Consider the following 144,179-nt stretch of genomic DNA (forward strand, 5'->3'; position numbering starts at 1 on the left):
AACTATTACAGATACATTTTCAGTTGATTCATTCATCCAGTTACTGACCAGACCAACATGTCTGAACTTGCTAGATGAGACAAGAGTGCAGCAATAAGCACAATCTTATGTAGCAACCTGTTATGTGTTTTTCTCCTTTTAAAAATACTTCCTTATTCCAGTGTTATTACTTATGTGTTTAGAGTTAGGCACACGCTTAAGTGATTTTGGCTGGTCAGCATCCCAGATGTTTACTCTTCATGTTGAAAAGATCAAGCCCAAACGGAAAACTCTTGTGAAAGGCATTATGTTCCATTTCCTATCTCCTGAGACAGGCAATCTTGCAAAGGATCTGTTTTGGTTTTTTGTTGCTTTGTGTGTATGCCATGAAACTGTTGCACATAAGAGATGTTTTGAATCTTGCGTGTTAGTTGAAGTCATTTTGCTACTAAATAAAGGAACAAATGATATTACCCAGCAAATAATTTGATATATAGCAGTTATCTAAGGTAGCTCTTACCTAATGAGTTTGAAGGGGTCTTCCACCTAGAGTAGTCTCACAGGACCTGTGACACACAACTTGTTAGTATCTCATTATGAGTTTCAGTATTACAGTGCACAAAATCTGTGTTAGACACAGTTTTCTCTTGACTGATTAGCTTTGAAACAGTATGATACTGGACTTTGAATATGCTTTGGTTTTTGCAGTTTGAATCCAGTACTTTCCCCTTTCTGGAAGTAGACACTTAAATTTAGACTTCCTACCTGTGTCTAATCTGCTCATTATTTATTACTTATTCTCTATTACTGGAAAAAATAGTGATAATACTGGAAGGCAGCATGAGCTTTGCTGAAGATGGATTAGTGTTCTGTCATCAGGGAAGGAAACCTGAGTTGTCCCCAGCTTCTTGGAGAGCAGGAACATGACAAAGGGCAGACAATTGTTCTGTGCTTTCTAGGAGTTATCAACACTGTGTAAATAATTGTCCTTCATTCTCTGGTAAGCAGAGAACACAGGAACAATTGACTGTTTTTAGTTGTCTAATGACTTCTCATGCGAACACTTTAAGAGCTTGTTGAGCTTAGAGATGTCATCTTAGGTACTGGATAGCATCTGAAAACAGCCAAAGCTTATGCAGCGTTTCCCGAACAACTTTTGCGCTCTCTGTATTTCCCAGAGAAGCCTTTTCCTCAACAAATAAACACCTGGCAGGTTGCAAGCCAGCGAGTTGGTGTGGAAGCAGCCAGCCCCAGGGAGTGCGGGTCTTTATCAAAGTAGTTGTTGGTAATGCTTTGTTTTCTTTTTTAGCAGCTCAGTAGGGTTGGGAAACAGGTTTCTTGCTTATGTGCTTGGATTGCCTTTCTATGTCTGGTTTAGACATTAGGAGTCAGCAGGTGATAGAACAGAAATGACAACTGGAACAAGGATGATGAGAGCCATTCTTGGCAAGAGCATACAGCACAGTGTTGAGGTGGGATGAACAGAAGGAAGCAGGTCTGGCACTGCAGCAGCAGGGGCTTGAGGGGTGGATATGAGTTTGGCACGTCTGCTGGTAAATGCTTCATTACTAGCTGCTCAGACTTCCCAGAACTGGCAGTGGATGGTGATGTCCTCAGTTGCCATCTCCTTTATTTACTCATACCCTCAAAATACTTTTCTGAAAGCATGTTGTGAAACTCCTGTTGCTGTTCCTTATGTCATGGTTTGAGCATCTCCTCTACCTTCTTTCTTTATTCCTCAGCCATACCATACAGGAGTAGTTGGTATATGAAAAAAAGAAAATGGCACAGAAGGTGACCTGGGTTCTGTTCATAGGAGCATCTATAACTAGTGTCTCCCAGTCAAATTCACCATAGAGAAAATCACTTTCACTTCTATTCATAATTTGTTAAGACAAAGGAACTACAATTTTCCGAGAAATCAGTAGAAAGTCCAATGAATAGGAATTCTGCTTGTTTTGTGGTTGTCTATCTAATCCCAGGTTCCATCTAGTTTCATTTTGTTTCATTTAAATGAGATTTGGAAAGAGTTAAATAATACTGTGATAGTGTATTTATAGTTGATAACTTTGGTGCTGAAGTAATATGTTTCAAGGGGTTTTGGAAAACCCTCTCTAAGTAAGACTCTGGGATTCTATAAGCTTACGCACATGCTTAAATTACTTTTCAAAATTATGAACGTGTAGATTGGTGTTTCTGTTATTGTTCAGCTTACCCTCAGGCTTGTTAAGGCAAAGGGTAGGTGTTTTATTTTTTCAGTAATTAATCATTTAAATTTATTGCTTATATGGACCTACCAAGAAAATTATTTTGGAATGTTTTCAGAAATCTTATGTTGATGTTGTATGTGCATACGTACACATAAATATGTATATAATTCTAGTACTGGTGTGTATATACATGTGTGCATATATGTAGTACCAGAATTATGTACACTGTCTATATAAAAAAATACATTCATAAATAAAACTCCTCAGAGCAGCAGAAACAAAGAACTAAGGGCACATTTTTAAATTAAAAGAGAAACAGATTTTTAAAAATCAAATGAAAAGTCACTGGTAGAATAGTGTCCCCTGAAAGCATATATTATCCTCCAGCCTGAACACTTCTAAGTACTCAACCTATAGTAAAACTCACACTGACTGCAACCTGCACAGGAATGCAATCCTTTAATAATTAACGAAGGAATAAAATACATACAAGTATACTTGCTTCCTGTTTCCAAATAAAATACCTAAGCTTAGTGCTGCAACAGTGACATCCAGTGACTAAGCCAGTTCTAGACTTGATCTACGTCTGGAATGAATGCTAAAGAACATGGATGGTAAGGGAGGCTTTTTTACTATGATCCTAGTGAAGCACTGGACTCATTGAGAGGATAAATGGACACTGTGTGAGAATGCAAAACATGATAAATAGCTAATCTAGAAAAAAAGATATAAATGTTTAATTAACCCATATCTGGTTTATAATTAGACATTTGTTGAGCCAAGTGGGGAATAATTTATTTTAAAACAAGTGCTTTGTCCAGTGAGGCAATTTGTTTAACAAGATTATGCAGCATTTCATATGCTTTTTTTATTATTTAACAGTAGCAACAGAATTCAGTAGGTAGTATTTCTATTATATTTCACTTCAGATATGATCTACCTCAGATCTAAATATGGCTGTATTATGGAAAGGTCTTTCAATTTTTATCAAATTAATGAAATAAAAAGACCAAAAAGAATTAAGAAACCTTCCTTGAACAAGGAAGGTGACCAAATGCTTACTGCCCTTTTACGTGAGAAGTCCCTTATACTGTTTTGGTTGAAGTTGGTGTGAGTTTTATAATGAAATTCAAACCTCATATAGCTTCTGGTGCTAAAAGCGAGTGATATTTGGTACTGACCTGATCCCCTACTTCCTCAGTTTTTTGATTGGAACTGAATCTTGAGATCTCCACATTACTCAAAATATTACATGATTATGTTCTGTACTTTCTGATTATTGTAATCATACTATAGAAGTAGCTTTTGTCTAGGCTTTTCAAAAATGTAGTAATAAGTAGTAAGAACAAATTCTTTAGGATATCAGCTTCAAAGCATGCTCTAAGTTGCCCACTTCTTTCACTGTTAAGAAATTGATGAGGAAATAAGTATATTAGTTATTTAAGCTCATAAGCAAAAAGAAATGCACAGAAAAACTGATTAAAAACTAAAAACACAGTCTGAAGAACAAGCTTACAAGTTCATGAAATGGAAATCATCATGTGTTTACTTCCTCTAGAAGCAATATTTGTTCTAGGCCTCTGCCTCAAATTGCTAGGAAGTGGAATATAACATCAGACTTAGTCTCAATTTGTTTTTAAAGTGGTCTGGACTAAAAGAATGGGAAAATTGAAAAAAACCCCAACATTACAGGGAATATATATGGTCATTTATAAAGTAGCGCAGAAGTAAATTTACCATGATACACCTTTCAGCTCAAAACAATGGAGTACGTGCTGCATTCATTGAAGTATGCTCCACAAGCAGACCCAGCTCATTGAACAGACTGGGGAAACTTTTCAACCAGTAAGAAATAGATCTAATAATCAGTTTCCTCTTATCCATCACTGCTTCCTTTCCTCTTGTGACTCCTAAAAAAACCCAAAACCAAACCAAAACAAAAACCAACCAAACAAAAACCAACCAACCAACCAAAACACGCTTAGAATATTCCACTTACCCAGTTTACCCTTGTTAGCCTTGCTAAATGTTTGACTTTCAAAGCAGAAAACCCTAAGTCATCTGTGGTAAAACAAATTTGGGTAAGAAGCCTGAGAAACTTGAAGATTCTCTCCCCTTTAAAATTGTTCCTACATTTCCATCAGTCAACTTCAGTAATATTATGCCCTCTACCTTCGAAGTGAGGGCAGAAACAAAGCCTGTGTTTTCAGTTTCCTCACTGTACTATCTCAATATTCTGCGATCAGCAACAAGTCACCCCCTCTATTCATTCTAATTTCAGTCTTTAGAAAACACTTGAGATAGCCATGTTTTTTATAAAAGAATAGGAAGTTACAAGAAAGAACAATAAGGGAGAATAGAGGATTGTATTATAGAGACAGATTTTCAAGGGCCAGCTGCTGGATTCTGATCTTCCTTTCACTGGAGAAGATCCTTCATTTTCACTTCCCTTTCATGTATTTTTAGGTGAGGTTTAAATATTAAATGCTATAAAGACCACAATAAAAATAATACAGCAGATATAAAACAGTAATAGACCCGTTTGCTGAACTCTCATTAAAAAGAACTTACCTTAAGTTCCTATTTTAGAACCTGTTTGGGGTTTTGAAGTTTTATGTCATCAACATGTAGATGATTTCAGCTGCAAAAGCAGGCATATACTTCCGTGGCCTCAAAAGATCAGCTAATTTTAAGATAATGTAACACTTAACTATAAAACTCTCTACTAATAGTGCAAATGTGGAGTCTGTGATAGGTAGCCGACTGTCCCCTCCTGTTTCCTGTGGCGTGTTATTGTACCTGGGAAACAGCAACTTTCAGTGCTTTCAGAAATTCTCCAAGAGCAACAACCTTGCACTCTGTAAGATGATTAGTGTCTGCGCTGAGGAAAAGGCCCTTGGGAGCTTTTGCCCTGTATGGTGATAGTGACTGCTACATCTTAGCTCTGACTTTAACCTCACGGGGCAAGCCAACTATGCTAGTAGTATTTTTCCCATAAGCTTCCTATCTAGTTCCTTAGGAGGATTCAGAAATACCCGTACTTTTTAGTCCAATTCAAGTACCAAGTAGAAGTATTAAGTTACAATGCAGTTTGTTGAAGGCAGGAGACAGGCAGCTCTGGCCTCAATGAAAATTTTTAAAGAACTAAGCAGTGGAAAAACAAAGTGGCATCACTAGGGGGCAACAAAACATCACAAACATCTATGTTGTTAAAAGACCAACTAATGTCACACCCTCACTGAAAGGCATTTGTGTTATGACCTGAAGAACAGCTTGTGTGAACAAATGCGTTTGTGTTTTTCAAACTGTGTTACATAGTAAATCTTGCTTCAGGGATAATACAGCTCGAAAAAATAATACATATGCGTTATATATGCACCACAAAACTTTTCATATAATTTTGTGCTGCTTTCTCTTTGTTCTGGTACAGTAAAACAATAACAAGATTGGACGTTTGTGTATCATTTTCATTTCTGAACACCGTGTGTTTAGCACTATGGTTAAGTATAACATATTCTGCTAAAGCCCATCTACTTTGTACAAATAAAGACGCATGGTATAGGAGAATTTGAAGTCCACCATCTTTCCTTCTATCCCTTTCAGTCTCAGCATGACCACCAACCCAAACTGATGACAGACATTCCAGAAGACAGTAACACTGCCCCAGGCCTCTGAAGCTATTAGGTGAGTTATTAGCCCTTGTCTTCCATTTTCCTGATGTCCCGCTGGCACTAACAATATTCCCAGTGTAAAACCAGTAATAGCTTGCCACACTGGTGGAAACATAGGCGGTGGTAGTACCATGGCAGATGATGGAGAGAGGAGGATTGAGTATCTGACCTGAAGTCACTAGTGTGCCTCAAGAGTCAGTTGGTTTTGACCTGTGGGTTGTAAGCATTTTTCAAATACTAAGACTTCTACCATTGCGATTCTTATCCTTGCCTACCTTCTGCAGACCAGTAGTCAAGACAGAGCTCTGCGTTAGGGGGTGTTCTGGGATAGCACATTTTCTCCTGTTTTTGCTGTTGGAAAAAATAGAGCTGTCACCAGAAGGAGGCCCCTAGTGAGAGCTGCTACCTAAGAACCTGGAGTTGAAGTATTTTTCTGGTGTTCAGATGGTAGCCAGTGTGCCTTTTCAAGCAGTGTCTGTTCATTCATCAGATATGTAATGATGCTGACTACTCACATAAAGCTTCTGCCATTTTTTTTTTTTTCATTCCCTGATCTCCCAATTTGTGGGTAGCAATTTATGCACTGTCAGAAGGCTAAAATTTAATCATCTCAGCTTGGAAATCTCCAGACCCAAACTACCTTTGAGTATTCCAAGAATTTGTAGAAGGCATGTTTTACGGCATCTCTGGTTTAGTTTACTTTAGCTGTACTTTTGCATATCTCTGTTTACTCATACATAGTGAGGCATAGAGGTCATGAATAATGGAGCTGTAAGTCAAATATTTTTTTTTTTTTTTTTAATCAAAATGCAGTATAAAGTGTGCTCATGTCAAACTTCCATAAAGAAGTTTTCTGTGATATGAATGATCTGGAATGCATTCAGTTAGCACCTGTCTACTATCCTTCAGACCTTCCTGCTGAGCCTTCTTTGCCCCTCTCCAGTCTGTGATGTTCTGGAGTTGTAATCCCTGAGTAAAGCTATCCTGGCTCTAGGAGAAGAATCATATAAATGCGTTCCAGACTTTTCTTTGATTGTCAAAACCAAGTAATTTCAAAACAGGCCAGCAGAAAGCAGCTTGTAAAGGGGGCTGGAATATTGGGCTTGTACTGGCCCTGCTGCATACCAGCGTAATCTGTGAAAAAGAAGCAGAATTTGGTAGCTAGCCTGCTGATATATGTACTGTAAATGGTCTTTTCTCACACTGATTCAATAACATATACAGTTCCTACTATTGTGTAACTGGCCAGAGTTTGACTCTGTGGGTTGACCTCAGAAGTCATGTGAAATGGTTATCTTCCAAATTGTAATCTTTGTATTGGCAATTGATTCATGTAGCACATGCTGTAAATAAGCATGAAGAGAGAACATAATGATTATGTCACGTACTCAAAGGTTAGAAATTCCCTAAGTAAGGATTCTTGGGTTCTTCAGAACAGCAACAAAGCTTAATAAAAGTAACCATAGTTAAGTGATCTCTCAAGGAGAAACTAGGTCAGTGAGTTCTGTGATTTGCAAGTTTTACTTTTTGAGAGATTGCTAGACTCCCATAGGACCTTAGAAAAGTGCTTTACAGTAACTAATTTACAGATTTCATCTTGCTGATCTCGAAAGCTACTTCTAAAAAGGAAAAAAAAATATGTTTTTTTAGAATTGTAGAGACTTTTTCCACTGTGGACCTGTGGACAACTGTCTTAAGCTATCAGCAGGTTTCAGGGGAAGACAGAGGTTAGTGTGATTGTCTAAGCTAGGTCATAGCTGAACAGATTTCTTTGATCCCACTAAAGGTTCAAACCACGTTTGTTTTCATCTTCTAAGTCTGATTCCAGTTTCAGTGAAAGCTTTTTATGTTATAGTTACAATACAAAGAAGTCCAGAGACCCTCCTGGCAACTAAATTAGGAGGACTGCACAGAGGAACCGGAGAGACATTAACAGGATAGAAAGCAAAACTATTAATCTTAAAATGAAATACTGTTTCCTTTGAAGTTTTCTTTTGGATATGTACTCTTCATACATATGCTACTGTTTTTACTCTCATCCTGTTTTATTATTTACCACAGATTTCTTAATCTAACTTTTAATCAAAATAAGGGGTTTCATTCTCTTATATGTCCGCCCAAATACTTTTCTTTATATGTGATTGTCTACTTATTTGACCATAAGAAGACAAAATGTGTTTTCAGACTGTAGCATTTTCTTATTTTTCATGTCTGTGTGGACCATTTCTTTCAGAATTACTGTATTATTTTGCACATCAAATCTGAGTGACTTGAACAAGATTTTGTGGGAAAAGAAGGAATGATGCTAACACATTATGACACAAACTTTGAAAATTCTCTTTTGAATGTTCATTTTTAAAAAATACATATTTCTCATTAAAACCAAAAAACCCCACTTGAAGTTTTGACCAGGTCGAGTCCCTAGATGAGGAATATGTTTTCATAGACTGGTAAATTCAGACCATTCAGTATCTGGTATGACTAAAAATAAAGCAGCTCCTCTATAAATGCCTTATAGAGTGGAGCGAATTTGAAACTATCTCTGTTCATCCACATAGATGCATTTTAAGAAAAGCAAAATGAAGAAGTTTGGGGTTTTGGTGTTGTGTTTTTGTTTGTTTTTTTTAAATCTAATTGGTTTTGTTTCTATTATAAATGTACAATTAGTACATCTGTTTTGGGCTGTCTTATGTGTGACCCTGAGAGTTATCGATAGCACTGCCAGATACCAATTCTTAATATATGGGCCGCAAAATACTTTTTTCAGTGGCTTGGTGTCACACAAATGACAGACTGACCATTTCTATTCAACTGACCATTCAGCTGGGTTGCTCCTCGCTTTATCTGAGCTAGGAGTTGGTAATTAGTAACTGTATGATAGATGCCCACCCCCAGCATTTAAACTGCTCCTTTACTTTGTGACTGCTTCTAGTCCATTTCAGGACAGTTAATCCATTTGATTATTTACCCAAGTAATAGTCAGTAGCTTTAGCTGACTACTGACTTTGCCCTGAAAAGTGTTACAGAAATTCTTACAGTCAGGAACAACAGGCAGGAGATCTAAGAAGCTGCCAGGAGTATTTCTGTTTATGTCAGAGATAGTCTGTTAAAACAGACTGGAAGTTTTTCATAGTCAGTTAAGATAATGATGACCAGATGAATATAAATCTTCAATGAAAGTGATTTAACTCACCTGTTTGTGCCCTGAATTAACTGTAATTAGTTACAGCTACCGACTGTGTAAGTTACTGCTCTTCAGCTCTTAGTTTTGTCTCTGTTGCTGTTTAATTCATTATCTGGGAAATTCTCATTCTGTGTGTCCAGGACTAGGATTCTGGTTGTCTGTCTCTATGTCCACAAGTTACAAGGTCTCAGTCTTACAACTAGAGTCCCCATCCCTGTCTTCAGCCATGGTACTCTTAACGATGCTTAACTTTAGTTTTAGCACATACTAGTGTGATTTGTACATAGATGGTACATTCTAGCTGAATGCAGAATAGCCTTTGTAATACAGCTCCAGATACTGTGATGAATGCAGCCTGGATCTCGAGTGAAGAGAAGAGCATGGCTTTATTTAAAAACAATCAGACAAACAAAACCCAACAGTAAACGACAACATATCTCTCTTAAATAGGCAGTGAATATGGCATCCTCAAGAGTTATATGAAAGCCTGCCAAGGTACAATGAATAGAATATTCTACAGACTGTCTCTCGTCTTTAAAAGTGCATTTCATTTTACTTAGTGCTGTTTAGAAAACAGTTGCTCTAAATTGCAGGCAGATCCGCAAACTTTAAACAGGAAGTGTCCCTGCTGCTGCTGCAGACCTCTGACTTCTACCCAGAGTAATCCCATGTGCTCTACAAAAAGCAAGAACAAGAAGTAGCTGATTAAGTCACAGGCAGGAGCCTGCTTTAGGAAGATCAGGTTGCAATCCTGCCTTTGTAGCTTTACACCACACCCCTTCAACATGAAATAATAGGGGAGGATCATATTCAGCACTGCTTTAGGAATTCTTTCTTTCTTCAAGAAGTGTTGCTAGGAGTTTGGTGAGTACTTTGTAACAGACTTTCAGTTTTATGTGAGGGTTGTTTCTATTTTTTCCTTTAGCTGGCAGAAAGGAGTATCTACTGTTATGGTTTCTTTAGAATGTGGTAGATGCAGTAGTCAGATGTTTGGTTTCAAAGTCCAGCAATGAGTGCTGCAAAAAGGGAGACTTTTTTCTTTGTAAATTTGAAACAGTAGGACAATGAATATACTTTTATGATTACTAGTACAACTAATCTTTGGTTGTCAGAACATCAGACTAAGGTATTTTGAACTCCAAGGCAGTTTTTTGAAAGAACGCCATCCTAAAGGTGACTATGTTAATTTTGATCAATAGCTGGAATTTGAAAAAAAAAAACCCTCTTGTTTTTTAAAGCAATTTCTCCACTACAGTGTCTTCAAGGGAGACTTGATTCAGACGGGGGTCTGCCAGGCTATTTCAAATCCTTCTAAGACATCTAACATTTGAAGCAATTAATATTTTGAGAAGGAAAAGAACATTTTAGGAGAAACAAATTAAGCTGATGCTACTATAAGCCAAATTCATTCACAATGTATATTGAAATTCTCAAGAAACTAAAAACACTTGAACAATGAGGAGAGTAGTGAATAAGACTTACAGTGGTGGCAATGTGGCGAACACACACACCACTGCCCCACCCCCAAAACCCCAGAATATTATTGGTGATTTTTATAAAATTTTACTATTTTACTTGGAAGAATTGATATAAACTTCATTTTCAGCATCTCTGTAATGAAAAGCAGTGATACTAGCCTATATTTTTAAAAAAGAAGCTAGTTAAAATTTTAAATAATTATGTTTATGAAAGTCTAAATACAATTTAAAAGAGGAAAAGGCATGTAACAATGGGAAAAGTGGAGTAGGGAGAAAATAACAATTTGGATGAGGGGAGTATGTGAAAGGTCAATGTGACTCAGTACTCTAGAAATTAGTCATCAAAGTACTTCATGGAAAACATGTAAAGATATAAACCTTCCTTCCTGAATGTCTTATGGATAGACGCAAAGACAGGAAGTCCAGCTGTCAGTATAGATATGAACTGCAAAGGCATGCTTTAGGAATTGCTAGGCACTTACTTGGGAAAAATTGTCAGCCTTTTCCCTTTGTAATCTTCTGCTCATTCTTTAATTCTGCTAAGAAAGAGTTTGTGATTGTGAAGGTAGCAAAGATCTATCTTCAGTAAATTAATCTGGATTATTGTTTAAGCTGAGTTTGAGAATTGTAATCAAGTTTACTTTGTGTGTAACGCACAGAGAGCAATATTGAGGAGGTAAAGATGGTTAAGGCTCCACTCCAGCCTTTTCTCCTGCCAAGAATATCCCACATGAAAGGGTTCGTTAAAAAGTAGTCATGTTGGCAATTGCTTGATAAAGCCATTTATTTGAAATTTTTCTAACTTTTATGCTGGAGAATCTCCAAGTGTGTTTTAAACTGACTTTCAGTAATCTTTATCCTTATATTGTGCATTACATAATTTGCAATCTGGAGATTTAATGCATTTCTTAGGAGCCTCAAGAATTATATGACTTTTATCTCACAATTTTGGAGCAAACTGTTTAACATCTGTCTAATTCCAGTAATTAATATTGCTGTTTGGGCTGCATTCTGAACAGTCATATTTTCCCTTTAAGAACTAGGAGAAGCTGGCAATTACTAAAGAAACCAGAACTGGATAGATATTTTGGGAAGGATTAAAGATGGGATCTTCATATCTAAAGCTCTTCCTCACGCCAAAACCAGGGAGAACTGTCTTAAAAAACAGGGACAAATTACCTATTTCTGTGCGTTTCTCTTATGAAACTGCTTTTACTTTACAATAGGGAAAGAGTGCCCCTGGGGATAGAATGAACCAAAACTACATGGGGAATTGTATAATTCCTTTCCTCTCATAGTTATTTCACAGCAAAATAGACTTATTTTTAGTCCTTTAAATTTTCTCTCATAACTCCTTTGTTTGACTTCCTTAATTATTTCCTGTTACTGTTAATACAGCTGTTAATTTTCCATCTTTAGTATTGCTGTCATCTTCCGTGATGTATGCTATTCGTAACTAAGTATACCTCTGAAGTTAACTGGTTAATTTGATTTACTGTTTAGTGAAAAAATAAAACTAGGAATTTGAACATGTTGACAGAGGATGTAATCTGGACACAAGAAAGTTCAACCTTCTTTCAGAAAATAGAGCATTCCAAAAGACCTGACTTTAAAATAACTACATCGAAAGTAGCAATTGCAGCAAGTAAATTAGAAATACAAGTATTATATGAAGGAAATTCTTAGGTGGTACAGTTTTTATGAACTTCTCAGAAAGGTATGCAGAAGTGTATTAGCATTTTCTGTAAACAATTTTTACTTTGAAAAGCAATCTTTTTCCTCTATATGCATACAACACAATGAGGTTCTGGACAATGATGTATGTGTTCATCAGTCAGAGAAAAAGTAGTGTAGAAAGATGAGGCTGAAGTTTTCTGTGCTCTGAGACTCATCTGGTGAATGTTCTAGGTCCACAGAAGCTGGCACTGCCACCAGAATAAGCAGCACTATCTATACTATGGTGGGAGATGAAAGGAATATGACCCTTTCTTCTCTATGGCAGTGTTATTTTGTGTTGGTTTTAAGCATTTGGGGAGTGACAATCTGAGGCAGTCTGAATCTGGGAGTATCCCCACTGATGGCAATTACAGCATTTCTAACCTGCGTGATGATCCAAAGCTCATATATCCATTGCAGTAAAAATTTATGCAGTGTCTCCAGCTGGAAAGAGAGAGTGAGCTAAATTTGCTTGACAAAGCAAGGAAATTTGTATTTTGATTTTTGGTATGTGTGCAAAATGTGACGATGAGGCTACAAAAGGTTAATAAGTATGGTCAAAATCAGTCATGACAGGCATCAGTGTGGCAGGTAGTTTCCTCCTGTGCCTGCCTGTTAGACTTTCAGTTAACTGACAGCTTTGCTTTAGTGAAGTTGAGTAGTTGTGTTTCTGTAGTGTGTGCAATGTGAAATTGCACACAACTGGGTTGATAACAAATAAGTAGCACTGAAATGACTCTCCATTAGAAAAGATGATGGTGGTAAGTTTACTGACCTCTAAATTCATGACTATTTATCAATAAGCACAGCTGAGATTTGAAAACACTATACTTTTCCAGTCCAAACTGCTAGGAAAAAAACAAACTAGAGGCTTTATAATGCTGATGTTGGGACTGCCATGCTGTGCTCCTAAAACCACAACTAATATTGCTGCTTGTCTGTTTTGCTAGTGGCTTTTGCGCTCTGAAAGTAGCTATTATTAGGATGCTGAAGGCATTCCCCATTTGAAAATAGGATCATATGACCTACATTTTTTGCTACAAAGTAGTTTCTGTCCAAGTATTACAGGTTTGAGTGTGGTGGGATTAGTGTTTTGTTTTGTAAGATTTATGAAATTATGTAAACTAATAATTTTGTTTAGTCTACATTTTAAAAGATTTTGGTAGGAGCAAAAGAATACTTCCTTTGCCTGTTGAAAGCTACATCACTATGAAAACAGGCTGTATACGTGGAGTAGAGAATCAGTCTTCTATGAGGTGGAAACTGAAATTCAAATAATGTTCTCAGTATGTCCTTTATGATAAGCTCATAATGTTGGATCCCGTACCATGTATTTTATTTTGGGTTTTTTCCCTATGGCTAGTAGAAGTAGCTACAAAATCGTTAGTTGTTCTCCATAAAGGTATCGCTAGTTGTTATAAGATTTGATGCAGGCAAATCCAGTGTTCCTATGAGAAGTGCAGCTATTTTGAAAATCACTTAATTTCAGAGGTTATAATTCAGAGAGTTAGGAAAATGACTTGCAGACTACTATTGCCAAGGCATACTCTTGCCATCTCTCTGCCTCCCAGAATATATCCAGTTCCTAGCTCTTGGGTGATGGCTATCATGGATGTGAGTGAGGCACAGACTCAGCCAGGTAAGAACAACTTGATGGAGGAGGAAATGAGGGTCTGGAGCTGTGTCAAAACAGAAGTTGAGGTGAGACAGGATGGCAAAAGTACCTCGTGCCAGGTGTGAGCTTACTAGGAGAAGGGAATAAATAGGTCCTGCAGCTAAGTTGGGAAAATGGAGAACAGTTTTAAAGCACAAGTGAAAGGAGTTGACAAAGTAAAGTGAAAAGGCAGGAGAGGTCTGCAGTTATGTGAAAAAAGAAAGGTGGTGTTCTGGTAGGCTTATTAATTTTGGGCTTTTTTCAGGACTGTTAGGGATGCTACTGTACAGTACAGCAAGAAGAGAAGTTGAGAGGGGGAGGAATTCATACTTCATACTTTTTCTGGAGTAAATGAGAGAACATGATGCTTCAAATAGCTGCAAAATAGCACATGTAATAAAATACTTTTTAAGGGGACTCACTGACTCTGCCAGCTGGGAGACAATACTACAGGTATGTCTAATTAAATCTCTGTCATACAAGTCCCAGTAGCTAGTGCAAGATATCATAGGGCAAATATAATGCCTCTGAAATATAGCAAACTGAAAAAGGTCTGCTTTTATATCAGAGGTGCTATAATCCTGTCTAATTAGAGCTTTTAATCTTAATTTTTGCCTGTGCTAAATTCAACCTCTGACTATGTACATCCTATCTCCTGCTATTCATTCCTCTATTTACTTATATCCTTTGCCTTTTTTTTTTTTTGTGTGTGTGTGTGTGCGCGCTTCCATTTCCTGGGTTGTCAGTGTGAATGAGTCACTTTTACAGTCATTACAATGTCACTTTATGCCATTTTCTAAAGCTGTCTGGTTTTGGCTGCTACTGGAAACGCTAGCTTTTATTTTGCTTTTCCCAGTTAGCTAGTTAGAGATAAATACCACACTGAAGGAATGTTTGCTTCTAAATGTTCTGGTAACTATAGAAATTGATGCTGAAGAGACTGATAAGTAAAAAAATAAATAAATATATATACAAACACACAAAATTCTGCATGGAGAACACACAGAGTTTTATACTTGTCTGTCTTCAGGGGAAAAAAAAAAAAAGGAAAAATCTTGAGAGCTTTTTCATATTTCTGTGTTCAGGTGGCAGGATCAAAAAGACCTAGTTATAAGACCAGGTGATAAGGATCTATTACTGGGAACATCTTTGATTGCTTGTGGTGTTCTTTGTCTGCCTATATTCCAGCTTGAGGGAAGCTAATGGCATTATTCACAAATGAAAGCATTTAATTAAACCAGTAAATAAATCAATGTCTATTATTACCCATAGACCTTTGATCTCCTTTGTCATGTAACTTAGATGTTGTCTGTTATAGATATAAAAATGTCTCATTCAAAAGGTAGTTGGTTTGTGAGTAGCAGAGTGCCAGTTCATAAGGAAATGTCTTAGGAATTTATGAAGTTTGCATTAATGACACTTTGATGTAGAGAAAAGCTGGTATTAATGCTGGACTGATTCCTGACTGTCCTAAATTAGAACCTTTCTGGAATAAGAGGCTGTATTTACTCCCAGAGATTTTCAGAATTTGGCCTAAATAATCAGACTGTTTAACATAAATTATGTAAACTCAAAGCATTTCCTATTTTTCCCATGACAGACATTCCTTCACAAATGTGTGCATTTGATATTTTACTGAGCCAAATGTCACAGATGAAGTGCTTTGAATAATGCTTTCCATATAAATACAATAAAAAAGAATTAGAATGGATTAAAAAAGGAAATCAATATTGTAAGAGGCTTACAGCTTTAAAGTTCTCTTACTGGGCAGCTGAACATTAAATCAGAAAACTTGGACTTTTCTAGAAGGTTTGGGGTTTTTAGTTGAAAAAGCAGTGCCAAGTTCATTTTGATCTTGGATTTCACTCTTCCTTTAGGAATTAGAAGAAATAATTAAGCTACAGAAGGATTTAAGCATGTCAGTACTAAAAGCTTCACCCCCTTCATCCCACCTCGACCCATACCTGACACAATGTTCTGGGACTGCATGGCCTTCGGAGAAGGTTAGCAAGAAGATAAAGGGGATTGTGTTTGGTCAGTAGACTTTGCAGCAAGGCAGATATGCAGTTATACAGCCTCTTGGGAAACTGCCCAATGATCAGGAAGCCCTACTTTTGACAAGACCACCTTCTCAGGGAAATCTAGGACTTGAGTAGAATAGAAATACTGTACCTTGCCAAAATTTTTGTTCTCTGTGCAAATGCACTAATTTATCCTTGTAATCACAGAGTGACAATTACAAGCTCACGGTATACAAAATTCTATTTTCAAATGAAAAAGAGAAACTTATTGTGGATTTTTGTTTCTGGCTGATTGTTTCCTATATTTTTCTGCTACTTGGAAACAGGCTTTTGGGAATACTGGATAACTGAGTGAAAATGAATTATGAAATTTTGTAATCTAAATCTATACGCTGCAGATTTCTGGAAGAAGGAACTGAAGCCTCAACTTGAGTCATCCAAAAGCAAATTCAAATAGAATTTTTCTGAACTAGTGAGACTTTTACCATCATGTTTGGAACAAGTCAAGTATAGAAAATGAGAGCCCAGGCACAACTTGGAATGGTCAGCTGAGGTTGTGGATAATTTGCAAGTTCCTTTATGAAGAGTCATAACTGTGCCAATGATTACAAATTAAAACTTCTAAGGAAAGCAATGTGCTTAAAAAATTCCCCTTTCCCATGTCATTTCAAAAACTAAAATTGAAAGTGTATTTTGTAATTTTTCATTCCCATGAACTCATAGGAGCCAGAAAAAGTGTGAAAGTTATTACTATCTATCTAAATATCAAATCTGATAATTTGATGATATTTGTGCTTTTAATCAATCTAGATGATGTCAAATTATCACCACCTTTATTTACATTATAATGCTTAGTACTTGTGCAGTAGGTTGAAATTTTTTACTTAATATTTCTCCCCATACAATTTTTCTTAGTCATGGATTTATCTTAATTTTAGTTACTGTTAAACTAACATCATAACTCAGACGTCTCTCATCATAAAGACAATCTTAGACAACTTCAGGTTACCTTGTACGGTTAATTTGTTCCTTTCTTAAAGCATAACTGGACTTTTTATCAGGGGTGAATAAAAAGATTTGCTTGCTGTAACTATTTCTCTAACTTTTGAATAAAAAAATAAAATTCTTCCACGGCCATGTACCATGAAGCTTTGTGTGGAGGAAAATCTGGTATTAGGCCAAATGCTTGGTAAGAGGTAGTCTGTTTCTGGCAATCATAGAATGGACTATGAAAGCTGAAAAGAAACATTATTACCTCTATTCACTTTGTGCAGAAACATAGTCAATAGAACTCCTTTTTGAGATGTTTTCTTGGTTTATTTTGGATTTGTGTTATACGCTTACATTGCATTATTTCGATATGTTAAAAGCTTTGCTTATTACATATGTGATTTATTTCTAGTGTCTGAAGTCTAAGACACTATTTTATACAATACCTGGCAAAAAGAGATCTGTTTCTGTGGATCTTTTGGCATTAAACTTCATCCACTTTGACAGAAGCTGATCAAATTCAGGGCAAACATCATGAATCTGTGACAGTAAAGTCCATGTTGGCCATTGCCCTTGGTCTTGAACAGTTACTTTGTTTTGCTGAGTATGTATTGTACTCAGAAAAAAAAAAAAAAGGAGACGGAATATCTGTTCTTTGATTGATCTTGGCAAACTTGAAAATTACCTGAATAATGACAAGAAATGCTGAGAATATCCCAAAGAGAGAGCATGCTAATGCTAAGGTTGGGTGCTGTAACTCAAAACTATTCAGTGGATTGCAACGAGCATTTCAGTAAAGACTCTTCCTTTCCTTTAATGGTGTGATGTTTTAAAAAGTCAGTGATGAGATAACATTGGGACAACAGCTGCAAGGTGGATGGCATTAGAAAGTGGAAATAATTAACTAGCATATAATTATCACATATAAACAAGAGACTTCCAAACAGACTGACAAATAACTAAGGCAAATGAGAGCAAATGGGGTACACCAGTAAATGTAGACAGTAGTGTTAATGAATGTAATTAAGTCTAAACATCTGGCATGTTAGAGTGAGCTGATAACTGATAAATCCATAGCACAGTGCCATGGTTTTTTTCTCTTTTAGTGCTGTTATAGGGATATCCTGTGATCAGCTAAGTGACCCATAAATAATTCCTCCAGTAAAGAGGTTGGGGAAAAATTATTTAGGGATTATTCACTCCGAATGGAGCAAACAGATCACTAGAAATTTGTCACTGGGGAAAGGGGAAAAATAATACCTAATGACATTAAATTTTAATATGTAAAATAGTATAGGAATGTAAAATTGGAGTTCTAGTTAGAAACACTACTTCTATTTCTTTGAAAAATACCTGAAAATGAGTGATTATAGCTCTTACATGTTTTCTCAGTTTACATAATGTTTCAGAATTTTTAACAAGTTGGTTTCTATTCCAAGAGTAGTTATTAATTCTCTACCAGAAAGCAACAATTTCTGAATTTGTTCATAGAAATAAAAAATAATATTTGAGGAAAGCTTGTTTAAAAATCATTATTAATAATTCAATGAGATTGAATTATTTTGCTAAACATTTTTCAAAACTTTATCTGGATAAAAGATTCTATATGTCAATGTAGAAATTAAGCTTAAAAATTTATATTAAATGGCATGAAAGACAAATGCATTCTTTTGTTTATTTTGGCAGAAAAGCATTATGATGAAAAGCATGAAAAAATGAATGCAATCATATTTTCTTTTTTTATCACAAAATTCTGATCGTCTTAAAAAAAAGAAAAAAGAAGATATCTCTTGGTGTTTTTCACTACAATATATACTGAGGCCTTCTAAGGGAAATTGTGAATTTAAAAAATTATCCAAGTAATTAGTGCTACTCATGGTCTGGTCTGTAATTTCACCAAGACTTATTTTTAAGAATGCATTTCTTTTTTATTCCACATGCTGCAAGTTAGGAAAACAATGAGTATGCAGAAAGGAATAATTGGTAAGTTGTCAAGAGAGAAATGAAAATTCTGATTTGCTGTTGAAGATATAACTCCACTTCTGGCTCTGGCACAGTTCAGAGTGACTGTGGCAGATTGGTTAATCTATCTTTGTTCAAATTTCACCTTTCTGAGACATCATTGCATGCTAGTGTTTTCCAAGATACCCTAGCTAGGATTTACTTCTAACTTCATAGGCAAAGATATATCACTCAGAGAAAAGTTTAATCTGTTAAAGATGACTGCTATTAATGTCACGTGCCACTTCAGCATCATCTCTTTAGCCTGTGTCCCAAGCACAGTGACAGGTCATCTCATCTCCTCCCATAGGCCCCCCTGCCCTCTCTGTTGTAGGTGATGCAGACATGCTATCTTCACAGGCATGTAAACAAAAACACTGAAGACAAAACAGTATCCAAAGGCTAGGAACTTCCTAGTCCTTAGATCTTTAATTTCTATTAAGTTAATATTAGTCAAAATTTAGCATTGTACTTTAAGAAAAGAGAATATCTATAGGGAATCTACCTGTTAGTAGCTAAAGGTGATATTGAGCCTATTCTCTAACTAGAATTCAGAGATCCTTAAGGAACTTTTAGTTACTTGGAAAATATGTATTTCTAAAAAAGTTAAAGCAAAAATTTTACAGAGGTACTCTGATATGTCCATGCATAGCCTCATCTTTGGCAACTTGAACATGCCAGCTGCCATGGAGTAAAAGTATTTTCTTTGTGTGAATGACAGTGGATCCTATGTGAAAAATAATAGCTCTGCACTTGAGTATTCAATATTAAAGGGATCTACAAGATACAAAATACTACTTAAAGCATTGAAGCCCATGTAGCACAATGTTCACTGGCTCCTGTGAAATGCAACTTACACAAAAGTCCAGGAACTTGGTAACTATAATTGATTAAATATTTGTTAAAAATAGAATGCTATGTTTGTGGCAATGAATCTAGGGTCTGCAGACAGAGTAAAACTTATTTGGAAGGACTGGACATGACAGCCAACTATACATAGTGTAAAACTGATCAGGGTATGAAAAGTAGTGTTACATTTTATATCATTATATATTCTGGGAGGTGATTTCAATTGTGGCTTAAAATAAAAATAATAGCAGTGCCTTTAATCTGTACTGGAGATAGGAGACTTGCAATCAGCTGAGCACAGCTGTAAATCTTGTCTTGTTTTTCATTGTGCTTACAGTATAATTATACTAACATAACTCCTGTTATTTCCAAAGCTCCCAGTTTGTCTGTCTACCCATATGGCTATGCACTACCATGCTAATGACTTTTGCAGAGCACTCAAGGAATTTGATTGAAATGTACGTTGTCATTTGTATGTTATACAGGAAAGATGAAGGAAGGAAGGAAGAAGGGATGTTCCTTACCTTTAACCTTTATCTTGCTGCTCATCTGTATCACTGGGCATGCAACTACTGACTTAGATGATGGTGAAGAAGAGGATGTTCTAGGTAAGAGGTTACGAAAATGACACATAAAATTAAACAACAAAACCCACTGTGTTAAAATGCACTGTAGGTATAATTCTGTACTTGAGAATTTTTCTGGGAAACTTTTGAAAGTGGAACTAAGCTAAAAATGCACTGGTTTCTAACAGGGACATGCTCAGAATTTTGCGTTAAGCTTTAGCAAAATTGCCTTCTATAAAGGCTTCTGTTTCCTATGCTTTTTGGAACTTCTAATCCTAATCAAACATTGTGTTAGATATCAAGATTATTCCCTTAAAGCTCTGCTTTAGGACCCATGGAAAAGTTCAGTGTTTAAGGAAAAGAACATACAGCTGGTAAACTCGGGATTTCTCTCCCTAGGCAAATGGGGCAGAAACATGATGACTAATATTGCAGACTGATGTTGCTCTGTCCTGTGCACAGATCTCTTGAGTCACAGTTAATTTGCAGTTTGGTCTAAAGATGATGCAATTGCTGCCCTAGTTGTTTTTCTGGGCCTTGAAGAAGCTTGTTGTATAGCCCCAAGTGATTTGATATTGCTGGATAAATAAAAACTCACCAGTTAGAAAGAAATGTTTAAGAAAAATAATGTTAGAGGTGTGACTTAGAACTGGGGAGGTTTTCTGATTATTACCATTGTAAGATCGTTGTTCACTTTCACTTCACTGTAAGTAAGGTGGATCACTCTTCTATACTGGATATCATTGTGAAAGATATTGTAATTTCCTCCCAAACAATTTTGAGAAAGCAGATGAGGCAAAAATACACTAACATACATACTAAAATGTTATTCTTTCCTTTGAGAAAATGATTTACAGTTGTGATTTCTTTCTGCAGAGAACTGTGCAGTGGATGCTTCTCCCATTTGACAGGTCTTATTTTGAAGCCTAACTGGTAATGCAGCTCAGGGGAACCTTTTTTTTATGTTGGCACTCTACTTAATTTGCCCATGTCTTGTCCAATTTCCATCGAGATTATTTCTATCAGTTTTTTGCAGCAGTGTTCCTTGAGACAAAAATATTCATTGTGCACAATCATGGCTATACTACAAATGTAGCTAGTGCTTTAGGATTGTCACAACTAGTCACTACAAGTTAAGATATGCACTGTTCTGTATTAAGCATGTGCTTAGCATGATTTTGTAGTCCAGACTGTTTCATACAGAATAAATTTGTTTTTGTTTAACCTGCAGTACATAAATGCCCTTCTTGTTTAAGGCAAAGTCACGTTTATCTTTGCTCTACCCTGCAACTCTCAGTTTTATAAAAATCCTTAGCCTAAGCTTGCATTTCATGAAGGCCAAATTCTCTTGCTTGTTAAAATAACATGCTTCATCACTAGAACACCATTAATCTGCTGGATTAATTTTTTCCTTTATTTACTGACTTTGTGTATGAAAGACAATAAGAAAATAATCTCAAGGAAATTAAATAGTCTTTTTATTGGGCATTTTTTTATCACTGATTATTTTCAACCAGTCATTTCAGGTTATACAACCAGCAACTGATTTAGTATGAGGAACAGTTCTGAACTTTTGGGCTTGTATTCCAAAGTAAAAAACAATCAAATGTGATACTTAATTAAACTAGGATCCTGTTTTTGTGACTACTGAAGACTCAGTTGCAGTGTTTACAAAATATTTTTGCAGTACTCTGTTTCTATAAAATTATTAGATTGTTGCTAATTAAAATTATATTTGTGTCTTCTTAAAAGTGAAATTCTGGTCTCAGTGAATTTAAGCAGAAATTTTGTAGGCTGCAATTTCACTGATAGTGTTTATTTTCTGAGTTATTTACAAAACATTGACGTATTTTATCCTAGAATTCAATAAATTTTAGGTATTAAAGGATAAAGTAAGTTGTACATCCATTATTAATAATGTCTGACTTTTGGATCACATGGGGTACAAGTGCTTTGTGAATCTAAGAGGGGTTTTTTTTTGTCTATTAGTATTTAAATTACAGTAATAATTAAGGTTGCAAGTCAAATCCAATAGGATAAAAAGAATTCTCAGTTTGTTCTCTTCTGGTAAACCCTGTCAGTTTTCCACCAATAAGTGAAAGTGATAACAAAAATAAATTATATAAAAACAACTAGTTTATGTATATTGTTCAGTAATACCTGAAACCAGGTATGCTCCCAATATGAGCATTTTAGTTGATGTTCCAAAGCCTGAAGAAAATTACTCACAAGTTGAATGTGCATTTTATTCATATGTGAAAGTTTATCAGGAATAAATGTGACTGCTTAAAGAAAGCGTAGGAAACACGTGGGTAGGAAGAGCACTGAACAGTGTGCGGGTGGGAAGCTGTCAAAGTGACAAAGATGGAGAGAGAAGAAACAGCTATTCATTAGTGACAGGGTGCTTAGTATTGATATCACTTATCAAAGAGAGACATTTACAAGAAAGCCTAGAAAGATGACAGCATATCGTTATAATTAAGGATAACCACAGGAAGTCATATAAGGTTGAGAACCCATAACCTAAGCAAACAAAACCAGAAAGTATTTTACATAAAAAGTCAGAAATATTCCTAAGTTTTATATTCATATAATTGTAGAATGGTTTGGGTTGGAAGGGACCTTAAAGATCACCTAGTTCCAGCCCCCTGCCACGGGCAGGGACACCCTCCACTAGACCAGGTTGCTCAAAGTCCTGTCCAACCTGGCCTTGAACACTTCCAGGGATGGGGGCATCCACAGCTTCTCTGGGCAACCTGTTCCAGTGCCTCACCACCCTCATAGGGAAGAATTTCTTCCTAATATCTAACCTAAATTTACCCTCCTTGAGCTTAAAGCCATTACCCTTGGTCCTATCACTACAGGTCCTTGTAAACAGTCCTTCTCCAGCTTTCCTGTAGGCCCGTTTTGGGTACTGAAAGGCTGCTCTAAGGTGTCCCCAGAGCCTTCTCTTCTCCAGGCTGAACAACCCCAACTCTCTCAGCCTGTCTTCAAAGGAGGGGTGCTCCAGCCCTCTGATCATCTTTGTGGCCATCCTCTAGACTTGCTCCAACAGGTCCATGTCCTTATACTGGGGGCCCCAGAGCTGAAATTTTCCCTATTTAATTTCTGTAGTTCTGTTCTAAAAAGCAACTATGCAATAATACTGTTGTCTTTCATATCTGTTGTGTCATAGGTATAATACAGAAATCAATTCACTTTCTAAAAAGGATGTATTTTTAACAACCAGCCCTGCAGAGTCTGAAAGTCAAGTTAGTGTCTTGTATTATGCCTGCAGCCAGGTAAAAAAGTATTGGTTTTACTTGTATTCATGTAAGAGAATGAGACATTATTCACCACTTTTGGTTTTGTAATGTTATATTGCTTACTCGTAAAGTGATAACAGTGCTTTGCATTGATCGTATAGGGTCCATGTGTTTAGGGCTACAGCACGACTAACTGCAGATTATTAGAGCTCTCACAATGAAATTACTTCATGTTAGTTGATAGTAGCTGTTCATGTGTTAAATAGCCATGTCCTGAGTTGCAAAAGTTGCCATGTGAATAACAATAAATGTGAGAATGGCTATGCTGTGTAGGAACAGTCCTGGCAGTATCCTGTTTCTGGCAGTTGCCAGAAGTAGGAAGACTGAAGGAGTGGAGGAATAAGACAGTGACATAAAATGTCTGCGCTAAACTTGTGCTCATTGTGAACCATCTCATCAGCATTATTTTGCATTTACCAGAAACTGGGGAGTCGAAAGATTGTTAAGACAGAGCAGTGGGCACTTGATGCCTTCTGTTATGAAAACCTATATAGCTGATGTAATAAAGTTATTACATAAAAAATTCGAGGAGTAGGGGAGGAGGACGGGAGGTTTTGCTTTGCTTTATTTTGGTTTTAGTATGTCAAGTAATCACTTTTGTGTGACTGTGAGCACAGCTGTAACCTTTACTTACTGTATTTCTAGCATAACAAACTCAATTTTCTTGGTCTAGGGTAGTACAGTCCTATAATTCTATAGATTTGCTAAGTTTATTTGGACCAGATGCCTAAATTGAATGATTAATAAATATCCGATGTGGCCAGATCCAATGTGGAGGATTAAACTAATTTTCTTTTTAATATGACAAATGGAACATGCTATGCTTAAAGAGAGTCAATGGATTCATAAATATAAGCTGGAAAATTGCTGAAACACCTGTATAACAAGGATATATTTGCTGAAAGTAAGTGGAAGTTGCAGAGCATTACAAAAATAATGCAATGTTGTTGTAACAAAAGGCAAGCAATTCTGTGAGGTATTAAGAAAAAAACAAAGTAATTATTCCACCCTATTTGGCACCAGTAATAGCTCAGGTAGAGGATTATGTTCAGCTCTGGGCAGCACACTTTAGCAGTCATGCAGACCAATAGGAAAAGATCGAAAGGAGAGTTGTAAGAGGGTTAGAAAGCAAGGCCAATAAAAAAATTGGAAGAAGGGAGTTTATTTGGTACAAAGGTAATTGAGGAGACAAAAGTCTTCCAAAAGGAAGAAAGACTGGATGGTTTTAAACTATTCTGTGCACTGAATGAAATACAAAATTATTTCATATGTAATAAAAGAATATTTAGTCTGTATATTATAAAAAAGTCCTGTCTTGCAAGAAGGGTAGTAAAATCCTGGAAGTGGCTGCTTCAGGTTGCTGGGAATTTTACTTCACTGGATTTTTTTTAAGAACAATTTGGACATCTGTCAGAAAAGGTCTCAAGGTATTTACACCATTAGAAATATGCCAAAACTTGAATAAGGAACTCCATTGAAATTTCTTCCAGTTTTAACTTTCCCACTTTCTATTGAAGAATATTCACTGATCTTCCTGACAGAAGTCTTCCTTAAATGTCATATCCTGTGCTCTTCACACAGGACCTAAAATGTAGTAGGAACAATTTGTTGCAGTGCTCAAGAGCAGAGGAGGAGGCCTTATACTAAGAATTCATTTTCTCAAGGTATATTCCACATGTGAAATGAGTACAGGCTGATTTGTATCCATGCAGATGTACTGGCCAAACACACTTGCCTTCTCATCTACTGCTCTAATCTTTGAAGAAAATCTAATTTTATATCATCTGTGTGAATTAATTGTTCCCAGGTGTAAAATAGCGGGGAAGAATTCTTTCACTGTTCCCAGACAAAAATGATTCAGTTCCCATGAATCCCTTTGAGACTTCTTTCTTCAGAGTCACTCGGTTATTGTTCAAACTTGGAGGGTTTGGCCCCTGGGGATTTCACAGGGTACAGATTTTAGTCAAAGTATGGTGACTTGCTAGCACTCCTTAGAAAATAAATGTCTGATTGCCAAAAAATGTGACACAGACAGTCATTATGTTTGCAGCAGATGTCAGTGCATCTGACAGTGGTAACAGTGTCACTGTGACTGCAGAGGAAAGGCCTTAGGAAGTAAGCAAAACAATGATTTAGTTCTATGGGTTTGATGGGAAATAGGCTAGGAGTCAAGACCATAAAGTTCCTAAGACACTCTACTAAGCTATTTGTTCATCATCCTTGTGTAGTTTTGCAACTATACTTGCACACTATTTCTGTTTTGACAGCCCACAGCATTGATGTGGTATAATGTACCAAGCAAAATGAGCTGACATAACCCCATGTCTGAAATTCCGGTAGTTAAGAAACCTAGTAAGTTTTACAACCTCTTCTCGACTGAACTGGGTCACTGACACAGGTCGTGTAGGAGATGTCATTTCTGGTGTGCTAAGAAAGTAACATATTTATAAACCAGCTGCCATCCCTCGCCCCATCCACATTTGAGTTGTATCTGTTTCTGTGGAGCTCTGAATGTTTGATTTTACCATTTCAGGAGTTATTCTGAAAGTTACTGAAAACTTTGATGTTTTGAAGGCATTTTTTCCCTATTACTGAACAGGGGAATTCCAAAGTTTCATTTTGCAATGCAATATCCTCTTGGGCTTTCAAGTTGAACCTTTTTAAGTCCCTTCCAAAGGATTCCCAAACCTGTTGCAGAACTTTAGACATTGGAGGTTCAACCTGGAATCTCTTGTGACTACTAAATCCTAATTCCTCATGGACTCGGGAAGACCCAGATAAGGAAATTGGCAAGAAACAAAATTCAGAAATCTGTTTGGCAAGCTGAGCTCCACAGGAAGTTTAATGAATCTAACAACTCTTAAAAATTTTTGTTTTAATTCATCCACATTTCCTATTAGACAGTCTTCAATAATATTTTCAAATCTATTTTCCTAACCTCAAAATCTATAAATATTAATTTCACTAATGAGGAAACAGTCACAAACTATTTTAGGGACTGAATATTTAATGACAATTTTGAAATTAGTCCTCTTCATCTGCATTTTAATACCAGGGAAAATATATTAAACTGTATATTGATAAGGGAACAGTATCAGAAACTGGAACATCAGTCAGAATTTTCTTATAGACATTCACAGTGTGAAACTTTGCTAGTGTTCTTCTTCACAACGTATATGACAATTTTTACAAAACATTCCCTGACCTAGTAATATATATTGAAAGACATGGAAATGACATGATTTGAAAAGATAGCATTTCTTTTCACCTTATCTTTCTCGTTGTGTACTACTTAGCTCTTGAAAGCTCTAATGCCAGAACAGTGAAATCAAAGAAAACAAGATAGTATGATGACCTTTCAATTGTACCCGATGGGTTCATGTGCCAGTAAAGTGTAATCTGATAGGGGAATGGTGCCCTCTTCAGGGCTGTCTGGCTTAGTTCATCCCACACTGTTTGATAAGAGGTGTCTTTATGAGCTATGTTCAATATTAGAAGTGCATGGAAGAGAGCACAAGAAACCCTCTTTCTGCCTTTTTTATGCAGGGGTAGTCATTGTGTCTTTGGGAGCTACTAGGATTTTCTCAATGTATTTGTTGTTCAGAATTGGTCTCTAGCTGCTGTGACTAAGCCACTATCCATAGCTATTTAGAGATTTATGAGGAGGAATTTAAGTTTATAATATGAGCTGTTTTGGTTGAAAACTGAAACCATTCATTTGGTTTGATTGAATGGAATTTGTGTTCCAATGCAGGTGATAATTTCCTTTTTACATCTGTATTTAGTGTGTTCAGAGCTTTACAGCAAAATGTTATGCAGTACCTCTGTAGCAAGTCGCAAGCAACCTCATGTTGAAGTTACGCTGTGCAGTGAAGAACTAACTTAATAACAGACATTCTACTTCTCCTCTGTATTACAGGTGCTGCTTTGCCACCACTGAAACTAGGGCATTCAGTCTGTGCCATGAAAGCAGATGAAGGCCCATGCAAAGCAATCCATGTGCGCTATTACTTCAACATTCAAAGCCATGAGTGTGAAATGTTTGAATATGGTGGATGCCATGGCAATGAGAACAACTTTCTGTCACTGGAAGAATGTCAGAAGAAGTGTGTGGTAACAGGCCAGTACCAATTCTTTTATCTTCCTATCGGTTCTTCATTTGCATCTGCTCTTTCTCATCCACAAACCATATGAATTTTGGAAATAGAGGCTCTCTTCAGTTCCTATTAATACAGTAATGTGATGCCTCTGTGTTCCCAAGTATTATACTATGTTGTACTCATCTGAATTATTTCACCTTGTGCAAGCAAACATTTGGGATTGGGAAAGATAAGTGTGACTATTTTTAGTGGACCTGCGGAATAGAGTCCAATGCAATAAAGCTTATTTTCTAGCTAGAGTCCTGTTTTGAAAGAGTTCTGAAAGTGAAATTGATTTTGAGGCTGGGCTAAGCCGGTGGGCAGCACAGGTGTTCTTTATTGCTTTCAGAGTATCTAGCCCAATTTTGTAATTCCAGGTTTCTCCTTCACTTGAGAAGCTGATAGAAGCTGTCCAAAATTTTGGATGTGTGCTATGATTGAGCATATTTAGAACTACAGTAGTAAATAATTCTCATTAAAAATGTCAGTTACAGCTGTTTGTCTTAAAAGAACTATTTTGTTGAAACCTCATGAATTAATCATTAGAAAGAGGAAAATGAAATCCAGTATGATACACAGCAGAATATGCAGCAACTGCCTTGTGAATGCTGTTTTTGCTATTAAAAATGATCCTTGTAATTAACTAAGGCTTTCAGCCTTGTGAAAGTAACCACCTCCTGTTCCTCACAGGAGTGTATGAAAGGTAGAAGATTCTTAAAATTGGAAGTTAATGCCAGTGGAGCTAAAAATGTGACAAGTTCGTATTTTTAGAGACTGAAAGAATTCAAGTCTTATTGAGCGTTTCCTCTGGATACCTAATATGGATCTTGCTTTCATGGCAATTAGATGGAATGTGGGTGCCTGTGTAAACAGGAAGTGATAGTGAGGGAGGTACTGAGGGGGGACAATAGAAATAGAAAGAAAATTCCAGAATAAAGAACTCCTCAAAGGTGTGTGATAACCCTCAGATAGTATACCAACTATGTGGGGTTTTTTTCCCAAGTGAATTCATATATTGGATGTTCATTTATTTAGACTTTGAGGTAGACTAGGATTCATTCTCAATAGAAGGTACTTTTCAGTCACGTATGTCTTGCCCAGTAGCTAAATATGTCATTAAGTGTTACTGAGCTCAAGACAGTGATGCTGGACAATCCTGCAGTAGAGAACAGTTTACAGGTTATTCTGAGGATGGGCAACACAATCAGATGAAAATCGTTAATCTCTCCTGCCTATTAGAGATGTACCCTGGTAGCAACCTACTGCTACGCAGATCCTGGTAGAGGTCACTTTCTTTGCCCTATTGTCATAATTTATTCTAGCCCTGAGCCTTTCCATAAAAGGCATTGAGTTGGTTTGCAGGATATAAATTTGTACCTTCTAGGATTAGCATAGGTCACTTTCAAGCACAGCAAGTTTACATATGCCACAAAAAATACTTCCAGAAATTTCAGATTAGAAAATTGATTTCAGAAGCTCTTTTTTGAGTTTTCTGACTCAAACAGACTATATATATGACAAGCTGATTTATAGCATCATGCTTTGTCTATAACAAATGTAAATGTCTCTGTTACCCATCTCCCATCCCTTCCAGAATTCACATCTATGTAGTATTTAGATCAGGCCTTAAATCTGTTACGTTGCCTGTTCACAACACATCTGTATTTCCTGATAAAAATGACTATGAATTGTGCCATTAAATTTATTCTAGACATTGAAGTAAGTATCTGTCTCCCATCCTGTTGTCAGAGTAATGGCTGGGGCTGATGTGCACATTACCCTAAGTAATATTTTAATAATGTTTGCTAGTTATAATGCTTCTAATCCTCAGAATCTGCAAACATTACCTGATCATACCACTAAGCTAGGTACTGTAAATAAGGAATTTATTATCTTCTCTTTTATTGACAGAAGAAGAAAGGTGCTAAGGTAACAGAAAAAGAAGTGGTCCATAGACTGTTAAAACCAGAGCAGGGAGTGCAGGTCAGGGTGTCTGTTATTTACTTGACTAGTAGGTATAATATCTTCTGTGTGATCTCTATAGTCTTGATACTATGTTATATAGTCTTAATACCTGTTTACACTTCCACAAGGTTGATCAAGTTTTTCAAATATTTGCAGGTGTTTAAAATGAAAGGAAAAATTACTAAAAAGTTTTTGCAGGTTCTGTGTTTTCTTATACTACTTTTCAGCTACCTGTGTAGGTAGCTGATGTGTCCTCGCAGGTGTGTTTATGTAATAGAACAGCTTGTTTGAATACAAACCAATTTAACAGCAACACACATCATTGTCCAGCATAGGCTTTGCAAATTTCTCAAGTCTGTAATTCAGTTCTTTGACTCGGACTTTTCTCCCTCTGTATCCTGTCCAGCCACAGCAAGGGAAAGAATGAGTATATACGTTTATTATACATTTCTAGTATGACAATTTCCAATGGTTTTTATGATTTACAGAGTAAAGCAGGGTTGCTTTCTTACCTACACAAAGTGAGCCAGAGTAGTCTGGCTGAGTGGAACAAGGCCTCAATGGGTCGTATGTATAAACAATAGCAAAATGTAACCTGAATTGTTGTACATGAGCACAAAGTCTCACTGGTTAGAAAATAGCGGAAGAACAGCTAACAGAGGAAAAGCCATCCTTCGTGAAAGGTATCTCTGGTCTTGATCTCTTTGATCTTTCCAGTGAGGAGACTGTATGCATTTTATTTACTCACTAAATAGTAAGTCAAGGCATCATTTACCATTCACACCTGATCTTTTCTGATCTGCTAGCACCACCACACATTTCTGTTATTGTACCTGGCACTGCAGACAGTGCACTCAAAAGAAATACAAAAGAAAAAAAGAATAAATACAAATATGAACCTTAAATTTAAAATAAAAGCAGAATTCAGTTATTTTTGTAATCAATTATGTTTTGCTTTCAAGCAATTGCATGCTTATAAAACTATCTCTATCAGGATGGAAAAAACACTATGAAATTTCACTGACAACTTGTCAAAGCCTCAGAGACCAGATGTGCTCCAGGGAAGAAGTGGCAAGAATCAGTCACAATCCTGTTCTGGTTTCAGGAGTCCTATATGGGCAAACATAGTGCTAATGATATTAAAATAAGATATATCTTGAAATGACATCCCATTGAGGAAAAATTATATGGAAATCATCATTCCTTAGTTACTAAATAACATAATCTACCATTTTAAGTTTAAAAAAAAAAAAAAAAAAAGACAGAGTAAAAGGCATCTTCCTGAATCTAAACATCTTGTCCTAAATGCCAGCCCACATAAAGTCAATGAAACTCTGTCCTACTTGGATCTGAAATGGGTCTTAAGCCAACTCTTACTGAACTGGCTGAGAAGGGAAAGAACCTTTACGCGAGTGATTCAGTTTCTTTCCATGCTGAAGTCTCAGATACTGCTAGGAGTGCAGATTATTATTTGGGTGCTCATATACCTGTATTTGTTTCTTTAGCAATCAGTAAGGATTGTTTACAATATTGTTCATTCTCCAAACTATACTGGTGGTTTCTTGGATTCTTCATATGTGAGTAAAAAAGTAGATACAAAAGTAACATAGAATTCAAGTAATGTGTTTTTAAATCTTCATAAGAAACTACTGGATAGGAGCAGATGACAGTTCTTGGCAAAAAATCAAACAGAGCAGAAATTTGTTACAGGGAAATGGAAGATCAGGGCTGTGCTTAACCAGTATACAAAACTAAACTGAAAATGACATTTTTCTCCTTTTCTACTTCTGTTGTTTTGTTCTTACTTTTCTACAAATAGTCGTATCAAAAGTTGTAGCTGTTCATCCTGTTTGGGAGCTGAGCCCTACAATATTTAAGGAGAGCAAATAGCCTTGTGCTGGTTATAGCACAGCTTATAACCGGTAACAGAAGTTCAGATTTCTTGTACCAAGGCCTAAGTGATAATTCTGGTATCTCTGTATCTGGGTCATTTTCTCCAACCTGAATATGCCAGTTTTACTGCTTGTTAGTAGAGAAGGCAGGGACATAGTGCTTGAGGCTTAAAAGACAGGAGTTGGTCTTGCTTCCAATTTGGACTGAAGGTTGCCATCCACCAAACTGGGTGCAAAAGAGTTATATTTAGTGGTTGGTAATCATCACCCCCGTAAAGGTTTATGACTAAAGAAACTGATTTCCTTCCTCTATTTAACCCAGCCTAGCACATTTTAGAGTATTAATTAATATCACTTTTCTGTATGGTTATCTTGAAAATGTATCTCTCTCAGAATTGAATGATATTTTCGTGAGCAGTCAAGACATTAATATAATTTTAAGGTGGTAAAAATTATTCAAATTGCAGCATTAATACTTTGTGTAGTAAATTGTCTGTTTACCTGACAAATGGCCTTTCTAGACTTAAAATTCTTCCTTTGTCACACAGCTTCCATGGGTCATAAGTTTGTATCATGGATTTAACTGATTCCCCCCCCTCGCCTCCCCGCCATGGATAACCAGCTTAAAAGTTTCTTCCCATACTTATTAAATTTTCATCACAGAAATTAATGAAACTTGCTGCTGAACTCCACAGTTAATACGGACATATCAGTTTAAAAACTGAATGTTGGCAATGTCATTCTAAGAGAACAACCATCCTTAAAAGGCATTTTCTTAACTTCTACAGTGTTTTGTTTAGAAAATTGTGATTAATCTGTTTCTAGCTATGGCTCCACAAAGTTTAATGAATACAATCTTTCAAAATAAAAAATGGAAAGTTATTCTTCTTGATTAGCATTCAGTGTCAGAAAGACCTGGGATCTAGGATGTGAAGATAGCCCTTTTTCTGTCACCAGGCTGGCTTTTGGTACTTTACATCTGGTACCTGGTTTGGGGTTTCAGCTGGACCCCATTTTTGCCATGCTTGGAGCAGGGTTGTTTGCAGGACTGCAGCTGCCGGTATCTCATCCAATACATGCGACTTCCTGGTAATTTGTAGTGTTTGTCCTAAATTCCAGTTTAAAGGCAAAGCCAGAGGGCTAAACTGAAAAAGGCAGGGTTGATAGATACAGAATTTGGAATTAAAAGTGTCCAAAAGTCACTATCAGGTGCTATTAGTGAAGATCTATAAAATTATTTCTTCAATCTAATATTGCTATTTTGACTGATATTGTTATTTTCATTCTGACATGTGTGTTGGATCAATATCTGGAACAGATCTTCTGGACCAAATCCTGTGCTGGCATAGAATTGGCATAGCTCCATTGAATAAAATTGAAAGTTATTTAAAATGAGAACTGGCTTAGTGTCGACATCTGGGTACTCAGCCCAAGTACAGTATTTGGTGTACGCATAAGAGTGATCCAAGAGTCTACCAGTGTTGAATCTGCTATGAGGAACTGGAGCAATAAAGGCTCATTATTTCTGTATTCTCTGAATGAATAACAGCAGATAGAATTGTTTGGTGGCACACACAGTACTCTGTTGATCATCAGCCATAAAATAAACTAATAAGTTAACCCATTTTCATCAACATAATTCAGTAAAAACAAATATAATTCAGTATGTTCTATTTGTTAAATCTGGCTCTGTCTGTCCAATCTTGTCGTGTATGGTTATATTCATCTTACTTAATGTTTCCGGTGTTTATTACTGCAGGAAAATCACTAGTAAGTGCAGAAATCGGACTGAAAAGACAGTATGAGTGATAGAAGAATGCTTAAAAATAAAGAAAAATCTAAGAATTACTCAGATAATCATCACTGTGAGGAATGTGAAGGTCAAAAATAAGCTAAAGGGAAATTGTGCAATATATATATATACAAATTCAGAAGAAATAACGTGAATAGTCAAAGTGTCTGATTTTTCAATATTAAGTACAAATACAAGAATAAATGAGCCAACACGAGTGAATTACCAGCCTCCTTAAATTAGAACAACTTTTTAAAATTTTTTAATGAATAAGCCATCAAAGACAGAAATGAATAATTCCCAGAACTGACTGAAGTCAGTACAGAGAGCCCAACTACAGGTTGGCCACTCCAAGACTCTCTAAGAGTGTTCAGATTCAAGATACCTAGGACTTGAGTGTCCTAGAAATCAGCTGCATTTTTTGCTTCATGGGCCCAATGCTCACCACTTCAGGAAAGAAAAAATTTCTTTTAAGAGGAGCGTGCCTATAGGCTCCATTGTTTACTGGATATGAGTAGAATCACAAAAGTCATCACTAGCGCAAAGGTCCTAATTTTCAAGGCAGTGAATATATACCTTAGGCTACTTAAGCTTCTAACATGGGAAAATATCTGCTGATAAAAGGTTCTGGACATGACAGCAATTCTAATGTCTATTATTTACACAGCAGATCTACTCAGAAATACAGTTTGTTTACAAAGAAGAAATTAACTCAGCTGTGGATTTGGCTTTTTGACTGAAACCAGAAGCAAAAAGACGCTGTTGACATGGTAGTAAGATTAAAACATTCTAGGCCTGTATAAACTCACAATAAATCTTCTTGTTCTGTGCCAGAAGAGTAGAGATCATATGCCAAAGTACGATTGCTGATTTTGGCCTGAAGGGAACAGCTGAGTGAAATTAGTGAAATGGCCTGATGTGAGTGTCCGTGGTTTAGGGCATGGGTTTAAATGCTGAAGGCACAGCCTCCTACTAATAGGAAGCCCTGGGAAGATGTTCAGACAAATGATATGTCACTCTAAAGTGCATGTCATATCTTTAAATAATATTTTTTAAGGACGCCAGCTGTGTTGTCATAGAGATGGAAGGAAAATGTATCATGACAGAATTTCTACCTGATAGAATATTTTGAAAATATAACACAGGCCATGTTTCCAGAAGAAAAAAAAAAACAAAAACAAAAACAAACTATGGTAGGATTATGGCACACAAGGGCAGTACAGCTAATGCTAAAAGCTTATTAGTCATCAGCAGCACCTCTTAAAATAGGAACCACGGAAGGTATATCACTATATAAAAGATGGTTAGAAACACTTGCTGTGGAATATGGGTGGAGAATTAACTGCTAATATTCCTTTCAATTTTGGACTTTGAAGAGATTGTTATAAATACTGGGGGGGAACGACACCTTTATTATAATTACAAATTACAGAAAAGGTGAGGATGGCTCATGTATCTACTGTTACTGCTTCCGTAACAAGGAAGGGCACAGCAGCAACTTTGTTTTCCAGCAGGAGTAGATAGCTCCAAGCTGAGAAAAATATTCTTGTATCCTCCGCCCTCGCCCGCCAGGCAGAGCAACTCTCACACAAAGTCACAGAGAGGCTGAAATTATGTCCTTTGGGTGTATGACTTAGAGGCCTTCTGGGAAACACAGCATGAGAGACTAATGCATGTGATTTAAATTCAGATTAAAATCTATACTTCCCTTTGAATTCCCTTTCATTTCATGTTTAAAAGAAAGGTAGACCATGGGTTACACTGAGGCTTTCTGAGCAGGTCTCTGGAAGATGTGTATCCACTGAAGCAGGAAGAGCCATCAGCAGTAGAAAGTAGTTGTAATATGCTTCTGCTACTGAGCTGCTACTCTTGGCATGTACTATAGGGAATTGGTATCTCCTTAAAGGGGGCTGTGGTAGTTAAGTAAGATGGCCAGGGTAAGGCAAAGGTATTGCTTCATTATAGTATGTTTGATTGCCTGACAGCAAAATGCATAATAAAATTGCATTTGTTTTTCAGCAGACAACTTCAAGTAAAGCATTAACTGTACCACTCTATCCCTTCTCTCAGATGCAGGAGGTCAGTAGACAAAGGAGAGTTTTGGAGAAACTAGCATTTTATAATGCCATTAAGAAAAGCACAAGTGCAAAACAAGAATTATGAAGCAATGTAATTAAGATGACTTAGGTGAAGTCCAGAAGCTACTATTTCATGTGTCTTGCAAAATATCTCTGTAATAGAAAATATTTAAGCTATGCTTTGCCGCTTTTCTTTCAGCCGCTGAAAAATTTTCAGCGTTTATTGCACATTGACTGAGCTGGTCTCCCCTTGGTCTCCTTTGTAGTTTTATGATTAGGCAGTCTCGTCTCCTAGAAGGGGAAGAAGGTTTGTTTTCAATCGCTGAAAAGGAATGCGGGGTTGAATTCAGATATCCAGCTGCTTGAGCAAGTACAATAAAAGCCAAGCTCCTCTATTAAAAATGACAATAGCAACTTCTTCACTGCTGATCAGACACTAAAAGAACAGTGCAAACAAGTTTGTCCTCTATACTGAGCTAGTTGGAGATACTTGGCTGAATGGGCTTTAATATCATAAACAGCATAATGAATGCTTTACTCAGACACTACATAGCATAGTAAAGGGAATTAGATAGCATGAAAGAAGTCTTTATTGCTAACTACATCAGCCCTGAAACTATTAGCAGTATCAGTAGCTACAGCAGTTGAGTTAACCAAGTCTGCTAATTACTCCTCTTTTGAGGAGTAAGATTACATAATATAGGATTCCAATTCCAATAACATGAAGTGGAATCTCTCTGTTCAATTCAATACTGGCATAATTTGATTCCAGTACTTTCCCTATCCTCAAGTTTCCAATATAGCAGGTCTTCTCACGCAAAGGAAATGATACTTCAGTCCTCCAGAACAAGCTTCTGTGCTACTTCTGTAAGAAAGAGAGGAAAGAAGGGGGAAAAGATGCTGCATTCTTCCTCCTCAGTGTTCACAGTCACTGCTAAGTACCCTGGTATCACAGGTGAGAATTAACATGTGTGCTTTCGCTAAATACTTTTCTTTTGATTTATATTGCAGAATTGCCTCTGAAGATGATGTTAGCAAAAATTAAGAAAGGTAATTATGTTTACATAGTAATCTAAGACTCGTATACAACAATTAGGGACTTAGCTTCTTTTGATAAATTCTTTATGTATGGCTCTAAGCTATCTCCTAATAAAAACAAGAATGTCAGACTAAAGTACATTCTTATTCTCGGTCTTCTTCTGTATTCATCAAAGACTTTGAGGACAGTTGTTGCCACTGAAGATAGTAGCTGCAATCTCTTCTCCCCAAAATAAACACATCACAACACTTTTTTTTCTCTTTCTTCAATAAAGAGAAAAGGACTCTGCAGAGATTCAAGCATTATATAATTAGTCATGATGTGGAACTCTTACTGTGTGTTTTGAGAGTAATCTAAATGCTTCCTCCACTGTTAGCAAAAACAGGAAAAAAAACACTCTGAAACAGAAATTTTCAAGCATTGCCTGTGTAGGAGCTAACAGAGGTTAGGGCAGATCCCCTAATTGCTTATTAAGGAAAGGAGCAAGTTTCTTACTCCTGGAAGGGCAGACTGTTTAGAGAAATTTAAATGCCTGATACTCAGACTTCCTCAGCAGCCAATGCTTAAACACTGAGAATCGCTTATCTTGAAACACTCTTGGTCTGTTCAGGTAACCTGTGTTCCTAACAATGTTATTTAAGTTTGGCACTTAGAATAGAGCTTGTGAAGACTTATTCCACCCCACCCTCTCTTTCCACGTTAGGGACTTACCTGGATTGGGCCCAATGCTGGTAGCCAGAGTTCCTCAAATACAGACTTGAGTAAATTTCTTCACGTCAGCTCCTCTTTCTCTGCTTACCCTCCTTCCTTTATCCCTCCTTCCAGTTGCTTTCTCTTAAATTGGTGTGCATTTAACTCCTCACAGAAATACCAATATTTGCACATACGTTTTTGAAATAGGCTAATTCATTTATCTTTGCAGAATGGTACTCTGGAATATTTTCATACTGAGACGATGGTTTTCTTTTCCTGTTGTCTACTGTCTTTTCCATTCTTAATGCAGAAAAAAAAAATCATGATTCTATGCTATGGAAGTTACTAAAGTTGTTATTGCTCAGATGCTGCAGACATTTGGCACTACTTCCTTTAAGGTCTGACCGTGGTACTCTGCTTTTAATGACAAAACAGAACATATCCTGTTAAATTCAGCTGTGGCTATCATCAACATCATTACCTGTTTACTATTGTTTCCAGTAATGTAGTCTCGACTGTTGAGTCTCTGGAGATAGACATGGCATTTAGAAGTATAATACTAGTTTGTGTAGTTAGGATTATATTGCCTTCATGATGTCTCTCTTCAAAAGTGGCTATAAAAGTTAGCTGTGAGCTCAACTTATTTGGACTTAATTTCCTTTTTCTGCAAGAACCATTTTATAATAAGGATTTTCTAAATGAAGAATAGCTGTTTTAAAAAATCAGTCATAATCCTGTAGTCTACCTTACATACCCTTAGTATTATCTGCCTTTCTCAGTTAATATCTATCTAATAATATTTTCTGTTATTCCACAATATTATGCAATGTTTGATGAAAGAATTTTTTCTCTAACTCCTGTTGTCTGTGAGCTCCTAATAGATGATATATGGAATAGATACCACGCTGGTAGATTCTTGCCTGCTACCTTACCTCGTGAAGTTAGTTTTGTAAATCTGCGAATGTCAATAGGTGCTGCATTTGAATAGTAGGTAACATGAAATACCTGTACTGTGGAATACACATAGTTACTGGCAGAGAATGCAATTTATAGTGAAAAATCAAAATTAAGCTATCCAGGAGTGCTTAAAATAGTTGATTTTGTTACTTAATGCAAGAATGTTTTAATGGTTTAATTTTACATGTGATCTCTGAAAATGACGTTTTGCTGTTCATGAAGCTTTATAACACTTCAAATACAAGATATTGACAATTATTTCTTGGAAGAACACTAGTTATTAGCTATTATAATGTTTTATATAAATATATGATGTGCATCGTTTAATATTCTTGTTCTAGCTACTTGGTTAAAATAGATATAATAGGGTTAACTTCTTTACAACTCCATAATATACTCCAAAAAGTTAGAGACTTCAAAGTAATTGTTCTGTAGTATTTTTTATTAAAATGACAGCCCTCTGCACACTGTTTTAGTCTCAATATCCTATTAAGTTTCACAGGTAAGGAAAGTCTTTATATGTCACATCTGATATGATTGTCTTATACAATGGCTAAATACACTTTTCTCTGCAAGTCAGCTCAGTCAAGAATCATGTTTCAAAGTATCTACTAGCAAGAATTTGAGAATACCTACACATATATTTCATTATTTTTTTATATTATTTTCTTTTCTTTTAAAAATATACTTTTAATAAAGAATTAAATGTGGTAAGAAATTGACATTTGGGGATTATTGTATGGCTATATGTTTTTCTTCTCTGCCAGAAGGCATGATATCATGCCTTGATAGTCAAATTACACAGTATTCATTTGTTAGCTTTTTCTTGGTTGATATTGTAGTTACTGATTGCAAACTAGGAACTGGGACTGAAAAATGATAGAGTAGCTGCTCTGTCTCCCAGTTTCTTGTATCCTTTTATAGCAGCAGACTGTCCCAGATAAAATGCATTGTTAGATTTTTTTCCGTTCTGTTTGTTTTTTTTTTTTAAATTCTTTCCTTTTTCCTTCTATTTTAGCATTACTTTCTGTATAATTCACAATAGAATTGACTGAAATGACTACATAAATGACAAGAATGTATACTTAGAATCAAATGATCTAGCTGAGATTCAAGTCTTGTTTTAATTCAGAGTAAAAATGAATTTTCTTCTTAGAGCTTCAATGTAGGAGAACACTTAAAGGAATTATTAGTCCTCATTTTCCAAGATATAATTTCCTGGCTACTTGAAAAGAGGAAAAAAAGCAATAAAAATATCCCTATAATGCTCCAGCATAATACTGCAGTGTTATATATAGAATAAAAGCAATTATTTTACAGTTGGTCTTTAGTCCAAAGTTACAGGTTTATTTTATAAACTTCCTTCAGTTCTATTGTTGTCTTGGGATGTGTATTGTTTTTTGGTGGTGGTTTTTTTTTTCTTCCTCCACCCTGTTCATCATTTACCATTGTTCATAGAAAAGCCCGACTTCTGCCTTCATGAGAAAGACCCTGGAATCTGCCGAGGCTATTTTTCCAGGTATTTCTACAACAAAGAGACAAAGAAATGTGAAGTATTCAAGTATGGCGGGTGCCTAGGAAACCAGAACAACTTCAAGAATTTGGAAGAATGCCAGACTACCTGCGAAGACAACTGTAAGTTGTTGTCCTCATTATTCTTTGTTTTACTCTTGTATAAACAATGTTGTGTTTTGAAGGTATCTTGCATGGAAAAAAAAGGCAACTTAGAGTACCCTGAGGTGGCAATAATTTATATCAGAAATTAACATTAATTATATATTTTTAAATAAAAAGACAAAGATGAAAAATATAAACTAAAACCAATGGTAGGTACTATTAATTTTAATGAATATTACAGGACTCCTACTTTTTTTACTTTTCTCATGACAGTTAGTTGCCTGCATATATGTTAATTCTACAGCCCCCTGCAAAATATATATCAATTGCAGCTTAGGCTACAAAACAGCCATTCAGATTGACTGAAGATCATTGATCCACTTCCTCATCCTACTAGTTGCTATCAATTGTTCTATATCAAAATACAGTAACCTTCATAACTCCTGCCCCCTTCACAAAGTACTTCATTTTATTCATAGGACAAATAAATATTCCCACCCAGAGCCTCGAGACCCTTTCGTTTTGCTTGTCTCTAGTGGGCTTTTTTCCAGGACTGTTTCATAATCTATCGTTTTGGCAAGGAGAACTTGAGCGTATTCATGTTTAGAAAAGGAAAGACCCACTATGGTTCTTTTTTTGTTTGGTTTTTTGTTTGTTTATTTGTTTGTTTAAAGATATACATATAGAGCCATGTGCTTTTCCTCTACCTTTGCTGAATCATTTGCAGCCTAAGCTGCACAGCCAAATCATTCAGAAGTGAGGGACAATTTTCCCTTAATTTTTTTGTAGGAAGCTAGAAACACACTTCCTGGGCTCTGATTCCAGTTTTACCTTCTGGACTAAGAGTTGCAGAATGCGCTCTTTTTTTTTTTTTTTCTGACTTTAATCTGAAATGACACCTCCTTGTACATTTGTATGAATACCCAAGAAGAAAGAGAAGATTAGGGACCATTGCCATGGTTTAAATAGATCAAAGGTTTTACCTCAGTGATACTGAATCATTGATACCAATTGTTTTTTGTGGGTTTTCCTCATTGTTTTCTTTTTGTTTTCTTTTAGCAAATTTATTACCAATTGTTCCAGCTGAAGAGCATCCTAACACTGTGAACAGTAGTTCCCCAGAGGAAGAACCCAACCAGTTTCCTCGATTGTTTGGCAAGAATTTGCTTTTGCTGTTTATAGTTATCCTTTTTTAATGCAGACACTCCTTGGCTTGTCCACTCATTTTCCCGTTTATTTGAAGATATGTATGTTAGTTGAAATACATAAGCACAGTGAACTCAGTAACATTAAAACTAGCTTCACAGTCATTTTCTTGTCAGTAATAGATATTTTGAAAAAGGCTTACAATTGCAAAGGTTAGAATGTCTGCTAGTAATATAAATATAACCTTACCAAACCATGTTTGTGTAAAATCGTACATCAGTAAAATTAAAGAAGAAAAGGGAATCCATCCCAAAGTTGCCTGAGCACATCAGTGTCCTATGCCTTTGAGACTTAAAGAAATGCTCCCTTTTAATGGTATTAATACTGGCATGGAGCAAGGCAAACGGGTACCAATCATAGCTTATTTTCAGAGCTTTGCTGTGTCTAGATAACCCGTCACCATTTCAAACCCTTTTTTTTCCTTTTAGTCAATTTGTTGTCAGCAGCTCCAAATAAGAAGTCCAACACTCTGAACAGTAGTTCCCCAAAGGAGGAGCGCAACCAGTTTCCCATTTTTTTCGGTAAGAATTCACTTTTGTAGTTCTTAGCTCTCAGTCTTTTATCTGCGCTCTGGATTGCTTTTCCATTTCCACACATTTTGGAACACATCTGAGACTAAAGAATGGGCTTCCATCTATGTCAAATGTTTTGATAAGCAGAGAAAGTCAAAGCAAAGAAATATATTGCTACTTACAGATCTTCTATAAATATCAGAAAGTGAAAGACTGACCACATCTTGTCCTCTTCTGAAAGTGTGCACTTCCTGAAGGTCTGATAAATAAAAAAATTTAAAGACCAAAAGCAATGATGCAGAGTTCTTTTAGTCAAAATTAATACTTTTGTGGGGATCTAATTGGCATCTAATTTAAAGCTTCTTTTATCCTTTAAAAAAGGACCATATTTAGATTTGGGAATATGGCACAATATGTTTATCATAATAAATTTTTATTTTCACCAAGGCCATGTTAAACTCAGTTCTTGATTTGAGTACAATCAAAGTAAGTGTGAATTAATTTCGTGTCTGCTTCAAGGTATTTTTACACTATGTATTACAATGCAGATGAGAATCTGAGCCATTACAGTAGAGGGAGGGCTAGGTTTTAACAGTTTCTACAGCTGGAGGCTGTCCACTATAGATTGCTGGTACTTGCTCACTTTGTAAAGGGTGATTGAATTTGAGGCATGTCATTTTTATGATCCACAGTTATGCAAGAGGAAACAAGAAACAGTTGGAAAAAGCCTGAGCATTCTTACCAAGTATTTCTGTTGGTTTTTTTTTGCATTTACACTTACTTCTACTTTTGGGGATTGAGTGATGGCTTACAAATTCTTTAAGGTTTATGTGTTTAATATGATTTGCAAGATAATGGGCATGTAAGATAGCATTCTTGTGGTCATTGCTTAGAATATGTCTAATAAAGTTTGAATGTGTCTTGTATTCTACTTTGGTGGGGTTTTGGGGTTTTTTTTGCCTGCACTGTGATCCACATGCACTGTTGGGTTGAGGTAAGTTTCAGTGATAGCTGGATTGTTTGCTTACCACATACAAAGCATCGATGCACTCTGTTATTAAAATGACGGAATATAAAACACTAAAACTTTTGGCAACTTATTTCACTGTAGAATATTTAAATGCTTTAAGGTAATGGTAATAAGTGTAGGGACATAAAAGCGTACATGTTTCCTGAAGGTTTTTACTGACAATATGAATCCTCAAATCCCCAAAACAACTAATCTACAAGCAAAGGGGCATGATTGACTGTTTTCTCAGAGGAACTAGAAAGGTTCTTGGTAGTGTCAGCAATAGTGAATTTTCTGGTAGAGCAGATTTTGGGAGGGAGAGGCGAGGGTAAGAGAAAGAGAAGACTTGAAAGTTGATGGAAGAAAGGCTCGGGGAACAAGGGTGAGTGAAGTCAGTGTAGCTGGATGGGTCAGGTAATAAACGTGGCCTTGGAAGGACCAATGTGTTTCAGTGGAAAGTCTGAAGACCCCGCAGGTTCTTCCCTACTATATAATTTGTGTCTGTCTTGCACTAGCCTGCTCCATGCAGCCACCTGCTCCCATTCTGTTTATCAATCTGTACCTTTCAGGCTGCTGGGATGTGCTAAAATTTTGTGCTTTGTGCAATCCCACTACGGGAGGAGGTACATCTATTTTGCTGTATATTGGCCTGGCTATGTATCATCTTCTTTTTTAAATACATGACCACCATTAAAAAAAAAAAAATTGCAAGGAGTTGTCTCTTATAGAATACCTTACCTCAAAATTGAAATGCTATTTCATCTTGATTTCAAGAAAAAATACATATTATTGGTGGTATGTATAACTCTGTAATCATATCAGATGGATAGATTTTCAACAAAGATCTTTCTCTTCAGAAAATTAAACTCTTTTATGGCCAAACAAAACAAGCTGCTGCTTTTTTTCTGCACATAAACATGAAACTTCTAGTGCTATCTCTCAGCAATGAACTTTCTGTGGAGTATGAAGATTGTTCTGGTCTTACTTTGCTGCAAGATGTAAAATAACTTTTATTCTGGGAAAGTTAAGAGAAAGTGAAGCCAAGAATCAAACCTTTCATTTTTAGATTATACGAAGTGATCTATAGCAGGAAATTACGAGTGCTATACTCTACACTTGATTTGTGAGATCTAAGCGGGATGCAGGATCAAAAGTCAATTTTCAACTCAGCAAATATGGAATGGCACACAGAGGCAGTTCCTGTCATTACTTCTCAAAGTCAGGGCCGTATCTTTTGCTGATATAAATTGACATAGTTCTATCCGCTATAATGGATCTGCACCAATTATACCTATAGAGTACTGTCAAGTGCAGATGACTCATTATTTTTGTAATAGCTTGGCTACTTGAAGATTCTTTTATTTTCTCTTTGCTGCAACCAGAAATGAGATGCTGAAGTCTGCATATATCAAAAATCTGGCAATAAATCTGAAGCTTCATGAATGTTGCACACCTGCGTCTAGCGAAAGAAAATGCAGTAGGCATTGTTTCTCATCCAGCTCACCAGGATCATTTCAAACTTCTTTAGTCCTGTGATCAATTAACATTTCATTGTCACACAACCCCAGCTAAGCCTGAGGGATGGTGATTATTGTTGCAATGCAGGGCTGGGATTATTTTTGATAAATATGAGTCTATATCTGAATATGCATGTTTCAGAAATTCTGAAGTATGATCATGTCATCTGTTCACACCACAGAGGGGGGTGCCTGGGATTCAAGAAAAGACTGTATTATAAGAATTAAATCTTAAACCATCCACATTTGAAGATTGTTTAGGCAGCATTAGTTAGATTGTTTAGCTTCACATTTCCATTTATGCATTCAGATCTCTGCTATCTCAATTCTGATGCTACTTGAAGGAAAACGGCGCTCCTTTAGGTCCCTCATAACTGATCATGTAATGGCTCCCATTCACTTTCGTGCATCTTGTGCAGCAATTGTGTCAGTTCTGATTTTGTATCTGAGTCACTCCAGGGTGACAGATGATGGAGTTTCTCCAGGTTTGGGAGTTCTGGCATGGATTTCCTTCTTGAACTTGGTCCAGTGCCCAGGTATTTTGGACACCTCAGGTTCATCTTCCAGTGTTTCAGTTCTCACACTCTCACTTGCAGTGACACAGAAGAAACAAACCATCAGCCTACTCCTTGGAATGGTAAAAACCTAACAGCAGCACTAAAGCACCAGCATGTCAGTCGCTTTGTGCACTTATTCTTCACGTTTAATCCTTTGTTATTCTGCAAGTTACAAGCTATTTCTTGATAATTGCTCAGTATTTTCCAATAGACCAACTTCTGTTACTTAGGTCAAGCTTTCTGTATTCATATGACAAAACCAATACTAAGGTGTTGAATCTTACATTAGAATCGTACATTGGAAATGCTGGATACTTTTATATTTGATTTCAGAATGTCTAGCAGTAATTAGGAAAATTCACTTCATTAATTATCATAAATATTTACCATATTTTTTAAAGCTGTCCAAGTTTAATTTATTTCACTTTCTACAAATACTTCACTTGAAACTTCTCTAATTGAATTTGAATACTATGTCCTATCACAGAAATGGCAATTTTATCACTAAATATATAGGAAACAAACCTTGCTTTCAGGTAAGCTTTTGCTGGCTTTTGGAATTCAAAGACAGAATAACGCTTGCTGTAGTATTTTTTGTAATCATAAAAAGATGCTTATGTAAAATATCTTGTATTTTCAGGAGGGCAGAGTTAAATTTGCCAGTAAATTTCATATAAATTCCAACGTTCTGTAAGCTTCAAATCTCATGTAAAATATCAACATAACAGAAAACTGGTAAACTGCAGTGTTGTCTCTAACCTTGGTTTTCTTGGTGTTTCTAGAACCACCCCCTATCCCTTCTTTGTGCATGACCCCTATGGACAGAGGACTTTGTAGAGCCAAAGAGTTAAGATTTTTCTACAACTACTCAACTGGAAGATGTCGCCCATTTAGCTACAGTGGTTGTGGTGGGAATGAAAATAATTTCACCTCCAGAAAGTCATGTTTGAGGATCTGCAACAAAGGTATGGGAAGTGACATTGCCACAGATTATCATAAGAGGTAAATATTATGCAGGCTGAAACATTCTTGCAACTTTTGGTAGTAAGCATTGACCTGATAAAATGTAATAGTTGAAAGTCTTAGAAAAGTGAAAATGGAAATCAGAAGAGAGACAGAGCTAGAGAGAGAAAGATGGACAGTAAAATACAGTGTACAAGAACAGAAATAAGACAACGTGGCATTGGTCAGGCATATGGAGACTTTAGGTAAGACAATGTTCTTTTTTCTTTTTTAAAGAATATTTCTTGAAAACAAGACCTGTCTCATTTCTGATAATCTTGGGTGTGTTAGTCATACAACATCTAACCTTACTTTCTTCATTTTATCTTTAGGATTCAATAAAAAAAAAGGTGAAAGACGACTAATAAAAATCAAAAAGAAAAAGAAACAGTCGGTAAAGGCTCTGGGCAAGGAAATCATCCCTGAAAGAATACAACTTTGACTTTTATGGAAATGTGAAGTAACCTACTGTTCACCTGTGAACGAAAGCTTTTAGTGTACACCATTTAAATATATTTACTGTACTGATTATTTTGATTACATATTATTATGCTGCTTATATTTTTATTATGTATTCCTCATTCATGTTAATAAACATTACCTTTTACTTTGATAAAGGCTCTTAAATTGTAGTTTAATTGTATATAATTGTCAAAGCTGAAACAGGACAGAACAGACTGTATGGGTGTATAACTCATGATTAAAAAGTAGACAAGATTCAAATTGACTTTATTACCCCATTATTCCTTTTTTAAATCTATTTTTGTGCTAAAGAAAGCATAATGCTTGTCAAAAAGTAATCACTTGTCAAGCATGATTGTTTCAATCATAGATTAAAAGACAAGTCTGTTGCCGTAAAGAGGAAATTGACACTGGGTTTGTTTTAATCAGATTTGTTTTAGGTTATGCAAGCTAGATTTAACTCCATCAAAGTGTGTATAATTACACTATTGTAAAATGAATGTGAGATCAGAATTAACCCACCAAAAACCACAGAGAGAGTGCTAAAGTTGTAAATGTGTGAAGCAGTGTGACAGATATTTGCAAAGATTTAAAAATACACTTGCTTATATATATATTTATATATATTTAACCTTGTTACTGAACTAGTTAATAATTTCCAGAAATACATTTTAAATTTTACAGGAACTGGAACAAATTCCTTTCATAGAAATAAATACAGTTGCTTTAGAAATAACACTGTGCTTACTCTCCAGTTGGCTTTGAATGTTTTTTTAATTGGGTTTTGATGGGGTTTTTTTAAGACTGACATGAAACAGTGGTACAGTTCCTGTCCTTCTCCAAGGCACCTCTCTGATCTTCATTAAGTCTTTTTTAAAGGAAAGGGGCGGGGGGGGGAAAGTAGTTGGTTTCCTATTACGGTTTTTAGAAAAACCTTACTGCCTATGAAACAAAAGATAGCAGGATATTTTTGAAACTCTTCCTTATCTTCTTTGATGATGTAAATGATTTATTTTTTTTGTGTCAGATGTTTTCTCTTTGTGGTTAAAACTACTGAGGATAGTTACACTGCTGTTTGTGAGACGTGGTGTGGAAAGAAGTATCTGAAATACATCTGAAGGTCTCAGTCGCTACAGCAAGGAGCAAGAACAGCAATGACAAGATAGATAATAAATGATCTGTTGGAGTGAGATGCCTTTGCCTGTGCACTATGAATCACAAGTGTGATTTCAGAAAACCTATGTTTTACATGCCTGATGAACTTTGGACTTACTCTACAAAGAGGCTAAGCTTTACTGCTGAAAATGAAAGTATTTATGCATTCTAAATACCTGCTTGAGGGGGTAAGTAAAAATCACAGGTTTTTATACAGAAATTCTATCCAAACCTCCTTTCTGGTAGCTAAGTCCTTTCATGACTCTCTTATTCTAGGATCTACTAAGTCTGATTTGAAAAATGTTCATGAAACTGAAACATACACTAGAAAATATTTATGTAGAGTCTTGTCCTATAAAATATATGAGAACCACAGACTTACAATGCAATAACCATATAAATCAGACAAGTGCAGTTATGACTGGAAACATATAAACTCCATAGACTGCTGAAAACTAGTAACATCAGTTCTCCACACAGAATTAGTTTGGTGCGTCGTTACCTGCCAGTTTCAGTTCCAGTTTGATATCTTCCCATTCTAGTTGATCATTTCTATTGACCTTACTCTCCTTAGTCTCATCTGTGCTCCATGCACTAGGAGTTGAGTTTGTAGATGTGAGTTGCACTGCACAGGAGCAGAGCAGGAGGTTGAATACTTGGACCAGCTGGATTTTGTCATTGCAGACAAGTGCAGATCCCATGGTTTAAAATTCTCCCAGGCCTTTCCACTTGTAGCATAGCAGCTGCCTTAGCACAGCGGGGTGCACAGCCTCTGAAAGCAGGAGTTGCTTTGGGCACACTAGGACTGGGAGAAGCAGGACTTCCCAGTGTGCTGAACACCCCACTAATGCCACAGTTACCCTGCTTTCCACACTGACGCTGGCTTGTGTCTGCCTGGCTAGGAATGCAGGTGAGTGCACAGGTGTCTGCACCTTTTCTCATATAAATTTTATGATGAAGGCAGTAAAAATATCTAATCTTCCATTCTTAGTAATAATAATTTCCCATGGACTGCAGTATTAAAACTTAGGGAATTTCTAGATCGTGTGATGTACCTTGTAGTAGAGACAGAGCTGAGGTATGTGCCACTCGGTGTCTCCAGCAGTTCAGTGACTCAGTAAGGACAGTCTGAGTCTATGGTTTCAGATTAAAGTAGAAAACGTTGCCAAGTGCTGGGTAACACATGTGTAACAGCTGCCTTCTGTCACTGCTGTCTGCCAGAGAGGCAGTACTATGCTATACACCATGTTCAAATCATTTTACAAAGAAATGTGGTATCGTCTAGCATGATTCTGAGGTATTTGACCATGATTCACATTAAACAAAAACATCTTTTAGAGCTTTTGTGTAAAAGCGAATGAAACTCATTCTTTAGCAGCAGGAGTGCAACATTCAGGTAACTCTAGTATTTATATGAATCTGTGTTATTGGTGACAGTGTTTCTTTAAGGAGAGTTTTTCTCAGCGTCAAGCCCAAATAAAGGTGATGGGGACAGAGCTGTTCCTGAGGTGCTGTCCTCTGCCCAGCTGTGACACCAGCTCTAAACCTGGTGGTTTTCAGTTGTGATAGGACTCTGATCGGAGCCTTGCAGGGGTTGGGAGGAAGGGGAAGGGTTTTGCTCATGGTATTTCTTAAAGCAGTCCACTGAGAACACGAACAAGGATTTGTAAACTCTGTAAGTTTTATGAGATCATAAAGTAGAATGATGAATTTTTCTAAACCAGAATATTCCCAATGAGACAATAGGTATAAAAGATAGATAGGAAAGAATAGATGCATTTGTACACAGATTGCCTTGTGATCCCTGTGTCGTTTCATGGCAGTATCTGTCCTTCAGGGTCCCTCTTGGTCCAGCAACTTTTCCCTGGCTGCCTGGATTCAACACCTACAAAATCCATGCTGGAAGTCTAGGAAAAATCATCCTTTCAGTCCCTGTAGAAACCTGGCTGCGTGGCTGCTCCTCATTCTTCTAAGTCTCCTGTTTGCTGAGCTCTCCTGGAAACTAGCAGGGTGTCCTCACTGAGTGTGCTTAGTTGCTTCCCAGGACTGTGCAGTCTTCTCTCCTTCCAGAACAGCTGTAGCTAGGACGGGACTAACAGGTAGTCCCCCATAGTCTCCCACCCCATACTTACATTATACTAAAGAAACTTCTTGTGCATTCATTTTGTAGTAACGGTGATTAAACAAGTGATCCATTGAGGGGACTCTTATGTCATTGTTGAGATAGAAAAAAACTTTATAGTTACAGCATCTCAACAGTACCTCTGTTTCATTTGGCGAAGAAAACATTACAAAGTGATTCATCTTTTAGGCTTGTTACTTAGTGCAATGAGAATGGAGACTGGAATGTTGTAGACTGTATAAAAACTGATCTGATTATAATCAGAGATTTAATATGAGAGTGCACACTCTTCTTGGTGTGTGTACTCAGTTTGGCCACCGTACCAGTTATCCAGCTGTCTTCCCATCTTGTTTTTGTATAGTTCTACAGCTCATTGAATTAGTTTTTCCAAACAGCAGTGTGATCCAATCTTCATCAGCTCCCCAAGAAGTTTCTTTTGTGCCCTTCTTCATTCACTTATTTTCATTCCTGTATCTTCAATATCTGCAGAACAACCAAATGAAGAATAAGAAAAAAGGTCTATGCATTTCTCAAAGGTAATTAAAGGGTGACTGTAGAAAAGGCGATAATCAAGCCACAACACAGGGAAAAGATAGGAAATCAGATGGCTGTCTAGTGCAGAGGTCAGAAAATTAAGCTAGCTATGCTAAGGCATCACAGTGGCTGTACATTTCCAATTAACTAGAGACCATTCATCCAGTCATTTAATTCCAGAACCTGCCCTGCTTGCTTTGGAGGAAATATGCAGGGTGCTGTGAAATTTCTCCCATTTTCTGTGATGGGAGCCAACAAGCTGAAGCAATTTTACAGAGGTTTCATGCATTTCCATGTATTATCTGACCTGCAGTAAATTGGTATGTGCCCTTAGTCCATGCTAAGCCAAAGCAAAAATGTCTTTGAGAAATTTAAAGCCTTTTTATTCATTCTTTTCCTCACTTTTTTACTGATATGCCTTCCTTTTTCTTCTTTTTACTTTCTATTCCCTGCTTCTTTTTTCTTTCCAGTTCATTTGAGCCAGTATTTCTCTCTGCATCTCCTATCTAGCTACTATTCCAAAACTGATAGATTTATTTAAATTCTGAGAACATCTTCATCTTTCTGGATTCTACCTTTCAAACATATTAAAGTGGACATAAGAATTATGTTCCGTAACCAGTTGCTTTCTGTGGTATCCTCTCTTGAGAGAGAACCAGGTTCAAGTAAAGTGGAATATGCATTTATGGTTATTAAGTGTTTACACATGAATTTTAGTATTTTATTCATAGGCAATACACATGAGGAGTTCCCTTGGTTTTGTTTATCCTGTAATCTCTTTTGAACCTGTAGCAATGCCACATTGCAAGTCACTTGTCACAGATTTTCTTCACGTGGCTGTTTTGTCACTGACCGCGCGTGAGTTAGGCGTCCTGTCCCGAGGGGAACATGCCGTACGGATAAGATGATCTCGGTATTCGCGGTGAGGTGCAAACGTTGGTGGGAGTCGTGCCGGCAGCCCGCGGGCTGCTGCGGGACGCGAGTGGGCGCAGCCCGGCCACTGCGCGCCAGGTGGCAGCGCCGCGCTGCGCAGCGGGGCCCCACGGGCCGCCCACGGACCGCCGCGCGGGGGCGCCGCCGGCGCAGGTGTGGGGCAGCAGCGACAGCAGCGGCGCCTCGGCAGAGCCACCCCTGCGGGACAGGGGCACTGGGCCTGCTGCTGCAAGGCACCGCTGGCAAGAGCTTCACAGGGAATCAGGCCCCTGCAACAAGCTGCCCTGGGCAGCGCGGGCACTGCTGTGCTGGACTGCCTGTCCAGAAGGAAAATTTGGGGAAAAACCAGCCTACCCCGACAGTCTGTTTATTGTCAGGGGAGAGGCAATTGTCATAACTGCAGCACTAAAGAGATTCTTACAGCCGATCATTATTTGCAAAACCGTATTTATCCTTGAACTTTTCAGATCAGATCTGTGGTAAGAGGTAGAATTAGATTTTTTTTTTCTTTGCATGGCTTTAAGCTTTCCTTGGTTAAAGTACAGTCAGTTGGGCTCATTTAGATCCCTTTCAAACTGCTCACGCCCACACTGTTGATAACCAAGGCAGCCTGTATTGGTGTAATTTATGTGCCTTTCAGCTAGAAGAAGGGGTAGCTGAAGTAGTGTGGGGGCCTTCTGAGTCTTTGAAGTGCAAATTACACCAGCTGTGATGTCTCAAATACCTGTAGAGTAGGAGTAAGAAAGTTCCAATGATAGCTAAATAAGTAGAATATAAGACTTTTGAACTAAAATTAAAAAATCTCAAACCCCCACACAACTTCACTGAATTTGACATGCCAAATCAAACATGGCCTATGTAATAAATCTCTCCAGCTAATTCAGATGACTTGTATTGAACATGTGTGCTTGGCTAGAATACACAGATTATTTTCTAGGTTACAGTGTGCAACATACTATGTTGTAGTCCATAGCCTAGACCTAACTGGTCTAAAATAACGGAGCCAGGCTCACTTCTGATGAAATTCCACTACCTGAGGTGACACCATGTATTTCAGAGAAGTTAATTTCCGTCACTGTTCAGAATCAGAGCTAATCCCCGGCTTATATCTGTTTACATTGCCTAGAAGTTTAGAGTGCCAGTTTTTAGTTCTTCACTGATTATAAAACTCAAACATTCTCCTGTTGATGTAAGATCCTAGAAGCACCAACACTCGCATGTGCCAAATGAGTATTACAGTCATATGCCTGCTCTTTTAGTGACCCTAGAGTGTGATTTCACAATTCATATTATCCAGTGGCCATATGGATGTAAAGTATTCCTGCCCCTCTTTTCTGTCTTCTAATTTTTCCTGACTCTGGCTTGGGGTTGGTTGGTGGGGGTTTTTTGGTGTGGTTTGTTGTTTTGGGGTTTTTTTTGCTTAGTTTTGGGTTTCTTGCTGTTTTCATTTTTGAGGAAAAGATTTTTCAATGGCCGGATGAATTTCTTCATCCAGTTGACAACATGTTCTACAAATGTTTCTGCTGGTAAAAAGAGTGGATGAGCAACAGGTAGTGATAATCAAGCAGAATACTTTATCTTGTTTCATGAGCAAATTAAAGGGTTATAATTCTGATGAGCACTTACAAAACCACTACCTTAGGGAAGTCCTTATCGCCTTCCATAAGGAGTAGTGGTGTTATGGGTGTTAACATTATTTGAGCTTAATGCTCCATGAACTCCTCATTTTTTCAGCATAGTATTGTCAAGTGCACACAAAACCGTCTATTGATTTTCAGTCCCTAGAGGAGCCTACAACCAAACTGGAGAGGGGCTGTTTACAAGAGCATATAGTGATAGGACAAGGGTAATGGCTTTAAACTGAAGGAGGGGAGATTTAAGTTAGATATTAGGAAGAAATTCTTCCCTATGAGGGTGGTGAGGCACTGGATCAGGTTGCCCAGAGAAGTTGTGGATGCCCCATCCCTCATCAAAGATGAGGCTTTGGGCAACCTGGTCTAGTAGAAGGTGTCCCTGCCCGTGGCAGTGGGATTGGAGCTAGATGATCTTTGAGGTCTCTTCCAACCCAAACCATTCTATGATTCTAAGCGTTCAAGGCCAGGCTGGATGGGGCTTTGGGCAACCTGGTCTAGTGGAGGGTGTCCCTGTCCCTGGCAGGGGGGTTGGAACTAGATGGTCTTTAAGGTCCCTTCCAACACAAACCATTCTGATTCTGTGATTTGGAGAGCACAGATTCTGCCTGTAGCACAGGTATCAATGGTACAAATAACAAGTGGTAAATGCTCTCAAAGAAACATTTTTAGATCCTGATATAAAATTCTTTGAAGCTAGTAGAAGGACTGGCATTAATTTTGTTTTGACTTCAATTATGGCAGTTTTCAAACCAGCTAGCTCATACTTGTACTTTCAAATCACTGGCACTTAAAAAAAATGCAGTCTGGAGTTCTGTGCAGCAGTAGTAATATGCCTGCTGCCTTTATTCTACCCTTGTATTTCAAAGACTTATTTACTTAAATACCGTTGTGGGTTTTTTTCCTTGGGTATAAAACAAAGTGGCACTTTAAATTATGTACGTGCTTGAATCTGAAAATTTGATTCAGACCTTTAATGCAGTTTTACATTTGAGGAGTAACAGTATGTCTCTGTAGAGCTCCTCAGCACTTACAGTATGGGACATAATGCATCCCCTGTGGTCTCTAGCAGAGGTGGGTCAGGTCGATCATATTAAAGAGGAATGAGGCTATTGTATATTATTTATCTCTGAATAAAGGTCCAAACTGATTTATTTCTCTGGTTCTAGTTCGAGGAGGAAGACAAATCTCACTGGCTCGATACATGAAAAAGACAGGTCCCGTGGTCTGCTCCTTTCCAACAGAGCGAGTGAGTATTTTCCGACTCGTTTCAGAGCGCTAGCTTTTATCCGGGCGGCCGAGCTGCAGCCGACCTCGGGCAAGGTGCGGGCAGTCCGTCTCCTGACAGGAGCCATGCTGTCGGATAGCAGATGGCAACTGTCAGGATTCAGGCAGCTCCCCGCTCCTGCCTAGAAATATCAGAGGAGCCTGGCTTCCCTGGGACATGCCATTTGAGAAAGAAAAGTAACTTAACGCTGACTGCAGGCGGGGTCAGGGTGATGTAACAGGAAGCTCTGATGTTTCGCTGCTGCCGCCGCTCCTCGCTTACAATCTGACACGCTCCCGGCGCTGCCCGCAGCAGCGCTTCTCTGCGGAGCGCGGCGCGGCCGGGGCACCTCTCCCCCCTGCTCCAGCAGGCTCGGTACCTGGATTATACCCAGCGAGAAGATCGGGCTCTCCCAGCTCTCTTATTTGGCCGGGGAGGGAGGGAGCGAAACATCTTCTTTCTCCCTGACTGAAAAGGGAAATCAAACTGATTTATCTGAAACCGTTCTCGTAAAAAACTCAGTGCGGTGAGTACTGATCAAAACTCTTCCGTTGTTTTACCTAAGAACAATATTTTTGTGCCATCTGAATGCATTTATAGTTACGCCTGTGTGGATGATTTTACATTAACCTCAACGTGTGATATGTAGTCTGCAGGGAGAAAGGGGTATGAGGAAAAGCTTCGTTTATTTTTAGTGAGTGAAATGTTGAGCTCATTTTATAACTGATGTTGTTATAATATATCCTTGACGAACTAATCAACACTGAATAGGTAGAAAGGGAGATGAAAATACTCTAATCAGCACTTAAAGGATTCTGTCTAAGACCTCTAATATTAGCTAACCAAATTTCTGTCTTTGCATCTGGAGAGAATTAGAGGCTCATTGGTTTGAAAAGAGTCCTTAAGATTAATTCAATACAACTGGAGCTCTTTCAAGAGAGGCTGAATTAGGTGATAAAGTGGTGTAGATTTTCTTACTGAATATTCCTTTAATCTTATTGACATTATTGTACCGAAAGAGGTCATACTTGAGTTATTTCATAATTAGGTTTTATGTTGTAATTACACAAGTAAAACGATAAAGCTTCTGTTTTGTTTGGACTTTCTGTTTGAGAAAAAGTTAGCTCGAGTTTGAAGCTTGTACGCATGCTGGGTTGTTACTGTTTGAGGTTTTTTCCCCACAAACACTGAACTGATTTATTGAAAGGTAATTGTCCACTATTTAATTTCCTTGACAAACTATTGAACAGTGGGAAGTGTGTGACTCTGTGCCTTCCCAGTATCAGCTTAGAGACTGCTAAGAGTCTTGCCACTTCTTCGGCTTTCCAAAACAGATGCGATATCCTCTGTTTTTACAAATACAGTTCCATTACTGAGATTGCTACATCTAGTCATTTGCTTGTGTGTGTAGGCAGTGGATCTGTGGAATCAGAAAAACAAATCTTGTTTCTGAAGGATAGTTGAGAAATATAGGCAATAAATCACATGTGGATTTGATCTACAATGATTCATTTAGTCACCCATACTTTTTACAGGGGCTGAGATTGGAATAATAATAAAAATAGCTGAGTTTTTTTGCTCTCTACTTTGAAAAACTTAAGCCAGATACCTTGGGGCTGGATTTTGCTGCTCAAATGCAGAGTCTTTCCAGTCATATTGTGCATACTGGTGATCTTGTCATTCATTTGCAGTAATAAAGCATATAACAGCGTAAACCTGTTCAGATCAGTGATGTGCTAAAAGCCTGACTGTTTTGCTCTGAATCTGAGGTCCTTTGAAGGGAGACACACTAGATGTGGATAAATATGAATAAGAGCAGATCTGATCAGTGTGTTTTCTTTCAAAATACACGTTGCAATACTGTCTGAAATTCTCAATTAAAAATAATGATCTATATTTTCGCAGTATTTACTTTTGCAGTCTACTTGAACTCTCATTGACTTCACTGCATATAGGAGCAATCCCAAAGTTTTTATCTGACTTTGAAAATCTTCTGCACAAAAGGCACTTGGTGATACTAAATCAAACAAGATGACACTTCAGATAAAAAGTGTTCATGTTTTAATGATCAGTGCAGTAGGAACAACTGTCTTCAGAGGTATTTCAGCTATATGATTTAGATTCTCAAGTAACTGGTTTAGGTTGTGGTGGGACTGCCCACATGGGAAGTGTCAGGCGTCTATGTGTTTGCAGGTTTGATGCCAGAATCTAAGCTATTTGCAGATTAAGCAAAGACATCGCTATCACAGGATAGCGATGTAGAACAGCATGACTGCGCTTTTTAGTACCTGAATATATAACATGCATTGCAAGTTCAAGAATTGCACGATGTGTGTTGTGTCAACTTCAAATGTTACCATACTCTGAATTCCCGTTTAGCTGGAGTCTTGCTCTGCATTGAGAAATGTAGTGTTTGTCCCTTTGAACAGGCTTTTCCTGATACCGCACAACTGTTGAAATCCTGGCCTGCTGAGAGCCAGTGGGAATTTTTCCATTGATTGTCAAAGGGCAAGATATTCCTAGATGTGGGTATTTTTCTGTTAAAGGAATTATACATACATCACCCATCCAGTCACTTGTGTTCTGCAGTCTGTTGGCAGCTGGGTTTTGATGACTTCTGTAATTTCTGAATGCTCAAGTTGAAAACCACAAATCTGCATGTCTCGTTCTGGGTGACTAATGTCTTACCTGGCTAAATAAAGGGTCCTACTCTGGGAATGCAGTATTGTTCTGTGGGCTGTCTGGGTATTGCAATCCAGATTTTGACAGGGATACAGTTAACAAAGCTGAGGGAGTAAAGCATACTAATATATTTCCTTTGCCACCAATATAATTACTAATTTAGCTCTATATGCTAAGCATTCACGTTAATCAGATACTTCCAACAGTATTCTTAGCATGTGCAAGAGCTGGGTGGGATTGGGCCCACGAGAGTCCGTGAAATCGTACAGATAAAAGATTCAAACCAGTCCACAGTCATTTGGAAGGAACTATTGCTATCAATATGTTTTTAATATTAACATGTGCACAGTGATATTTAAAAAGTATATATCTAGTCACTTCTATAGTAAATACTGAACATAATGTAAGCAATTGAAGGAATTTCTCCAATGAGCAGTCCAAGTCTACGGTTAGGAAAACAAAATAGAATTTCTCTTTAAGAAGTTGTTTCCATCTGTTCCCAATGTGTTTATAGTGTTCTTGATCTGCTAGCAAAATTCCTTCTGTGCTTCTGATTAGCTGTCATTCCTATAGAGTGTATACACAATATTGGCATTACCTCAGTGTTATGGTCACCTCTGTTCTAAAATCACGTGTAACTATGTCATTGGGTTTCATATGTAGTAGTTTCCTCGGTTAAGCTTTACACTTATTGAAAACAGTCTCTTAGTTGCTCATGTAACTGTTCTGTTACTGGGAAATAGTCTTTGGTGTAGCACATTGTCAGAGCTCTGGAATTAAATATATCCTTGATACCACTGTTTCAGGGAAGGAATGAATACTTCTATTACCAAAACAGATGTGACTTGACAAACAAATAACCTAAGCAGTAAAATAAATCTGGAAGTGTGTTTGTATATGTGTTTACGTGCATTAGAAATATAATAATATAATACATTATTTTTGTGTACATATGTATAATATATGCAGGTCTATATCATGCTGACTTTTATTATTCCTAATGTATCAACTAAAGAGAGAACATGTATGTTTTTGAAGAGACTTTCAAAGTAAATTAGTTCTAAACCTCATCCTTTGTTTAGAAAACTGTGAGTCATGAGTGTTAATATTTTAAATTGAATACATTTGAATGTTGTTTCCTTTCAGTATTTAAAAGAAAAAGAGAGAAAGCTTTCCATGGGTGTTCACAACCCATTTTTTTCTTTTTTGTACTCATGTTGGCCGTTCTGATGTTTTCAGTGTAATATGCTTGCACAAAGAGCAGCAGAAATTAGCCTATTACCCGTTATCTTAATGGAGAATTCCACAGCCAGTGCAGTACGAGAAAATATCTTCTTATTTACTTTGTTTCTATTTAAGCATTTGTTTTTAGCAATGCTTTTTCTTTTTCCCCTACTTAGAATCTGGGCAAAACTGGAAGGCTAAACTTTTACATTTTCAAAGTTTTGTTTTCACAGTTATCTCTCATGCATATCTGCCTTAGTCTCCCAAGCTTGTTTATACTGTTTACATTTTCCCAGCAAAGTCATTCTTTTTGTGCCCTGGTTCTGTGCAAACACTTTCAGTCATTACTGCAGTATATGCTGTCCAAAAGAACAGAAGTGATTTATACAGAGTTGGTTTTCCTTGGAAAGATGCATTTGAAATGCACTTAACTGAATGTAATGCATTAAAAAAAGACTTTCCATGAAAGAAGCAATGTACTCACTTTAAGACAAGAAAATAGATTCTCCGCTGGTGTAAATTTGCATGTGCCTCTGAAGCTGTCACCTTTTAATATAGCATAGATGCCACCCAAGACTTTTCTGACAGTTTTGACCACTCTTAAGCTGTAGCTGACCATTAAGGTACTAATTTAATTTTAGAAACTAAAACAATATTGTATTTCTGGATATACGCCTGGATCATGCAGGCCTTATTTAAAAAATATCCCAAACAAAATTAGTGACAGAGTTTTGTTTAATGAAGCCCATACCAGCCTGACTTCCTATTAAATACCAAGGACAAGGAGCAAAACACAGTGATTAATGATTTTTTTAAAAATTATTATTATGTTCAAAGCAGCAGCCTCATATATTGTAGTATACCGTCAGCTGTGTTTAGGCTGAATGTCTTTTTAGTTCCTAAAAATTGTATCATCTTTTTTACATATTCTTTGATAATCGTGAGCTTGAAAACTGCACAACCTTGATGCTTGTATGGGCATAAAGTGTCACTCTTTGTATTACCATTTATATTTTCCCTTCACTCTTTTGCCTCCCCCATTACAGTGGTAAAATCTCAGAAATTAATTTTAATAATTTTTGTATTATTTTAATACTGGTAATGCTGGTAGAGTTTCATTAAAGCAAATCAAAAACTGTACTGAGAACATATTTGTTATACCAAAACTCATTTATTTTAGGCTTTAAAAATATTTTTCATATTAATATTATCAGAAATTAATATAGTTTGTCTCCCAATGTTGCGCTCTATAAACCTTCCTAGATAGAAATTAAAAAAAAATACATTTCACAAATGAATAAGAGCTTTAGACATCATACTTCTTTCCTATATGGTTGCATCCATGTATTTATATACTGCCCTAAAAGGAGCAAAAAGTGTAATACTGTGTAACCGTTTATTACTAAAAGGGTACATTTTTGGAATGATTATCCTGAAGTGTTCTGTATAATGGGGATATCTGCCCTTTTGTTTCTGTTAGTGAAATCCAGCAGGTGTCACTCTGGGGATTAAATAAGGAATATTTCACAAACAGATAATTTTATTTGGGAGATATGATGTAGATTTTAGAAGTATTTATTCTAATATATTTTTTCCAGGATAATTTTTGACCATATGTGCCTTTTTAATTATGAAGTTTCTTTTTTTAATTATGTGATTTAATGGGTGTATTCATCTTTCTGTGTATCCCTTTGAATGTGAAAAATGACACAGTAGTTAGTATTGGACTATACAATGAGAAGTTTTACTCACAGGTGTCAATTTTGAAACATAAAGAGCTGGGAATCAGTTGAATATTGCCTTTATGATATTAAAAAATGCTTTTGTCATCTTCTCTGGGAACCAAAATTATTCTTTTTGTCAGTGGAAACTCTAGTTGCACAAGTAATGTGTTTTCAGTTATGATGCATCCAAGGAGGTGCTCTGCAGTAGGCTGCTGCAAGTGAACATATTTATTGAAACAGTCTACGTATTGTTTTCTGTGTGAATTAGCTAAAATTGATATGATAGGTGGCTAATTATCCAAAGTTTCACAGTGAAAATATTTGGAGAATAGAAACTTTTACACATTGCACCGAGTTGCTAGTACAAGAAAGTCAATGCTGTATTTTCGGAGGAAAGAAAAAAGTCTTGTTTATTGTGCAGACTGTTTCTTCAGGGAATGGTATAACAATGTGTTGGTTGCATTCTGGTGGGTTTTTACATGAGTGTATAACTCCATATTCTGTGGATTCCACATTGTGTGGAATAGGAGAGTGATTGTTAAAAACTTGTGGGTTTCTAGAGGGGATTCTTGTTTATTTCCCAAACTGTGTTAATGCCACCTTATACTGAAACAAATACCTCAGCAGGCAGCTTTGGAAGGCAATCCACAAACACAAGTCTCTGTTCAAATAGAAGTTGTTTTTCATAAATACATGCATACATACATACATGTATTTTTATATATGCATAAAGATGTAGATGTATTTTTAACGTGTATTTTTTAACGTGTATTTTACATATGTGTATTTTACATACATATATATGCAAAATACATTTATATTTTTTTTAAAATCATCTCATTATAGAACATGTAACCTCAGGCCACTTTAAACAATCCAGTTTCCTTTCTCTCACTTCTTTCTCCTGTTTAAGCCCCCATCCTGTTCCGTTTTTTATTCTATTCAACTTCCTTTCCTGTGATGACTCTGAATGAGTCACTTTGCCAGGCATTAAGAATGTGGCTTGACAATATTTCCAACAGCTTATCCTACACTGGCTCATGCAGATGAAATTAACCTCTGCCTTATCCTTCCTCTTAAAGAGAAATGTCTGTCTTCACACGTCTAGTTTCTTGGAAGGGGAAGGTGGGGGTGAGAACCCTTTCCATAAATGACTATATTTTGAAATTCAGAGTCACCTTCCTTGAAGACATCTATGGTACAGATGCGTGTACCGTAACAGAGTATCAAGACTGGTAACCTTTTTAAAATTGATTTAGTATTTAGTCTGGAAAAAGTTAGTTTAAACAAGTTCAGGAAAGCCAAAATTAAGGCACTTTCCTGAGTGCTATTCAAGTATTCTTTGCATGGCCACCATTCTGCATTCTTCATTTTTTATTAAATGTGTTGTTTATTGCATCATAATGCATTGAAGGCCACCAGGATTGCGCTTGTTTTTTGTGTAGCAAGCAGCAATCGAAAAAGCACATGCTTAACACTAAGTGGGCACTTAAACAGTGAACTAAATTGTAGCCTTTCTTGTGGTTATCTGCATGCCAGTGTAGTGGGGGGGTTCGGGAGTTTTTTGTTATTTTTTTCTTCTCTTTTTTTTTTCTTTTCTTTCTTCTTTTTTTCCTTCTCTGTTTTGGAAGGAGTGGGTAAAGAGAGTTTTTTTAAAAAAATGTTTTTAATCTGTTGATTTTGTGTGTGCATCAGGAAATAAAAACCTTTCTGCTGAAAAGAAACGGGGAAAATTATAGTCCTAGAGAAGAATAACTTTGGAAACCAATATACAAATTAGAGTGAGAACTGCCATCAAGTTGAACTCTGCTATTGCAGTGTTGTCCTTGCTCTGCAGAGCTGGAGAATCTCATAGTCCATAAGTTTTCGCTAAGGGAGATCTGAAAGGTTATATCCTTTCTATCATTTTCTGCATGTTGTGTCGTAAGTGTAATTGACACTGACACAAATTACACGCCAGTGATCAGCATAGAAATAGAAAACTTGTTCATGTCTATTTGCTATTACAATGTAGTTTTTATATAAAACAAGAGTAATGGTTGTAATTGGAAGATCAAACAATTCTGTCTGGAATAAATCATTGGCTGTTTATTTATATTCATTTAAATTTATGTTTAGTTTCTCATACTGGAAATACTTAATTTCTGACTAAAGCAGTCTTCAAATCTCGACAATGTCATTCTTGATTACGGAAGTCACAGCACAGTCTTAGAAGAGCATTATGCCCCCCCCCAAACCCGCATGCTGGATGCACTATCTCAGCATTTTCAGAGTTCCTAGGAAAGGAGGTAGGAAAACATCATTCAGATGTTTGTAACCTTTTAGCATGAACCACTAGGGTAGCTGCTGGGCCTAGGTATTTTTTTTCTTTTTTCTTCCCCCCCCCCCCCCCCCCCCCCAAATTATTTCGGAAGAGAAGAAAATTATGCATGCAATCCAAGGGTAGAATTTAGCCAATGTAATTTAACTGGACACTTTTTATTTAGAGCTACAGAGATAAAATAGTCTGCTGACATGCTAAGCTTTTTCTAGAGTCACATTACAGCCCAGTGAAGGACATGGCAGTAATTCAGGGTTTGTTGGAAGGATGGCAAAATACTTGCACTGTTTCTGTGGGGACACTGGGGCACCAGAGCACGTCACGGTATACTGCCATCCGTAAGAATAAGTGTATACGCTTAGGGTGAAGTCAGCACCAAAAGAGCCCAGATTCAAAGCAGATTTTAAGGTCCAATTGCAATAAGGTTTCTAAGTTAAATTAGATTGGGGAGAAAAGATACTGTTGAAACATATTTTGTTCAATGAAGACAGGCTGGCATGATAGACAGTTATCTGTGATAACTCAGGTTCCTCAGGGAATGTGTATTTGCCAAACCAAAGTGTTCAAAAATAGCATTATACCATGCAGGAACGTGGGACTTCTTAAGCCAGAGGTTTGTTTTGTTTTCTTTTCTTTTTATAATTTCTTTAGCCCTTCTGTTTCCTAGATTTACAAGCTTTGTATTTTTAAACATTTACAGCTTTGAAACAGGACAGTTATCCAAATCCTTCCTTGAACACTAAGTAACAGTGCTAAGTAATGATGAAGTCTGGAAGCAAGTTAGATAAAATGATGGAAGGAATGACAAATGTGCAAAGAAAAAAAATATGAACTTTAAAATGTAGTTCCCATAGGAAAGTAAACTCTGAACAAATTGGTAAATGGAATGATGTTGCCTTTAGCGTGACCTTCTAATTGAAGAGACAAAGCCGAGTCAGGTATCCTGTGGTCAGTCAAAAGCCATTTCTTTACACGCATAGCTACTTGAGTAAACCAAAAGATTCCTTTAGATGGTGAGAAATCTGTATTTGAGTTATGTGTATGACATGAATTCACAGTAGGGTTTCTAAATTAATTGTCTATTCAGTATTTTAATTTGGCCACAAAAGCAGATGCTGTGTTTGAGTACATGATCTAGTTAGATGCCTGTAACCGTGGTGATAAGTTAGCTGATCGTTTCTCCTACAGAGTGAAGGTGAAACATACAGTGGTGACATGTGGAAGATGCTTATTATCACATCTCCTCTTCTCTGCAATAGAAGGATTCTTCCTATTTCTGCTACCATGCTAACTTTAAATGTAGTGACTATAAGACTCCATGATCTCTCAGAATTTAAACCTATGGTTTTCCTTTTTCATTCCCATTCGTCTTGTAACTTGTTGCCCTTCATAGATAAAATGATTCTCCTATCTTAGTGTTTACAAATCCTTCAGGCATTTATAGGTAAATATTTTGATTTGTCTTATTCAAGTTATGTAAAGATGTGGGCTTGTTTTGTAAGGCTCCACATCCAGTTAACAGCCCACTCAAAACTTCTCTCAGTGTGCCAGGGTATTTTTCTCATCTCTGTTATGTGCCATGATTTGTGCACGTGCAATCTCACATTACGTTGGTTCCTTTGCTGCCATGCATCCGCTATTAAAAAAAAAAAATTGCTGAATGAGAGTAATAGAGAGGAACAATGGGCTATTACAGGATGTTCAAGACAGGGTCATTACAGTATATGTTCTTGTGCAATCTTGTTATGAACAAGCTTCATATTTACCAGCTTGTTTCATTTGTCAGCACCCTATTATTAGTGTTGTAAGGCTACAAACTGCCCGTTTTCTAACAAAGTACAATTTGATGAAATACAAATTTTATCTAATAGCTTTGTGGAAAACTGCTTTTCAATATTTATAATAAATTAATATATTTTGTAAGTATTCAGTATTTATCTGCTATTATCATTGGTAATGAGAAAAAGAGACAAGAAATTTTTCACTACCAAACTGCAAATTATCTCTAGTGCACTTAGCAAAATGAAATCATAGAAGCTTATGATGGGCTGTTGAATTTGAAAGTCTAGATTAATAACTGAAGAAAAAAAAATTTTTTGAAGTTTGAAAAGAAAACAGCTTATTCACAGTGTTACTTTTTGACATACAGGGTATTTTTTCCATAATTTCCAACACTTGGAATCCAAGGGGTCAGTTTGATGTAAAAGGTGAAGATAAGAAATAGCACCTCGTGGGCCTTTGAAGCAACTGTGGACTGTTTCTGCGATGCATGATTAAATTAACAATCCTCTAACTGAAGGACACCCATGAATGAGCACAGTTGCAAACATTTAAGAAGGTTTCCAGCTAATGCGAAATAAGGAGCTCGAGCAAGAAGATTCAGTCAAATTTGGGGCTGTGATCCAGAGATTAGTAGAGTAGACTAGAGACCAATCCACAGGGATTTGGGATGCTGATGAAAACTGTGTATGTTTTCAGTATTGTATGAAAATGTCTTAATCTTTAATCAAGACACATAATCTTTTTAGATGTGAAAATGGTCTTGTTTGTGTTCTTGGAATAAACATAGCCTAATTTGGAATACTAGGCTATATTTGTGTAATGGAGCCTAACGAATGGAAAACTAAGGGTACTGTAGGTCAGTATTGAGGTTAGCAGAACTGTGAGGGGGAAGTCTGGCAGCTGAATATCCTACAGCATGTCTCAGTGCCACCGCCTTTTGCATGCGAGGACGAGGGGGGTAGGGGAATCGGCCACTGCAGGAATATACATGGTTCTTGCAGAATAAGAAACATATTAACTGACATGAAGTGTCAGTGGATGAGATTTGAACTAATGCTACTCATCAAAAGCTTTTCCAGATTGTACAGCTTTTGTCCGGTGTGACAAATGGCTCATTGGAAGTGTTAGAGACCAACTGTTTTTCTTCAGGTCTCTGACTCCATTTGGGTTTTGAGTCTTCAATCCTACAAAATCCTTAAAGTCATAAGCAGCATACTTACAGAGTTCCACATACTTAGTGAAACTATATGGATGAAACACAGAACACAAGCCAAGGGTTTGCAAAGCCAGCAACAATTTAAAGGGAGTTACAAATGGGTGGGGGCGGGGAAGAAAAAGCTAATCACCAGCAAGAAAATATTGACAAGAAAATATGTTGGTGAAAATGTCTTTTGTCCACTGGGTCAGCACTACTACTCCTTTTGAAAGGTCAGACATAGAGGGTGCTCAATAATTATTTACCTATGTGCCTAACATTTGTATCTGTTTAACAAAGAATATTAATGTATTGCTTGGTATAGGAAAGGGAGTGTGCACTGTTTAATGTAAAAGTAAAGCAACTAATTAATGCAAATCAACAATATTTCTGTCACATTAACTACAGCACAATAGTTAATGTGTTGTTCTTAAAATAACACATGATCTTACATGCATGTATGTAAGCAGTTTTTGGAACTGAAAAAGCTTTAAGAAATACCTGTGGATTTCCAAAATCTATTTGTAACTTTTTAAAGTGAACACTTAAATGCTTAGAGCATTGAACATGTCAAAAGCATTACATGTGATGATTTTTTTTTTTTTAAATCAGCTGGGTTTTCTTAGAGCATTTGAAAGAGCACTAGGTTTCTTGGGTGTATGTCATACCAGGAAAGGGACCACAAATGTTGTTAAAAATTATTTCTGTTGGTTTTCCAATGGGGTAACCTGCAACTGATTGCTGAAAATTTTTCTCTTGACTCTCTTGAAAGATATTGCAAGCATGCTGTAGTAGAAAATAAATTAGTTCCAGTCCCATAGAGGGGGATGAACTCAGCTTGTCACAGACAGACAGTTGTTTCCTGACATTGGGCACTTGGTTAACAACTTCCAGTGTTTGAAGATGTCACGGGTCGTATGGATTCTATGTGTTTGTGGCCCTTTGGGCTTAACAGGAAGGTCACTAAGTTATCGAGCAACTGCTGTCTGTTTGAAGAGATTCAACTGCCTTTCCTGCCCCACTGTTGGAGAACTTTCAAAGAGAAAACAGTGCTGCTCCTGTGAATTTACCAGTATCTAGACCTTGTTTTCTAGCTAAAAACAGAAAAGAAGGAAAAAAAAAAAAAGTGTAATTATTTTCATTCTCATTTCCTTTGTGTTCCATCTGATCCTATTGACTCTCTTTCCATCTAGCATAATGTCTGTGGAGCAAACAAATGTACCTTCCATTTCTTTTTCTGTGCATTGAGTCTTGGACTGTTGCCTTTCCAAAGCTGACTGTATCCCCAAATCTTTAAGAGAAGGATTCCCACTTCTCTGCAACCCTCTTGAAGAGCTTGCTATGTTTTCCACATGTAACCTGAGAGTATATGTTATCATAAAACAAAGTATAGAATAATCCTTGCTCTACAAACCTATATGGATAATACACAGGGTGATTGAGCCAGAAACCTTCTTTCCCCAGTAGACCTTTTGACTCACTTTATCCTGATTGCACGAGAGCATTGTTATCAGAAGACCTGTTTCTAAGTTGCATCTCTTTCAAAGAAGTGCAAGATATACATGTGGAAATTTTAGTTATGTCATCATTTGCAGGAATGTAACTACCTGTATTTTTGTAGCCAGTGTTAAGGGATAACTAACATGAAATTGGAGTTGTTGGTTATGGGGGGTTTTTTTCTTCCAAAATGTAGCAAGCGTGTTAACATTGTTACCAAGAGAAGATCCATTTTCACAGTCTTTCAGTGAATTAACTATTTTCCTTGTTTCGTGTAAGGAAGGTAACCTTTGTAACATCCTGTTTTATTTACCAGCCATATCTGTAAGCTGCCAGGAATCCTGTGTGTGAAGTCACAACATGGTGCTCAAGACAGAAATCCTTGATCTTTATTAGAAAACCGTTTGGTAACAAACTGAATAAAGCTGTGACTCCTGACAGGTGTTTGTTTTAAATAGCACCTACAAATACTTTTTTTCAAAACTAGGAAAGAATGAAGTGATTCAAATGAAATCAGAGTCCTCTTGTGTCTTCCCCAAAATTCAGGCTCTACCATATTTCACACTGGTGAGGAATGGGGAAAGAGAGTTTTATTACTGATCACTGGCTCTAAAGTTCACACGCCTCTGCAGTTCCTACTCTTTTGCTGGAGTTGGAATCAAAGTACCAGAATACTATGGAAAAAGGCTGCTCTTGCATTATTTCTGGCAGGCTTATAACCTGGGAGTATCTAAAATATCATCAGAAAGCCTGTTCTCACGAGATTCCTGTCCAAATTTCCAGACCAACAGATCTGGAACATTATCCAAAAAAGTGTAGATATTTATACAATCATACAATTACAGCAGAGCTTGTGGTTGAGTTTTTTGGAGGATTTTTTTGTTTGTTTCTTTGTTTGGGGGTTGGGTTTTTTTTTGTCACAGTTGTTCTCTTGTCACTTTTTATATAAAGAATTTTGCATGATTTTAGCTTTTTTCTTTCACTCTTGTCTTCTCAGCTGTTTAAGAACTTCCTTTGTCCCCTTCCCTTGTTAATGTTTTTTTTTTATTCATATTGACTGTTCTCCATTCTCTTAGAATTATTTATTCATTTTTTTACTAACAGCAGTCTGTTAAAGTGGAGTGATGAGCATTTTGCAGAATGAACTATAGAACCTGTTCATACTCATTCTCTAATTATGACTATTGCTACTGAAGGTTAACCCAAGTTAGTGGGCGGATATTATTTAAGAAAATAATGTTTTATGTTTTTTCTGTGGTTAGTTTCAAGTAGATTTAATAATGAGTTTGCATGCTATTGCTATATCAAATTCTCCTTACTAGACATAAATGTTTCATAGTTTTAGACCCAGTTGACTACTTTGTTCAAATATTACTCTAGAAGTACAATACACACAGAAATAAATCTGGAAAGCCTCTGTATTAAAGGAGTGGTCACCATGAGCAAACAGCTTGTTTGCTAGACAAGTATAGGTGATGCAGTTGTCAGTGCTATTGCTGTGTTAGTATTAATCACTAATTAATTCCATTGCCTGAACAAGAGCGCTCAGAGACCATGTTATCATTCTAGCAGAGTCCTGCCAAGCAGCTGGTGCTGTTTCTTGTTTTTGTTTTTTTCTCAGGGAAGTAGGATTGAGCTCACTGGAAATGTTTCTCATCTTTCACTGATATAAATCAGTGAGCATAATCATTCAAAGAAAAACACATCCGACATACATTACCTATATGGACAAATATATATTATGCAGTGGTGACTCCTATTGATGGTTCATTGATTCTGTAATAGGTTAACTAGTAAAATATGTGTGGTTTAAATTTTATTTGCAACATTAGCATAGTCTCCTAAAATACAATTTGAAGATCACATAAGCCTAAATTAATTTGCCTTTTAGGAGGAAAAACTCTTTATCTATGTGATGAATGTGAGGGGAATAAACATTGGTCAGCACAGTGTGTGACTACAGAATGTATTAAGGTGCTCTGTTAGAATTTATCATTACTTAGTTACATGTATTTTCCTGGGGAAAATGTACTTCTCCAGCATCTATGTACTGTGGCAGCTGCTCTGAGGAAATATTTGCATATTGGAATAATGTTCATAAGATTCCTCTATTAGGTGAGAGACTTATGCAAATATATTCACCGTGAATAAGAAGGGGAAAATCCAGCACTTGATAGACTGTTAGTGTTTTTTGCACTGAGCAGACTTGTGCTAGCATCTTTGTATCACCCTCAATTCAGCAAACATTAATAAGTTTAGTTTCAAGATTGCACTTATTAGATAAATTATGTGCCTGTGTGCACTCTGTTAATAGTATGGAGGAACTTGCTTGCACTTGGAAGAACATGAAGTATACAGAAAGTTAGATGGCTCATCCAAATATGCTGCTACTTATTTGATGGTCTGAATTTGTTCATCAATTCCTGATCCTTGGGCTTCAGCATTAGCACCCTCCCACCCCAGCTAGTATAAATTTGTACAGAATTTTTCTGTCTACTTAATGTGCAGATCTGCAGTAAAAACAGCATAATGGAAACCACATACCTCCAAAAGAAGTCAGGTCAGAGAGGACTTGCTACTAATGGTCTCTTCTCAAGTGTGAGATGGCTTAGGTATGTGGTTATGTTTGCTGCTAAACCCGTTTTTGTTTTCCTTTGCTCTTAATTTGTGAATTGACTCCTGGCTATTGCACCTAACTAAGTAGCTTAGTTTTTACAAATTTTAAGTGACTGTTGGGTAACTTTTATAAGACAAGGAACAGAAATTTTCTGGCTTAAGCAGTTTCACAGTACTGATGGTCTATATATGATCATACCATATATTCATACCATGTTCTATAGATACTTGTACCGCGCAACTGTAGCTGTAGCTTGAGAGATGTTGTAAAACTGTCAAACATGCCAAGTCTCCAGTAAACTAAAGAAAATGTGCAAGCTTGTTTATGCTGGGACTGAGCACTCTTTTTGCCACTGTCACCTTTCCTCCAATCCTGATGATTATTTTTTTTCTTAAGTTTTTAAAAGTTTGGGTCCACAACAAACTGCTCATAAGACCAATTAGCATTGTTGTGGAAACAGATGTTTTTGATTTGTTAGCAGTGACATGTTGTTTTCAGGGATCGGGATATTACAGTTTTGTAATACAACTCATGCTTTTCTTTTAGAATGCTTAATGCTGTTTCACAGGTATAATTGAACTGGAACCTTTACACACAAAATGGTGGATTTCCCATCTTGAATCAGATCTAGGCCAGTGAGGTTCAGTATCCTTCTTCTGACTTCTGTCTGTACCCTGTGCACGGTGCTTCCTGAAATGAACAAAATGTATGCAGCACCTTAAGAAACTGAATTTATTTTTGCAATGCTTTGCATAAAGAAAAAAAAATTTCTTCTTGATAGTCTTGGGAACTCACTTATTCCTCTAAAACTCACGTATGTTTACCTAACTACAAATTTAGTGAACAAAGATAGTACAATATTATCCACACTTTTAAAAAAGCCACTGACTGAAAGCAGCTAAATGAAAGATCTTTAGTGTTTACGCAGGCTATATGCTGGGCTATATAAAGTAACACAGTATTTTTATAATTATCAGCCATTAATTGTGTTTACTTCCTTCTCCTCCTCGAATTAGCACAGAAAGGAAGGCATGCTTGTGTTTTGTTTAAAGCCTTGATCAACAACAGCTCCCTAAGTTTCTTTTTTACTGTTCTAAAGTTTACTTGCTTATTAATGGTATTTGTCATAGTGACAAAATTCATGTTTGCCAGCTAGGCAGTACGCTTGTTAAGACTACAACTTCAGTTCTCCAAGACTGGTAATGAAACCTGTGTACAAAGACCTTTTGAGCTTCTAGCGTTGCTGAGGATGGATCAGTTCTCACCAGCTACTCTAATCTTGCTCATTCCTACATCAACACGTAGAAACGGTTTAATAATGTAAGCATGAAGCATTCCACATTTTAATAATTTCTGACACCCTCAACATGGTAGTTACTTTTAAATGACTATTTTCTCTCATGATGGCATCAGGGACAATGGCATATGGAGAAGAGTAAAAGAAATGTAATCACAGTTCCTGTAATGAAGATGCTTTTCAGGGAAAAGTCACAATAACACCCAGGCTTCTTCTGGGCCAAGAGCACTGACAAGCCACAGAAGCACTTAAGGGGAGAAACACTGAAGAAATTACATTGAGCAGTGTCTAATCAATCTGCAAGGAGAGTAGCAGCACAGGGAGAATGATAAATGTGTGAAGACTCGCATTTGTAGTTGTCTCAACAAGTCCATCTCTGCAGTTAAATCAAAAGACCCCAATCAAAATTAACTGTTGGATGTATCAAAAAAATGACAGGACTTAGAAACAGATTTTCACAGTTCTAAACAACTCTTAGCTCTTTAACAGTTGCATGGGAGATAAATTCCATTAAGACCATTAAGACTTTCTTTTAGAAACTGTAGATTTTTGTAACTTGATCAGTTCTGCTTTCTTCCATGGTTTTTAGTACAAACAAAAAATAATGTACAAGTAACACTGAAAGTTATTGAAGCATTGCATCCCTTGGACATAAATGCCTCTAATGCTGCAAAAGCACGTCTCTAAAGAAAAAAAAAAAATCTGAAATCCGTAGGTCAGATAATAGCTTTCTACAATAATTCTTTAGTTATCCCTGTGGGATGTAGTAGATACAGTTAGGATGAAGAATGCTAACAAACCTTAGGATGTAGCAGCAAGTACGTCATAACAACTTTTGCCAAGAAACTAATCCAATCCCACAGTGATCAGCTCCACCTATGTCACAGTCCTGTAGGAGAGAAAGGATGTTGCTTAGAGAAACACACTTGAGCTATTTTATGGTAGAAAAGAGTGGAGATAGATAGGTTTTCAATGAGAATTCAATATAAACCAGGTGGGTTTTTTAATTTTGGTTTGGCTTTGGTTTGGGGGTTTTTTTTGCCTTGAAGGAACAGGTTATCATAAAGAAAATTCCATATTATACTGATCAGATGTGAAATGCAAATTATATGAAAGTGAAGTATGGAATAGACTTTTCACAGCCTAATTTTTTCTTCCCGAGAAATACATTAGAATTACACAGTGTAGCTTTCAAAGCTGACTACCTGAATACATTGAGAAATAAAAAGTAATTCAAAATCATAATTGGATTTTTATAGAATAAGGACCTATTACTTGGAGTGTAGCATCTTTTATAAATAAACCACTTTTAATAGTTAAAATACCATTATATGAAGGCTCCATAAGCACACAGTGTGGTAGTGAGTGATGTTCATAACACAATTCACACAGTTTTGGCTGTTGGAAGCTGTATTGTTAGGCTGCTGGCTGGGACTCAGGATATCCCTTACTGCTTTCAAAAAAATCTCTTGGGCCCTTAATTTCCAGCTTGAACAGTCACCAAAGGTCCATGGAAGAGACCTTGAGCAAAACTTAGACCTAGTGCAGCAAATGCGGATGCTTTTCTTTTTTTTTTTTTCTTTTTTTTTTTTTTCTTTTTTCTTTTTTTTCTTTTTTTTCTTTTTTTTTCTTATTTTTTTTAACAAAAATGCTAGATCTGTTTGATCCTTTCAGCTCTTACTTCTGTGGTGAAAATACTTCATTTGAGAGAACTTACAATTTCTTCAAGGGACTATCGAGATTCACAGCTTGGTCTTATTTCAGCAAAGTATGGCATTTCTCCTTGAATATATATTTCTTCATCAAATGTTGCCTGTACAAAGATTTCTTTCTTTTGGGCACTGGTGTACTGCTTTTATAAGATTATACCTTCAGAGATATCATTTTTAGGACTGTTTGGCAAAGCCCGACAGTGTCAATTACAGTCACAGAAGCAAGCATCTAAGCTTACCAGATAATGATACTTCAGTGAAAATAATCTTTGTCGTGAAAGGATACTACCCTTTCCTCCACCTCCTCTCTGTACCTCAAGATCATTTGACTCTTCTGGTCACTTAAACTCTGGGAGGAGTTTTACAGTTTCCTGCAAAAATGACTCTATTTCTGCATTTGCCCATGTTTCTGGTATACATTGTTTAAAAAAAAAAGCCTGTGTAAACAGAACAAATTAAACACAGCCTATGGTACGCATCTGCCCTAGTGACTGTAATAGATTATAGTTGCTGGGGAACTGCACAAGTCATGTTTGTAATGTTCCTCGAGCTTTCTTCTGGATTCTGACAACCATTCTACTATGATCTTTCAGCTCTTTGTTGCGATCTCACCCAAAATTTCCACAGTGCTCTTCTGGCCCTTCCTGGGGTTTATCTGAGAATGTTACTTAGTAATTTGCCCTTTCTTTGCAGTCTTTGGAGATGGTCCAGTCTTTAAGTGTGACCCTCTTTTCACATGACATTTGTTTTTGAGTGGTTTGATTCTGCTGTGGGTGTGTCATAACTTAGTGACTTTAGTGAAATTGCTAGAAACCCAAAATATAAACATGCTGTGTATTTTTTGTTTCTTCATCTTTTTTTTTTTTTTTTTTCTCTTCCTGCTCCTTCAACTAAACTGTTTCTAGGGAAGCTGTTAACAAGGGAGGGATTTGTAGTGTTATGTGTGATTACCCGGTACAGAAGCATCTGCTACTGCCTGGAAAGTCCATCCAGCCTGTGGCTGCCTCCATGCAGGATGCCCCAGTGGCACTGGGGCCAGGTTTGGCAAATGTCCTTCATATACCCTCAGGACATCTCAAAGGGCACTAGAGGCCTATGTGTGGGCAAGTGAACTTAGCCTTTATCTTGATCTCCTATACATGCGAGGGGTAGCATTGGCAAGATGCAGGATGTATGTCATTACATCTGTGTGTTTGCAGATTGCAACTGTGAGATAAATGGAGTTAATACTAGGGACTGATTATCTACTAACAGTTTGTAGAAAAATTAAAATGAGAAATAGTGGGTTTATGTCTAATGTTTTTGCTCTTTCTGCAATATTCATATGTGGTGTTCACCTTTTGCTATTGTAAAAGATCAATTAAAGATGAAAGGATGATTAGCTAAGCAGGTCCATTTCCACTGCACCAGCAAGTGTTGTGAATGTCCCCAGGGTATTTTTTGTACAGTAAAATTGCTAATGGTGCTGGTACTTAAAAAGCTATAATTAGCTTCTGAAGTTAACACCCTTTCAGCTCTATTGTTTTGAGTGCAGAGATTTGAGAAATCCTCGGTGTATTGCGACCACTATGAATAAATTTCCCCAAGTAAAAGGACTGTAGAGTTGTTCAAAATCACTGTTAGTCTGAGTGCTTCAAAATCTAAATAAAGACTTGAATCTTATGTCTGCAGCTTTTTAAAATTAATATTCAGTAATGATAATTATCAGATACTAGGTTATGAGTCTCCTGTGGTGTAACGTGGATATCTGGCTCTTACATATATTATGCATACTATTTTAATATAAGTTGTATTCTATTCTATATTGTATTATTTTTCACAGTTTTAATCTAGGAATATGTTCTTTTCCAAGTAATAATAATTTTCTTATGCTTCTTGTCCTTTCTTTAACATTCTTGTCCTCTGGCATATGTTTAACAGGTCAGACTACTTACTTGCCGTAGTTCATTCTGACACTTTAATTGTATAATTTATAATAACAATAATGAGACAATGAGTTTGGCTGCTGTCACCAGGTGATCACTTTAAAAATCAAGAAGCATTTAAAACTGACTGTATTTCAGGTGCTTTTATTTTGTCTGGGGTGCTGCAGAGGTGCATTCAGGTTTCTCATGGGTCAGGATGGCTTCATTAACAGCTGTGGTTCCTTTGTGATTGTGTGTCTAGGAATAGATTTCTAATTCCTCTTACACTCTGTGGGAGAAATGAAGGAATCATGAAAATCAATGTGACCAATTACCAAATTGTTAAAATCAGGTATTTAAGTCACCTTTATTAATGCATGTATATTGCAGGTGACTGATATTTAGTGGAATGTAGCACTGGTGTTTCATTATACTTTGCTACAAAGTAGGTAGTCCTGAGTTATCAGTTGAAAACTGCAAGTAGTATATAACGTGAAGGAAAATTTATTTGGTTATTGGGGCACATTGTGTAAATCATGATTAAGATGGCTGAAAAAACCTGACATCCACAGTGCTAGTATATGCAATTCAATCTGTAGGGTGAGTGCTTGGAATGGGTAGCAAGAGATTTAGAAAGGGATAGAGCTGGGTGCAGGAGGTCACGTTAGGTAATGATTATACCTTCACTTCACTGTGGGAAGAGCCTACTTCGTGTTTCTTAGGTGCAAAGAGAATATTAAGGTAGATTGTCTCACTCAAGTAACCCTTAACACTGGGAATTTCTTGTGGGAGATGTTCCTTTAAACTCAGAATCTTAAGTGTCCCTAGTGTTACCACTGACATTAATGTCCAAACCATAACCTGAGAACAGATTTTTGGTCTGAAACCATCTTACAGGTAAGTACAGTTACAGATGAAAGACTGGTGTAGAAAATAAATGACTGATAATTTATTAGCAGAAATGCTGGGTTCTATTTTCCTGACTTTTCATTTGTCTGGATTTTCTCTTACTTAGCCAAGGACTTTTACTCTCTTTTTGCAGTCCCTTTGAGGACAATCCCTATGGAAATGCATGGTAAATCCATTGCTAATTGCTGAGTGGATATTTAAACCTCAAATGTGACGCAACATGCAATGTGGTGATGGGCAAGTCACTTAAATTTTTTTCTCAGACACATCAGGGGTTTTATTCCTTATATCCTTCAAAAATTATCTGCAGGTTTTTGTAGGTGTCTCAAAAACTGTAAATCAAAGTAGACTGATTCTAAACACTACACTTCTCACTGGTATTCTCTCCTACAGAGAATGAAAATTATATCTGTATTAGCAGTTGAAAGGCATTTAGATTCTCAGGACTGTCTGTCAGACATTAAGCTGGTCAAAATAGCTCTCACAATAGGTATGTCTTTAAGAGCCAGACATTGCTTAAGAATACTTTCACAAAAACCTTACCGAAGATAGCAGCTGACTCTCAACTCTTTGATTCAGGATCAGTATTTTTAATTATATTACTCTCATCTTCCCTTTGTATTCTTTCTTGGTACTTCTCTGTGACCTTAAAGGAAAAACTACACTGAAGGGGTTTTTTTTGTTTGTTTCTTGATTTTTAGAACTGAACTCATTTTCTTCATAGTGTAATCATTCTACATTTGGTAGCACTATATAGTTTCAGTAGCTGATTTGGCTCCCACATTTGGATTAGTCTGAATTTCCCATCAGTTTGGTAGTCTGATTTTCAACAGATGTTTTAGGGTCATCCTCCTTGTAATGTCTGACCCTGAGAGATGACCAGCCAAGTGGGGTTCAGAGTTCAGATCTCTGGGTGGTGGCCAATTCAGATTTAAATTTCTCCATTCCTTAAAAATACTCATCAAAGTTTTATTTCTCTTCTCCATAGTTTTGTAAAATGGTGCAATGAGGCAGCCTGAGCGTTGATAATGACTTCAAAGATAGAAGCTGTCTGATGGCAACAGCATGGGAATGGATTTACTTAGTCCGGTGGTTGCAAATGTTGCTTACTGATATCAACATCTTACTCATCTTCCTGAATTCATATCTGGGAGATGATGTCTTTTTCAAATAGGACAACCCAAATATAGTTAAAGTTGTCAGTGTCCCTCTTTATGTTTTACTTAGACAAAGCAAAAAGTAATTTTGCTTCCTAGTCTATTAAATATTGATATGATATCCAGAATAATTGATGCCATCATTAAAATGCCACTAGTTTTGGAGTGATGTGCAACAACTGTTTAGCAGTGCACAATCAGTAAAGATTTGTGATGTTGCAAAAGAAAGTGAAGAATAAAGATTTTGTGATTTTTTTTTTTTTTTTGTGCACTGTCCTTATCATTGAGCAGTTATAAAATATGCTAGTGCAGTGGTTGTTTTCTAATACTCTCCTGAGAAAGGGAAATGTGATTACTGGGTGGGGGGAGGAACCAAGCAGATTTTATTCCTGCAAATTTTTATTTCTTTTGAGAAACCTAGAGATGTTAGGGCAATGAGAAGTGAGCTTATGAAATGTCCCCTAATCTTTGTGTGGTGTAGACCTGTAGCAATAACCAAGCATTTTTATTTCTATAAAATTACTTAGAGGGTCAGTAAGGCATATACCTGATATGGAATTCATTTGCCAGCAAGACTTGCATCCAATTAAGAGTTAGTACTGAAATTTTGTGTCTGCTCTTGGTCAGTTATGTATCTCACCAATAAAGCACTTGATAGTTCCTTTGCAGGGGGAAGATAGCTGTTCTTACATCTTCAGAAGAGAACAGAGTTCTCTCTCCACTAAATGTGCTGATTAATTCACAATATCACATTCACTACATGCTGTGTTTCAGCAAATATCCTGCTCTATCAACAGCAGGAGGAAGCTAATGCAGGAGAAGTCTGGATTTCACCAAAGGAAGCTTTGGCATAAGCTACCTTGATAGAAATAAATGCAGGAGATATTTTGTTTTGTTCTTTTTTTTTTTTTTTCTGAATGGTTCCCTTGCATGGAATCAGTTGGGTGATATTGTTTCTGTTGGCTCCAGCAATGTCAAGGCCATTGATGATGAAAGTTTTGTACTGTTTTTCCCCATCGCTTGGAAAATCGTCTCTCCCCTCCTCCCCCTCTCCCCCCTGCAACCAAATCCCTGCCAAGCAAGCAGCTGTGAACAGAATTTCTCGGCAAGATGAATTTGAAGTTTTGCGTGCTCCGTGGAACAGGATACACAAATACAGCTTTGAGTGGGTAGCAGTTGAGGGGTGCAAGTCCAGACTCTCTAAATAACATGTGTGCAGGTAATGGATGAGCTTTTAAGGTGTCTTATTAAGTTAAAAGGTGCAGGAAAGAATTGAAAAATGCATGCAAAGGTTATTTTTCCATAGGGACATTTGGTACATCAGTTTGAGGTAAGTAATGCCTGAAAGTTTGATGTCCAAGCTTTGCTATTAAAGTCAAAACTAGTACTGCTATGAGTACTGCAGCTGTGTCTGAGACACTGGCAGACCAATGGTGGGAACTGGTCTGTAGAATTGCAAACTCGTTGAATAGGTTTTAACTTAATTTTGGTAGACAGCTTCCCATCAAATTCCATACATTTTGTTTCCACCAGGGATTTTTTTAATGGAGGAGTGTGAAATCAGTATGAGAATTCTGTGGGTATTTTCTCCAGGAAAATAAATGCAGGATGTGACTGTGCAGAAATTCTGGACACCTATATTAAACCCACCTAATATTTTCCATGCTTGCAGTGGAAATTTTCAGTTGCTTGCAATTTTGACGAACTTTAACTGAGATTTTTCATTACGTGTTTCTGCCTTTATATTATTATTATTACTACTACTACTACTACCACCTTTGGAGGGGAGATAATGTGCTTAAATATGTAAATGAGATAAATAATGCTTATACATAATTTATGACCAGAATAGCTGTGCTTGATTCCCATTCCTCTGCTGTAGCTGTAGTGCTTGTAATGTTTTATTACATTTGGCATGTAATATTTCATCTTCATGAAGTACCTTGTCCAAGTGAGACTCGAGTTTATCAAGGCAGTGATTTTTGTATCCAATTTATGTAATATTTTTAATGTTCATAGTTAATATTTTATTTTGGTTTGCATTCAGGTAAGTCAGGGTGGAATTCTGCAAAAGGATATGGAAAAGTCTGTTTGTAATTAAAGGAACACTAATTGGACTTTAGGGACTGTGTGTAAGATACACTAGTCTTTCCCACGACCACACCCTGAGCATATGATCTTTAACTGAATTCATGGAAACATTCACACTGCTTCCTACAGATTGCAGCTGGCACTGTCTATAAAATCTCTGCTTCACAAAGAGCAGAGGATTTTATGTGATAATGTGCAATGATACATTTCATTCTGCTTCAGTGTTACTATGCAGCTATGTGAAACAGATGGAACGCATTGTAAAAAGACTGTAATATGTAATGCAATTATGCAATAATATTGAAATCCTAGTAATTGTCATCCTCGCAGTTCTTATTCAGAGGAGGTAAAATAGTGCAGTGCTTGACCATCAAATATGTGTGTGGCTTGCAGATTGCATGCCAGCTAAATTTTTAGGTGACCCACCAACTGCTTTTGCTATTTCAAACTTCTAATGTCTTTCCCAACAGCATAAACTCTGCAAGTAGAATTTTTCAATGGCACAGAATCACTTTTCTATTAACACTTTTCTATTAATCTCTGGTATTTCACAGAAAGAATTAAGACTTTGCAAAATTGACAGACAAACAGTCATTAGTGCCTGTTGGGGGATTGTATGTAACACAAGAAAAGTTTGAGACTCTCACATTTATACTGGTGCCAGTTTTGTGTTTTCCATCTGCACTTTCAAATCAGAATGAGGAATGCATAGGGCAAATACCCTCGGAGGGGTTTGTATAGTCACTTGGTAGCAGTTTGCTTCCTGTTCAAAGGATCTCATGTCTCATTGTGTTAAGCTGGTTAGTTAATTGCTATGATCCTGTATTTAATTTTTAAGCTGACAGCAACTGTAGCAAAACAAGTGTTTCTTCACTCCTGGATGCTTCAGTCTGTGTCAGAGTTGTGTTTATGTCAATATTCCTGTGGGTGTGGTAGGATGTGGATGAAGCTAGATTCCCATTTAGAAGACTTTGAAATACTGATGGGATGATATTTTCCTCAATTTATCAATACTAATGTTAACCATATCAGTGGAAAATGATGTCATTGGCTGTAGCAATATCTTGGTACATGTCTTCACTTGAAGGAGATGTCGGTAGAAGGTAGAAAAACTGTATCACTCTGCCTGATATATGGCTACCTTAAGATGATTTCTGCAACTACTCTGTGAGAAGGAGAGTTATGTATAAAAAGAAAAGCTCTGGTTATGAATGTAAAGACAAAAGCTTTGACATCGTTGTGTTCTTAATCTGTCATTTGAGTATATGCTTGCATTCTGTTCTGTCATTAGAAGTCATTCACAAGCCTTTGCTCTTTGTCACTGTACTGAGTATAGGCCCTGATTTTGGAAGTTCAGACCTCTGTCTGTGTGGGTCTCAAGAACATGTGCTAGGAATCATTATTAAACACTATAGACTTTAAAAAATACATACAAGGTAATTTCTTTCCATACTGTTCAGTTTAACTGCTTCTCATTTTCAACTTTCTTGAGTCTCACAAACTCCTTTATGGCTAGCATGCTCCGTGTGAGCACAATTTAAAACATTTTCTGCTAAAATGTCATTTCAGGAATATAACAGATGAAAAAACATAGGAAAGATGGGAAATATCTGTAGCTAATTAAAAGTAAAGGAGACAGGCTTCACACAACTAGAATTCAAAAGGTTGGGTTTGGCTGCTGCTTGTTCTTGGCTTTTGCTACAGGACGGATTAGTAGTTTTGATAATTTAGCACAGTATAACATGTATTGTTTAATATTCAAAGGGTGAAATATTCCAGATCTTGCACTTTTGACTGCTGGCATGTGAAATTTTAAATTTAAGAGGAAATGTTCCAAACTGTGGTGACTTAGGTTCACCTGGTAAAGGCCTTGAAGTAGTGGTGGTTTATTTTGTTTCAAATCAGTATACCAAGCTGAATTTTTCTAAAGCTGCCTTAAATTTGCCTGAACTTCTTTGGAATAGTAAATGCATCAGAAATATCCCATGAGAGAAAACATTGATATTTGGCATGAACTTCCCATCTGAAATTTCATTCTCAGCCAGACCAAAATTATTGCTGGTGAAAAGAAAACTGCTTTAGGGATATTTTAGTTCTTTGTAATGTGCTTTTTAAAAAAGAGAAGGAAATCCAGCACAAAATCAGAAGGCCATAGTGCTTCTGACATTTCCATGGAGAGTTCATCTATATTTGATTCATCAGTTCTGTTGAAGTCATTGACCAATGGTGAACCCATAGTTCGGACACTGGTTCTGATGCCGTGGCTGCAGCAGCACTGTGTTTATGCTGGCATAAGCAGTTCCCTTTCCTGGCCACCTGCTCTCTCCCCATCCTGCTCTGAGCTGCTGGTGTGGCATGGCCCACTTAAAAATTAATAACTTAATTAAAAAATATATAATACTTAATAATAATTAAGAACTTTATTAAAATTTATATATGTAAATATACACATTTCTAAATGTGAATCTAGAAGAAACTGATGTAAAAACTTGTGAGTTTCATAGAATATGCTTAACTGCTGAACTGGGTTGGGGCCAGTGAGAAAAAGCTTGAGTGGTAAACTCTGGAAAATCAAAAGTCCTGATGCATTTTGTTTAATCCATTCTCCCATTCCCATTGCCTTGTTTTCAATGGAAATACTGTTCTTGTAAAATTAGCATGTGTCAATGAAGAAATAACAAAAAACTTTTAAAACTCAGCCAGTTGAGAAAATGACTTCATGCTGTAAACATTTTCACAAAGAAACCTTTGGATCTTTTTTGGGTCGCTATTTGTAAACAGCATCAGACAGTCATTCAAATAAAAACACTGACTGAAAGGGATACACAGAGCAGCAGTTCACTCTCTGCAGCCTTTAAGCAGCTGTGTCTGGGAAAAAAAACAACTTCAGACATCTGAGCAAGGGTTTTTATACAAGTGTTAAGGTCTATTTGATGAATTCATAAATTCATAGTGCCATTGTTTTAATTCAGAACAGTAATAATTTTGCTTGGAGGTAGAGATATCTTCTTTGGAAGAATATACCGTATTTTTCACATATATCATGGAATCATAGAATATCTCAAGTTGGAAGGGACCCATAAGGATCATTGAGTCCAACTCCCTGCTCCTTGCAGGGCTACTTAAAACTAAATCATACGAGTAAGAGCGTCATCCATATATAATTGCATCTAGATAACTATACTCCTTCCCCCCCACCACCCCCTTTCTTTTTTCAGGTTGTGCTTTTGTTAGTAGTATCAACAGGTGAATGCTGAGGAAAGCAAGATGGAAAACATTTTTGTTTTCTCTAAGATGGGGCATGTGGTTAGGGTCCTCTGTTCTGTCCCTTAGAGTCATAGGAAAGAAGTTAATGTCCACTCTCAGTTCAGGGCTGCCCCCACACCCCTCAGTGTTTCCTGAAGCCTTCTCCTAAAATCTTTAAGACATTCGCTGTTTTTAAGATGCATCTGGAATGAAGCAGTAGGAATTGGGCTCAGGCAGGAAGATTCAATAGCTCCAGTGGCATATTTGCGATGCTTTGTTGTACTGTGTAATTGGGTTTGAGGTCACATCAGTAACACATCCCTACAAATTTCGGGGTTTGGCCCATGAAGATTTGCTGCATATGTCTGTGGATATCTTGCTCCAGTTTCAATTATGGTTTTGGGGTTTTTTTGTTGAACACATGAGGAATACAGATTGGCAAAGGGTAATGAGGCATTAAAATATACCTAATAAGGATGTGGGAGCTCTCCAACTTTTTCACAGCATGAAATCCATGGAAAAGAGAGAATGTCATGAGCAATCCCCTTGTATTTAAAATAACATGTTAATTGGAACATCCTTGCCAGAGCATAGCAGCTGCTTTGGAGGAAGAGACATTTCAGGAAAGTTTACTGAATATGTTTTTAACTACATTTTTAAATTACTATAGCAGGAAATTAATGCGGTAGGAAAAAGAGGAGTACTAGCATTAAATCATCTTAATCAATCAGGTCTTGGAATGTAATCATTTATTATTCTGCTGTCATCTTCATTTCTGTTAATAATCTTTTCTAGGGTGTTTGATAGTGGCCACTCTAGCATTTTCACAGATAACTTTGTTCAGCAGAGCAGCCTTCCTTCTAAGTTTCTTTGTGCTTGAATGAATGCTACAGAATTTAAATGCCATGACTTACACAACATTGAACTGAACTTGGTGAGTTATGCCTAATAACGTATGTAGCTATGTTGATAGATTTTAGACATCAAGGTACAGTTTGGGTTAGGGCTATAGGGTGAAAAGGGTTAAGCTTTTAAAGTATGCATAACAAGTGCTTACTGCTTGCAGAATGATAGTCAGCACTCACTGAAAAATCTGGAGGTGTTAATAACTATAAACTGTTGGAAATCACAGTTACATCTCTGAGAATAAGCCGTGCCAGTCTGTTGGTAAAGATTTGCTTTGCCAGAATCTTAGTTGCCTTCTGATAACAATTAGTTCCTCAAGAGGGAAGCATTTTGGGTGTTAGTGTCACTGTATAAGACAGCGTAAAAAATACTATCATTTTAAAAATGTAAGCAATGGGGGAAATATCCCGAGTTTTTTGTATTTTGATAAAATATGTAAAGAAGTGTGTTGCTGGGGAGCTGATTTCTGCAGTAAAGGTTGTTTTATGTTAGCTGCGAGCTCTTGCTCTCTCATTTCAGGATAGAAATAAGAAAGTTACACTATATTGCACTACGATACTCTGATAGAGTTTTCTGTTTAGAAGATAAAATAATCAGTACCTTAGGCAGAAAACACTATAAACAATATAACACTGTGAAATTATTTTGGAAGTGTGGAGTATTGTGTCTCTTACTTATCATAAATAATTTTACTTTGCTTTGATATTTTTAACATTCATATGATGCATTTATTTGGCACAGTTTGATATCCTGCCAAATAGTAACTATAACCCTACTTGAGTCCTTGCCTATCTTCCACATGCAATTGCAGCATTTGCTACTGCTGGCTTCACATATTCTTTAGTCAACAGAAATTTCTTCGTATTTGAGAAGGAGGGGTAGAGTCTTCGTAATTGATGGGAAAAGCATTGAAAGCACAGAGGCCAGGAGAAGACCTGTCTATGTAAAAGCAAGGAGGAAATACTCTACCTTTTTTGTCAGTGGAAATCCTGTTTTAAAGGGCCAAAATTGTCATGATGGATATAGACACAAAGCTATCTTAGCTCTGCAGTCTGCTACGTGGAGAGGAGTAATGTTGCCTAAGAGCAGAAATGGCAGAATATTCCAGGGGAAGAACCTTGTTGAAGTTTCCTCCTCCAAACCCTCATCTGGAGAGTTCTGTTTTATGGTGTTTTTTTGTGGGGTTGGCTTGGTTTTTAACTGGACCTCCATAGCTTGTGTTTCTTCTCAGGATAATTTACAATGTCATCCAAACCTGTGAACTGCACAGAAGAAAAGTGTTGCAAAACAGTGAGGATCTCCTCCTCCCCAGAAAAAAACTAATACCACCATCACTCTATGATAGGTTCTTATGATTTTAGGTGTTATTAGAACTGGCCAAGAGTGTTGTCAATTACTGCTTGTAATTTTTGTTGGATGCAGGAGACAAAACTTAGCGGAATGGTAGCCAAATGCTATTAATGGGAAAAAGTACACAGGAGTAATTTAATCTGTGTAATCTTATCTACAGATGGTTCTGCAATCTCTGCAAGGTCTCTGGCAAGTAGCTAGAGTGATGCAAAAACAAAACCAAAAAAATCTGCATGCTAATAGAATAAAAGATGTGAAACATCTTTGTGAACTAGATCTAATTTTCTACTTGCAATAAGCCTGAGACCTTGAGACACGCATAGCATGTGCCCCGAGAAATAAACAGCGAGTACTTTCTCATACTGAGCTGACCTTCCAGCTAACGCATGATGAAGTTGTTAAAAGGTAATAGAACAGTAAAATTGAGATATGCCACTCTATTTCTTCTTTATTTGCTTTAATCTTCAAGAAGAGCGAAAATGCCATTGTGCCACAAGTGCTCCCTAGGAAAAACTCCTGGAGAGAAAGGCAGAAGGAGGAAGGAATGTTTCAGTGTTGCATTTTTTATAATGTCTCCATGCATGTGAACAATGCTGTGGGTTCAGAGAATGAGATGTCTAAAGAAACTCAGCTTATCTGTAAAATTTGGGTTTATTTCCTATAGTACTTTTCATGGTGATTAGATGAATATTGCAAATCTTTTCCTGATTGCTGATTCACTTGTGAAGGTCTTCATGTGCTTTATAAATCTCTCTGTTCTGCAGTGCAAGAAGGGATCTCAGTTTATCCCTTTGCAAGCCACTGCATTTCCGAAGGGAGCTCTTTGCAGTGTTCTGTCTTTATGATGCTGCTCGCTACCAGTTGGTGGTACACACAACAATCTGTCACAGTAATAATGAGTTCAAAATAGTATTAGGAGCATTTTTTTAATTTTTGTTGTTCCATTTTTCCCGATGTGTGCCCCATCTGATTTGAAGAAAGGACATCACATTGGGGGTTTGAAAGAATAACTGCAATGAGGATAGGGATGCCTTCTTATTTGAGTTCCATTAACATCACAATTAAGTTGTACCACTGTTTTAAACCAGCATAGTAAGTTAAATTTTGTTTATTGTAAAATGCAGCAACATGAGGATCTGACATATTTGGATAATGTACCAGTTCATGCAAGTGTGTGTAAAAGAAGGAGAATACATTTGAAAAAAACCAAACCCCAAGCCCTGTCACTAACTGAATGAAGAGAATAGTGCAGTGAAATCTGTTGGAAGCTGTGAAGAGCTTATACTTCTCCACGGTAAAAATTGTCTCAGGGAGGATCAAACTTTTTTGATCTCCTGTCTCACCTGTTTTAGAAGTCTGCAACTGCTGATGCCTGGGTGGTGAGTAGGGAGTTCTAGTGTCGTGAAACTATACTACCCAGAGTTCATTAGATTTGTTCCATGACTATTATTTTTGAGCCTTCTTAACACCATAGTTATTAGGAGGATGGAGTAATTGCCACGTATACAATTGTGGGCCGTTTTGTGGTACCATTAAAGCAATTTGATCCAAATCCCGGCAGAAGAGGTTCCCTCAGAAATGAAGGCATTATACTTGATTAGGAAGATTTCCAAATTGCCCAGCATTGCTCTCTAAGGTAAGTGTGGAGATTTTGTAGTCCACTTTCAGGACTAAATCAATCTGGTGTGTATTAATGTTTGACTGGTACTGCCCACTTGCAAAGCCCTTTTAGTTAGATGAGAATCTGCCCCTCAATTGGCAAAAACAAAATCAGAGTGTGCTAGAACAACAGCAAGAGGGTCACAAATATAGCCATTCTGACCCCAATTTCAGTCAGAGAGGAGGTATATAAATCTATATTTGCACATGTTCAACTTCAGTGTTGCAAGACTATAGCACACTGTAAGATATGTAATTTGTACTGAAAATGTTTTGGGCTTTTGTGTTGGGTTGGTTGTGTTTGTTGGGTTTTTTCCTTCTTTCTTTTCTTGAGCAAATACAAGATTAGCAATTAATGAAAAATGTTTGTGCATGTGTATGAATGTACCTGCAATGACATAAGTAGACTCTCCCTCCTACCCTATTCCTACCAAATCGCATTCTGACTTAAAGTCAAACTTAAGGGCAACTGCCTAAAGTAGAAGCTACCTGTGGTTTTTCTCTTGTACTAAATGTGGTCAGATGATTGAAGTTCAAAAATGATTTTTCTTGCTGACTACTTTTTTTTAACCCTTTTGCTGTATCATTGAAATGGGAAGTGTCTGGAGCTCAGCAAGGATGACATTTGTTCTTGGAGGATGGGAAAAGGTTAAAAGTAGAAACAGCTGATGAGGCAGGATGGGTCTGTAGAGAAAGCAAGAGGAAGAGAAATGCGAACATCTGTTAAAGCTATACCAGTGACTATTTTGGCTAAGTTCAGCTTGCAGTTCCTTTTGAATTCCTCCTCCTTCAGTAGATGTCACTGCTAACAGTGACAAATACGATATAGGCCTTTGAAGTATCATTAACTTGGGTAACAGAGAATGTAATAAAGAGGAAAACTGGGCAGTTCAAATTTTATTATTTTTTTAAGCTTTCCCAGTGTTCAATATAACATACACTAAAAATAAAAATGAGATTTTGAAGATCTGATTTGCTATTGCAATTCCTCATGGTCTTCCTGCTGATTATTTCCTTTTACTGGGAAAATACTTAAGACAGAACTGCTAGTTGTAGTGTTGTGTCCACTCACTGACAGTTTCATTCAATACCTATCATGTAAATCACAGTCCGTCTGGCTTTTGTTCAGATCCCCACTGTCACAGAGCGGAGGCAGGGGATTCTGTCTAAGCTTCCATCATCTTTTCTCTCAAGTTAACATTCAGTATGCTCAAATTAATCTCAGTCCAATATAGTTGTCATCTCTTCCCCATGGTAGAATTGTCAAAGATGTTTAATAGCAGAACAACAACTTGGGAAGCATTATTATTTAAAGAAGCCTAAGAATGAGTCTCTTTTATTATTAATTTCTTTTCCTTGTGCATCTAATACCTCCCAGCTCTGAGAGGGAGAGAACTTTCTGAGAATTCTTTGTTTTGCATCTCATCAGAACAGATGGTTAATAAAAGCAGCCTGCCTTTGTCAGCAGTACTGGCTTGCTACCTCAATCAATAGGCTGTCCATTCTTGAGAAAGTTTTTAATCTTCTTGTGCAAGTTCTGGTCCAAACTAACAGGAATAAATGTCGAGTGAATGAATTCATGTAGTAATGCAAGAAATGCTTTGCTGAAGTCCAAATAGACATCTGAATGACCTTCATCCTGCATTTTGTAATTAAGTCCAAAAGTAGTGATGTTTTGAAAAAATATTTTTTTCCTCTATATGTAATTTTTTTGCAGTTAGCAACTGTGAGAAATGAGTGGAAAGCATAGAGCAAATTATAGACTTGACTTAATCTTTTCTCTCCTGGGAAGAATTAATAATTTAGCACTGGATACCGGAATAGTTGATAGGAAATGTCTACAAAACCACCAGATATGAAAACATTTGGACCATTAAAGGAACCAAGCTAAAGGATTACTTTTGATATTGTGAAATAGAAATAATTATGGACTGTGAATCAAAGCAGATAAATTCTGCTTTTTTATATGATATTATATTTTTTAGATAAATAAAAATAAGCAAGGCTAAGTGAGGGCAATATTTGAATATATATTTTAAATTTACCATCCAACATTTGTTTTAGCAAAAGGATTTTTGGAACTATTCTAGAGAAAATTATTTTGAACTCTTGTATGTATAGCTAGAAAAAGGTACACTAAATTATGGTTGCTATGTTCTACTTGATTGGTCTCTTTGCTTGTCCTGTGCCTATCATTTATGGCTTTTAAGCCTGTGTAGATATGCTTTGGCATACTTTGGAGAGAGAAGATTGCTCAATTACTTTACAAGCGAGTAGTTAATTCCAATTTCCTTAGAAGGCCAGTGGGTTTTTTCCCTTGATAGATAAACAGGCACAATTATAAATGACTGAAGGCTTGTAATAGGCTTGAATCACTCTCCCTTGCTCCCAATTATCATGTAGAATTGAAATCATATTACATCTTTACTAATTTAGATATCTCCATTTAAATTTGGTTTTCCATCAATCTTTACTCACTACACATAGATATTTAGATTTTTCTTTAGTGAACAGATAGTGACTTTTACAATTATCTGTTCACTGCCACTCTCATCACACATGGATTTTTCCAGAGAAGTATTAGCTCAAACTGAGAATATATTTCATGTATGCTAATCGATCTTCCTGTTAGTGTTTTAAGAGCCTTCAGAATAGCATATTTGAATGTCAGTGTCTCACTGAATTACCTGTGCAATTTCCAGCAATTAGTGTTAAAGGATTGCATGCCAGTGGTAAAAATAGAGGGAAGATTACTGATACAGTTCTAGTCTGGGGTGAACAGTCACAACAGTAACTGATTTTACAACGCATCTCTTGTATTTGCATCAAGCTGTACGATAAACAGCAGTGATATCATGTTTTGTAGTCAGTATATCCTACAAATTGCTGTTTATTGTATTACAGTTCTGTTAAGAGGACCCAGTCTCAGTGTAAAAGCAGGAAAGAAGTAGATACAGAATGTTTGCTTTTTGTGAATAAGACAGTGATTTTTAAAAAGATGGGCTTTTTGTAAAATAACCTCTGCTGGCCAATATACTGTCAGTTGTTTGTCATCCACCAGTCTCTTGTAGGACATGACTGCTGGATAAGAAACACGTCCAAAGACAAGAGCAAGTGTGATCCAAGGGGGAGTGTGGCTTGGGTCAGGAAGCAGGTTTGTGTGTAGGTACTCGGCTCCCAACAGCCCTCTGGAGTTGGTATCTTTGAGCTAGCTATATGAGGGACCGCTGCGGTAGGTGAGTTTTATATCTTAAGTAGCAGTGTGTTATTTCTAGTGAATTAATCTGTACAAGGGAGCTAAACTCACTCAGATGTGGTCCCCTTTATTTTGACTGATAATAGCTTCATTAATGCTAGTACAGCGAGATACTTAGATTGTGAAAGGTGGTTTAGTTGTAATAACGTAATCTAAATGTGGAGGAGAGGTCTTTTGCTACCATGCAAGCAGAGAGAAGCTCTTATCTCAATTGCAGGCTCAGCTTTGTGGTCTTCTCAGGATACTTCAGGACACAGTGAAATATTACATGAGAAATCTCTTACACATTCCCCTTCATTTTGAGGGGGTCATCACAGTAGTGCTATGCTTAATAGGTGGTCTAGGTGCTTAATAAATAATTTTGTATATTGTATGTTTTAGGTGCATTTTACACTTGAAGAATCAATTCCAAGAATAGTCTACACTGTAAGGCGGTTATGGCTGTTTTCAGTAGTTCTGTTTTCTTCAAACTACAGATACAGAAACTAGTTTACAGCTCACCATTAATTCTTGCATTGCCATTGTCATCTCTGCAAAGTTGTAGCTTCAAGATAAAATGGCTACTTGCTAGATCAGTTCTTCCAGAAATGGCAAAATCAAGTGTCAGCCAGTATGAAGAGAACATGAAATAATTGTGTGTGTGTGTTTGTGCAAGTCTGTCTGCTTTAGAGGAACCTGAACTGCAGTTTGCTATGGTTGCCCAAAGGCAGAGATGTCAAGGAGTCAACTCATAGCTCAGGGCTAATTGTTACGTATCTGTTAGAGTTGATACCAGCTACCTGACTGAGACAAATCCTCTGCAGAATTGGTGTTAGTGGAGACAGTGGAGGCAACAGTGCAGGAAAAGCCCTGCCGCTGGAATTTGTTGCTGGTGAATTGAGTGCATTTTTTTCACATCATATTGTACATCTCCATGTATATCACATGGCATCACTACGTGTGAATAAAAAGTGAGAGGACCTCCATTGATATGTTTTAATTCAGAGAGAAAATATGAAGTCTTTTATCAGTTTTGGCTTTCCCGAGTTACTAAATTTCTTCCTACTTTTCTACTGCAGTTTGACTTCATTCAACTACAATACAAAATTCACTGCACCGGATATAAAGATGACAAAAATCTGGATCACATTTTTGCTGCTGTTCTTATCAGTTACAATGGTGAGTCTTATGAATTTTTTAAATCCCTTCCAGTTTTAACATCTGTGTACAGAATACCACAGAAATTATTAATATGGAAATGCAGAAACAACTAATCATCTGTTCAAATGTGGTTTATGCACAGGAGGATCTTTATCTACCTTCTGTTCTCCTTTTAATTCCTATGGTAAAGGAACAGAAATAGTATTTATCTCTGCTCAACCCAGTGTATCTTTTGCTAGCAGAGAACTTTACAGTAAGAGTTGACAAATGACATTAAGCAGTACTATGCAGACCCCAGGAAGAGTTGAGGAGACATCTAACTCAGATTCAGAGAACATCCTCGTAACTTTTATTTTCACCCCTTGTATGACAGTGGTACAGTATTTCAATCTGCAGCTTTGTTTTTCAATGAAGTTCAGTAGTTCCCCTTAAAATATTTAACTACTTTAAAAAATGCCTTTAAAAGGTCCAAGTTTTGATCATGATCCACTTTTTTTTTTTTTTAAATTTTAATAACTATAAAAGTGGACGTCATGTCTTTTGAATACCTTTTTGTATTCTAAGTGTTTACTATGGTTCACAAGACTATAGAGAAACCAAATAGCTCTCAACAAGCTAAAAGCTTCAGTGCATAGAGTATATAGAAAGGCTCTTTTTATAAAGGATCATTTTGGGCCTGATTCAAATGCCTTTTAGACTAATGTAACGTCAATATATTTTACTGGATTTTGAAAAAGCTGTTTATATGCTTTCTGTGCATTTTTCCATTATTATTTACAAATTTTGCCGATTGTTACTCCCCCATGCTTATTCAGGAGATGTTTGTCAAGATTCAGTAGAAAGAAAAATTGCTAAATTAACTAGAATAACCCAAAATCATATTGTCAGTAATAAGATTTGAAGATCATTTTCCTTCAGTAAAATAATATTTAAAATATTATATTTAAAAAGATTGAAGTTTAAGAAGTTTATATCCGAGTTTGTACATGACTTGCTAAAAAAAGGTCTTTTTTCCTCTTAGTTTTTTGCCACTGCTATACCATCTGAAGGGCATCAGAATATGACGGAGGACTTCACTCAACTGAGTGTTACACGGAATAAAATCATGACAGCACAGTATGAATGCTACCAGAAAATTATGCAAGATCCTATTCATAGGAAAGAAGGTAGAAATTATTTTCTTATAAGGTTTTTCAAAGGCAAATGGTCAACAGATATAATTACAGTAATTCAGGATCCTTTAGTTATATTCATTTCTTGTCTTGGTAGCAATCATTTTTCAGACTGTAATTGTATTTGTACAATTTTTTAGAAGCGTCACTTTGGGATTCATGAGGATAAAATAATATGTTGTAATACCTCCCCTTAGCACCACTTCTTATATAACACAAAGCTTTTATTTCTGATAATAAAATGTTAATTTAAATAGATATCCAGATTAAAAAATGACAACTGATTAATCTTACCGTTTTATTTCATTTCATGTTCTTATAATACCTCTGTCTCTCTGGTCACATCTGCCTTGAAAAATTGAGAATATCTTGATACACATAATTTCCCTGCTCTGAGGGTTGTGTTAGTGTCATTGATGCTTTTTTCTGATAACTCATTCAGCTCTAACCTCACTAACTCTACCTGTCACTGCATTCACTGTTTCTGACTTTATAACTTCTGGGAACACTGAATGGCTTTTGAGGCAAGAAGAGGTAATTGCATTCTTTTACAATGAGTTTGTTTCTCATGCAAAATTATTCTTTGGAGGAACTGAATGTCTGGAGGTCAGAAATGGATAGGAGTGTAAGCTTTTGTCCAATCCGGGGCATCACAGCTTCAAAAGGATATGGACAAATTGGAAAATCTTCAGATGAGAAGAGGAGGGATTACACGATGTTTGAAAAATGCAGCCTTTGAGATGAGGGGGCATTATTAAGTCTTAAAAAGAAAACTGAAGGAAGATATGAAAAACATCTTCAAATCTGTAGAGAGGGTCGGTCATTCTGTGTGCCTTTTGGGAAGGGATTTGCTTATAAAACCCCAGCTCTTTTTCAAGTGAGGTTTATTTTAGATGTTAAAATTTGTGTGAGTGCAATGAGGCATTGGAACAGGCTCTTGAGCAGCACTGTAGATTCCCTGTCCCTGGAGCACTTAGAGAAGTGTCTGTCCATGAAGACCGCTGCAGGCTCAGCTCTGCCTGAGACAGAGAAGCTGTGGCTGCCTCCCAGCCAGGGTTTCTGGCGGCTTCTAGGGTACCACTGTGTTTTCAGTGAACTAGTAAACATATGTATAGTCTTGGTATACATGCAAAATGCAAATAAATCCAGTAAAATGATCTTTGCAAGCTTAAGGCTCTTTGTTAATGTGCATTATTTGATCTGAATTGATTTAGTTTGTTTTGCCTACTGTGCTTTAGATCTGAGGTTTGTAAATTGTAGATGCAGAGAGTTTCAAGGTGAATGGTGATGGTTTTTTAATAGTGTTCAAAGAAATGTACATATAAGGTACTATTTCGATTAAGTGGAGTTATAATTAAATACTGCTAAACCTTATGTTTTTGCTTTCTTTTCTTTTTCATTGCTGCAAGTGAGAAACTTACCTTATGCAGTCCTAGATCTTACTTTTGAAAGACTATTGTGAAAGAAGTGTTATTTTATTATTACTTGTTTGCAGGTCCTTACTGTAACAGGACATGGGATGGATGGCTGTGCTGGAGTGATGTTGCTGCCGGAACTGTGTCAGTACAGCGTTGTCCTGACTACTTTCAGGATTTCAACCCATCAGGTAAGTGTGCATGGGCTTCTACATCATCAACATATTTCTTAATAAAATGAGGCTTTAGGTGCCTGAATGAGGCTTTGGGTTCTTGCCCCACTCAAGTCACCAATGCTCCAGAATTTCAGTAACTCAAAACCCATTATTTGCATTTCCCTTTATCATGTAGAAAACTGATAAGTTACTTTTTTTCTTTTCTGAAATATGTCCTTGAGGGATTCTGTAGATTAGGAAATAGAAATTGAAGTTAGATCACAGTTTTTTCTTCTTAGAGATGAGCTTTTCTCTCTGACAGACAAGCAGAAATATGACTTATTCTTTTACCTCAATTTAGCAGCTGAAGTTGACAAGAGTTTCTCCCGTAAGTGAATCTTCTCCTGTTTCTGTAGGCTAAACTTTGCATCTGTGAGCATGTGGAAAATGTCGTAGACTTCCGTGCTTGTCTCTTTCTGCTGCATTTGGTATTTCTCAGGGTCCTTTCTTGCCTTTTTCTATTTGATGATAGAAATCATTATGTGGTCCCAGAAATTTTCCAGTTTGGTTCTTGAGCAGTTTCTCTACTGATGTTTTCTTGCCTGTGCAATCCTCATTTACACTGATAGGATGTCAGACTTCAGCTGAGATCTTGGATGTTAAACAAGCCATTTAAATATTCTTGTCACTTCATCTGTTAGTTCTCTAACAGTTTCATATATTTTGATACTTACTGGATTGGAGGAGGGAAATCTATTTGTTTTCTTAAGAAAAACACATCATCAGTTGCCCTTGCCAAGCAAAAGCAATGGCCTGTAGTTTCTCAGAATTCATAGTAACAAACAATGTCTCTTTAGTCATATTAGTATAGCTGTCATTTGTTTGCCAATCTTTCTTCATTAAATACTAGGCACCCAGAAGTAGAACTTCAGTGCTGACTGTTGTGGTTTTTCTTTTTTGTTTTTCTTCTATCAACTTTGACTGTAGAAAAAGTTACGAAGATCTGTGATCCAAGTGGGAATTGGTTTAGACACCCAGAAAGCAACAGGACGTGGACAAACTATACCCAGTGTAATATCTATACTCATGAGAAAGTGAAGGTAGGAAAAGAATGAATGCATGTTACCAGTGTCAAGAAACTGATCTGAAAAATTGCAAAGTTTCAAAACTAGGATGGCCCCAGAGTTGATGCAACATCAGAATGCAGAAAGAAGAAAGTGTGTTGAATAAAAAGGATGAATTGAGCAAAACAGACTAAAAAACCCCTCAACCCACATGATTTGTCTTTTACAGCTGATTTCAACTGCTTAAATAATATGATCGTATTTTTGTTTATGGGTATTTTAAATGCGTAGGTACTAGTACTTGTTTAGGTCATTCACAGTCACTTGCTGGTAAGCAAAGTGTATGCCTTATAAAAGCAGACCTTCACATTTTGCTTTATAATTTCGAAGTAGGGTCCATGCTCTGCAGAACTGCAGGAGGTTTGCACATCTCTGGAAGATGTGCTGAGTGCACAGGTTTATCCAAGTAACTCATACTGTGAGTTTTTCAGACAGAGATTTTCAGCAGGAGCACAACAAAAGTTTACTTGGGCTTAATACATCTTCAAGGCAGCTTTAAGTAGAGTTTGGATGTTTGGGTATTTTTTTCCCCATTATGAAAAGCATAATAATTTTTTATTTATTTATTTATTTTAAACAAAAGTGTAGGCAAGCTGTAGTTGAGTGGATTTACCACACAATCTTTGGAGGCCAAAGGGAAGTAAATGATGAGAAGTGTTACTTAGGGTTTGTTTTTCCTTGTGATCCTTTTCCCGTGCATGTCTTGTGTCTTGGCTCCCAAATGCCATTTTTTCTGTTTCTGAGATACTAAGCTGTTCACACAAATGGAAAACCTATACCTATTTAAGTGAAATTTTGCAAACATCCAAAATTATCTTGAGCCAGGCAACAAAATGCTTTGTGAGAACTGTTTTCTTTACATCAAAGGTAGACTCTGTGCATACACATACCTGTGTGGGTGTCTGTATAGATGGTATTTTTATAGATTTCACTTTATCTTGAAGATGCCCATCCATTGACAGATTTAGGAGAAAAAGAAAACTGGTAAACCTCCAAATGCCCCCTTTCTGAGAAACTAGAAATATAAAACACAGGTCTGGATAGACTGTAAATTAATTTGGACCTCATGGAAGAGAGCTCAATAATAGCAGATTGTGTCAAGAAAACTGACATCTGATAGAGATCCTAACTGTCTGCATCGTTGCTGTCTAGAGTGCTTTAGGGTATTTACCTAGAAACCATGTTGAGAAAGCGTGGTCATAGATGATGATAACAAGGCACTTTTGTATTGCTTTTTCTCAAATCGCAAGATGCTGAATACGTTGATGGCAATTTAATTCTACTAGCAGAGATGGTGTAATTCATTGCTTCTTGCTAATATTTGGCTGGAAACTGGGAGAATATTATTCAGACAGGAGCAGATCCGTGCAGGTCCTTCTTCATGAATAATGACTTAGTTTCCCTCAGGCTGTTTTGCCAGCGTGTTTCAGCTCTGTCATGAATCAGAAGCTATTGTTAAATGGAATAGTAGCTCCAAAGAAAGCCTTACTGCTTGCTACAGTTCTATGTTTTGTTATATTAAACAACATTATCTTTTCACTTTGCTCGGGAGGGGGGTTAGATAATGCACGCTAAATGTGACTGTTGTCCATTGTTCAGTTCTTATTGTTAGTGCCCTAAGCAGCAATTAAGTCTCACTTAAACCCATTGCATTGCGCTTTTTTTTTTTTAAAGCATTTGTATGTGTGCTCTAATTCTACCTATAGAATCAAGATAGTTATGTTTTATTGTGATAGTATAAGGTTCAACCTGAAAATCTTCATTTCCTTATGTGCAAAATGATAATCTTACATTTGATGAACAAGAGAAATTTTGTGAGGCAGATTCCATGACTGAAAGCAGGCGTTTGTTACTAGTGGAAATTAATATATTTTGTAATTCAAAAATTAACAATAAGAGTTTGTATGTATTGCAAATATTAATTTACTAGTTCCTCATTTTTACCTTTTGTATTTACTCTGCTTTTCATAATTCTATAATTTGGCTGTAGGCTTATTTAACAAGACTGTTTAGTCTTCACTATTTTTAAGTAATTGTTAATTTTATTCATGCCCTTCCTTAAATGTCAAATGAAACCTAAATTTCCAATATCATAACCACAGCTTGCTTTTGAAGGAAGTATCTTGCAGTTATAAGAAAAAACCTTTTATGAGGAAAAAATATATAAAATCATATAGGAAGCACATGTTTTACTTAAGAGTTGTGTTAATAGATTAATCAAACCTCAGACAGGAATGCACCCAGTGTAGTAGCATAAATAGCCAGATTTATGTAAATACTCAGAAAAACCATAGCAGTATATATTAGAAACCTAATGTTTTAACTGATAAGAGGTAAGTTTAGTGATGATTTCAATGATTTTGTTGTGTGCCCTACATACAGAAAGAGATTTTAGTAAGATACTGATTTGCAGGATTCTGGACTTGACTCATCATTATCTGTAATGTTTTTATTTTCTTAATTCTATTATAGTCATTTTACATGCGGAAGAGATGTCTAAGTATGTGCTTTACCACCAATACTTCTGTATGCATCACGGGTGCTTGGTTTTGTTCTTGTATTGCAGACTGCTCTGAATTTGTATTACTTGGCCATCATCGGACATGGTCTTTCAATTGCATCACTTCTGATTTCTCTTGGCATATTCTTTTATTTTAAGTAAGTATATTTAAAATCCTTTACCAAATATCAGTGGTTGCAACAATCCTAGTTTCAGTGCTTGAAACACCAGCCATCCCGATGAGATTAGATGGAGCAAGAAGGTGAAGAAAGTCCGTGTATTGGTTTGGCATTGAACGTTATATTGTAATAAAATTTTAGGTTTCTTTTCTCAGAAACCTAAAATCCCAAATCTGCAAACCAAAAACCATAGAATATATTGAAAGTAGGAAATGGGAAAATGTTAGTTTGTTTTGGGTTTGTGGGCTTGTTTGTTTTTTTAATAATAAGTTACAGTGTGGATATGCCAAGCATCAGCCAAACCAAAGAGCAAATGGGAGCCAAAATACTGATGACCTATGATAGGTACAGTAACATTCCAAAGTAGGTAGCCACAAAATGTGATAAACCGTAAAGAAAGTAAGGCTAAGAGCTACAGTAGGAATGGGAATAATAAAAATAATCCTGTTTTTTTTATTCACAGTAATGTCATATCCACTAACATTTACTATGTTACCTTCTGGAAAGAAACTTTTAGCAGTGTATCACCACTGTCACAATAACTTATAATGCACAGGTCTCTTAAAATTAGTCATATTACTTTGCATTTTGTGGACGTACTTTTCTTTCCTGTGAAAGATTTTTTTTTTTAAGAAGTTGATGATGTGTAGTAGAAAGGTGAAACCAGGAGTGTTGCCACATGAGCAGTGCTGAGAGAAAGTTATTCTCTGCCAAATGCTGCATCACATGGTGTAGGCTTTCCTTCTTAACTGGCACTAGTTTAACCATTTCTGCATCATTTTGCATTGGATAATATAGATCTGCTCTACTCTCTCAGCTGTTTCTTACCACTATACCCTACTGTCTCACTCCATCTTTTATTTTTTCCTAACATTTAAATACGAATAGCACATACACCAGCAACTGTGGGGCTAGCTCAGATTTTGCTTTTCTCATGCTCTGGACTTTGATTAGGTAGGAGTAGCAGAGATCTGATAAAAAAAATATCCTTTGTAGTCACATCTGGCTGAAAATAGTGTTTCCAATTTAGATATGCGTTATTTCCCCAGGTTCTGGGACAACATTTACACAAATTCCCAACAAACCACAGTGCTTCAACTTTGTAGCCTCTCTTTGTGAAATCCAATATTCAAGATGACTTTTCAACTTTTTCTGACTTCTTTTTATGAGCACAAACCAAAACATTGGTGGGTTTTTTATTCAATTTATTTGCATATGACCTGTAAAAACAATGCTTTCCAAATTCACTTTCCCTCCACAAAATTAACATGGGAAATGGCTCTGAGTCCTTATAAGAAGCTTGATTTTGCATAAAACAGGGCTATGCTGTTGCTATAAATGTCACAAACCGTTTAACAGACTAAATACCTATTGTGACAGGAAAAATGCTTCGACATAGACTTCTCAGGAGAAAACAAACAGATTTGGAATACCATATGGTGTTAAAAGTTCAGAGACATTAAAACATTATTTTTCTGTACTATCATATGAAAACCAAGCCAATTTCATCTTGGCTTGTGGCACTTAACTGCAAAAGCAGGTGATCTGCTTTGCCACCATTATAACTATGTCATGTTTGTCTAACTCTCCAGGGATATTTTTCTCCCTTTGGTAGAAGGATCATCTCTCCTCAGAGAACCACATGGAATTAATCCAGACCCACAAACCACAATTTCTAGACTGTGGTTATGTTGGGATATAAAAGGAAATTACAAAATTTAAAGGAAGCTAAAGAAAGTCCTCTACAAGCTGTTCTCTTGGGATGTACAGTTCCTCTAAAGTATTTTTAGAACCAGAAGGGTATTTAAGGATCTAGATTAATACCAGGATGTATTATATATCAGCCGAAGTTTGTATAATTATTCATAGCTTTAACAGGTGGATTTTTTTTTTTGTTATTGTGTGTGGGTGCCTTTGAATTTGTCATGTTTCCAAAGAATTTATTCTGTTAGTCGATTGACAGTTTCCAGATGATATTTGCTAGATTGCTGACCATTAGAATATCTTTAGGTTTGACAAGAAAGGTGGTACTTTTCTCCAAAGGAAAAATGGCAGTTTTTTCCAAGTCTCCTCAACTTTTCAAGATTAAAATGTTTTTGTGCATTTTTTTCATCTGAAATTGTCTTTTTCTTTAGAAAATTGTCTCATTGGAAATACTTGTCCAATTTGTGACTTGTGTTCCCCAAGTGGATTGGACTTCTTGGTATAATAGCATAAAATTGGCTATAAACTTGGAACTCCAATCTTCCTCTCTGAAAATTCATCTATGACACATAAAAATAACTTCTGCAGTGGCTCTGCTTCCTCGTTTTGCTACGTACTCTAAATTGTACGTGTGTTTATTATAAATCTTCTGTTAAAATATTTGTATGGTTTTCATAAAGAGAAACAAGGCAAGAGAAATCCTAAAAGAACAGTGAATTCAGAGAAAGGGGAGCTATAATTTGAAAGATGTCCCCTCACAGCTCCAAATAAAAAACAAACAAAACCACCTTCCTCCTGAAATAAAGAAGTTGTTGATCAAACATCATGTCGAATCACAGAGGTTAGTAACACTACGCTTAAAGAGTGGGCAAACAACTGACTGATAGTGAGACAGGAGGTTCCTAAGTCACTTTAAATTAATCTCAGCTGGACAGATAATTCCCCTTAGGTGCATATGTGGCTCTCACTGGTTGAATTCTGCAGTATTTGAATACCTTAAAAATTAGATCCCAAACACATCCAGGGGCTTTTGAAAATGTTATCTTTTTTATCTTGGAGAAATATTGGAGAAATGAATTTTTCCCTAATGCCCAAGACATACAGGAGTCAAAATGGGAAGGGAAATAGGTAATTTAGCAGGAGGTCTGTTTTTATTTTACTGCATATGGTTTAATCCAGCGTAGGTCATTCAACTGTTCTTAGATCATAATTATGAGAATTAAGTGATTAAAGGATATTAGGTCATTAAGACAAACAGTTAGAAAAAGGAATATAGGAAGGGTAGAAGAGGAGGGAGGGTGGGGAGGCTTAGGAAAAAACCCCTTTTATTAATAAAAGCAGTCTTCATTTTTAAATGTCATCAGTCTTGCTTTCTTGTTTCTTGTCCGGTGATCCTTTCAATCCTTTTATGCATGGGTGGAGGTGGGTGTGGATGGGTGTGTTTGAATATTCAACAGGAACAGCTGCTGGATGACCCTGAGAGATGGCCCCATTAGCTGTACGTGCTTTTCCTTGCCTGTGCATTGCTTAACAATAAGCAGACAGAATTCCAGAGTTCTTCAGGACTTGTTTATACAAAGCCCTTAGCTGGAATCTAGTGTTGCCTCTCTTTTCATATATAAAATATATAGGGAAAAAATTCATAATACATATTCAAAGAACATAAAAACAGCATATTGTAATAATCAAAGCTTTATGTGTTTTGGTCATTAAAACCAAAGACAAAATAAAGTTTTAAAAAAGCCTAATGGAATATACTTTATCATTTAGTTCATATCCAAAGCTGTGTTCTGTATTTTGGACACTTCTTCTTTTCTATTTTCTTTGGGCAAATAACACTTGGCAACCAGAGGTTGATGTAGGGTAGTTCCTTGTGCTGCATGGTTGTGCTGGTGTCTGGAGAAGTTTCCTTCCCCTATATTTAGTGGCATGAGGCTTAGAACGTCTCAGGGCTCCGAGGCTTGACTTGCAGAAACTCTGTCTGCCTGATTCATGGTATGGCACTGTGCATATCTGAACCTCTTAACTTACTCCATCTTATCTGTGGGGTGCTTCATACGCTCATCTTGTGGTAGTTGCAAAGAATGCAACCAAGGAGTGCAGTCTCCTATAGCCCGTCTTTTTTGACTGTGTCTCTTGTTTGGTAGGGTCATTTCATTTCTTGTTTCATCTATCACATTCTCAACAGATTTTAATCTACTCCTTCAGCTTTGGTGACTATTCCATATCTGCATTTCTCTGTTAAAATATAAAGTTCTTCTCCCTCCTGCCCTCTCAAATTAAAAATTAATAAACAATGCTCCTACTTCATTTTTTCTTCCAGGCATGCTATTTGAAAAGGCTGGACAACTTTTCCCCCCCCCCGTGTGTGACAATTTAGACTTGTCCCCTGCTGACTTTGTCAATGCATTTCTGATTTCTCTAACAGTGAAAAGCAGTTACATGTGTAAGCGATAGATTTTCTTCCTCCAGTTAGTCATTTCCTTTTGTCAATGAACTGCACTCCGTTTTGCTGGCTATGAAAAGGAGGTGGGTAGGTGCGGTTATAAAGCGCAGAGGCTTCAGTAGATGCTTTCTCTGAAGTAACCAAAGAGCGTTTCCTGAGAGTGACCACAGTACCACAGTCTTTATCACATCTCTGTGCGTGTGGGAAAGCTTTCTGAGGAGTGCTCACCCTGCAGAAGTGTGCTCTGTTCCTGACTGCCAGTACTGACATGCTGCATGACTCTGATCGAGTCACTTGGCTCCTATCTGCTGTGCAGCCCCTATCTTAAATCTAACAGGATCATTTTTACCCAGCTTTGTAAACTCATCAGCTTTCCTAATAAAATGGATGCTACTTGTGCTTTTGGGAATTTTGAGCATTAAGGTTTAAGATCCCAATGATCTGAATTGTTCGCATATCCATATAGGCTTTCTATCATTTGTGTTCATCCGTAAAGCTGAATTTCTTTGGAAAAACTTGAATAAGAAGCACTCCTGCTTCTTGGAATGGTGCTAAGTTAGCCCTGCTTTCTCTGGAATGGCAGATAAACGGAAAACATGCTATGACTATGTTCAACTTCTAGTATTGTTTTATATTATTGAACCTCTGTTTAAAAAAAAAAGAAAGCTCTTCCAAAGATATTTTTCTCTTAAATTTTATTGCAAGATTAAAAGCAAATCTTGAAAATTAACACAATTAAATGCAGTTATATATTGCATTTTATAATTGTATCTTATGTACTGTTTACAACTTAGTTATATACAAAAGTCAGGATAAGATTAGCATTTTATTTGCATTTGGTTTTACTTATTTGGGTATTTTTCTAGCTGTAGGATTAAGGAAGAAAAAAATGACAAGAATGTTGGTAAAAAGATAAGTATCCTCAAAAAATCTTAATAGGTTTGGGTAAATGGAAACATAGGGTAAGACAGCTTTTTCAAGCTCAGGTATGATAGTTGGGAAATTCTTCAGGTACTAACAAAAAAAGGTATAAATCTTCTGAAATATGTTGTATTATTCAAATCTTTTTTAGATAGCCACTACAAAGCAGGTCCTTCACTGTAAACATACTGGAACTGAATGTACTTGCTTTGCCTCCTGTTGGCGTTTAAGGGAAGGTGTTACCTTTCACATCATTTTATTAGATTTGGACTGGAGCTGAAGAAAGGGTTGATGTAAGACTTCTTAATAAAAAAAAGAGCTCTAGTATTTCAAAATTTCAGAGTTGTCCCCAAGTACACATAGTTGTCCCCCCGTGTATTCATTTGTTCTTGTTTCTCTTTTCTAGGAGCTTGAGTTGCCAAAGGATTACCCTGCATAAAAATCTATTTTTCTCTTTTGTTTGCAACTCTGTTGTAACAATAATTTCACTGACTGCAGTTGCCAACAATCAGGAGTTAGTTGCAACTAATCCAGTAAGTGAAAGTATATTTGGCAGCCTTGTTGATTTGCATGTGGAAAACTTCAGCAACACAGAAGAGATGAGACATGAATAGTTGATGAAATGTTGTATATAGGAGGTTAAAATGTTCAGTGACGATGTATCCATGTTACATAGTACAACAAATGTCTAACAATGATTTGGGCATTTCACATTTGAAGTTTCGAAATACTAAAAACACTCTAAGGGACAGACCATACTGAAGTGCTCTTCTGAATTTGTACAGATCACTTTCACACTGAAACAACTGCAAGACAGTAGCCTATTCTAGATGATGTCAGTGAGGTTATGACAGTTGAATTCACCAAGGAAGGGCAGTAAAAAAACCCTTTGCAATGTACTTTGGATCTGTCAGCTACTTTCCTATGGCTTTAACTTTGCCATCTTCAGTTGAAATGAGAATTTTTTTTTTTTTTTTTTTTTTTTTGTGAAAGGAGCTAAAGCTGACCCTTATATTCCAAAAGTAAAAACAAAACAAAAAAGCCATCCATTTGGGTCTGATTTTTCTCTTTCATTTCCTAATAATACTGGGGTAAGTGTGAATCAGTAGCCTCTCCCAAAAGGCTAGGAGTTATAGCAACGGAAAAGCCTGAAAATTGAATGCATAAACAAACAAATCCCTAACTATGGCTTTATTTTTATTTAGACCTGGAAGATAAATTTAAATTCTGTGAAAGTTAGGGCAAACCTCCAGAAGCTGAATCAAGTAAAAAGATAAATTATTTCTCTGCTGTCAAAACTCATCAAAGTGCTGGAATATAGGCTGGAGATAGCGGCTAATAATCATCATCAAGTGAGTTAGGTAGCACAACATGGGATAACAATATTGATTTGTTTGTTTGTTTGAAGTTAAGTGCCAGAAATAGATCAGTCACACAGCAATTTCAGGAGGAAAAAGAAATATCTACTGTGTCCAAATGTGCAAGTTAACTATTGCTCCTTTTTCACAACCTCACATTTCAGTCTTCAGAATAAGCTATATTTTAACATTTCAGTTGAAGACTATCATGTAAATGAAGTTAAATACAAATATATGCCAACAAGAGAGTTTACTTCCAGAACCTACTATGCAGGTCCTCAACTGGCCCTCAGTGCAATTCTGACTAGGTTAAAATTGGAAGTATTGGAAGCATAATTGTAGTGAAAACCAGAATAAACATTAACATTTGACTCGAGCAGTATCTTTTTCCATTTTGCAAATAAAGCTCTGAGATTTTTGCAACTTAAAAATTTATATTGTACTCTGCTTTTTTTCTGCAGGTTAGTTGCAAAGTGTCACAGTTCATCTACCTGTACCTAATGGGTTGCAACTACTTTTGGATGCTGTGTGAAGGCATTTACCTGCATACTCTCATTGTGGTGGCAGTTTTTGCTGAGAAACAACACCTGATGTGGTATTACCTTCTTGGCTGGGGTATGCAATTTCACGTTCTGTATTTTAAGGCCAATGCAATCTCTTCCTCCTTTTCATGAGAATCCGAACATCTGTACCTTTGCTTCTCTGAGCTGGTAGCTTTGAACAACGATGACACACCCCTCTTCTTTGTCCGTAGTGTTTTAACAGGCTTAGAAATGTTAATGTAGGAAGTTGTACGCACCTCTATCTTTGCTGAAAGAGAGATTATGCATTTCTGGAGTCAGGAAGCGACTCCTCCTTTGTATAGAGAAAATAGTCTCCTATTATAAAAAGGACATTAAGAAGTAATTATTCATTGTTCCTCATCTCGAAGATGTTTATTCAGGAATGAATGTTTGTTTTCAGAGAAGTCTCGCCATGTCTAGGGTGGAGGGTCAGAACTGAGTTAAGATGGCCAAGGATTTATTTTTCCAGCAGTTCCATTTGACCTGTATTGTTCACTAAGCCAATACAGAATAGCTGTAGCTGAAGATCTCAAGTAATATCAGTATGAAAACTCAGCAGCCAAACCTGGTCGTTTCAGATAATGCACAACAGCATGTTCGCAGAGTGCAAGTGAGGGCTTTCTCCTCAGCTTCAGTGTGTTGGCACATTCAGCTAGAATGTGTCTGGGCACCTGGGTCGCTAGCCGTCCCACTACAGACACAGCTGACATGCGGTTAAAAGATCATAGGTGCTCAGCAGTTTCTTAAAATTAGGTGCCACCAGAGTGTCAAGGACCCCAGATAATGAATTTGTTTATTCTTTTCATATTTTGAATTCAGCCTGATTTCCAGAGTCTGTTTTCAAAATTATTTTTTTTGCATGTGACCTTGTTTTCTGAATACCCAGCAAGTAGCAGTGAGGACAGGGATATACATACTGTTAAAGTTATGGTCATATATGCAATTACCTTTTTAATGTTACTTACCTATTTAGCTTTATTGCAGATTGCAGTCTGAAAAACATCTGTGCTAATGAAAATTGATTGCTACATTCTAAAAAGTTATAATTTGATTTGACTTTTCTTTCTGTGTGCTGGTATGGATTTCCTGGCAAGACAGTGGGAATAAGGTTTCATGCACTTCTCTGAAATAACTCTGAGAAAATAGAAACAGGATTGGTCCCTGTTACTTTATTTGCTCTGCAGGTATGTAGTTTAGATAAGGTGAAAATAGAGAAGATTCCTGCAAGAGATGCAAGTTTACTTAGTTATTTGCCTGGCTTATATATGAAGAAAACATTGTTTTTTCTTCACAGGTTTTCCACTGATCCCTGCCTGCATACATGCCGTTGCTAGAAGTTTATATTACAATGACAAGTAAGTAGCATCTCAACTTTTTATGCAAAACTGTTGTATTTTCTTTAAGGGGAAAAAAAGGAATACAACCAATACTAAAATGCCAAATGTTTTTTTCTTTCCCTGTTTGTTTTCTCTAGTTGTTGGATCAGCTCTGATACTCATCTGCTGTACATCATCCATGGCCCTATTTGTGCTGCTCTGTTGGTAGGCATTTTTCAGATAATAATTTGCTTTTCTTATTTGTTTTCTGGCTGTTCTTCACAGGCTTATAAAGTTGGTAAGAGCCTAAAGCTAAGATTTAGAGGTCACTGTCGTTCACAGGATTCTTGCTTAACCCAGTAGGTGCCTTAGACACACCAGATGCACAAGTCTCGGCATTATTAAGGAGCTGTACCCCATGTCCCTTGAGAAACTCAGGTTTTGCAGTGTTGATTATCATTCCACTTAAATGCTAGTGACAAGGAAGGACTAAATATTATCAGGAGTACTGGAGGGGCACATTCAAGTCTTTTCTTTAGCAGAGAGTGTTTTCGCACTGCCCAGGCCATTTGCCAGGCTGACCCTACTAGGAGCATCACTGTGTCACTGTGCTAATGTGGGCAAACAGCTACCAGGCAGGACCTCACTGGGGTTCAGAAAGAGGATGCTTGAATGTCAGGACTGACTGTGGGTGGGAACACAGGATGGAGAGAAACTAGAGCAGACCCTTGGGAAAGAACCAGTGGAAATAGTCCTGCAAGTATTTGTGCCTGCCCCTGCTCTGATACTAATCTAGCAATGTGTGCTTTGGCCGCCGGGGTGCTGCGGCAACTCTGCTTCATTAGTCCTCATGAACTCTCAGAGCGTAGTGTTCTGTCCTGCACGCCAAGTTAATGCCAGCTCTGTTACGCCAGTGTTTGATACTGAGGACATTAAATTCTAGGCAAGTAACTCAAGACTCCACTGTATAAAAATCAATGTCGTATTTCAGTTATTCTAGGACTGAATTTAACCTATGAAATTCAGTCAATAGGTTACTGCTAAATTGAAATAAGTGCATAATAAAAGAAAATACTAATATATACCTACTTACACAACTGTCTACAGAATTAACATCTATGAATGCATAATGCAGAGAATGCTGCAGTGTAGAGGCATTCTATTTAGGATCTGAAATGGCTGCTGACTATATATATTGCAGTCATCTCTTGTTGTAACAGAGACTTCAAGCTCATCTGGCAAAGGTATTGTATACATCTGCTGACTTTGCTTATGGCTTTTCAGTTCATGCAAGGAAATTCATTAAGAATGAAAACTTTAGGTAACTTTTTAGAAATAATTTCAGTTTCTGATCTACACGAACTTCCTTTTCTGTTAAATTGTTAATGCATATTTACAGAGAGCATTCTGTGCATAGAGAATTCTCCCCGAAAACTGTTGCATTAAATCACGTGGTTCTTGTGACTCCCATTTTCACTCATAGTGAAATTAACCAATGAACTTATATTTTGAAGGTTGTGTTGATATCATTTTGTGTTGATACCATTATTGAGATCCATGGCCCTTGGGGTGTAAATTATTACTGAGAATCCCTTGTCCTCTTAGTCAGGTCTGCCATATATGTTCATGCAAAGACATTTTAGTGCGCTAATCTGTAAACTTAAAACCAATTATAAATCCTTTCAGTTTTTCTTCTCTCAAATTTACACAGAAGGTGAAATCCTGTTTTCACAGAAAAGGATAGGATTTTTTTGCTCACTTCAGTGGTGCTGCATTTCACCCAGAAACTCTATGCTATTCTGCATTGCCTTGTGGGGTATTACTTCCTTTGTCCAGGTGTCTCTTTACAGATATATCACTTAGGTAAAGCTCTTGAAAGCTGAGATATAATTTGTATTAGTCAGAGCTTGTTTAAATAACAACAGAAAATATTGTGTAAAAGTTATGAGACTATACCACCTCCCATGAAGTGACCTCATTTTAAGATGTAAGATTATTTTCTCCTTCCCAGCAGTGGCCTCCACAAAGTCACACTGAAAACAGTGGCAAGGCTCCTACTGGTTTCAAATGTACTGGGTCAGTCCCAAACTGTCAAGTCTGCTTTCCGTTCAAGGCAACACTAGGAATGTCCTTTGATTTTCCTGGAGTCATAGTAATTGCCTCTCTGGGGTTGGTTTGGGCAGAATCTGTGTCTATTCCCTTTGCAATTTCCAAATACGTATACCTTTGGTAGTCCTATATTTTTCCTGAACAGACTGAAAGTGTTTCTCTTGCATTTTTCTTGCCTCAGTACAATCAGTAAATTTATTTGAAAACCAGGTAGGAACAACACAGATTAAACACAACTACACATCTTGTCTGTGATGGGAAAGTACCTTAAAGGAGTTGCTTTCCTTTCTGGTAACAAAAAAATGCAATATGTCAATTTGGAAGAGACAAGCCAGGGATGAAGACATCAGATGAAATGCATGTGTTTAGGCTTTGTGAACAGAACCCTCATTTGCTTAAGCAGCTTGCTTGCCAGATACAATTTTCACACTTTACTAACCATGACCTGCTTTAGTAGACATTTAAGCAACAATATTAAACTGCAAATTAGATAACAAGGGGAGAAGACACTGTTTCTACTTGCAGGAGCAAGATCTCAAAGAACATGAAGAGGACTGTCAAGTGGGTGCCAGGGAGAATTGGCAGAAGCCAATGCGAGTTTAACTCTCGTACATCACTGAAAATCCTACAATTACATAAAGTTAACAATAACGCTGCTTTTACGGTCCCTGTTATTACATAACTGTGGTCAGATCCCTGCCAAAGAGACTGGAAATGGGAGCAGACGTAGGGTGCATTTTGATTGGAATTGTCTTCAGTTGACCATTTAATTAGAACTGTTTGCCTAAGCAGCCACAATTAAAGAAATAGTGTGGGAATGAAACAGTAGAGGGTGATGTTAGTTTTTACACTAGACAAATATTGATCAAAATGGAGGGGAGTGTGAAAAAGCAATGGGTTTGAACTGGTGAAAGCAGCAGTGATTTCAGCGTAGATTTCAGATGTGCCAGTGCACTGGTGATTTAGTGTGCATTGGTGCTGCTGAAAGAGTAGGTTTTTATTTAGTTATGCCACTATTTGTATAAATAATACTACAGGGATGCTTATTTTGCCCTATAATGACGTTACGCATTGGTGTCTTACACTGAGAGCCTTTTATAGATGCACATTCTTTTAGCAGAAGTAGTAAGTGAAGGTATACTAGAAAGAATTTCAGGAGCTGCTAGCTTTGTCACTGACCTATTTAATGACTTTAAGCTGGACTCAGTACAAACAAGACTTAAGAGTTTAGAAGTTGAATGCTGAGCATCATACACCCAGCCTTGGAAATGTTCACAGGCCAGGTGTAAAGCTTGTCTTTATGAGCACATACAGGTGTTCTGCCCAAGCAAGCCAGGCTAAGATCTGAATAACTGTATTAAAAGCCAAGCAATTGCTACCAGCTAGTATCTAAGAATATCTGAGTTTCTTGAGCTAAGAATGGTCTGTTTATCCCAAGGAGGAATTTAAACAGGATTTAAACCTACATGCTAATAAGGATTACCATACTGCTTAGCACAAACTCAACATGGAGAGAGTAGAAATATCAGGGACCTGAGGAGGTTTGAATTCAAGAACTGCAGCTCCTAGTGACTTATAAGCTCAGCTAAGTTCACTGCCACTCTTAAGGCAGAACTTAAATTCTACTAAGTTCCCAGTATAGACACCAACATTTCTTTTTATCTGGGATTGCCTTCGTTCCCATTTTTGTTCATTTGCCCGGTTCAGGTCACCATGGAGCTACCATTATTTTGCTATGTGTTCATATTGCAGCTAGCACAACAGGACTCCTTTGGGGCTTTACAAACCAGTCAATTTGATGATAATATATATGCGAGTAGTTCCACTGGCCTGCTTTTACTTAAATGTAAAAATCTACTCACTTCCTTGCTCACGTCAAGACCTGTTTTCATCATGTCGATAAGAATTCACTTCATCCTGATCTCATTGTATTTGTGGCAGAAGAGATACTCATCAAAAATTGGTGCTGCATACTTGTACTGACACTCGTACTGTTCTTCTCTGTCCTCTGCCTCATTCATCTTTTCCGTTTGCCCTAATATCTATTTGCAAATTCCTTGTGTGCTTATGTCTGTGCTTTTTGTTTTTGGTGGGTAAGTGGAAGGATCAGGAAAATTCTGTGCATTTCAGCATGTTGTAAATGAAATTGGTGGTATTTTACTCCTGGCTGATGCAACTTTCATCTTCAGTTAATATTTAGGACAGTAATACAGGAATTAGCCATGCTACCAAAGACGAGAGGGCTGAAAACTATGGGTTTGAGAGATGTTGATGTTGAACTAATAGATTTAAGTGAGAAGGATTAAATATAGAAATGGAGGAAGGACTTATTGTCTATGTGTACAATAGGAAGTTGGATGAGGATCGTGGGCTTGCATAAAGTCTAAATAAATCCCTGAGAAAGAATCAGAAGACCTTGGTTGCTTAAACAAAACTTAAAGGTAGCTGGAGACTTCCAGGAGAAATTCATGCAGTGGTTTCCTATGTAAAACAATTTCCTGTTAAAATGATTTAAATAGCATGTAAGTAGAATATAAATAACATCACATATCTGTCAAGGGCCATGTTGCTATAACAATACACAGCTGTTTATCATGAAAACCTTAACGGACATGAAAGATGAAAGAATTCTGCCAGGATTGTGGAGGACATGGTGACACACATGCTCCGAAATGGCTTCCTTGTTTGCACTTGTCCTACGGGAAGACAGAAGCCTCCCCCAAGACCAGGAGTTCCTAGTCTTTTTAGAAGGGAGTTGTCTGTCTGCTGGCTTCTCCTTCCCCCTTTTGTCACTGGATGGTTGTTGACGAGGACAGACCAGAGGTAGGACCAGACTCTAGGTCTCTCCCTTCCATAGTGGTCCCCTATGCAGCATTCTCTTGGCTCTGTGCCCTCGGGCAAGGTGAGGGGATTGGCTGAGCTCTTGAGGTCTCTTCTAACTCCAGTTCCTGTGAGGGGCTGCCACTATTGCATGGGAGGTGACGATATGGTGTAATCATCGCTAACGTTGGAGTTGCTCTGGTTATTCACGTCCTTCGTCTGTTTGGGGGTGGGTGTGTATATACACATGTATATGTACGTGTATGTGTGTATTAGTTTTGTGGTTGCCCACAGTGAGAGCTCACATGTTGAAAGATACAGTTTTCAGTTGGGGGTATTTTTTTTTTTTTTTTTTTGTGAAATGGCATGAACAGGTATGCACCACTGTTAACAAGAAAAACCTTAATAGCTATGGAAATAATCGAGTTCAGTAGTGCATGAGAATGATGTAGAGCATCTCCTCAGTGTTTGCCCCATTTGCAGTTCTGCTGAATGATTCACAAATCCAACCGTCGGCCGCTGTGAGAACATTAAATCTGCTATTTGTCTACAGGAGTATACACAGTTCCTTGTTAGCAGCATTTTGCCTGCAATTTTATGTTTATTTTTCATCTGATATTTTCTTTATAAATTTGTCAAATTCATATTTGAAAAATAAAATGTAGCTTTTTGAAGAACCATATTTAAACACAAAGAGAGAAGAGTACCAACTTAAAAAGAGATAATCATTTTAAAGTAGCTAATCATTCACCTGTGTACTGTTATTGTGATAGCAGAGAGAAAGGTGTGTGGATTGTTAGCACTGGAAGACCAACAGTTACCGGGATGGACAGCTGCCTAATAAGTTAGAGGAATGGATGTGGATAAGAGATGGTAGAGTCCACTCTCGGTTACTGAAAGGTGTTTTCAAAGAGTTTTAACTCATGGTTGTCGTACAATCACAATGCTATCCACGCAGTATGAATTGTCTTGAGTTTCTAGTTTTTAGCATCACAAAACCGTGTGTGGGATTCCTTTTCAGACTATCTTCAGTGTCATTTTCTTTTCTGACAGGTGAATCTTTTCTTCCTGCTCAATATCGTTCGTGTTCTGATAACGAAGCTGAAGGACACCCACAAGGCAGAATCCAACCTGTACATGAAGGCAGTGAGAGCCACCCTGATTCTGGTGCCACTCCTTGGCATTGAGTTTGTGCTGTTTCCATGGCGACCAGAAGGCCGAATCGCTGAGGAAGTGTATGACTATGTGATGCACATCCTTATGCACTACCAGGTAGGAAGCATTAGACAGTTCCTGCTCACTTGAGCTAGATAGAAGTTGGCAGGTGCAGCAAATAAAGGAGAAATGATCATGTTACTTTTTTAAAGACTTTTCTGCAATATTCTTATAAACTACTTTAACTTTCTCATGATGCTGAACTTTCATTTCTTACAGGAAAGAAACGTACTGTAGTAGATAGCTGGCTCAATACTTTTTAGTAATGTATTTTTAGAAATAATTCACTAAGTTTAGATTTGTACTGCATTTTCTTTGATATCTATATCTGAATTTTATCAGAAACTTCTAATTATCTCAAACCTGACAAAAAAAAAATCCATACGCATGTGAAATAAAGCAGAATCTTTTTATTTTTATTTTACAGGGTCTGCTGGTGGCTACAATTTTCTGCTTTTTTAATGGAGAGGTAGAGTAACTTTTAGTATATTTATAATACTTCTTTATATATATGTGTTTTGTTTCAGCAATTAAGAAGATGGTAATTTTTGACTATATTGTTTTAATTTTCTAAATCTGTCAGGTAAAAAATTAAAAAAATAAATCTGGCTGCCAAGAGCAGAGCTTGGGAAAAGACTACATCATCATTTGTGGCATTACGTACTTTTAGGACTCACTCTTTTGTGCTGAGCAGTATACATGTCTCTTGATTATATAAGGGATTGAAGACACTTTGTCATTTTGGTATAAATTCTCACATGAAAGTAAAACATAATTCAATATGCAGAAGGTGTATTTGTCCATGGTAGAAGCTGCATAGCATCTGTCCTAATCTTTCTTCGGCAGGACAGGGCATATTGCATCCCTGGTGCTGTGCTGGGGTGCTGTGCTGTTACCACAGTTCTTTGGGAAAATTTTAGGCTGAAATCTGGAAAACTGTTTTTTAGCACTGCTGAAAAATATCATTCAAAAAATGAGAACTTAATAGCTCATGGTGCTTGGGTCAGAAATTTGTGTTGAATAAGAAACGCACTTTTAAGGAACCACCACCACTCAATTCCAAGAAGAAACTTCTTTATTCTTACATTAGAGGACTCTGCCATATTTCAGTAGTTTATGGTAGGGATCCTGGTGCTTTGCTGTTATCTTGAATTGAGCAAGGTCCAGTAACTCTGGAGCACAAATAGTGACTTTCATCTAGAAACACTGGCCCCCAAGCTGCAGAGAGTACACTTACAGGGCTTACAGTGCCACAGATCAAAGGGGTAGAAAGGCTAAAAAATGTGTATACAAAATCATTAATATGGCTCTTGCTTGCAAAAACCCAGTAACCCCAACACAAATGAACAAAACCACCCCACCAAAAAAAAAAAAAAGGTAATTTTTTTCCCCCAACCCTTTTGGCAGAGGAACAATTACAATCCTACACTTATTCCTACACATCTGTTTGTTCGTTTGTTCTACATTTGGTGTGGTTGCTGTATGTGGGAGTAACCAGATGTTTTCATGTGACTGAAGCCTTAGTTTCTTTCCTCAGATGTTATAAAATTGTATGAGTGTGCTTGTATGATGTTATTGGACAGTATTATGGACTTACAGGTAAATATTTGGCTAGTACTAGAATTGATTCATGCAGATCGCCCTTCCTCCTCTTCCTAAGTCAGAAGCTGACTGAATTGCAGTGAAACTTCCATGGGGGCTCAAGGTTTGGTTTTATTCCCACCCACCCCACCGCTCCCCCCCTCCCCAGCAATGTGAAAGTGTCAGTGATTTTTTTTTTTCAAGGATGCAGAAAGGATGAAGAGAGGTTTTCTCACAGGTTAGTGGTCATGGGGCAGTGGTTTTGATCTGGTTTTAACACAAAGTAGATCCAGGTTGAACTCCCTGATTATTATATATTTGATTGAAAGCAGAACACATCATTAAGCATTCTGGATCCGATGTGATCACTTGCCCACATTAAGCACTGATATTTCACACACTGTTTCCCTTCTAAATATTATAGTTCAGAATGCCCTCTAAAAACAGATATTTGGAAAAAATCAGAGAATTTGTTCTGCTCCAGTGCAAACTGGGGGGTGGAAGCAGGGGGGAACTTGAAAACCCTGAAACTTCTATGAAACAATGTTGTCCACTGCTCAGCTCTGCCTTCTGATCCTTGTGGATCCTGAGGCTATTTCATTACTTAAATAAGTAGAAACCCTAATTTTAAAATATGATATAATCAGTAAGAATTGTATCTGTTACAATTCCATTGTTACAAACTTATATTTTTTACACGCTCTGTTCTGCTGTGCAATAAAAGCAAGCCCGAGTCACCCCGCTAATTCAGTATCCTAAATTCACTGTGGGCTGAGCAGTTCCACAACTCCTACAAATGGTAACAGATTAATCATGTCTTGAACATCTGTGGGCAGGATACTGTCAAAAGGGTGATTTAGCCATTTTAACGTTTATTAATTTCAGCATTTAATTTTTAGACCCTATGCCTTGACTTTGTCAGTTGAACGTACGTGTCTGCATTTGCTCTCTATAGAGTGGAAATTTATGCTTTTTAAATCAGTTTTGGATTCAGTGCTTCAATGACCACTCTTTACGGGTTTTTTTTTTTTCTTATGACATCTTGTTCAAGAAGGGATTTACTGCTTTATAAACAACTGTATCGCTGAGGAAATCCATGGGGAGAATGACAGTGTAGTTAGGAAAAAATGTCTGCACAGGAAAAAAAGTGTTTCCCTTGTCTACTAAGCAATTCTGCCTCTGGCACGCGAGCCTGCAGGCACACGTGTATTCTGTTGCCATTCTAGTCTGCTGCTGTCATGACAATGCCTGAACAAAGCCTGCAACTGCAGCTTAGCTGTTGTGTACAAGAAGCTGCTTTATCATCGTCTGTCATAGCAACACCTCATTAGAGACTGTACAAATGACAGGCGTCAGAGAGGGCTGTTAACGCTTGCCTGTAGCAAGCCTGTGCTTTAAAGGTGAATACTGATATTGGAAGTGACACTTTGACTGACAACGGGGCAGAGATTTTTGCCAGCGGGGTATGAGCAATTAAAAAATGCTAAAAGCACTAATTTCTATCTAAATCTTAGCGTTTCCCAACTGCTACTATATCTTTTAATGTTTTCTATACCACGTATCAGGAGCTAAACCCTGTTCAAGTAGTGGCTCGCAGGCCACCTCTGGCCAAAAAGGAATAAAAGTGATCTGCTTGCTAACTTCCTGAGCAGTGCAGCCAGGGATGGTCTGTCAAACCCAGTTCTAACTGCACTGCAGCTGTTCGTCGCAAAAACTCCTACAGACAAGGACATACATGCAAACTCTTCATCTTTGCCTTCTGTGGCAAGGCTTCCCAAAGGCACTCACATTCTGCTCCCACAGAGCAAGATGCTTCTTGAGTACCTCCCCGTGTTTTCCAGTTGGGGTTGGCCTAGAGTGGCCTTTGGGGGTCACACAGGCTGCAGGCAGAGGAGGGGCTTGTCCCACAGCTCTGATAAGAAAGATTGCTATTGAGCTATTAATAACAGGTGATAATAATGACCTATGTTATCCATGTAAGGTTTGTGGGGTTGGGTTTTTTTTCCTTTCCTTCCATTGGTCTATAGAAATGTTGCAGTAAAGATTACGTTCTCAGGTCTGCGGGGTTTAATCCCTCTATCAATAGGCGAGGTTGTGGTGTGGGGTTGTTTTTTTTTTTCTCCTTGTTGGCTACTGAGCTGTTTAATTTGTGCTCTATTGACCATCAAGCTACTAGTATGTTAAAGAGCTGATTGGAAGGAGCCCTTCATGAAAACTCATCAGAAAGAGCCATTGCTAACTAATAAGGAGGTAAGAAAGCAAGAATCTTCCAGCTGGAACTAGCATGTCTATTAATGACTGAGAAATACAATTATATTTATTCCACTACTTTTTTTTATTAAATGCATTGCTTAATATTCTTTCTTGTAACAAAGTGCTACCCCTCCTAACCTGGATTTACAGCTCTCTGCAACTGCTCAAAGCTGAGGAGTGATAAAAGTTCTGGTTTCATTTCATGGCTAGACATGAATATTGTTAAACAGAGTATAATTAGTGGTGAAAAATTAGTTGTCTTATTGATTTTTCCCATCTTCTTCTATAAATGATTGGACAGTTTAGAGAAGACTGAAGGGCAGTCACAATAAATGAAAGGATGTAATATGCTACAAGAATAGACGTGCAGTAGGACAGAGGTGAACTACTGATTCAGCAGTAACAGACAGGCTTTGGGAAGAATGCCAGGAATACGCAGCTTGGTGAGAACTGCACACGATGGGCACTGGGGCGGGCACAGAGGAAACAGGGTTTGCCCAGACAGGAAACACTATTTATAGCATCCGCCACTGGCCAGAGCACAAGCTCAACAGCCTGCTTTCTCCCTAGAAGTAGCCCAAAGGCACTTGTCTCACAGGGCCACTGATGGCTCGCTGGAACTGTGGGGACCGATATCCTTTAGGACTGGTTTACAAATATTATTAGCAACTGAAAAATAAGACGAGCAAACAAGCACACTGAAGGAGCGCAAAACCAGGAGGAAGTGTGGGAGAGGACCTGGCGTAACGCTTTCTAGCGACTTGGCAAGTCTAGTTTATTTCCCAGCTCTGCCAATAGATTTCTTTAACCTTGGTTAAGCCATTTAGTTACTGACGTTTCCCCATCTCAAGCCTAGGTTGTCTAATGTGAAAATTGCTCGATTTTTTTTTTTTTTTTGTGCGTGTGTGTCTACAATAAAACATGAATCTTATTAAGGTAATTGACTATGGAAAGGAGATCAAGTGGAACATAGCTTAGTGATATGCATAGATGGATTGATACAATTTAAAAATAAATGCCAAGCTTCCCTCTTGGAAAAGATGGAATTTTGATTACGCTGCTTCTTTTGGCTTTGTGAGGGATTATAGGAAATGGACTCAACTTGTGTGAAGATTTAAGGCTATGTGTTTCTATGCAATGCAAATTAATTAATAAAAATTTTCTTGTGATGAAATAAGAACTTTCCATTTAGACGTGAAAGAATACGGAATTTTGATATGAAGAGCAGTAAGATCAGATTCTCAGAAGTATTAAGACACTTGATTTTTTCTTCAGTGTTTGTAGAATTGTGTTTAGATGTTTTGGGTGGATTGAAATGGTTTTTATAAACAGTAGGAGAGCATCTCCTTTGCTCTAAAATACTAATTTCTTATGTTACTCACTTGATACTTGTTCCTTTACCCTTTTATGTTTTCTTTGTAAGGATTTTTGAGAAATATGAAGTTTTCCTTTAAACAGAGGATTCTGATACCAGACTACAGGAAGTCTCAAAATTACATCCCTTTTCTTCTATTTATTTTTATTTTTCATAATTAAAGCCAGAGTAAAATTAGACTAAAGAAGCCATTGTGTTAGGGAAATGTAAAGCAAACACAAAAGAAACCCTGAAGATATATGGAAAATCCTAACAATACTTACCCACCGTATCAACATTGAACTGGGGGAATCACTGTGCACCGTTTAGTTCTTTTGTATATAACAAAGTGAAATGAAGGTCATGGTTGTGAATGAGGCCTGTGATTTGGAGTGCTCTGCTGGATTGATGTGAGTGTCAAGTGTCCCGCCCAGCATTTCTGGAAAGTCACTGCCTTGCCAGTCAGTGCAGGAATACTTTGTGTACAGAGTTTGGCTGAAGAGGAAATTAAATATTCGTGATCTGTGGGCAGGGGGGTTTTTTAAATGTTAAAAAAAATATTTTGCAAAAGCAACAACAATAGCTATTACCATTCTTAGCATTCCTCACTTGGTATCTTCACTGAAAAACTAATTGCATGTGAATTTCATGACTGTGACACTTCATCAATCCAATAGGCACAGGTGTTTAACCATACTGTAGGAGAGGAAGGCTATGACAAACATAACATCCTTTCAGTGGAGACATGTAAACCAGCTGGGGCCTTCAGCTGTTTTATCAGCTTTATTTTTAACTTGGGTAGAAATACGGACTTTGGGAAATTGTCCTTCTGTTCATTTGATTTAAGGCATGGTCAGAAATTAAGAAAAGCTTTCTTGTGCCAAAACCATGGCAGATGTAAATGATGGTTTGTTGAGAGTAGAATTTAGAGCTGCTGAGGATGTGGCCATTTGGGTATAAAGGCGAATAGAAATGACCTTTTTCACCTGTAAAGCTGATCTGTCCACATTAGACTTCAGTGCAGAGGAGAGAAAGCAGAAAATTGTGTTGCTGCTGCTCATTCTGTAATCTATGCTTTTCCTGAGCAACTAGTACCTTACAATTGTAAAATGTAATTATTTCACACCAAATTTGCCTAAGAATAGTGCCTGCTGAACTCGTAAATCTTTCAGAATAGCTCATGTGACAGATGACATGTAGGTACCCCATTTTCCAGGATTAGTGAGCCTTACTGCCTGCTTTGCTTAGACACATTTACTATGGCACTCATTCATCAAGGAATGAAGTCCAGTGACACCTTCCCGAGTGGTTTACGTGCACTTCTTTCTGTTTCTTGGCATAGGTCCAAGCTGTTTTGCGACGGCACTGGAATCAGTACAAAATCCAGTTTGAGCACAGCTTCAGCCACTCGGACGCTATGCGCACCGCTTCCTACACAGTCTCGTCAATCAGCGATGTTCAAGGCTACAGCTACAATCATGACTGCACCAGCGAACATTTAAATGGGAAGGGCTACCATGACATGGAGAGTGTTGTTTTAAAAACTGAAAAACTGTATGGTTGACTGCCAAAGGCTCGGGCTATGCCGGTGTGCTTACCCTCCTGAACTCCAAGTTTGACTGAATGACTTCACGGCCAGAGGATTTTACCTAACTTGGGATGTGTTTTTTTTTTTTTTTTCTCCTGAATGATGCAAACTAAACCAACACATTTTTCATATGTATGCATATATACATATGTTTGTGTTTCTGTGTATCTATATAGTATGGACATCTGTACATGCATACATCTATATATGTATGTGCATTTATATAAGGATACAAACTTTGCCTCTTCAGTTTCTACTGTGTAGACAAAGTTGGCAATTTTTTGTACAAAGGGAATCAATGAAGGATTTCTTACGTTCTTGGAAGTTTGTATAAGACTGTATTGTGTTGAAGCCACTTCATTTGCCTATAGAATCTTAGAGTGTAAATACCATACTGTATTGTCTTAATTCAACCTAAAACAGAACAAAGGAAAATGGTTAAAGTAGGTGCAATAATAACAATAAGATTGTCCAGGCTAATTTTGTGTCCAGCATTTGACTGTCAAAAAAAGCCCAACAGATAGATAGGTAACAGGCTCAAAGATATCAATAGTTTGGGTTGGTTTGGCCAGTTTGGTTTTTTCCATTATTTTAAATCAAGCACAGAGAAATCAACCAGTGCAAGTCTGAGACTCCACTTCTGTACTGCAATGTAATATTTTACAGCAAGCTTTGAGCAGTTTTATTTAAACTATTTTTGCACATACAGGAGTGTCTCCTCCTCAAGTTTATGGCAGTTTCTTATTGGCTTTAACACAGAGCAGATCAATGAGGCCTTTGTTTCTTTGGTTCTACTGGTGAATAGAGGTCTCACTGAAAATGAAGAGGTTGTCAGGAAGGTCTTGAGAAAAATGTGTCTTTATAGCACGCTATGGTTTAGTAATAGTTTATGCTTTAAAGAAAGGGTTTTCTTGGGTGAAATGACAAAAATATTCAAGAACAACGACATGATATCAGGTGAGTTTAGAAAAGTCTTACTAAAAATCCCAAAAGCAGAAATAGGTTTTATTGGTTTATTTTGCAGGTAAGTTTGCTTCAAGTGGGGAAAAAAACCCAAAACAAAGTAGAAGAAAAATAGATTCCGGAGTTGATAGACTATTAAGCTAATTAATGTATATCTGCTGCATGTAAGCCAGTCAAAAAAATGACAGTTCTTTCTGAGACCACTTCAGTTTTAAATACTTAATTTTGTATATGAACAACTTGATTTTAACATGTACACGTTTTTGTCAGTAGCCTTTCTGTAAGCTTCATTAGCATCTAGTTAATTTGCTGTCACAGTGTTTAGTATTTTGTGACTGCATAAGGCTTTAAATGCTTTGTATTTAGAAGGGAAACAGTAGGAGGATACGGTAAGTTCACACCACTTGCACCTTTCCATAGTTTTTTACAGTTCTTATGTATGGAGTTTGAATTTAGAAAGTGTTTTATTAATGATTTAGTTTGATAATATAGCATCTCAGCTGGGATGCACAAATATAAATTTCTGTTCTGCAAGGCTGTCTGGTTGATTGATGGGAAGGATTTGAAAATCGGTTGGATTCTGTACTTCCGAATAGTATGAAAGCTGGCAGTCAGATGTCACAATCTCTTAAATTCTAAGAATACAGTAATGGTATCTACTACAACATGATTAGAGGTTACCACTCTGCTTGCTGATCTATGTAGCGTTACTTAAAATCTGTGCAATGTTCTGAAAATATTAGTGGTGCAGACAAATCCCTGCTCTGCTGGTATAGCAGCTTTACACTTGGGGGACCAGATCATCAGCTGGGGTACATCTGTCTGGAGTTCCATTTTCAGAATCAATGGGTACCAGCTGAGAATCAAAGCCCAGGCAGACATCTGTCCATCTACAAGTGCTTTTAAGTCCTTTATGGCATATTATCAGACAATTATTTCAATGGTACCTGGTGGGTTGTTTTAATTAAAAGATGTGACGGGTTAGAGTGTGTTACAATATAAGATTTTGAATTAAGCTTCCTTTTCAGCTAGGCAGTTCAAATTTGATTGCATTAAATGATAAAAATTGATAGGCTAAGTACTAGTTGCTAATTGTTCCCTGTTCTCTGTTAGAGGAACTTGTAATGGTAATTTTGGAGAGAAAGTTGTTTTTCCATGGAAATCATCCTACTTCTAGGTGGACAATCACACCATGCTTCTAGGCACACGTCTGCCATCACTCTGGAAAATAAACATGCATCCAGCTGGATGTGCAAGCAAACGTTTGTAGCTGTGGAGGATTACATGGCATAGAAGAGCTGCATTTCCTCCCTCTTCATGAGGTTAACTAACCTATTTCCTATTTTGCATTGGAAAATATAAATGCCCTATTTTGTCTTCCTACCTCACTTTTTCCAGTTCCTATACAACTAGGAGAGGAGTCTGCTTCTTAAAATGTTTTGCTGTCTCACAATAAATTAAAAACAAATCCTTATGCTCATTTCTCATGGCTTATTTTCTACTTTACAGAATGTTGTAGTCCTTATCTGTATTCTCTGGGATGGAAGTAACATCTGTTTTGGTGGGGCTGTGAGATTCCTCTGAACATGTAAACAGTTAGCTGTTGGTATTTGCTCTTTATTTTTTTGTTATTTAGTGAGGATTTATTCTGTCAATCTACAGGGGCTACAGAAATACTTGTCTTATATTTGGTATCTGTAATACCAGCATGTTAGTATTCTATGAGAAGGAGTGTCTATTTTTAATGCTACTGTCTTCAATTAATAAAATGCTGCATTGCAGGGTGCCCTCAGTTCTTTGTTTGTTTAATGTTAGCATTTATGCTATGTATTTTTTCATTGTGATGATCTACTAGAGTATTTGGCTGTAGAAATGCTGCAACACGTACTCCTTTTCATGTCATGAAACATTTGGGCTGGAAACCAGGCACCATTCACGTATTGTACTATGTAAATAAGATTAATAGAGGCTATAGCATTGTATTTATTGCTTACACTAAGAACAAAGTGGAAAAAAATGTGAAGTTTTTTTTTTTTTGTTGTGCTTTATTTTCACTTTGTTCACATGAATCATCATGCATTTTAATTGCTAAAAGAAGTATTATGTTTGTGATCAATAAAATACTACTACATTTATTCAAATCTCTTGTGCTATAATATGGAAATAACAAAGCTGATCTAAACTAGGCTTTCACAATGTTTTAACTCTGTGTTAATTGAATATGAACCCAAGGAGAAAGTAATTACATAGAGTTGCTAACGATTATTCAGTTTTTAAGTGTTTGTTTATTTAATACTTACATGTTAATGCATAGTAGAGTGTTGCATTTCTGGAGGAAGCTTGCATAGATGACTTAATATAAGATGGCTGCACTTAAAATTATTTACTCAAAATCTTCATATTCCTATTTCTTGTCTCCTGCATCTGCCTTTTAATAAAAAGTTATTAATACTTACTTACGTTAAGAAGCCAAATTTTCTGTTTGATCCTGAGTTGGCAGCAGAGGGGAGACGAAAGTAAGTATATCTATATCTTCTTCATTCCATCAGTCTAGGTAGAGTTCCTCTCACCACGGTGTTCAACCAAAAAGACCGATCTGAGCAGAAGCCGCTTTGTTCTTAAGACCTACAAGAAGCAAAGCAATAGAAAATATGAGTGAGATTCTTCCCCCCCCAGAATTGATTGTGTCTGCACAAAAGCTATGAATGACAGGTATGTTTTACATCTGTAGAATTGAGTCTGTTCTTTGAATACTCAAGCCTATGTGACTTTAGAGGGATGTCTACCAGCATGTAATTGCTAAACTTTTGAATAGTATCAGCTGATGACCAAACCACTCCAATATAGGTAGGAGAAACACCAAAGTACATGGGCACGGAATATACAACTTGAGTTATTGCCCACCACAGCAATATAGGGGTGTAGCAGCTCTAGTGGGGAAGCAGTATAATCGTAGGCAACTCAGCTCTCCCTACACTGCTACAGGTCTAAGTTTAACCAGGTTAAGTGTGCTGCTACCTACAGTGATGACACATGACATTTAGGCATCCATTTTGAAGGGCAATCTGCAGGAGTTCTGTTTAACTTGCTCGGTCATCCAAAACTGGGAAGGTGTTCTTTTTTGTATGCTTTTGAGCAAATACCATTAAATTCAGAGCTGCACTGCTTACCTGCTTCCAGAGTGAAACGTACTGCTTCAAATTATTTTATTAACTCATTTGAATGAGTTTCTAACATAGCTGCTAAAAAAATCTGGCAAAACAACTTTAGAATAACCCATAACCTGTCTGCATTTTTTTTTTGTCTCAGACTTTATGTCTGGGTGAACTGAAGGTATTGGATCACAGCTCAAGAAATGTCAGCTAACTCCTCTCCTTCAGCAGACTTTTAATAAAAGATGTATAGGAAATCACCATATAGAATTTTTAAAAGTCTTAATTAAAGATACATACATGATTCTTTGCCGTTAACTAGCTTATAGCCATGAAAAGCAGTTCAATGCTGCACTTAGCCTAATTTTCTCATTTCAGAGATCCGGTTTACAAATGAGCAGAAATGATGGCTCTGTTTACAGTTTCCTTGTGATTCAAGATTAAAAGCAAAGATAGCACAAAAAACTTCAACTGAGGGGAAAAAAAAAAAAAAAACCCACAAACTAACACTTGGTAATTTATTTGTGATTGCTATTAAAGGCCTTGCTATAGTAAGAGTCGCCATGGCCCTACACCCTTAACTTATTTCCAAATGGCAGGTAATATAACCCAGAACAGACAGATATTATAAGGCTAGAAATCTTACCTTAATTGATAATTAAATTTCAGTTCTGTTGAGCTGTGGGACAATAGTTATAACTGGAATAAGCTATGATTGACTAGTTCAAATATTTGTATATACTTCTAAGTAAGTTACATAAATCACTTTAGTATATATTATATACCAAAACAGCAAATAAGTGCACTGCACTTTTTATTTTTTTTTTTAATCTAAATCTTTTCAAATTTTTTACACATAGTGGTAAGACTTCATACCTCCTTGTCTATGTGAAAAAGCTGAAAGATGGATTACTGAGGTGGTTTACCCAGTGATAATGTTGGGACTCAGCTCGTGTCCAATTGATGGATTAAAGTTGTGCTCAGGACACGGAATCATGGAGGATGTCAGGCAGCTCTGGGGGGAAAAAAAAAAAGAAAAAAAGAAGCTACTTTTTTCCCCGTATTTACTTTTTTGAGGAAAATAAAGTATGAGAGTGAGTAAATACTCAAATAGAGTAATACATAAAAGGGTTATTACGCTTTTTTTTTTTAAAGCCTACAGAGCTTAAGGGGTTTATAGGGTGGTGTTTTTAGGAGACAATAGAAAGGAGAATATATTTTCATTGCACACAGAGCTGTAACCACTGTGGAAGACAGCAGAGTGAGCATCACCTCACAATTTAGAAGGGAAGATATGTACAAACCAGAGACTGGTGACTAACTTGAAAAAAAAAATGCTCAAAATAATGTGGAAAATTAAGGACACTTCTGTCAGACTCAACTGTTTAGCCTGTTTATTTCTTAGCAAGCAAAAGAACAGTATTTTTTCCAACCTTTTTTTTTAAAAAAAAAAAAGTAAAAGCTGTGCCCCTGTTTGTTTGCCTCAGGTGAGACAGAATCCTTTTGAGGTTGGACATCAGGAAAGGATGTGTGGTAGTGGTGGAGGGGGGGAGAAGGAAGAAGAAGAAATTACTGTCCTGAGGCTTTAAAACAACTTAATTCTGAAATCTCAGTTCAGCTAAGGTATATAACCAATCTTGAGCTAAAGAAATATACTCAAGAAAAAAGAAACAAAGATTGCCTAATTAAGCCAACACACAGGGATCTTAATACTACTGTGTGTATGATAACCATATTTAAAGCGTACAGTTTCTCGAAATGAATGTCAGTCAGACAGACTCTACTAACACTAATTTATTTCTATTACGCCAGCCAAGCATATGGCTTACTGTTTTCTACCTATACCTACTAATACCCCTTACTGCTTCTGGGTGATAGAGATGCTCTGTATCAGCATATACAGAGTTCAAATTGTTACATTTAACAATTATTTTATACTTTTTCATAAGTAACTATAGAGAAAAAAGAAGTAACGCCAATCCCCCAAATAAAAATGTTACTGCCTACAACACTTTGTACTGCCCAGCAGTAGAAAAGTAACACAAATTATATCCACAGCAGCATTTACAATTGGAGTATATGAGCCTGAAAGCTGTAACCACCGTATTTTGCTCCTGAAAGAAAAATAAAACTTAGCATCCTAGCCTCCCTAGATAAACAGCAATTCTTACATTTTATACATAATTTTAAAGGAGGAAATGCTCTTTCTCTACTCTACAACTAGCCTTGTAATTTTTAGACATGCCAATAAATACACTAGAAAACAAACAAACAAAAAAAACCCCAAACCCTGAACCAATTTCATGTCACCTATTCCCACAGAATACCATTCAATTACGATGATAACCATTCCGTACTCTGCAAGATACAACAATTACTTTGAAAAATATTCCAATTGCACTACTAGTATATCTTGCACCATCTTGTCATGGCAGGCACCATCAAAATAGTTTTAGCTTTTAATGGTTATCTGATTCTAAAAAAAAAAAAAAAACAAAAAAACCCAACCAACCAAAAAAAAAAACCTACGTGCAAAGAAAACACAAAATTTGAACTAGTGGACTAAATACATGCCAAAGTGAATAATTCCCATTGGTAACACTAAGCCTGCACACTGATCTACTGCATATTGGAAATAAATTCACAGAATTAAACAGAATTAAAATTAAAACCCTAGTGAACATGAGTCAGCGCTAGTGTTGGACTACAGTGCGGGCTCTCTATTAATTTTGGAGAGAGGACAAGCTGAAAGTAAATGCAAAACTGCACCATATCATGTTTTGTTTGGTGCAACAATTTACGTTCAAACCCATCCTCAAAGCTAGAACAGCAAGTGGAGAACGGGGCGGGGGGAAGCAGGTGACTAGGCTGACACACACATTCCAGGAGTCTCAGGCATGTGGCTGATGAATGCTGCTAGGAAGATTGCAGAACTACCACGCTAGCTAGTATACCAGGACAGAAGCACTGAGACTAGAGCTTAGGAACCATTTAGGAACAGCAGGATAATTCTTACTTATACTGAAATAGTAGTAACACAAAATGCATTTAACACATGAGCAAACACAGGTCTGGACACAAAAAAACTTTAGAAAAAAAAACAATTAACCTTTTCAAATCTCACAGAAAAGCCTGAGTAAGGTCTATTTTTGCATATGCTATGCCTATAAATAATAATCAACGAACAAAGCAAAAGCTTTTTCCCTGTCGCTTCATCCTTATACACTACAATCATTCTCTATTTCAGGAGCCCAGCTCAAAACTGTAACAAGAGCCTGACCGGAAGTTCAGAGCTGACAGCCCCCTGCTTATAATTAGAATTACTATCTATCATCCCAGAGCTATATATTGTTAATAACTTTTAAAACATACTGTCTAAGTGAACAATTTAGATTCAGCCATACAGCGTTCATGGTTCACTTGAGACAAATAACACGTATAATGGCTTTTTAAATTAAACTCAGTTTTATCACTACCCAAAATAAAAAGTTGTAGATATTTGCAACTACAGTTCCTAATGACTAATTCAAAGTTTTCTTCCCCTCAACAAAACTCACCACTTTCTAAATGAGAACTGTTACAAAGGGAAAAATATCTTCTAATTAGCACTCACATGACGCTTAATACATTGTTTTATGTGACTTTCACAGAATATAAATGCAGAAAAATCAAAGCTTCCAAAGCATGTTTGCAGAAAAAGTGCATACACATTATTGCTCATTCCTGATTCAAGATGATGATCAAGCTTTTCAGTAAATTCAGGCTGCACCATCACTGACAAACCAAAAACTGCCACAAAGGAAAATGAGGTGAACAGGGGTGCTGGGTTCGGTGGTGCTGGCTGGTTAAAGCAAGTTGTAATGGTAAGCACAATCTAAACTGCATTTTTCACTCTGCGAGAGCTAAGAATTGACCAAGAACACAAGCCTCCTGCTGCTTAGGGTAAGGTAAAAATGTTCCCCTCTCCCTGACCTAGAAGAGCCTACTCTTTTATGTGGAAAAATGGTTTGAAGTCGTCGGTGGGCCTAGGAACAGGGTTTGGGGCAGAGTTCAGGAATGAATCCTAAAGTTCTGCAGCAAACATATACGTAACAAAATATCAACTGCACAAATACTGAAAGTAGAAAAAAAGAAGCTTGAATACAAGTACATATTTGCTTCGTTCCTTACCTTGATATTTGCAAATGAAACCTGACGAATGCATGCCTGTAGCAAAGAAAGTGCGTCAGAAGGTCCTCCATGCATTGGAGAGAGATCGCTGTTAAATTGGCAATGTCTTTGATACAGTGCAGTGAAGTCTGTGATTATCAGGTCTATTGCTTCTGCAGAAGGGTAGTCGCAGATTATTGCTCCATGTTGTGACAGTCCATTGTACATGCAATAGCTTTGCATATAAATACATATGAAAACAAAATACTGACTTAGTAGGGAACAACACTCTTTTGATGTTACAAAAAGTGTATTGCTCTGAACAGAAACACCTATCAAAGAGTTTTATTATTCTAAATATAATGATAAACATGATGATAAAAAACATTGCTGGTATATTGAATTTGAAGTAAAGGAAAAAAAAGCAGAATGAACTATTTTGTGGCTGTTTTTACACATGCGCTACAGAAAGGCTTAAAAATCAGAGTATTTTTACCTTTCATACCACATACTTGTAGACTTAGACTAATGATAATGATTTTGTCCCCTAAGTTCCACTGGATGTAAGACCTTAAACATCAGTGAAGAGCTAGGAGCACAAATACTTCATCACATTTTATTTAGCTAACAGTGAATATGAGCCAAATATGTACATTTAACAGAAAGCTCAATAGCACATTTGGCTATGTTTCCCGGAAGGATCTGTGCCCATATATTCCACAGTATAGTGTCTCCATAGCCCAATTTGTTCTGTTACTCACAAGGGACTCCTTTCTTGTGATTCCTGATGGACTCCAGAAGCCGTCTTCAAGCACTGGCTCCTTCCATCACATTTCAGGCAGGTGATGACTGTAGGAGTTTCCTTGTTCAAGGGTCTCTCAATATTCTGTGGGCAGATAGTCACTGGAGACTTCAGAATCTGTGATGAGCAAAATTCACAGCAAGAGATCTCACACTTAGATGACTTAAAAAAAAATCATAATAAAGTTGTATCACTATCCTGTGGTTTGTAATACTGTACAGTGATACTGCCTTGTTTTTCATATTTGTGTGACTCTTTCTTACAAAAAGCATCTCAGTTTAACATAATTGTGATAGGCTTTATCCAGATGATGCAATGGACTAACTACAAGAATTCAGAAAGTTACAAGACCAATTCCTTCAAAATCTTCATAGCAAATACCTGTGATAAAACTAATTCAATTTCAGAAAATTTCAACGTTTGGACTCTGACCCAAACAGTCCTTTCCAGTCCAGGTCTGTGTTTGCTGTGAGGTATAGAAAATGTTTCCCTTTCTTTTTCACAGTGGAAAATGACAGTAGCTATTTTTTAATTTTCATTTAAAGCTAATCACTTCCTTTTTTTTCTTATTTTTCCCCATAGGTACTTGTCTATAACAGTCAGGAGTGCTGTAAATAGCCTGCTCTAGCTGTAATTAAAAAGATGATTAGAATGATCTGTAATGGAAATATAAGAAATTCTTAATGAACAAAGTTGAATCAGGAAGCTTTCACAGAAAGAAGAAAAATATTGAAAGCAAAAATGGAAACACATTAGCAGCAGATTCTGGAAATGTATTTTTGTTGCAGACAATAACAGCACTACATACAGTTATTTCATTATATAATGGAAAAAAAATTAAAAGTCTTGTAATGGGGTTTTTTTTTTAGAAATAACAGCACTTAAAATGGTAAAATACACTTTTAATGTAAGTTCAAGTAAAATATTTTGGGTTTTACACCTTTCTCTCTCCCACCACCTCAGACCTCAGTACTTCACCAGCATTGACATGACTTTGTCTTATTCTTGCAAATAAAATTCTCCCCTTATTTCTTAGTATTCACCAAAGACCAGCACCCAGCGGTATCAACATCCCTGCGAGATCCTTTCCCTTCCGCCAGCTATCTCCAAAGGGCTTAGGAACTGGAGGTAATACTGCTCCAGCCTCGCATCTTTTTCCCAACCCCGCCAGCTGCACAGGGACTGCAGGAGGAGTGCAGTAGGCCAGGCACTAGCACTCACTGGATTTCCGTTTCAGTGGAGGTACACTTGGCCCAGGAATGAAGGAAGTGAAGCCTCAGAGAGTCTTTAACTCACACCCATCTCCTCAGCAAAGTTGTTCTGGCACTGGGGAGTAACTGGCATTGCGCCTTCCTGCGAGGAAGAATGCACTGAGCTGGTTTTCTGGCTGTACTCTCCTCGCTGTGCTGTGGAATCTCTGGCCTTCTCCTCAATCACTCTTCGGTTATGCCTTTTTAATGCTGTTTAAACAACTGAAGGGAGAAGGAATCCCCATCAGTTTCTACACGCAGAGGCTGCTGCAAGTTGAAAGCCAGACAAATCTAAGAATTCATCATATTTCTAATCCAGCAGAAGCATAAAATTACTAAACATACATAGACAGTATGAACACTCTGCAAATCAGTGGCAATACCGCAAATACACAAAAGACTCTACTAGCATGCAAAGCCTATGGAGCGGTGTTAAGAAACAAACAAGACACTTGTACAGTTATGGACTGTTGGTGATTTAAGAACTTGAAAAAGAGTGTCTCTTCTATCACTGCAAAAGAACTGTACTTTAGAATAAAGAAAAATTGCATATCCCTCTACTTAAAGACATTCGCCACTTGCTTTCCAGGCACACGTGCTGATGAGCAGAAAAGTTAAAAGGGAGCCTTAGGCTTCTGCCATTAGTATCAGTGGGCATGGCCCATATGCTTAAGAAAAAGGATAGAGTAGCAGCTTTATACATTCTTTTTTTTCCTTTTCCTTTCTTGAACTCCCCTGGCCCCTTTTTTCATTCACACCATAATACCATCTGGCTTTAACTACAGTGATTCTACAGATGAACTCCTTAGCCATCCAGCTCAGTTTCCTACAACGGGTGCCAAGATAAAGAAATCATCCCTATTTCTATTGAAATAATATTTACTGTTCAAGATATTTACTGTAGAGTTTAAGTACTATCTCCTGTTAAGAAAGTTCCCACAGACTTAAGTAAAACAGTTTAAATAAGATGTCTAGACCAATCTAGACTAATCTAATGTATAGAAGTGAACATGATCTTTTTAAAGGTTAAAAGACTTTCTTTTTTAATAATGTCTTCTTTGGTTGCAGCTGAAAAAAAACAACATATGAATATAATGAGAACGACTCGTCTAGCAATCGTTCCCTCTGAACTGTAACTAAATTGTACAGAAGTAGCTGAGGTTTGGACTAAATACATGTGGATGTGCATCATTAAAAAAAAAAAAAATCCTGCTTGCTTCCACCCAACCCTTGAATTAGTATTGCTGTCCCATTCACAAATCGGCAGCATCTACCCATGGAACACCTTCTTGGCACGTTCCATTCACAAACTTCTTAACAACCACTATGAGACCACAGAGTTCAGCTAATGCGCTCGATTGCATTTGACCAGCTGACCCTGCAGCTGTTTGTTGGAACTTTCCTACAGGTTCTGCACTATCTTGGTTTGAAGTCCTATACATTTCTTTCAAAGCATTTATTTAAGTAGTCTCTGAAAGTTTATCATCACCTACATGCAGGAAAAGCATCAGATTTGAAAACTGACAATAGTGGAGTGTTCTCTAACCAAAGGCATGATAGTTGTCTGTGCATACTGGTGGACAGGCTGTGTGTTTAGCAAGATACACTTAAAGAATTGTAGTTTACTTCAAGATGCAAATAATTGACATTTACTGGAGAACGTGAGTTACCACAAAGGGAGACAATATGCTCTGAAGTACATTGAAATATACAATGATTAATCAAATTATTAACAATGATTAATGATTAATTAAATGATTAACAGTGCTTTCAGAAAAATTTAACACTCAAATTATTACCTTTTCCAGGCCTATTGTATTATGTTTCCAAGCCCACAACTAACTGAAAGATGTGATGTATTAAAATCACTACATCTACATCTACATCTGGCTTCAGGGTGCAACTGGAAAGAATAAAGATGTACCTAGCAAAAAATATGTTCCACTGTTGCTAAAATTAGAGGGTTTTTATCACTGCTGCCTCATTGCAATCATCTTTAGGATACTGTAGTGAATCTCCTTTTCTGGACTCACTGTGACTTTGAACAGTCTAGATAATGCACTGCTGCTTGATAATTACAGGTTCAAGATTATACTTCATTGCATAAGAGTGATGTTTAAATTTAAAGGACAATCCTGGCAGATATCACTCTGTCATCATCATCATACTCTATTTTTCAAACAATGCAGCTCAAGGGATTATAGTAAATATAGAAGAAATATGACCCAGTATGTTCTTTTGAATGCAGAGAAAGGCCAAACAGACTTTTTCTGATGTATAGTGTTGCCCTTCAGTATAAATAGCTGTTTAAAAATTGACAGCATGAGATCCCCTCAGTAACAAATAGATGGTGTGAGCAGCACGTTGTCATTTCAGTGATGACAGAAAGCTCAATTCAGCAAAAAAGATCTTGCTTCTCCCCACTTGCTTTGAACTTGTCATTTTATTTTTGCAAGCTTTCTTCATCATCTGTAAATAGTTAGCGTGGCCATGTGATAGGGAATTACAATATTATATCCCCTCCAACTATGTGTCATTAAAATTATTCTGCTTTGCTTTGAGATTCAAAGTCAATTCATCTGCAGATTAGTTTCAGTGCCTCTGAGCCTGCAATTGCAGGAAGATGTGAGCCTCAAACCGACTGAAACCTGCAATGGGAGTTTAAACAGAGGTGCACCCATCCTGCCAGAGTTCCTCAAAAGCCACAGGCAGGACCTGAACTCTCAGAACTAATTGCTTATGACAAGATGCATTTTTACCTGTCAGTTCAGTGAAGGTCTGTGACCACCCAGCCATCTTGACAGTAAGCCAGTCCAGGTATCCTTTTTAGTTGATGCTGTCTGGTGCTGCATTAGTCTCTTTTTCTTTCCTGTAAGCCATGTAGGAACATCTGCAAGAGAAGAGCTCCTTGAGATTTCCACCTCTTATGTGAATTTGAACAGGGCCAAACATATTCTGGTCCTCTTTTGCCTAAATATTTAGTTTATTTAGTTTTCTTGCCTCATTTGAGTCAATCTTGGCTCTGTTCTAAGAGCCAAGATGTTCTTTTCAACATCTAATGGCTTTTTTTAAAATGCTGCTACAGTACCCATCAGCAAGTGCTTCATACACTGGCAGTTTACTGCAATAGCTATTCCAGACTAGTGATTCCAGAATTCCCCTTGTGGACACTGTTCCTCCAGAATAAAAGAGGGTTGTGTGTTTTTATTCTCAAATTGCTTTATTCATGTTGGAACAAAACATTTTAACCATAAATAATTTTTCTGGAGTATCTACTCTGGCAAATTTCCAAGCACAGTCGTCCCATCAGTAGCTAATGGGGAAGCAAAACATAAGGCTCTCCAAGACTCCAGGGAATATTTTAGATCTATAAATCAGCATCCCCTATATTAGGTCCTTGAAGAATCTTTGTTTAATAATTTTGTGCTAAAAATTATTGTTCTTGTACAGTTGCCACATGACTCCATATCTGGTACAGCCTACCATTCAACAAATAAGACAAAAAAAGTGAAGATACGTGGGTTTGCTGAACGACAATGAAAAAAAAGGTTGCAAAAAGCTTATATTTAAGCCTTCAAGAACTGTGTCACTAAAAATCTGTGTGTGGGTGTATGTGTATTTTACAAATGCACAAAGGCACAGAAATTGCAACCAGTGTTTGCAAGAGCATTCAAGAAGGCTATATACTCAAGCCAATTCCCCAGTAACTTTGGCTTTATTCCTGTGTAACCCTTCTGAACTCAATATACTTCAGTGTATCTGACATCAGAATCTTCACCCAAGAGGCAGCCTACTTGGAGACAAAGAAACAAACCCATTCTTTTCTCAATTTAGGTCACACTCATTCAACGTGTTTTTCTATAACAGCAACTGAATGTGTTAATCAACAAGCTTTAAATCAGCAAAAAGCTCTAAGCAATCAAAACCGTTGAAATTTTCAAGACTGCCTTACCTGTGCAAACTTCTGGTATATGATGCTTTGTCGTTTGCCCAGCTACATCCAAATGAGAGGAATTTGTCATGTAAGAAGTTTGAGAGAAATATGCCAGACCTGCACTCTTTGGTGGAAATCAGTGCCCTTCATATGGAACAGGATGCAGAATTGCTGCTGTTTGTTCATTTTGCTGCTGGGGTCTCCATCAGAGGTGGTTTGGTAGTACACGAAATATCAGGTTCTAAACTGAATGGCAATAAAACAAATGTTACAGATTAAACTCCCATTTCCATCCCTCCAGAAGAAATACAGTAACTAAACTCCCTTCTAAGAAATTAATCCATTTAATTTTTTTTTTTAAAGTTATTTACTGCGTGACAGTTTCCAAATACTGAGGAAATAGTGAAGGAAAGAATTGTCTACTTTTAGAACAAGTTGCAGTTATTCACTAAAACACAATTTTGCCAGGAGAGGTCATTATTTTTAAGAGGCTATGATAAAATACGGAACACGAAATCAAAATACGTAGGACTCATCAACAAATGCGGAACACAAAAAGCAAAATTCTGAAATGCTAAAATTTCCCATATTCCCTTCACTCTGGTCTTTTGTCGTTATAGCCAACATACCTTGGGTTTATTTTTCCCTGACATTTTCCTGTCGTCGACAGGAATATTATTTCAAATTCAGTAGATTAAAGCCAACTAGATTCAAATTCAGTAGATTAAAACAGATGCCTGTTTTCTTCAGGTTCTAGAGCCATCTTTAAAAGACTCCGGATAGATTTTTTTTTTTTCTTAACTCCCTTCAAATACACTATTTAAGCTTTATGATTTTATGCCTGTATGTAACAGCGGTTGAATGAACTCTAAAGAATGATGCCCTCCGTAGTTTATGTCACTACCCACAGCTCCATCCCCAGCTGCCCTCACAAAGCTGACTGTCCTCCCACAACGTTGGCCTCTCAACAGTGAAATCATATGACCAGTGTTTCTGTACTATTCCGTTTACATACTGGATACAAAAAGGCAGATCTACTGTGTTGGTTAACCCCTTCTAGTGGATGTCCTGCCCCATTTCAGCTGAAAAACAGCTAAAGCCTACTTCATAGTTTTCCTCATGTATTTCAGCATTATGTGATACACAGACTTGCAATTAAGGAAGTTATTTAAATCTATCTAATTTCTGGTATTATGGAAGATACATACCTCCTCAATATCTTTAAACAAACACCTCCCTTAATTTAATATAGTACTCCTAATCTGATAACAGCTAACATATATAATGATATGCACATAACACCCTTCAAAAGATAACAGCAAACCCTCCAAACATCTTTAATAACATTTTGGAGTTTCTCACCTTGAGCAATAGTTTGAGATTTTATCAAAAAATCTCGAACATAAGATTCATATTTTAGGCAAAATAAGACAACTGTGGATTGGTTTTGTGTTTTCTGATGTCACTCAAAGCAAATGGATGCTTTGGGCTTTGACCTTTTAGCAAGTGCACTCAAATACTTAAACCATTTCAGGTTTATAGTCAATTTGCAAATCATGCTTCTGTAGTATCTAGATCACTCATCTGTCTGTTCTTGGAAAGGGGAAGAATTTGCCAGGATAATTTTTGCAAGATAATTTTTTTCCTTTCAGACAGTTTCAAACAGCGTGGCTCTTCCATGACTCCAGACTTTTTATTCCCCAGCCCAACCCACTTAGATTACAAATATTCTTCTTTATTTGATCACAACAGCACTAAGTTTTGTTCATATCTGTGATGCACAAGCTGCAAAACTCCAGTTTCGCTTATAGCAGGACTGTGCCAGTATTCTTCTTGGAAAGGTCTCCAAACAGCTGAAGTTTACACTTGTTGTCCCAGTAACATAACTGCTCAGACTAGTCACTAAGAACTCAGTCCAGTTCTCATTCCGTTGCAAAGCAGCAGTGTCAGATTGCTGATTCATGCAGCTAGGTTAGGGAAAAATGGCTTCATAAGGGCACTCTTCCAAAGGAATCGATACACTGTCGGCTGAGGCAAGGCAGGATGTTTCCTTTGACCTACTTCTAAATCTTTGCACATTCACTCCTTTCCCAAGATTATTATATCCAGTATCATAAATTAGGTTATCGTTTAGCTATAGGCTGACATTCCTGTTTCTTTCCTATGTTATTCTGAGCCTCTGTGATGATCTCCTGTTCCCTCTTTTAGGTTTCTAACTAAATCCCTGTACTATTACATATGCCTTGTGTTCGGCAACCTATCTGAAGTGCTGAGAAGTAGTAAAATTGCAGCCTGCTGCAATGGAGAGTCCAAAAGGCCACAAGTTTGTATTCTGCCTCTTTCTTTAAATTAGTACAGAAATGTACCAACTGTTGGGAAAATACCTGACATAGCTATCTTTCTTACTATATTTTTTAAACAAGTGAAAATATTCCCTTTGTTACGTATTTCTTTAATTAGTTTGAGTCTGTTCATACAACAAGGCCTTTTGGATGATTTTGTTTTCTCCTACAGCAAAGTACCTATTCTTGTTTTGCTATATTTCTCCCCAAAGTGATAAATCTCCAACTATGGACGTAGGAGTGCTAGGGTCTGCTTACAGCTTTCTCCATGTTACTTGCAGAATGGCTATAAGTGCACTTAACAAATCTTGATGACCACACATGAAAAGCATGTTGGAGAGGCTATTTATTCTTAGTCTCAAAAAAACCCATATGGTCCCTATACTTTAAATTGGTATGAAACAAATGAGTTCTTTCCAACTCTGTAGATACATGATGAGCTTATCTGTCGTACTATTCATAGAGGTTAGGAAATGTAGCTTGAAGAAAGCTTCTGATGTCTGTGGGGTTTTGGGGGGGGTTTGCCAGTTTTTACTTTCTTTACTTCACTCACAGAAATTCACAAAAAATAATTATCCATGCTATGGGTTGAAAAAAACCAGTGTCAAATAATTATGCTGCATGTAACATGAGTTATTGAAGACAAGAAGCAGCAAATAATGTTTTTCTTACATTGATGCCCTGGTTTTGGCCTGGATAGACTTAGTTTTCTTCCTAGCAGCTGGTTATTGCTGTGTTTTTGATGTAGGATGAGAATAACATTGATAACACACTGATATTCTAGCTGCTGCCAAGCAGCTAAATATATATTCTATTATGATTATTATTATGATGATGATTGTTATGATGATTATTATTATCATTGCCTTCCTTTTCTGTCCTATTAAACTGTCTTTATCTCAACCCAGGAGTTTTACCTTTTTCTTTTTGATTCTCTCACCTATCCCACTGAGTGGGGACAGGGAGTGTGCGAACGGCTGTGTAGTTGTTTTAGCTGCCGGCCAGGTTAAACCACAACAATTGAGTTCATATGCATTTTGTTGGAAGAGTTAGAAAAAGGAGTGTTTAATAATTGAATTACTGTGCTTCCTTACTGAAGTCACTTCCTGATAAGCAGCCAAACCAATTTTCTAAAATAAATAAATGAGACCGCTTGAATAACCCGGTCATCTTGGCTAGTCACAATTGGTGCAGTATTATTCTGGTTAAGACAACCTATGTTATTACTTTAGTCCTAAACAATATGTACAAGTCAACTAAAAACATTATCAATTTATTGTAGGATTTGGATTTCCACATTCAAAGAGGTAAAAACATTTACAGCACACCATCGTCAAAGATATTAACCTTAACCTTTGTTTTTATTTTCCTCCACAAAGTGAGGTCCTGCTTAGGTTTGGCAAGTAGTAAATTGTATTTTCATAAAATATGGTTGAATACATGTATGTATAATTACCACCCCACTTCCCCCAAAATCCACAACTTCCATCTGAAAGTCACAATGAAATAAGCATAAGACTATTCCCACAGAATTTAAAAAGCAGTCTAAATGTGTATGTGTAGAATATAAGGCTAACTAGTACTGAATATGTGTGTAGGACTTTTTAATATACCTGAAATCAAAGAGAACATGCAAACTCCAAACATCTCAAAAAGCTTTTTGGAAGTTCTATTAAAGCCATTCCTGATGTTTTATTGGAAGTAGTTCCCATCCACAATAAACTTCTTTCATGTTCTGCCATCATGTCAATGAACCTTTGTAGTCATGCTTTGGCTTCTATGAGAAACCAAGCCAGAGGAAGTAGCTTTCTTTTTTTCGCTTTTATAGTAATTAGTTTTTCAATGTTATGACCTTAATTCAGAACATTTGGTTGCATTTTAAAAATGCTTATTGAATTGAGAGCAATTATAAGTTTGAAACCCTTCTCAAAAGGTCTGCCGACTAGAAAGTGTTCTGTTTCTGCATATTAGAGTGCTTAGCTACACAAACAGGGTTGATAATCGATGTAATGCTTAAAAGCTATCGATCCTTTATGGGAACATTCTTAAATTCATTTAAAAACTTCTGTGTTACTGGAGATGATAGACTCTTAAGTAGAAGTACTAAGATTTACAAATGTTCTTTACCAAATCTACCACCCTCTTCGACCTCTCCATCCCCTGTGGGAAGAAGTAGTTCCTACTCAAGAAAGGCGTAACAGCCTTTCTATGCCTACCTCAGTCACTTTGGCACAAAGTCTGAGCCTGCTTACACACCTTAAACTACTTTAAACTTACCTTTGTTGAACAAGTGAGCAGACTTTGTAATGAAATGCTTAAAGAGAGTATCCACATGAGCATAATGCTCCAGAGAGAGGCTGCAACAACAGTGATAGCTTTTTCCAAGCAAACCTGTGTTTGTGATAGCACATCATCATATGATTGCTTAGTGTATTTCATTGTTGCATTCTAAAATGTTGGAAATCCTCACTGTGTAAAGGCAGGTCTTTATTAGTGAGAATATAAACATTACAGCAGCCTGTCTGCAGCATCAAGCACAGTGATCAGACTGCAGTGAAGACAAGAGGTCATTGGTCACCCAAACCCTCACCTGATTGTGACTCAAACAAATGGTAAAATAACAGTTTTTATAAAAATTATTCCCTAGTAAGCAACAAGTATTTCCCTGAACTAATAAAGCGATACTCCATGAAGGAGCTGGTTCACTAGCATCAAAAGTTTCAGGCAGAAAACTATCTTTAAATCTAAGATATTCATGCTATTTGGTATAGTGGACCTGATATCAAACTGCGCATAGAGGCAAACACGAACACTGAGTTTGGTAGTGGAAAATTAAGTATGAAAGAGGCATCAGTATCCAGATTCAAATTTGTTAAGCCTTATCCTAAAATAGCACTTACTTTTGATGATTACTTTAACCAGCAAAAGACTCTGTTTCAGCTTCATCATGGGCTGTATACCAAACCCGGTAAGTTCTGTACTGGCAGTAGGAGGCAGTGGATAAAGATGCATCTCCATCGCTGACATTAATTTCAGGCTGTTCCCAGCTGACTTGTACTAGATGTGCCTTGGTGCTTATGGTGTCAGTGGAGTTTGAGAGAGATACAATGAGCATGTTAGGATGCTGCAAAATAATAAAGCCTACTTCAGAAAGCATAAGATAATGAACAAAGGCACTGATCGATTTCAGGTACAAATCTCTGTAGACAATATTTCCTACCTAATCAGATTCGAAAGTGGTAATGATTTCACTGAATATGTGGCATCCTATGAAACAGGATGCAAAAAACCTAACAGTGAATACCAACAACCTGCCTTAACGGCATCCAAGATGTAGGAGGAATTCTAGACCAGCAAACCCGAAAATTTTCTGCAAGTTCACTCTTTAAAGTGGAGGAGCACTTAACATTACTGTACAGCAAAGTGATTGTTCTTAAATATATTACTTTCGCGCCTAAATTTTAGACCACACTAAGACACCTTCACCTATGAATTGAATTGACTTAGATTTCAAAGCAGAAGATTTAAAGAGATAAAAAGTATAGACTCTCTGTTTCAAATCGTAAATGATTTTTCAGTTCAGTTGAAAGTACAGAGTGTAAATTTCTTTTTATGGAACATAATTTAATCTATGACATCATTAGAAGTCTAGCACACCACTCTGTCACTCTGTTTACTGTGGCTAAGAAAAAGGAACCAACCCAACAACTATAGAAACACCTAATGGCAATATTCAAAATGACACCTACCTGTTGTATCTGAATTACTATGAGACTATTTCCAGAGATTTATTATACACGTGTGTCTGAATGAAACAGTAGTACTGTGCAATAAGTAACAATTACTGAGCGTTTCTTCTATTTTCTCCTCCCTCCTTTCCTTTACCCTCTTGCTTCCTAGGGCAAAAGTTCACACACGCAGGACGGTCCCATCTGTTCGCAAGATGACTGTTACCACTTAGGCTCTCAGCAACTTCAGTTTACAAATATTTGGCTGCAGTAAGAGATGATGTGCTTTTTATTGTTAGGGTTTTTTTCACCCAGAATGAAGTCTCACATAAAACTGTTACTAACTCCACCTTAATAGTGATAATTGGTGCTTAAATGAGTAGATTATTTATTAACACCATTTATTTTTATTCTGTAATATTCAAAACTCCATAAAGGATCAGGACTGCACACTGTAGGCATCTGGAGAGACAGTGTCTTTACACTGGAGAGTTTACAGGTTTATCAGAAAACAAACAAGCAAACAAAAAACCTCCAAAACAAAAGAAGCAAACCCCAACATGCCCCACCCCACAAAAAAACCCCAAACCCAAAAAGACAAAAAAACCCACCACCAACGCCCCCCCCCCCCCCAAAAAAAAAAAAAGAACCCCAAAACAAACCCAAACCAAACTGGGAAAAAAAAAAAATCAGGAAAATCAGGAAATTTTAGCCAATAATAAGGTAACTCATTTTTGTTACTGCATTCAAGTTAATAGCAACTAGTTGATAACTTGCCTTAAGGGAAAAGCCTGTAGGTATGTCAGCCGAATATATTTAAAATCAGTGTCATTTGAGAGGTTAGAAAGAAATAAGTGAGAAGAAGGATGCTGTCAGACTGATGGGCATAGTAAATGATCTTCCTTGCACCATTATGCATAAATTGAACTAGGGCGGCTGGGGCCTGTCCATAAGTTTGTGTAGCCAGTGCCTCGCAAAGCCTATGAGACCAAGACAGCAGTACAAAGTATCAGCACTGTACGATGGTGAGTTACTTTAACTACAGAGTCATAAAAGACTGATCTCACTTAGAATGGTAACCACTCAATTATTGAATTTCAAGACAGAACATGTTAACATGAGGATATTTAAGCACATATATTGTTCATTTCTTCCCCATTTAGTGGAAACATCATTTGCTGCAGAAATTATCACAGTGCTTATAAACACCAGGATATGAATCACACCAAAATAGCTTCTTTGGTATACAATGTCAGTGCAAAAATAGGTTGTTTTGACATGTTCAGGAAAGTGTCTTTAAAAGCTTTGGGTCAAATTTACTGATCAGCTGATCTTACCAACTGACATGCTGTGAAAGGCCAGAGTTTGTGCCTTTACATCAACCCTGCTATAGTCGCATGTTTATTCCAAAGGATTTGATTCTAAATATATGTTGTGCTCAATATTTCATAAGAGATCCAAGATAAGCATGGAATATTTCTGTCAAAGAATAACAAGGAACTGTTCACATAATTCCAAACACCAGCTTCAAAACCATATCCCTTGTAACCTTGTTGTGGCTAGAACTACTGACCATTCACAGGGTCTTACTGACTTTATGGGAAACTCACCAAGTTATCCAATGTAAAAATAGAGCTTTACGTGCCATATAAAACTCCCAGCCCATTCTTTGACAAAAGGCAGCAGAGTTTGCTAAATGGACTTTTTAGCAACTGAATTCCAGATTTTTAAAGGTCAAGTACGTTAGGGGAACTTTTCCCAAGACATACGTCTAACTGAACAAAAGTCAAAGTGAATTTTCATTTGCTATCCTACTTAAATAGGAAAATTAAAAGTTATGTGATATCATTTATGTCTTTGAAAATTTAACCTGGAACATTTTGATATGGTAATGTGACTCGACTCTATCAGCCAATACCTGTATTTCAGAAAGCACCAAACCCAAGCTTTTTTGCCTTTTATTCAGACCATCTAAGCTTGCCAGATGATGGAAGATCGATTCCCAAGTCATTCTTCAGAATTCATTTAGAAATGTGCTTGATGTGACACACTAAGCCAACTGGAAGCCAGCTGTAGAGAAAAATAGAAGCCAGAAAGGCTGTGAAAAAAACATGATTTCTGTCTAAACTAACATTTCACTATCTGCTTTAAAAGCAGAATTATTATATTAATAACATGTACTTCTCAAACTTTGTAATTTAACTTTGGGACACATTTCTCTTTGTCAAAAGCATTTTTATTTTGTTCAAAAACTTTTCTGAAGAAGAAACTTGTAATGCCTCAAGATTTTTTTCCAGGAACTAAATGATACTTATGGTTTTGGAAATTCAAAATTGTCCAACGTATCACACTCAGGAAAAGAGATTCTTTGCACTGATTCCCCTAAGTATTCTCCTGCTTTTATTAAGCAATAGATTCCCCAGATTAAATAATTTTTTTATTTTCTGATAACAATCAAAGAAGAATTTATAATCTTAGTTAATAAGTGATCCAATGAATAAAAAATAAGTACAAGAACAACAGAGGTACAAAAAAGAACTACAGGACCTCATGCACTGTTACCAAGGCATGTCATATATTAATATATCTGTGTGAATTTACTGTTCAACTAGTTACCATAGATGTACGGAGAATAGGGCTCAGATAAGTAGTCTGTCAGAGTAGCTGATGAAAACACCTTCAAATGCTGGAAGGAAAAAAAGACAGTTTGTTTGGAACATAATGCTGGATGGTAAACAAGAGATTGCAGTTAAAGCTGATCTCATGCTTTGATAGTGGGACCAGAGTCGTGTTCTGAAATACACACAAAAAACCCCATACAATGGGTTATTTCGTGTATTGCACTGTTTATGTTACCCATTGTCAGACTCATTGATATACCACAATGAGAAATTGCTAACATCATCTCCAAAAATTGGAGAATTAATTATTGATCATGGTTTTAAATAAGCACAACAATTTCTTTTGAATCATTCATCCAAAAGATTGGGAATTCTATCAGGAAGAAAAATTATAAAAGTTCAACATCTCTCATTTTTCATCTTTTACTAAAGAAGTAATTTACATTGCTTTTTATTTTTTCCATATCATGAGATCATTTCCAAAGCTTAAAATAACTTGGCAGTTCTACAAACATTTTTCTGTTTTCTTAACATTTCCTTGTTTACTTATAACACGCATTATGTTTATTGAACGGTGGTTTCCCGACAAAATAGTAAAAGCTTGCAATGATTTTTTTAAAGGCAAGATAAGAGAGCTCCCTAGTCACATAGAGTGCAAATTGAAAGGCTCAATTTTGGAACTCTCTATTGAGCACATCCTTAAAATGACTAATCCTATTGACTCCAGCAACAAAACTATTTGCTAAAGTGATTGCTCACTAGTGTGGAAAAGATTATAAAATTGGCTCCAAAATGCTGAAGATCAAAAAGTGAACTACTACTAGGATAACAGTAAAAGATGAAATTCAATCAAATTAAGGCTCATCCATCCTATTATTTATATAGTTATTAAACATGCGTATTTATGAAATATTGCCAATACATGCATGAACAAGTGCCATTGTTTTTAAAAATATACAAATGTACCCAGTTACTTCACTTCTTTTTTCTTACACTTTAATTTATAATTCATTTATGTTTTTAAACCTTTTCTCTACAATCCTGATGTTTATAGCAACTGTTACAACAGATTCACAATAGAACTTTGGTAAAGCAATTCAGATACATAAATGCTTCTCTCTAATGAAATGTCCATCTCTGATCATAGATGACTTAACTTTAATAACAAACTCCTGCTTCTTTCTGCTATAATCTATAATACATTGATTAAATCTCAAGGTATTTTCCACTTGTATGAAATGTACGGAGCTCTCAGAACATTATCCCTTGAGTAGGTGTAAACTTTGCCTGTTGAAAGTGTTCCACTTTGCAAAAATCACAAAAAGAGATTCCATAAATTTATGAATACTTCTATTTCACAATGGAAGAGACAGTAGATCCTAGATGTCCAATAAGTGTGTTGTAACCTGCTTTATATACTTCAGTCAATACACTTCACCTCTCTGCTCAGTGCAAGATGTTTTCAGAGTTACAAGCACTTATGATGCCATCTCTCAGAACAGCCAAAACTCACTGTTTGGGCTTGGATTTCTAAAACTAAAACCAGGAGTGCTTGGAAGCCAGGTCATAATTTATGGAAATCACCTAAAGCTTTAAAGCTGGTTTGGGTCAATGTAGCTCCATTGCAGTTATCTGATTTACATCAGATTAACTACTTAATCATAAAAATTTTGGATAAAAACACCAACATATTGCAATTCAATCTTTGTCAATATAAGATAGCATTTACCTGGCTGTTTTGATTTCTTCAGTTCTTTAACTTTTACAGCAGCAGCTCTGTGTCCCATAGCATGAGTTGTGTATATCTCAGGAGACTTCTTCACATCATCTTTAAGAAAACTTAAAATTACCGCAAAACTCATAGGAATTTATATGCTGCTGCTGAAAACAAGACAATTGTCTAAAAAAAAAAAAAAAGACAAAAAAAAAGTCAAAAAAGTCTAAAGTGACTTGTGGCTCCTCTTGCTCTTGTTAGGTAGTAATATATACATGAGAGGTGAATATACCTTGAAACAACATATATGAATCCTGAAGTTTTGATCACCACTGTCATAAATATACCACTTAAAGAAATGAATACAGAATCCATAAGCTCTCTTATTTCAACTCCGAAAACTTGAAAGAACAATAGGAATACATGAACTGCTCTGATTTTTTTTAATGGCATTGGAAGTAATTTTAAGTATCATTATTCAGGGGATCTCTCACTAAGGTGCTGGGGGTTTTTTTTAAGAGGGCTTAGGACATACTCTCAGAAAGTCATGATTCTTTGTGGCAGACACAGATTGTTGGTGCTTGTACTATATTCAGCACAGCACACACAAATTGGCTGAGGACTATGTACACAACCATAATGGAAATGTAAAATAATAATAGGTTTCAGGGTGGATAGACTACAAAGAAGGCATGCAGGGTAATTAATCAATGGTTAAAATATCAACTTCAGTAAAAGTCATGGCTTTGGCATCTACTGGAACAGACTATGGTTAAAACCGCAGTGAACTGAGAAAAGGAAACCAACTACCCTGTTTTATCAATATTTCTGGTGAGATTTCAAACTCAGTGGGGACCTTCAAAATTATTCTGGAATTTAGCACATCTTTCCAGCTCCTTGGAAATATCTAAAACATTTTGGCTGTATTTTTTAATGAAATGTCAGACTGAGGCAGACATCTAAAAAAGAAAATAAATCCCCCAAATCAGAGTTTTATAAAGTTATAAGCAGCAGAAAATGCAATTGTATAAGAAGAGTTATCAGGAAATTTCAGTATATGAGTGGTTCTATCTACCTTGCATATACTACAAATTTATCTGTTTCTATCTTGCAGTGAAACCACATATGCACTATTTGTAACAAATTAATTTTTATAAGACTTAACTAGAACAAAAAAAACTTAGCAGAAAGTCTATTTTTAATAAAGGAAACAAATAGAGTACCTAGACTGGAACCATAGGTTGAGTGGGGGAAAAAAAAAAAAAGCAAATTTGCAGAGTAATTTGTCTACTATAAAGAGTAATATTCAAGGCATGACTGGAAAAAAAAAAGTATACCTGTAAAGGTCTGCAGTCATTTTGACCATTTTCAGGTCATATAATAAACATAAGGTTTTAGTGAATAATCCTAAACAAAGAAAATACCTATTATTGATGAATAGAGAAAGCCTCTTTGAGAAAGATCTGGTGGGATAGGGGAGAAATTGGACTTACATAGCAACTTTATCAAAATGCAACTACTGCAAATAGGTTTATAATACGATCTAATTTTGAAATAGTCTGCATGCATGAGGGAGGTTTCCTAACTAGTAGCTCTGTGGCTAATGCCATTAGGAAGACCACAGAGCAGTTTGCCAAATAGCCTTTACATCTGTTCTTCAAAGAATAGCCTACATCCTCCCTCTCCAGTGCATGAGGACAAACTGGCCAGCACATCGAGGACTCAGCTTTAACAATGTAATTGGCTTCTCCCTCCTGTTAGGTGGCTGAGAACCTTGTTCCACATCTGTTTTTTTGTTGGTTCCACAGCCAAGTATCCAACTAAACACCAAGTGAAACTTCTGCTGTTACAGGATGACCCCTCCTCTCTCAATGCCAACCAACATCATGAGGGATGGCCAGAAGTACGCTTTAACTAAGGAAATTGTTTCATTGTGAGAACATTAAACAACACACAAAAATATCTCTCCTCTTCATTATCATCATGGTGTAAGTAAAACCTTTGCAGTCATATTTAAAATCCAAGTATAATGTTCAAAGTTGTACCCACCTGCATATGCACGTACAATGTTCAGTCAGTAGTGCTTGGCTGTGAACAGGTGATGAACCAGATTCCTAAGAAAAATCACAACATTCAAAAGCAGATTTAGGTATAGATGGCAGTGATATGAGCTTCCTTACGTATCCTAGTCTGTTGAAAAATGAGTTTACTACCCATAGTCTTGGTACACTTAGACATTAAGCTAATGCCTGACTTGTTCAATGTTATCTGTTTTGATTTGGGATTTTTTTCTTAAAGACACAAATAACTATGCAATTAAGAATACAGTTCCAATACTATATTAAACACGGAATTACTTGTATTAGAAAAAAATAGTCAT

General features: G+C 36.9%; 2 protein-coding genes across 4 annotated transcripts; both read left to right on the top strand.

Annotated features, from left to right (window-relative positions):
- The first annotated feature begins 9,690 nt into the window (after positions 1 to 9,690).
- On the top strand, positions 9,691 to 46,316 carry TFPI (tissue factor pathway inhibitor). Of its 2 annotated transcripts, XM_054829284.1 has the most exons (9): positions 9,691 to 9,908; positions 20,239 to 20,361; positions 27,544 to 27,744; positions 36,502 to 36,540; positions 39,638 to 39,814; positions 40,856 to 40,951; positions 41,431 to 41,523; positions 45,380 to 45,562; positions 45,932 to 46,316. In XM_054829284.1, the coding sequence occupies exons 2-9, from the start codon at positions 20,244 to 20,246 to the stop codon at positions 46,039 to 46,041; spliced, it is 1,017 nt and encodes a 338-aa protein (XP_054685259.1). In that variant the 5' UTR covers positions 9,691 to 9,908; positions 20,239 to 20,243; the 3' UTR covers positions 46,042 to 46,316. The 2 variants fall into 2 exon arrangements, with proteins under 2 accessions (XP_054685259.1, XP_054685261.1); XM_054829286.1 differs by lacking the exons at positions 45,380 to 45,562; positions 45,932 to 46,316 and adding an exon at positions 42,207 to 45,373 and having other exon boundaries at positions 9,720 to 9,908.
- Positions 46,317 to 47,128: 812 nt separating this feature from the next.
- On the top strand, positions 47,129 to 120,248 carry CALCRL (calcitonin receptor like receptor). Of its 2 annotated transcripts, XM_054829288.1 has the most exons (14): positions 47,129 to 47,404; positions 53,606 to 53,685; positions 89,290 to 89,389; positions 90,393 to 90,537; positions 92,039 to 92,149; positions 93,101 to 93,213; positions 95,804 to 95,895; positions 101,394 to 101,520; positions 102,807 to 102,960; positions 104,203 to 104,263; positions 104,383 to 104,449; positions 110,207 to 110,425; positions 110,796 to 110,837; positions 116,899 to 120,248. In XM_054829288.1, exons 3-14 carry the CDS (start codon positions 89,339 to 89,341, stop codon positions 117,118 to 117,120), a joined length of 1,404 nt encoding a protein of 467 aa, XP_054685263.1. In that variant the 5' UTR covers positions 47,129 to 47,404; positions 53,606 to 53,685; positions 89,290 to 89,338; the 3' UTR covers positions 117,121 to 120,248. The 2 variants fall into 2 exon arrangements, with proteins under 2 accessions (XP_054685263.1, XP_054685262.1); XM_054829287.1 differs by lacking the exons at positions 47,129 to 47,404; positions 53,606 to 53,685 and adding an exon at positions 53,848 to 54,229.
- The last annotated feature ends 23,931 nt before the right edge of the window (positions 120,249 to 144,179 follow it).

This window comes from Grus americana, chromosome 6 (genome assembly GCF_028858705.1).
Source record: "Grus americana isolate bGruAme1 chromosome 6, bGruAme1.mat, whole genome shotgun sequence".
Lineage (NCBI taxonomy): Eukaryota > Metazoa > Chordata > Aves > Gruiformes > Gruidae > Grus > Grus americana.

What these genes read in the sequence shown, in the direction of transcription:
- TFPI (XM_054829284.1), top strand. Translation starts at nt 20,244, where the DNA reads ATGAAGGAAGGAAGGAAGAAGGGATGTTCCTTACCTTTAACCTTTATC. An exon ending in GAAGAAGTGTGTGGTAACAG is followed by an intron (nt 27,745 to 36,501) that starts GCCAGTACCAAT and finishes TTTATATTGCAG; the next exon opens with AATTGCCTCTGAAGATGATG. An exon ending in GACTACCTGCGAAGACAACT is followed by an intron (nt 39,815 to 40,855) that starts GTAAGTTGTTGT and finishes GTTTTCTTTTAG; the next exon opens with CAAATTTATTACCAATTGTT.
- CALCRL (XM_054829288.1), top strand. Translation starts at nt 89,339, where the DNA reads ATGACAAAAATCTGGATCACATTTTTGCTGCTGTTCTTATCAGTTACA. An exon ending in TGTTCTTATCAGTTACAATG is followed by an intron (nt 89,390 to 90,392) that starts GTGAGTCTTATG and finishes TTTTCCTCTTAG; the next exon opens with TTTTTTGCCACTGCTATACC. An exon ending in GGCATATTCTTTTATTTTAA is followed by an intron (nt 95,896 to 101,393) that starts GTAAGTATATTT and finishes TCTCTTTTCTAG; the next exon opens with GAGCTTGAGTTGCCAAAGGA.